Source organism: Xyrauchen texanus, chromosome 9, assembly GCF_025860055.1.
Source record: "Xyrauchen texanus isolate HMW12.3.18 chromosome 9, RBS_HiC_50CHRs, whole genome shotgun sequence".
Taxonomy (NCBI): Eukaryota; Metazoa; Chordata; class Actinopteri; order Cypriniformes; family Catostomidae; genus Xyrauchen; species Xyrauchen texanus.
The window spans coordinates 47,407,521-47,551,699 of NC_068284.1; the positions used below are offsets into that span (position 1 = coordinate 47,407,521).

At 39.4% G+C, this 144,179-nt stretch overlaps 4 protein-coding genes, 1 long non-coding RNA gene and 1 pseudogene across 6 annotated transcripts in view; 3 read left to right on the forward strand and 3 right to left on the reverse strand.

Annotated features, from left to right (window-relative positions):
* The window catches only part of LOC127649779 (uncharacterized), a 41,648-nt gene extending 19,899 nt beyond the window's left edge, over positions 1-21,749 (forward strand). The window contains exons 3-4 of the long non-coding RNA XR_007971317.1: positions 584-849; positions 21,206-21,749. This is a non-coding gene — a long non-coding RNA (uncharacterized LOC127649779). The remainder of the gene's footprint in view (positions 1-583; positions 850-21,205) is intronic.
* Positions 21,750-31,069: 9,320 nt separating this feature from the next.
* On the reverse strand, positions 31,070-59,393 carry slc25a42 (solute carrier family 25 member 42). The gene is made up of 8 exons (XM_052134088.1): positions 59,037-59,393; positions 49,214-49,363; positions 44,753-44,864; positions 44,610-44,635; positions 40,614-40,780; positions 40,322-40,438; positions 40,052-40,203; positions 31,070-36,329 (listed from the first exon to the last, which is right to left on the reverse strand). Exons 2-8 carry the CDS (start codon positions 49,307-49,309, stop codon positions 36,004-36,006), a joined length of 996 nt encoding a protein of 331 aa, XP_051990048.1. The 5' UTR covers positions 49,310-49,363; positions 59,037-59,393; the 3' UTR covers positions 31,070-36,003.
* Positions 59,394-59,870: 477 nt separating this feature from the next.
* On the reverse strand, positions 59,871-78,334 carry LOC127649120 (armadillo repeat-containing protein 6-like). 2 transcript variants are annotated; one of them, XM_052134073.1, is made up of 8 exons: positions 78,237-78,334; positions 77,835-77,968; positions 76,039-76,124; positions 75,387-75,954; positions 69,838-69,983; positions 69,605-69,736; positions 67,227-67,364; positions 59,871-61,060 (listed from the first exon to the last, which is right to left on the reverse strand). In XM_052134073.1, exons 1-8 carry the CDS (start codon positions 78,251-78,253, stop codon positions 60,848-60,850), a joined length of 1,434 nt encoding a protein of 477 aa, XP_051990033.1. In that variant the 5' UTR covers positions 78,254-78,334; the 3' UTR covers positions 59,871-60,847. The 2 variants fall into 2 exon arrangements, with proteins under 2 accessions (XP_051990033.1, XP_051990034.1); XM_052134074.1 differs by having other exon boundaries at positions 77,835-77,972; positions 78,237-78,319.
* A 3,512-nt stretch (positions 78,335-81,846) lies between these two features.
* On the forward strand, positions 81,847-94,429 carry LOC127649749 (elongation factor 2-like; annotated as a pseudogene).
* A 5,831-nt stretch (positions 94,430-100,260) lies between these two features.
* On the reverse strand, positions 100,261-114,676 carry LOC127649118 (BTB/POZ domain-containing protein 2-like). Its single transcript, XM_052134071.1, has 9 exons — positions 114,139-114,676; positions 110,974-111,093; positions 110,730-110,886; positions 110,520-110,625; positions 110,230-110,427; positions 104,860-105,052; positions 104,531-104,618; positions 103,596-103,742; positions 100,261-101,203 (listed from the first exon to the last, which is right to left on the reverse strand). Exons 1-9 carry the CDS (start codon positions 114,651-114,653, stop codon positions 101,042-101,044), a joined length of 1,686 nt encoding a protein of 561 aa, XP_051990031.1. The 5' UTR covers positions 114,654-114,676; the 3' UTR covers positions 100,261-101,041.
* Positions 114,677-123,620: 8,944 nt separating this feature from the next.
* LOC127649750 (protein unc-13 homolog A-like) overlaps positions 123,621-144,179 on the forward strand; it is a 69,357-nt gene continuing 48,798 nt past the window's right edge. Inside the window, exons 1-4 of the mRNA XM_052134975.1 lie at positions 123,621-123,714; positions 131,504-131,533; positions 134,183-134,282; positions 140,254-140,371. Coding sequence (XP_051990935.1) covers positions 123,621-123,714; positions 131,504-131,533; positions 134,183-134,282; positions 140,254-140,371 — 342 coding nt within the window. The remainder of the gene's footprint in view (positions 123,715-131,503; positions 131,534-134,182; positions 134,283-140,253; positions 140,372-144,179) is intronic.

Consider the following 144,179-nt stretch of genomic DNA (forward strand, 5'->3'; position numbering starts at 1 on the left):
TGTGTGTGTGTGTTTGTGCGTGTGTGTGTGTGTATGCGTGTGTGTGTATATGTTTGTGTGTGTGTGTGTATATGTTTGTGTGTGTGTGTGTGTGTGTGTGTGTGTGTGTGTGTGTGTGTGTGTGTGTGTGTATGTTTTGCACTGAGGATGTTTTAGAGTCTCACACTGTAATTTCTGTCTGTTTTTTCTGCATTGTGGCTGATTTATTGAATGTATTTGACAGATCCAAAAAAAATTCCTCCGTTTTTTGTTTTATTGGTCTTTCACATTCATTTTCAATGGTCGGTCAATTTTGACCACAAATACCAAAGGTGTTTTTTATGACCACTAAAACGTATCGAATCAGGCACAATTATTATTATTTTTGTATGTTCAGATGGCAAATGGACTCGAACTGCTCAGATAAAGGCAGATAAATGACCGAATACCATAGGAGGGTTAGCACTGAGGTTATAAGTGCAGACCATTGACCATTCATTTCAAACAAAACCGTATTAGTGCCGAAATCTAATAGCCTAAGAAACTGATGTTTAGTATCTACATTCTAAATTGTAACTCTTTTCTTTTTGTCTTTTGTATGCAGGGAGAGATGAGGAGCGTGTGCAAGAGACACTGAGATGAAGTCAGAGATGTCCAGCTCACTGATAGCGATCGCCAGGAGCACTGCAACTCTATTCCTCGTGTCTGTGGGCCGCTCTCTCCTCTGGAGGCCAGGAAGGGTTAGCTGTGCTGGGCTTTGAGGATACCACACCGGCACCTCTGGAGCTCAGTAGGATAGAAAGAGAAAAGAGAACTGATGCTGGTCTAATCTCGGCTAATCTAACCATCAGAGGAACAGTGCTTCACAAGGTGGGTTGAACAGTGTTGCAGTTCACTCTTAAAGACTGTATTTGTCCAAGTTTGAGTTTAATTTGTTTTGTACATTTCAATCAGTCAACACATTATTAATTACTAAAACTGAAAACAGTTCACCTTTATATTAAATGATCTCTTGCACCCATAACACAATCATTTTAAGGTGAAAAATGTATCATTTCTGAGCCATTGGTGGCACAAATTAATTTAAGTAAAAATAAGTCGATTTTGACATTTTCTGAATTGATCATACCAAACTCGACTCCACAATCTTAGGGTCTTTGGGGTGGTTGCCAGGGACTTGCTATGTGGTTGCTATGTTGTTCTAAATGTGTTTAGTGCATAGACATGCAGTTGCTAGGGTGTTTAGGGCAGTTACTAAGAATTCTAAGTGCTGAGGCATTCTGAGTGGTATTTAGTGGGTTGTTATGCAGTTGCTAGGGTGTTTGGGGTGGTTGCCAGGGCCTTGCTATGTGGTTGCTATGGTGTTCTAAATGTGTTTAGTGCATAGTCATGCAGTTGCTAGGGTGTTTAGGGCAGTTACTAAGAATTCTAAGTGCTGAGGCATTCTGAGTGGTATTTAGTGCGTTGTTATGCAGTTGCTAGGGTGTTTGGGGTGGTTGCCAGGGACTTGCTATGTGGTTGCTATGTTGTTCTAAATGTGTTTAGTGCATAGACATGCAGTTGCTAGGGTGTTTAGGGCAGTTACTAAGAATTCTAAGTGCTGAGGCATTCTGAGTGGTATTTAGTGGGTTGTTATGCAGTTGCTAGGATGTTTGGGGTGGTTGCCAGGGCCTTGCTATGTGGTTGCTATGGTGTTCTAAACGTGTTTAGTGCATATTCATGCAGTTGCTAGGGTGTTTAGGGCGGTTACTAAGAATTCTAAGTGCTGAGGCATTCTGAGTTGTATTTAGTGCGTTGTTATGCAGTTGCTAGGGTGTTGTGGGTGGTTGCCAGGGCCTTGCTATGTGGTTGCTAAGGTGTTCTAAATGTGTTTAGAATGTTGCTATTCCATTTCTAGGGTATTTGTGGTGGTTGCCAGGGCATTGTTAGGTTGTTGCAAAGGTGTTATGAGTGTTTAGTGCATTGTTATGCAGTTGCTAGTTTGTTATGGGTGGTTGCCAGGGCAGTGCTATGTGGTAGCCAAGGTATTCTAAATATGTTTAGTGCATTGTTATGCAGTTGCTAAGGGGTTTAGGGTGGTTGCTAAGGATTGTGAGTGGTGTTAAGTGCATTTATTGCATAGCTATGAAGTTAATAGGGTGTTTGGGTGGTTGCCAGGGCATTGGTATGTGGTTGCTTAGGATTCTGAGTGTTGTTTTGTGTGTCGCTATGCAGTTGCTATGGTGGTCTGGGTGGCTGCTAGGGCATTGCCAAGTGGTTGCTAAGGTGTTCTGAGTGTTATATAATGCATTGTTATACAGTTGCTAAGGAGTTCTGGATTGTTGTTGTTAGGGCACTGCTATGCGGTTCCTAATGTGTTCTGAGTGGCATTTAATGAGTCCCTACGCAATTGCTAGGGTGTTCTGGCCTGTTGCTAGAGCATTACTGATTGGATGTTATGGAGTTCTGGGTGGTTGCTAGGTAGTTGCTTAGTTAAAAGAATTCACCCTCAAGTCAGGATCCTCCTCCAGTGTAAATCAATGGGATTTTTCACCAGTTTTATTGTCTAACCGGCAAAAATCAAGAGTCCGAGAGTCTTAGAAATATACTGGAATACCGCTCCTCAACAGACCGCACAGCTTTAAACTTTAAGAATCAAACCACATAAACAGTGCTCTTCTACAAGCGTTCTCTGTACATGGATTGGTGGTCTTTTATGTGAGCATGGCTGTCGTTTTGTTTTGTTGATGGACAATTTCATTGTCTGCCTGTTTTGTTTCAACATTCTCTTTTAATTAAGCGCTGTCTGCGTGCAGTAGTGCCCATTTGCCAGCGAACAGCATCTGGCTGGCACAAAAGTAGACAAAATAGCCACCACGTCTGCTGACTGGCCATTTCCCTCCAAAACATAGCACCGACTTTTCACCATATGCCATCTGTGTGACCGTTAGCCATTCACAAACTCTGCCTAATTGCATTAGCATTTTCTTGATTAAGGTGAGGGGGTTCTTGAGTATAAAGCGTAACGCTCTTGAACACGGATTCTAAGCATGCAAATCGCTCGACGTGAGTGTGTTTGAGAAGCATTCAATTCAAAGCGGCATTTTTTTTAGCTGTCTGCGCGGTTGAGATGGTGCTGCACTGTGTGCCATGTGGAACGCAAGACTTAACAAGACTTCTACTGAAACGAGAGGCCCCCCGTATGCAAATCCCTCACTGTAAAGACCAATAAGAGGGAAGGTGACCAAACCATGACAGTGTAATAGGCGGACGGGCAGTAATTACTAATTAGTCCATCAGCCTGCACGCAGCTTTATAGGTTTGCTCAGCAAGTTGCTCTTTCATGGCATTTGTTATCCAAGCACATTTTGAGATCCCTGGCTGAAATTTTCGAAATTATCAATACATTTCTAAAATCCAAAAAGTAGATATAGGCATTGCCCAAACTGAACACCTACAGGTGACGCATATTCTTAATAATAGTGTATTTTGGACTTATATCAAGATTTTTATATTAATGTTTTAATGTGAACAAATAAAGGTACATTTCTAGTTTGTAGTTTCTTCAGTCCTTTGTTTTGTTGGAAAAGAAAAACTACCTTCATACCATGTGACCCACATTTGGTTTTCCATCATTGAAAATGGGGGAACAAATGAACAATTTAGACATGGAGCCACATTGAGAGCCCCATATCTCTGGGATATACATATAGGGCCTTAAAAATGAAGATACAAAAAGTTAAGTTTGTTTATAAGCAGAATCTAAAAGGACATTAAGATATCTTTAATGCTTCTGGAGTTATAGGCACTCCAACTTTGGAAAACCAACACAAAAAAAGAGCTTTTTCCCATTTTTGGACTCTCACCATTGGCTTATAATGCACCAAAGAGTGCTCAAGACAACTTATTTTAGTAATAGTGAAGTGGTGGTGGTGTAGTGGTCTAAAGCACATAACTGGTAATCAGAAGGTTGCTGGTTTGACCCCACAGTCACCACCATTGTGTCCTTGAGCAAGACACTTAACTCCAGGTTGCTCCGGGGGGGATTGTCTCTGTAATAAGTGCACTGTAAGTCGCTTTGGATAAAAGCATCTGCCAAATGCATAAATGTAAATGTAAATGTAGTAATAGACTGTGACCGGGTGGAGGGCGGGGCCGGGTCGTGATGCTACACACCCGGCTAATCAGGCTAATCAAGCCTCAGAGAGGGATAAAGGCCGACCGAAGACGGCAGTGCTACAGAGAGAGAGATTTACGGACAGCTGTCCGACACCGGTGTGTGTTTGTCTTTTTGGTTTCAGTTCTTCATTAAAATATTATTTATATTGTCAAGCCGGTTCTCGCCTCCTCCTTTCCATTAACACCATTACACTGGTGCCAATACTCGAGTAGAGTCCTTGCCACTACCATCCACCCCAAAGGCGCAGCTGCAGCCATTCGCGATCAGGGCCACCGCCAGGGGCGGATGAGACCCCTACCGGCCGCTGAAACGACCCAGGGCCGACCGTGAGTGGGGAGGGGCTCCTGGTCGACCGCTTGGAGTGGGAGAAGCGCTGCCAGGGGCGGGGGAGACCCATTCGGTTTCCCAAGAACGTCAGGGGCCGGAAGAATGCCTCCGATTCATCCAGTGAGTCGCGGCTGTCGTCCATTAGAGGGTGGAGGAGTGGCCCTGGACCAAGCCATGGCCTATCGGTGATAGGAGATACCTAAATGCAAAGAGAGAGGGGGGGGGTGTACGTCATGCAGGGGGCTCCCCGGCCTGAGAGAATAATGAAGTAATGTGGCAGGGCGGGGCGGGCCGGGTCGTGATGCTACACACCCGGCCGCTAATCAGGCTAATCAAGCCTCAAAGAGGGATAAAGAATAGACGAAAATGGTCATTTTGACCCCGTCTACAAAATAATGGATTGTTCGGTAAATATTGGTCCATGGCATTTCATATTTCGGCTTTCACCATCATTCATGTTCATCTTTCACCAGTAAAATAATTACCAAAAAACAATGTTTGAGCTAGGGACCTCTGGTTGACGACACAGAATGGCCCAAATATAATATAGTGCGCATAGCTTCATATTGAGATTTCTCACTTAGGATTGCAGACTTTGGTATCGTGGCAAATAAGCACCATTGCAGAGATGTCTTCTGAAACTCAGGAGGAGACACTGACAGGAGACAGGAAGCAAGAGACTTCTTTTAAACTACTGTAGTAAAAGAGCTGAATTCACCATCCAATCAAAGATTTGAAATGAACTGGGTCTGAGACGCTTTTAAATTAGTTTCTAATTCTGTAGCTACAGTTTTATTTTTAGATGAAGTGTCAGAGATGTAGGTCAGAATCGGTCTGTTTGACGTCTTCTTGAGTATTTGACAGTGAAGATTAAACTCTTCATACATCAGTCACCCTTTAAGACTAAAACTATACTTCAGTGTTCTCATTTCTTTTGTTATATAAGACAGAGATTCAACCTCTGTCGGTGAGGGCGTCTGAGTTGTTGTCTGTTGGTTTGTAACAGCTTAGCATTGTTTGGTTCAGAACGTTATACTCGCTCAACGGTTTCCAGAAAAAAATGGCCCCTACGCATCACATCGGTTTGTCTGTGCCAGTGTGTAATTTCGGAGGGGGAGGTTTGCACTTGAACATGAGGGCTTTTTGGGGTTCACGTCTGGGGTAGTTTCGGGTGGGGGATGTCTCTGTCTGGGTTTAAATGAGACCATTAAAAATACTCCACGTATGTGTGTGTGTGTGCTAATGTGTGAAGATAGAATAGTGTCTGGACCTGTGCATGTGTCCATTTGGGAGCGCCATTTGCATATTTTGCCCTGGCTGCACATATGCCATTCAATCCAAACAGATGCAAGGAAACGCAGACATGCTAATGACTCCCCCATCCACCGCAAGCCCCGCCTTACACATAAACACAACCTATAAACTGAACGTATCATGCATTAATGGCTGCATTTGAGAAATATGCATTAACCTCTACAAAAAACGAAATTTTAAGGCAAAAGCTACACTGAATTTATCCATAGAGGTGTGACACACAAACATGCATAATGCCAATGCTCTGTGCAATGGCAGACCAGCGCATGATGGTAGCCAATCAGCTGAGAGCAGATACAGGAAGTGAGAAGAGAGAGGCTCATTCCACTCTGTATGTACCAACAAGGAAAACGTTATTTTATGAATTGAATACTAACGTACAGCATACTCCATACTGCACAGAGTATACAGAACACTCAATATTGCCTCTATATTTTAAACATAGCATTATGCTACATTTCCGTATGCTACATTGTTGTCATGTGACCTCAAGTTATAAAAAGATATCATTTAATGCATGCTTAATATTTCAAGTAGCATCCATCTTGGAAATTAAGTCAAAAGAGCCAAAGTGCAAGTGTTTATAGATGTGTGTCCCAAATGAAGCACTATACACTATGCACTTAAATACAAATAATAACAATGTACTTTCTGTTCAGCTTCATGTCACAAATAAACTTGCAATGCAAACTGAATGGGTTCTTTTTGTTTTGTTTTGATATAATAATCGTCTGCAAACTTCAGGAGCTTTTTGGAGGGGTCCTTGGTGATGAGCACACGTCCCTGGGGGGCACCAGTGCTGACTGTACAGGTGCTGGAAGTGAATTCCCCCTGTTTCACAAGCTGCTACCTGTCTGTCAGAAAGCTGGTGATCCACTGACAGATAGAGGTGGGAACTGAGAGTTGGTGTAGTTTAGTCCGGAGAATAGCTGGGATGATGGTGTTGAAAGCCGAACTGAAGGATCCTTGCGCAAGTCCCTGGTCTGTCCAGATGTTGCAGGATATGATGCAATCCCATGTTGATTGCATCATCCACAGACCTGTTTGCTCGATAAGCAAATTGAAGGGGACCCAGAAAGGGTCCAGCGATGTCCTTCAGATAGGCCAACGGCAGTCTCTCAAATATCTTCATGCCCACAGACGTCAGAGAAATGGGTCTGTAGTCATTAAGTCCTGTGATTTTCGGTTTCTTTGGGACAGGGATGATGAGTGAGCATTTGAAGCAGCATGGGACTTCACACTGCTCCAGTGATCTATTGAAGATCTGTGTGAAGATGGGGGCCAGAACCGCCAGAACAGTTTTTTCCCTCAGGCTATCCATCACATGAACAGTTAAAATTGCCCCATTGAGAATAATTATGTGCAATACACAGTTTAGTCTTTTTTATATTTATACAACACATCTACCTCTTCTGCCACTGAACAGATTTGTATTAGAATTGCACGTATGTGTATAATTATTTTTTTATTATTATCTATGTCTTGCTGCTGTATTTGTATTGTTGTGCACAGGAAGCTCCTGTCACCAAGACAATTTCCTTGTATGAGTAAACATACTTGGCAAAAAAGCTGTTTCTGATTCTAAAGTGTCTGGGCGTCAAAGACCGTAAGTCGTGGAGACATAAAACTTGGCAGGATGATCCCCAATCCCCTGCTTCCCCACTACTCAGGTGCACAAAGGTACACCCATCTGACCCTAGGTGGCCTATAATAATAAACACTTTTACGTTTTGGCTCATAACACTTTTTGGCTGCAATCGAAATTATTTTCTCCTCCGATTCCATGAGTCAAGCCCTACAAAATGTATATCTCCGATTTCATTTCCGCCATTTTGAATTTTTGGAAAAACCTTATTTTTGTAACTCCTCCTAGACCGTTAGTACGATCAGTATGCAATTTGGTATACATCATCTACAGACCCCTTCTGACAAAGAGACATCAAAAGAATTTCGATACGTCAAATTGTTCTGAAGATATTAATGACAAGATTTCCTTCGGTTTAGCGGGATTTGAGTAATTAATCGATATCTACTCAACGCAAACTCCAAATGAAACTCGGTACACTCAGGCTAGGTCTACATTAATCCGAGTACATTTGAAAATGGCGTTTTCGTTTCAAAACACTCTCAGTCCACGGTAACGTTTTCAAGCGTTTTCAAAAAGTTGCTCGTCCACACTGAAAGCACTTAAATCGTGTCACTGCGATGCTTGTTTGGCCTAAAATGCAATTGTCTTCGTGTTCCGTCACCGGACACCAATTCCGAGTAAAATTCCCTTCGCCTTTGAAGGAACGCAATGTGGTAACATTTATTTTTTTAACAACGCTATCAAAGTGAGTATCAAGTACAACAGTGCCGCTATAACACGAGCCGCCATCTTGATTGTTTTGGTTACGTATTAGTGTGGACAAGGCCATAGTCAACAGGACGTTTAGAAGATGTCGGAAAAGTTTCATACAGGTCCACCCCTAGAGGGCGCTACAACTAAAAAAACTGTCATACCTTTGCAGCCGTTTGAGTGACAAAGTTAAAATATCTTTGGATCAAATGCTAACATATTCTAAAAAAAAAAAATCGATTCGACAAATGAACAAAAATGGCGACCAAAGGGCAATCAAATTTTAGCACCTTATATCTCCTATTGGGAATGGCAGAGGGTTATGGAAATTACTATACACAAGCAGGGTGTCAACTCGAAGCCACATATCAAATTTTGTGACATTCGGCCACACAGTGGCAGTATAATTAGCTAATTTGTGTTTTTGCTCATAACTCCGGAACCGTATAGGCTACAATACAAATGTGTAGCTTCTCTGAATCCACCAGTGTCCCACAATGATATGGTCACTTAAATTTCCATTTCTGAAAGAAACTTGTTTTTACAGTTTCGATATATTCAAAAAACCTTCTTTTTTTTAACCTGTCCTAGGCCGTTTGCCCGACTCTCAGGAAACTTGGTAAATATCATTGTCGGATCTCCTGACAAAAAGTTATCAAATTCATTTTGATGCGTCGAATCATTCCAAAGATAAAGCAAATATGTTCTGGCCATGGCCTATAATGACAAATTAGTAGTGTTGGGTTCGAGTCCGAGTCGAGTCTGAGTCCATAAGGTGCCGAGTCAGATTCAAGACCGAGTCATAACAGGCTGAGTCAGAGTAGAGTCCAAAAGGTGCCGAGTCAGATTCAAGACCGAGTCATAACAGGCTGAGTCCGAGTCGAGTCAGAGTCCAAAAGGTGCCAAGTCAGATTCAAGACCGAGTCATAGCAGGCCGAGTCCGAGTCCAAAAGGTGCCGAGTCAGATTCAAGACCGAGTCCATAACAGGCCTAGTCCGAGTCGAGTCCAAAAGGTGCCGAGTCAGATTCAAGACCGAGTCCATAACAGGCCGAGTCGAGTCCAAAAGGTGCCGAGTCAGATTCAAGACCGAGTCCATAACAGGCCGAGTCGAGTCCAAAAGGTGCAGAGTCAGATTCTAGACTGAGTCCATAACAGACAGAGTCCGAGTCGAGTCCAAAAGGTACAGAGTCAGATTCAAGACCGAGTCCATAACAGGTGGAGTCCGAGTTGAGTCCAAAAGGTGCCGAGTCAGATTCAAGACCGATTCCATAACAGGCCGAGTCGAGTCCAAAAGGTGCCGAGTCAGATTCAAGACCGAGTCCATAACAGGCCGAGTCCGAGTCCAAAAGGTGCCGAGTCAGATTCTAGACTGAGTCCATAACAGGCCGAGTCCGAGTCGAGTACAAAAGGTGCCGAGTCAGATTCAAGACTGAGTCCATAACAGGCGGAGTCCGAGTCGAGTCCAAAAGGTGCAGAGTCAGATTCAAGACCGAGTCCATAACAGGTCAAGTCCGAGTCGAGTCCAAAAGGTGCCGAGTCAGATTCAAGACCGAGTCCATAACAGACCGACTCCGAGTCCAAAAGGTGCCGAGTCAGATTCTAGACTGAGTCCATAACAGGCCGAGTCCGAGTCGAGTACAAAAGGTGCAGAGTCAGATTCAAGACTGAGTCCATAACAGGCGGAGTCCGAGTCGAGTCCAAAAGGTGCAGAGTCAGATTCAAGACCGAGTCCATAACAGGTCGAGTCCGAGTCGAGTCCAAAAGGTGCCGAGTCAGATTCAAGACCGAGTCCATAACAGTCCGAGTCCGAATGAATCTGTTCATGAATCTGAATTAAAATGGTAACCATAAACTCAATGGATGCTACATCCAAAAACACTGGAAAAGCCCACTGATAATATCATGGACACTATTATCTAGTTAATTTTCTGGAAACTGCACAATGTAGGACAGTTCTGCTTGCTGCTCGTGTACCTAAACCCCTGATGCGTCCGTGTGTGTCTCGCAGCAGCTGCCGCAGAAGATAAAAACAATAATAATAATTGATATTTGCTTGAGACTTGTTTTTATGGCTGTGGTCTAATTATTTTTTTGTTACAATTGTGCAAAAAGGCATAAATATGAGTAAATATCGGTTCTGCATATCGGTTATCAGACATGCAATTAAAAAAATTGCAATTTTACCATTTGTCAGGTCCTATACCGTCTTTATGTTTTCGTTGTGCCAGCTACCTCGGTAGTCGATGTTATACAGTAGTATCTGTAGTAACATTCAAGCGTATTGGTTAATTGATGTGTGTGTGTGTGTGTGTGTGTGTGTGTGTGTGTGTTTAACACAGTGAAACAACTCTGGCTACGTCTATGACTTCAGGGGCTCATACAGCTGCATTCAGACAGAGATGTGTTCATTCATTTCTGTTTTATTATTATTTACTTTTTTTTTCATTGCATCACAAACGTCATAAACTCGGCTACACTCGGAAAAAAAATCCCAAGTTCCAAAGGATCAAGTCCAAGTCAAGTCCGAGAAAAAATACATCTGAGTCCGTGACAAGTCCAAGTTCATTAAAATCGGACTTGAGTCTGAGTCCAAACTCGAGTACCCAAACTTTACTAATTAGCCTGTATCTTGTGAGCGCAATTTTCAAACTTAACAAAATGTGTACACATAGACAAGAGAACACTGAGGTAACATGCCGAGTTTCATTCATTTTTAATGCTAGGGGGCGCTATAACTTAATAAAATACAATTTTTGCAACGTTGCTCAAATCAGGTGAAATGTCACACAAAATATCTGCATCACAGGATCTTTTCTGTCAAATTTGATTATTTTGGTAATCTTGCCATAGGTGCTTGGCCCCCAACAATAGCCGCTTGCAACTATATTATTATTATTATTATTATTATTATTATTATTACTACTATTAATAATATATTTATAGGCTAATGCTACAGTATGTGAAGCAATTATTAAATATCGGTTCTGGATATTGGTTATCGGACTTGTATTATTATTATTACAATTATTAATATATTTATAGGCTAATGCTATGTTTTTATGGTCGTGGTCTAATACATTTTTTTGTTACCATTGTGAAAAAGGCATAAATAAAACAATTATTAAATATCGGTTTTGTATATCGGTTATCAGACTTGTATTATTATTATTATTATTATTATTACAATTATTAATATATTTATATGCTAATGCTATGTTTTTATAATGGTGGTCTAAAACAATTTTGTTACTATTGTGCAAAAAGGCATAAATAAAACAATTATTAAATATCGGTTCTGCATATCGGTTATCGGACTTCAATTATTATTATTATTATTATTATTACTATTATTAGTATATTTATAGGCTAATGCTGTTTTTATAACGGTGGTCTAATTATTATTTTGTTAACATTGTACAAAAAGGCATAAATTAAAATTAATTTTTAAATATCTGTTTTGTATATCGGTTATAGGACTTGTATTATTATTATTATTACAATTATTAATATATTTATATGCTAATTCTATATTTTTATGGTCGTGGTCTAATAAAAAAAATTTTGTTACTATTGTGCAAAAAGGCATAAATAAAACAATTATTAAATATCGGCTCTTCATATTGGTTATCGGACTTGAATTATTATTATTATTATTATTACAATTATTAATATATTTATATGCTAATGCTGTTTTTATGGTTGTGGTCTAATTATTTTTTGTTACAATTGTGCAAAAAGGCAAAAACAAAACAATTACTAAATATCGGTTCTGTATATCGGATATCTGACATGTACTATTATTATTATTATTATTACAATTATTAATATATTTATAGGCTAATGCTATGTTTTTATGTGGCCTAATTGTGCAAAAAGTCATGAATAAAACTATTAAATATCGGTTCTGCATATCGGTTATCAGACATGCAAACAACAATAATTGGGATCTGTTTAATGTAATAAAATGGTTAATGATTGTGTGATATTTAGTTAGGAGTTCGTGCAGTGCTTTTAGAGTGGCTGGTCTTTGACTGAACACATAAGAGACTGCAATGGCCACTAAAGTTAAAGTCGCTATAGTGACAGCTGATGAATGAAGCTAATACACTCCAAAACCTGGACAGCAGAATACACAAAAAACAGGACACTGACTCTTTCCTTCAATCTCCCACCAGCTTTCCTGAAATTAAATATCTATTTCAGGCACGGCTCTCATGCTGCACTTAATTGCCAACATTACGGTCCCTTATCCATGAGAGAAGTCCACAGAGTTCATCCATCTCATGATTATAAATCTTGAAGGGGGGGGCTTGTAGTCCATCCAGACAATACAAGTCTAGACTGCTCTGAACGTAAATATTAAGTTGAACATTCATCCCAAGTGCCTTTGTGCGCCGGACACAAACCGTGGGAACGTGAAAAAGTGCGGGCCCAGTCGGGCAGTGAGTAGACAGCTATGACGCCCTGAATGCCTTCGCAGCAGGTGAAGAAGGACCCTAGATGTCAAGGTCAAGGGGTGCTCATCTGTATGGCTGCCCTTGGCCCTGCCAGTCTGGGATGAAATGCAAATGAGCCGGTCTGCTTAATAAGCAGCGAGAGTGTGTGTTTGCGCAAGTTCACGGTTCTTTTATGAGACAGACAACAGTTCTTATCACCTCCCCCAGTAATGTGCTGAAGTAGTCTGATACAGAGACTACTTGAGCATTCTTGGCGGAGCGCAAACACAATGGTCTCGTCAGCTAGTCATTATGGCTGGTCTCTCTCTCTCTCTCTCTCTCTCTCTCTCTCTCTCTTCAATGTTTCTCTGTGCCATACCGTCACTCTGGTAACATTTGTACCTTGTTTTGGAGAATTCTGTGTGAATTTGTTATCATTGGATGTCTTTGTTGGGTGTTGCTTTTCACATTATTTATTTTTATTGAAATATATTTCTTAAATTATTTTTAGGATCATGTGAAACATTTCAGGCAAGTGACCCCAAACTTTTGAACGGTAGTGTGTAGTGTACCATGTTATTTCACTTTTAATAAAGTATCTTTCAAGTGATGTGGCTTAACTTCGCCATACGCAATACGGTTGCTAAGGGGTTCAGAGCGATTTTCAGCACGCTCCAATTCGGTTGCTAAGAGGTTCTGAGTGATTTTCAGCATGCGCCAATACGGTTGCTATGGGGTTCTGAGCGATTTTCAGCACGCTCCAATACGGTTGCTATGGGGTTCCGAGTGATTTTCAGCACGCTCAAATACGGTTGCTAAGGGGTTCTGAATGATTTTCAGCACGTTCCAATACGGTTGCTAAGGGGTTCTGAGTGATTTTCAGCGCACTCCTATACGGTTGCTAAGAGGTTCTGAGTGATTTTCAGCATGCTCCAATACGGTTGCTATGGGGTTCTGAATGATTTTCAGCACATTCCAATATGGTTGCTATGGGGTTCCGAATGATTTTCAGCATGTTCCAATACGGTTGCTAAGGGGTTCTGAGTGATTTTCAGCGCGCTCCTATACGGTTGCTAAGAGGTTCTGAGTGATTTTCAGCATGCTCCAATACGGTTGCTATGGGGTTCTGAATGATTTTCAGCACGTTCCAATACGGTTGCTATGGGGTTTTGAGCGATTTTCAGCATGTTCCAATACGGTTGCTAAGGGGTTCTGAGTGATTTTCAGCACTCTCCAATACGGTTGCTATGGGGTTCTGAATGATTTTCAGCACGCTCCTATATGGTTGCTAAGGGGTTCTGAATGATTTTCAGCACTCTCCATTACGGTTGCTATGGGGTTCTGAATGATTTTCAGCACGTTCCAATACAGTTGCTAAGGGGTTCTGAGTGATTTTCAGCACGTTCCAATACAGTTGCTAAGGGGTTCTGAGTGATTTTCAGCACGCTCCTATATGGTTGCTAAGGGGTTCTGAATGATTTTCAGCACTCTCCATTACGGTTGCTATGGGGTTCTGAATGATTTTCAGCACGTTCCAATACAGTTGCTAAGGGGTTCTGAGTGATTTTCAGCACGCTCCTATATGGCTGCTATGGGGTTCTGAATGATTTTCAGCACGTTCTAATACGGTTGCTAAGGGGTTCTGAATAATTTTCAGCACGCTCCTATACGGTTGCTATGGGGTTCTGAATTATTTTCAGCACGTTCCAATACGGTTGCTATGGGATTCTGAGCGATTTTCAGCACGCTCCTATACGGTTGCTATGGGGTTCTGAATGATTTTCAGCACGCTCCAATATGGTTGCAAGTCAAAGTAGTCCTGCACCCTCAAGTCTCTCTGATATAATGGTCCTGAGATGGTTTGGGGAGGTTACTTTTAAAAAATATTCCTCTACAGATTACAGAATACATGCTGCAACATGTCATTTGTAATGCATTCCGTTAGATAACTCAGGTCAGTAATGTAATCTAAATACTTTGGATTACTTTTTCAGCACTGGCCATTTTTTTCAAGTCTATGGGTTTTTTGTTTGTTTTATCATCTGCGAGGTGAAAATAGTAAATGTGATCTCTCAATAAAGTAACAGCACACCTCTTCTCAACAAGACGCAGCAGGATGAGTTTCACTCAAACTCAGGTTTGGTACTCTGGTAACGTCTCTTTTGTGCCCATCTCACCCTCCTTAAACTTCCTCTCTTTTCTCTCCATCAGCACAGTCGTTCTCTCACCCGCTGCTTAAAACCTTTTCGCAATGTCGGCAGTATGCCCGCTCTTCAGGGGCTCGCGATCCCCATCCTGTCTGTCACTCCGGCCATCACTCGGCCTCTCTCGTAGCCCGAGTGGTGATTTTTAAAGGAATAGTTCACAAAAAAATCTTTAAGACTTTTTGTCTGAGTAAATGATGACAGAATACATTTTTTTGGGTGAACAACACTTCTACGTACGTGCAGAACTAGTCATACAAATAGTTTTTGCTGAGCTGTTGGCCAGTACAGCGGTCAGTATCTGCTTTCTCGACATTAGATTATTTATGGAAGTAGATGACGAGAGTGTCTGGGCCACCTGCTTTTACCATCAGGCATATGGGTCATACCACTATGAAGAGAGACCCTAGGGTCCTTATTTCAGGTGTGGGAGGAGATGCCGGCGTTGGCTAAAACAGAAGTTGCATATGACCATACTAGCAGTGTCAAAATCCAGCCTATGTTTTCTGAGACTGAGGCTATTGAATACTGGACACCACTCTAGTGTTTTGCGAAATAAACTGCATGTGAAACAGAATCCAAGTAGAATGCTATATTATTCAGAATTCTTTATGCAATGCAAGTCTAATATGCCGTCTACTAAGATGCCTTCATCTGCTCAGCTTTTGAAATGTAACCTTTTTTCTGATATGATTTTGTTTCAGTTAATGACCTTAAATGACTTCAGGATTCACACACAACCTGAACACATATCTGTGCATTTAAACAGAATAAAACAGTGTTTATTAACACAACAAGACAGCTGTATGTGTGAATGTGCATTTTAATGGTGATTTTAATTTCACCCCCGCTGGCGGGCCCACGTGAAAAACGAATAATTGTCAAAATATGAATAACTGCAGTCTTGACCAGCACAAAATAGGTGTCGTTTGAAAGTTTAGAAGCTCTACTTTACAATGCATGCAGACATTATGACCAAAACTGAACATGTGCTTTGAAATTTTGAGTTTTGATAAAATTATAAACAAATTTGCTCTTTACGTATTATTGTAATCAGTAAAAATATCAAACTGATCTAATATTCATGTGTCATATGTTGTTGGAAAGCTCTTAAAGAGTAAAATACAACCAGCTGATTTGTTTTACTCAAAGACAAATAAAGCGAGTGATAGTTAATTATAAGTCTTTGACATTTATGTTTAGGTTGCTTATATGCTGTGTTTTCGCTTATAACTTCACAAAACATAAACGGAACATAAAATATCACATATGATTATTTAGAGTCTGTGATTATCTTTCAATGGAGTCCACACACAAGATAATCAGATGTATAGATCAGTAGATAATCCACATGAAGCACAATGTTACATATGGCCACCAGGAGATGGCGCCAAATACACGACACAGACTCAATCATGACTCAAATGACACAGAATGAAACTCATTCTGTGAAATCTCATGACTAAAATCATGTCTGCATGTTATGCAAACCTTTAGTCATTGTTGTGTTTGCATGTGTAATTAGTTCTTATGTACAATTATTATCTTTTATTTGTTTGGAGATGTTTTTGGACACTATGATCAATTATATTTGTAATGTTGTAACTTTTGATCGCTTTGTCGTATCAACATAAACTTTTTCCGAGCCACCTTATTTACACCCAGAGAAATATAATGTCAAATCAGAAAAATAAAGAAAAAAGTAAATTTTTGGCTGTGTGTGTGTGTGTGTGTGTGTGTGTGTGTGTGTGTGTGTGTGTGTGTGTGTGTGTGTGTGTGTGTGTGTGTGTGTTTGTGTGTGTGAGCAGAGCACCGGGTGGCTAAAGCACAGCAAGTTGGCACAGTAGGGGGCACAGGTGGTCCATCAGCCAGTGGCCTCAGTCAGTCGACCCGTTGCATCTGGGTCTGCCTCGTGACCTTCTGCCAGCGGGCTTTCGACACTTCACATGGCCTCAAGGTGCACATAGCCTGGCAAAAGCATTGTGCCACCCTGCCCCTGCACAGAGCTATCAAGATCGTGATAGGAGACAGGTGCCCCAAATTGTGCCACCCTGCACAGAGCTGGCAAGATTGTGATGGGAGATAGGTGCCCCAAATCGTGCCACCCCGCCCCTGCACAGAGCTCATCTTTTTTAAATGGCTTACTTATCATCGTCTCCGTGATGCTTTAAAAAAGCTTTAACTTTTCATTTTAAGTTCCTCTTTTGAGCTGTAAATGAAAGAATAATCTGGATTTTGTTTGAACGTTTCCTGGCGTTTCTCTTTCAGTTCCACTCTGTTGAGACAGACAGGCAGTGACCTCTGACCCTGGCCCGCCCATGGGATACGGTTCCCATAGGCCGGTGTGGGTCGTAGCCCATTCGTGACGCAGCCGCTGCCCTTTAATTCAGCTGAGGTGTGATCCAATGACATGTATTTTTAATAAGGGCCGACGTCTGTGTTGGGGCCACGGGCCCCCTGACGGCCCCAAATGCAAAATACAACAACATGTTTTCTTTTTAAATAATCAAGGATTTTCAGCTAAATATTGATTATGTTAATGATGCACAATCTTTAGAAAATAGTGTACTAATATTGATACAGGCGACGTTATAGGGTTAAACTCTCTATTTACAAGAGAATAATTTGAGTTAGTAAAATTATTTTTTAATTAAATGGTTAAAATTGGGTTTGTTTAAATCACTAAGAATATACATTTAAATAAATGTAAAAAGATTATATATACATATATAATATATATAATAGCAAAAAATATATATAATATATATATAAATATATAAATTCAAGAAGACTTTAAAAGTATAGCTAGCCAAACAATGAAATTCTGTCATTATTTACTCACTCTCATGTTGCTCCAAATCATGTTCATGTTGTTAAAATTTCACAAGTTTAATTCAATGGTTAAAATTGGGTTTGTTAAAATCACTAAGAATATAAATCAACAAAATTGACAAGTAAAAATAATAAATACAAATAATAGAAAACATGTATAATATAATATTACATATATATATATAATAAAAAATAATGACAATATATATATATATTAAGAATATATAATAAAATGCAACAAGACTTTAAAGGGATAGTTCGGCAAACAAATTTAATTCTGTCATAATTTACTCACTCTCATGCTGTTCCAAATGAGTTTGTTCAAATCACTATGAATATAAAATAAAAAGATACAAATAATAAATATAATCATAAAAATAATAGACAAAATAATATAATATATATATATATATATATATATAAATAAAATAATAATAGAAAAATATATATAATACAATTAAAATTCAACAAGACTTTAATTTTTTTTTTATTCTGTCATAATGTACTCACTCTCATGTTGTTCCAAACCTATATGACTATTTCAATTCAATGGTTAAAATTGGGTTTGTTTAAATCACTAAGAATATAAAATAAATTTAAAATAGATAATTAATAATAATAATAATAATAATAATAAATATGATTAAATAAATATTATAATAAATATAAAATATAAAATAATAATAATAATAAATATGATTAAATAAATATTGTAATAAATATAAACTAATAATAATAATAAATATGATTAAATAAATATTGTAATAAATATAAAATAGATTAAAATTAATAATATTCAGCAGGACTTTAAAGGGATATTTCACCCAAAAATCTGTAGGACTTTCTTTCAAAAGGAGATGTTACACAGAATGATCTGGCCTCAGTCACCATCCTGTTTCATTGCCTCTTTATTCCATTGAAAGTGTATGGTGACTGAGGCTAATGATATTCTTAACATCTCCTTTTGTGTGATACGGGTTTGGAACAACGTGAGGGTGAGTAAATGATGACAGAATTTGTATTTTTGGACGAACACTTCCTTTAATGCGCATTAATAATATTCCAAACAGCCTTTTTTAATTTGGCAATTTAAAGATAATATCTATAAGTTATATTTATCGATATCTGACAGCAGTGATCAAATAGACAAATCTCACATTCTGAAGTGTGTGTGTGTGTGTGTGTGTGTGTGAGAGAAAGTGTGTGTATGTGTGTGTGTATGTGTGTGTGTGAGAGAAATGTGTGTGTGTCTGTATGTGTGTGTGTGTGTGTGTGTGTGTATGTCTGTATGTGTGTGTGTGTGTGTGTGTTTGTGTGTCAGTATGTGTGTGTGTGTGTATGTGTCTGTGTGAGAGAAATGTGTGTGTGTCTGTATGTGTGTGTGTGTGTGTGTGTGTGTGTGTGTGTGTGTGTGTATGTGTGTCTGTATGTGTGTGTATGTGTGAGAATGTGTGTGTGCTTGTGTGTCTGTATGTGTGTGTGTTTGTATGTGTGTTTGTGTGTGTATATGCATGCGTGTGTGTGTTTGTGTGTGTGTGTGTGTATATGTATGCGTGCGTATAAGAATGCGTGTGTGTGTGTGTGTGTCTGAATGTGTGTGTATTTGTGTGTCTGTATGTGTGTGTGAGAATGTGTGTGTGTATGTGAGAATGTGTGTGTGTTTGTGTGTCTGTATGTGTGTTTATGTGTGTATATGCATGCGTGTGTGTGTTTGTTTGTGTGTGTGTGTATATGAATGTGTGTGTTTGTGTATATGCATGCGTGTGTGTGTTTGTGTGTATATGCATGCGTGTGTGTGTATATGTATGCGCGTGTATATGCATGTGTGTGTGTGTTTGTGTGTATATGCGTGCGTGTGTGTGTATATGTATGCGCGTGTATATGCATGCGTGTGTGTGTTTGTGTGTATATGCATGCGTGTGTGTGTATATGCATGCGTGTGTGTGTATATGTATGCACGTGTATATGCATGCGTGTGTGTGTTTGTGTGTATATGCATGCGTGTGTGTGTATATGTATGCACGTGTATATGCATGCGTGTGTGTGTTTGTGTGTATATGCATGCGTGTGTGTGTATATGTATGCGCGTGTATATGCATGCGTGTGTGTGTTTGTGTGTATATGCATGCGCAGTGTGTGTATATGTATGCGCGTGTATATGCATGTGTGTGTGTGTTTGTGTGTATATGCTATGCAGTGTGTGTGTATATGTATGCGCGTGTATATGCATGCGTGTGTAGTGTTTGTAGTGTATATGCGATGCAGTGTGTGTATATGTATGCGTAGTGTATATGCATGCGCATGTGTGTGTTGTAGTGTATATGCATGCGTGTGTGTGTATATGTATGCGGCGTGTATATGCATGCGCAGTGTGTGTTTGTGCTGTATATGCATGCGTGTGTGTGTATATGTATGTGCGTGTATATGCATGTGTGTGTGTGTTGTGAGTGTATATGCGTGCGTGTGTGTATATGTATGCTGCGTGTATATGCATGCGTAGTGTGTGTTTGTGTGTATATGCATGCGTGTGTGTGTATATGCATGCGTGTGTGTGTATATGTATGCGGCGTGTATATGCATGTGTGTGTGTGTGTGTGTGTATATGCGTATGCGAGTGTGTGTATATGTATGCGTGTGCGTGTATATGCATGCGTAGTGTGTGTATGTGTGTATATGCATGCGTGTGTGTGTATATGCATGCGTGTGTGTGTATATGTATGCACGTGTATATGCATGCGTGTGTGTGTTTGTGTGTATATGCATGCGTGTGTGTGTATATGTATGCGTGTGTATATGCATGCGTGTGTGTGTGTGTGTGTATATGCATGCGTGTGTGTGTGTATGCATGTGTGTGTGTATATGTGTGTGCGTGTATATGCATGTGTGTGTGTATATGCATGCGTGTGTGTGTATGTATGTGTGTATATGTATGCGTGTGTGTTATGTGTGTATATGCATGCGTGTGTGTGTATATGCATGCGTGTGTGTGTATATGTATGCGTGCGTATATGCATGTGTGTGTTTGTGTATATGCATGCGTGTGTGTGTATATGCGTGCGTGTGTGTGTGTGTTTATGTATGCGTGTGTTTGTATGTATGCATGTGTATATGTATGTGTGTGTGTGTTTATGTATGCGTGTGTATATGCATGTGTGTGAGTATATGTATGCGTGTGTTTGTATGTATGCATGTGTATATGTATGTGTGTGTGTGTTTGTGTGTGTATTCCAGTGTGTGAGTGTTTGTGTGTGTGTATATGCATGCGTGTGAGTATGTATGCGTGTGTTTGTGTGTGTGTATGTATGCCTGTGTTTGTGTTTGTGTTTGTGTGTGTGTGTGTGTGTGTGTGTGTGTGTGTGTGTGTGTAAATGTGGCCATATTATGGTATTATATTAATCACGATATATTTCCATATTTATACCATCATATTTAAATGACAAAGAATAACATCGTTTTACCATCAAAGTCGAATCCAAAAACATTGTTTATGTTTATATCAGTGTAATGATGTAAGGGAGTGTAAAACATTTATGGCTTTACTTTTTGTCCTGTCATTTGTTCTTATATAAACACAGAATAATGGATTAATATTGTGTTTTTTGCACTTTTCCACAGCAAAGACGAGACAGAAGACAAATTTAGATGAAACAGACCCGCTGATGAGGTGCGCTGTTGTTTTGGAGATCTGATGATGTCATTTTTAAAGATGTTCAGGAAGACTGATTGAGTCAAATCATTTCAGTCCAGTTCTGAAACACACAATATAACAAGCATGAGTTTTGTGGGACTATTGGTCTGTTCACTGTTAGTACCAAACTAAAAACATTCTGGAATATTTCCACGACCATCTGCACACACTCAGGTGAGTTTGCACAAGGTAAGGAAATCTAAAAATGCACATGACGTTATTTTCTTTAATATGCTTTGAGTTGCATTTCTGCATGTGCGTTTCCAGATAACAGCTGAATGTGATGCATTATTCTCTCTAGTCTTTTCAAGCACTCTGTATGAATTATAAACTCTAAATGAATATTGCAATAACACAACATTAAAACAAATGCCTTTTGAGTCAATGAATACTGTTAATGAGCAATTAAATATCAGTTAAGCTGTCGTTTATCATCGGAGTGTACTGTGTACTTTGTGAAATGATTATAAATAAAGCAACTACATAAGAAACAACTGTGTGTGCATGGTGTGTATGCCATATATTGTGCATTATGAAGCAAATCTTATTTAATGTTTGCACATTTAATGTGTAAGATGTTTAAAACACCTTTTGTAAAAATCCAGAATAATATGAATATGCCTGAAACATTGTCTACAGTTGACTAAACTCACACATACACACTCAACACTACAGTTTTAGACCCTAGTCTTTTGCTAATTGTTTATTCATTAACAGCATGTGCATTTTAAGGCTTATTCAATATTACACTGACATAATACATACATGTGTATAAATAACATACAAAACTAAATTTTGTGACCATAAACTAAATACATGCACCCTTGAGTAGAGACAGGCCAATTGTAATATTATGAATGGGAGAAAATGGAACGCCCAGATGTTGATAGTAAGTCCCGCCTCACAGGTGAAAGAGCCAATCACATTTCAGAGACAGACATCCTGTCAATCAAGTCTAGAACGCGCATGCGCTTTAGCTATACAAGCCGGGAAAGTTGCGTTCGTAGTGTGATATGAGGTACACAGTGTGTGATTCCAGTGTTGTCATATTTTACTGCTGATTTTAAATATTCTTTAATCGTAATCTTGACCAACCGTTTTTGGAGATTTCGGCCAAGTAGATAGGAGCTGCACTGTCATGACTGGAAATAGAGACTTTGGTCTACTGAACAATCTGGCGACATCACTGAAATTCTCATATAACTACTTTTTTTGGGGCAGAAATTAGCATTCCAATATTAAAGGACTAGTTCATCCGTAAAATACATTGTCTGTCATCATGTATTCACCTTCACTTTTTCCGTAGAACACAAACAGAATATTCTGAGCTATTTTGAATTCAAACAAATGTCCCTTTCAACAAGTCGGTGCACTTGGCGGCCATTTTTGGAACCCTCCAGGCCAGCTATCTTCTTTGTAAACAAGCAGCAGAAAGGTGAAAGCTCCTATCTACATGAATGGGGAAAGATCAATAGTCCAAAACGGTCGGTCAAGATTTGGATCAAATAGCATATTTCCAATCAACAATACAATCTGACAACACTAGTTTCATACATTGTGCTTCTTTACCTCAGATTACGCTGAATAAAACGCCTTTTTCAGGCTGGTTAAGTCAATGCGCATGCTCGTTCTCAATTTGATTGACGGGCGATCTCAGAGGGACTTCCTTTTCGTCAACCGTTGGGCGTTCCAATTTCTCCCATTCATTTTAAAGCAAGTGCTCCAAAATAAGGAATTCTCTATTTTGGTACTCTGTTTAATTGTTTGTAAATTCCAATTTTATGTTGAGATAGGCTGATATATATTTTTTTATTTTATTAAAAAATATATTTTTAATCAGATAATGGACATTCTTTCCTGTTTTGGTCTGTGAAAGTAGTAAAAAAGTTGAAACATCACATTTGTATGGTTAAAACAGAAAATGATTATCTAATTTCCATGTTTTAAGGAAAAGGACTGGCTTCTATTAACCATAACATTGTAATAGGCCTAAAAATTTAATTTGCAAAAAAAGTGTGTACATTGGCATTAAATACTAAAATAAATGTGAAGAAACCAAAAAAACCAAAAACATTTGTGGACAGAAACACTTATAGCCTAAATACATTTTAAAATGGCTTAATGTTGGAATATATGTACGTCTTTATAATATTTTTTTTTAACTGAAGTAAAATGTATTTGCATATGTTTTAATATTTTGTTAGTTTTGTATTTATGCTATTGAAATTATGCTATGTATATTTTCCGATAAAACAATAAAATATTGATTTACACCATCTGTGGGTTAATTTCAGCCACTGGCCCATTAAATAAAACATTAACCATCCAAGGTGGACATCCTCCAGTCAGCTGTTTCCACAAGTGTGTGACATCATTTCCTGTTAGATGCAGTGAGCCTATAATTATTATGCATTATATTTGGGTATTTTGACTCAGACCCCACAAAAGAAAATATCTGTTATGATATTAATGTAATTTTTTTCCTAAGCAAATTTTACATTCACAAATGCACATTTTCAAACTGTAAACCTGTTTTATCTGTCTTCTTAAAAGAAATGGAAAATTATTTAAATGTGATCTCGGTATCTGTTAAAGCTATAAGGACTGTTAGTATTTGCTCTGCTTTTGGACCCTTCATGTGATATAATGGCCTTTAATTAAGACAAATTATATCAGACAATAGACATCCTCTGTTTGATAAATTTGAGATATTACCCTCAGGTAGAAGATTCGGGATGCCAGCAATTTTTAAAAACAGGGGAAAAATTCCTTGCCACACGCAGTAAAATTATTAAATGATAGGTGTGGGTGTTCACTGAGTGGGTCTCAGTGAAGATTAGAATTTGTTTTTATTTATTTTATATATAAATCTGCATATTTGTTACATGTATATTGTTGGTCTTATATGTACGCATGTTGAAACACAAGCAACAAAAATTTCCCTAAGGGGATAATAATAAAGCAATCAATCAATCAATCAATCAATTATTTTTACAATTGTATTAATTTTTTTGTCTTCTTTTATTTTTTATAGTTGTTTTTTATAATTGTTTTTGTTGATATTATGTACTGTATCTTAATTTTATTTGTATTTTTTTTTGTTGAATATTCTCAGCAATAATAAAACAAATAAAATAAATAAATAAATAAATAAGTATTCTGCGCTTCTTCTGTAAACTATTATATTGATTAGATTTTTATTACAATATCGCACTATCAATTGTTTACATTTAAGTCTATTAATAATATTAATATGAATCTATAAAATGTACTTCATTTTAAACATCTATATATGTACGCGTATACAGAGCTTATATATATGAGCGCAACAGTGCCCGCCCACTTTTTCAGCCGTCTGTGTTCCGGAAGTATTTCCCCCATTTATTTCTTCCATAGACTTTTAATAAAATCCTTCTTAAAAGAGTTGTGAAACATGAACCAAGACAACCAGCTCCGAGGAGAATCAAAACATCACAAACGTTGTTTTGAGACAAAAAAATGTTTAAATCAGACATAAAGACAAAAGTACAAGACTGTGCACTTACCGTCTTTCATGAGGGCACAAAATACCCACAAAATCCCATGAAGCATTGCGAATGTTATTGAATAAAAACGATGGGAATATACAAAACTATTGATTTTATGTGGTTGATTATATAAGAATAGAAACAATATATTTTATGTTTTTTGCTAAATATTCAGATATGTACAAATATAAAAGGGAAACGACATGATTACGTCATTCACAGTGCTTAAAGGGAGTGCGCGGTCGCTCTGAGGCAGGTTTCGCGGGTTTCGCTGGCTGCGGTTCTCTGATTGGTGGATCTTTCTCTGATGGATCATGGGTAATGTAGATGTTTACTATGAAGTCCGCTATCAAACTCGATTTTTAAACAATGAAGTTGAGATAACGCGGACGAATGGCTTCAATGGAAGCATAAACCATCGATGTAGAACCTCACAGCTCACGGTAGTTCTCTCTTTAAAGGTTTATAAGTTATCGTTGAAATTCAATTAATCTATGGGATAAATTAATGCTATTTTTACTTCTGGAACAGACAATTGTGCACTATTGTTCACAGGAAAATTGTTATTGAGACAGGAATCGCTTGATTAAGATGGGCTTATGGGTACTAGGCCTATATTAGACAGTATACAATTTTAACTATAGTATTTTATGTCAATTGGGCTCTTGAAGGTGTTCCTATATATTACCTGGAGCAGTGACTTCCCCAAGTACAGAAGTGAAGGATTAATATTGTGTATATGTAATATTTGAAAACGCCAGCATCTTTGTCCGCAGTGGAAAACTACTGTTTTGTAAATTATTCACGAGTCATTTGAATACATGCAAATACACTGGCATGGCTCCACGTACCCATGGCAACCATCGGTTAACTCCGCCCACAGCCAGCAGCATCAGCACCAGTCCTGAGTGTCTGTATCTGTTCATCAACTGTGTGACAATATCAGAGTTTTACGTGATATGAGGACTAAATATTAACTAAACATTCACATGATATTAACCAAGTACAGTTACATTTTCAAAAGATATTGTAATTATAAATCATATGAAGATATAACAGCACTTGTAAAAGGAAATCTGCATTAGAGAGGGGTAAATAACAGGTCAAGTTCACTGGGGTTTCTAAAGTGAAACATGATTATCGCAGGTCAGTAGCGCCATCTAGCGGGAAATAATAGAACCTTTTGAAATCTGTTACATTTATGTTAATGCAACATTTGAAACAGAACTTCAAAGTTTTAGAACGCAGTTATCCAACAGTCATTGTTTGCAGTGAGTGACATTCATTTACACTTTACTCACTCTGTTAATTCAGCTGGGTTGAAATAAAGTTATAAAGCATGCAAAATATGAACTTATTCAAACATACTTAATATTTAAATTATATTAAACTTGAGCAGCTCAGTCTATTCCTGCCACATCATGAAAGCCGGGGAAGTTGTCACAAGGACTGCATCTCAGTAACTATAAAGAGTTCATACACAAAACCTCACTAACATCTCTAGCATCAGTGTCATTTACAGTTAATTTTATCCCCCAAAATAAAATTCCAAAAATCATCATATTGCTCCAGAATGTCTTTTTTTATTTTTTGGTCAAATCAGTCTCTCATTGTGACAACTTGCCCCATATAGTGTGACAACATGGGGTCACCTTGTCTTTTTTTTTAAATGTGGGTATCTATCTATCTATCTATCTCTCTATATATTAGTTTATTTTTAAAAGTTATACATATATCTTTTAAAAATAAACTTATCCTAACAATTACCAGAGTTTATTTAGCAGAGATGGGCCACTTCTATTGAAATAAATGGGACAAATTGGAACGGCCAAACAAGGAGCAGCTCTGAGAACCCAATGGTCAATGGATGTAGAAAGGATGTCCCGCCTTACAGGTAAAGAGCCAATCATCTTTTAGATACAGACAGACATCACCTGTCAATCAACTCTAGAATGCGCATGCACACAAGCTATAAAAGCTGGGAAATATTTTTTTTCCATGCATAATCTGGGATAATAAGAAAAAAAAAAGCACAATTTAAGATTTCAGTATTGTCAGATTTTACTGATGATTTGAAATATGTCCTTTTATCGTAATCTTACCAAACCGTTTTGGAGATTTTGTTCTTTCTCCATTGAAGTAGACAGAAGCTGCACTGTCATGACTGGAAATATCCTCCCGAGAGCATTTCAAAGATGACCGACAGTGGACTGACTTAATAGAAAGACTTTGCAAATTCTCACAAATAGTGTGATATCTATGACGGTAAAATAGTGCTTCATGATTTGCATGTACAGAGTAAGATTTGTGAATAAATAAGGTTAAATCAAATTGCATGCGCACAGAACATGTGTAAAGGTGTACATCAAGATGCAAGCTTAAGAAAAAAATATTAGCCATACTTTAATGATTTGCATAAGTGTAATTCATGTGTTGTGAATCTGTAATTGCGTGTTAAAGTAAATTTGGTGTGTATTCTTCGGAATTCCTTTTTTATTTCCCACGCTTACACTTTTGGGCAAAGTTTTTGCGCCTAAACATGGCTAAAAATATTGCAAACCTGCAATATATGCAAGCAAAGAAAGGGTGTCCTGAACAGCAAAACAGATTGACCGCGTATAATCATTCTGTGTTTATAAAATTAATTAGTGCAAACGTGTAAATGATTTCCAGAAATAGTCCGATATACTTTTCCCTTTGTTGCACTTACACTTTTGGCAGGAATTTCTCCCTAAAAAGAGTTTTGCAAGCACGAGGATCGGCGGGTCTTCCTGCTTATACCAATCATATTAGGTTTTGAGTTGATGGATGATACATCCATCCATCAACTCAAAACATCCATCAACTCAAAACATCCATCCACTACATACATCCATCCACTCAAAACATCCATCCATACATCCATCCACTCAAAACATCCATCCATACATCCATCTACTCAAAACATCCATCCATCCATCCATCAACTCAAAACATCTATCCAGCCATCCGCTCAAAACATCCATCAACTCAAAACATCCATCCATCCATCAACTCAAAACATACATCCATCCACTCAAAACCCATCCATCCATCCACACAAAACAACCAACCATCCATCCATCCATCCCTCTACTCAAAACATCCATCCATCCATCCACTCAAAACATCCATCAACTCAAAACATCCATCCATCCATCAACTCAAAACATCCATCCATCCATCCATCCAACTCAAACATCCATCCACTCAATATCCATCCATCCATCCAATCAAAATCCATCCACCATCCATCAACTCAAAACATCCATCCACTCAATATCCATCCATCAATCAACTCAAAACATCCATCCATCTACACAAAACATCCATCCATCCATCAACTCAAAATATCCATCCACTCTATATCCATCTACTCAAAACATCCATCCATCAACTCAAAATATCCATCCATCCATCAACTCTATATCCATCTACTGAAACCATCCACCCATCCATCAACTCAAAACATCCATCCATCCATTCATCAACTCATAACATCCATCCACTCAATATCCATCCATCCATCCACTCAAAACATCCATCCATCCATCTATCTATCTACTCAAAACATCCATCCATCCATCAACTCAAAATCCATCCATCCACTCAAAACCCATCCATCCATCCACACAAAACAACCAACCATCCATCCATCTACTCAAAACATCCATCCATCCATCCATCCATCCATCCATCAACTCAAAACATCCATTCATCCATCAACTCATAACATCCATCCACTCAAATCATCCATCCATCCATCCATCTACTCAAAACATCCATCCATCCATCAACTCAAAATCCATCAATCCATCCATCCACTCAAAACCCATCCATCCATCCACACAAAACAACCAACCATCCATCAACTCATAACATTCATCCACTCAATATCCATCCATCCATCCACTCAAAATCCATCCATCCATCCATCCATCAACTCAAAACATCCATCCACCATCCATCAATCAACTCAATATCCATCCATCAATCAACTCAAAACATCCATCCATCTACTCAAAACCATCCATCCATCTACTCAAAACCATCCATCCATCCACTCAAAATCATCCATCCATCAACTCAAAATATCCATCCATCCATCAACTCTATCCATCCATCCACTCAAAATCCATCCATCCATCCATCAACTCAAAACATCCATCCACCATCCATCAATCAACTCAATATCCATCCATCAATCAACTCAAAACATCCATCCATCTACTCAAAACATCCATCCATCTACTCAAAACATCCATCCATCAACTCAAAATATCCATCCATCAACTCAAAATATCCATCCATCCATCAACTCTATATCCATCTACTGAAAACATCCACCCATCCATCAACTCAAAACTTCCACCCATCCAGCTACTCAAAACATCCATTCATCAACTCATAACATCCATCCACTCAATATCCATCCATCCATCCAAATCCATCCACCATCCAAACATCCATCCACTCAAAACATCCATCCACTCAATATCCATCCATCCATCCATCCATCAACTCAAAACTTCCACCCATCCATCTACTCAAAACATCCATTCATCAACTCATAACATCCATCCACTCAAAATCCATCCACCATCCATCTATCCATCCATCCAACTCAAAACATCCATCCACTCAATATCCATCCATCCATCCATCCATCCATCAACTCAAAACATCCACCCATCCATCCATCTACTCAAAACATCCACCCATCCATCTACTCAAAACATCCACCCATCCATCAACTCAAAACATCCATCCATCCATCCATCAACTCAAAACATCCATCCATCAATCAACTCAAAACATCCACCCATCCATCCATCTACTCAAAACATCCATCCATCAATCAACTCAAAACATCCACCCATCCATCCATCTACTCAAAACATCCATCCATTCATCAACTCAAAACATCCATCCACTCAAATCCATCCATCCATCCATCCATCAACTCAAAACATCCACCCATCCATCTACACAAAACATCCATCCATCCATCCACTCAAAACCCATCCATCCATCCACACAAAACAACCAACCATCCATCCATCCATCCATCCATCAACTCAAAACATCCATCCACTCAATATCCATCCATCCACCCATCCATCAACTCAATATCCATCCATCCATCCACCCATCCATCAACTCAAAACATCCATCCATCAATTAACTCACAAAAACATCCATCCATCCATCACTCAAAACATCCATCATCCATCCACTCTATATCCATCTACTGAAAACATCCACCCATCCATCTACTGAAAACATCCACCCATCCATCAACTCAAAATATCCATCCATCCATCCACTCAAAATATCCATCCATCCATCCACTCAAAATATCCACCCATCCATCTACTCAAAACATCCATCCACTCTAAACATCCATCCACTCTAAACATCCATCCACTCTAAACATCCATCAACATTCATCAACATGTGTAAAAGATGTATTTAGGTGTGGATTTGATTGAACAGGGCCCAGTTGATATTGGATAACTTTTTTGCTTCAATAAATAACATTATCATTTAAAAACTGTATTTTGTCTTTACTCAGGTTGCCTTTGTTTTATGATAGATTTGGTTTTCATTTTAGAAACAATTTAGTATGAGATGCACACCAAAACAATATAATTTTTCAGAAGGTTTGACAAAACCTTGTCTGGAAGTCTAAAATAGATTTAAATGCTTGCATAATATATTTGACAGGTCTTACATAAAGAAAGAAAGAGCATCATAAAGCAGATTGTAAGTTGACCGCTGAAGTTTGAAATCACGAACATTCTAAAATAGACTCGTAGCTCATTTAAATATTCTGTCAATGTAATATAGTCTGGGGGAATTTGGCGTAAATGTAGTATTTACATTATATACATTATAACAAACATTAGTTCTTACAAAAATTTTGCCACTGATAATTTTCACATGGAAACGAGCTTTGCGGCAATCTTGCGGAAAATTGTCTTTTGCCAGAGGTTCACCACTAAAAGCTCATTTGCATGTGAAAATAACGAGCAACAAATTTGCGTCTAGTTTAGATTTTCTGTAAGGATGGTACTGTCCCTTTAAGAACAGTGACTGTTAAGGGAACGCGTTTTGTTTGAGTGGTTTCTTTACCACATGCGTGCTGGGGTAACAAAAATATATGCTGAATAAGTGATGAAAACAAAGCCCCCCCCCCCGCCCCGCCCCGCCCCATATCATTAGTTTAATATACATTCATTGGGCACAAATCCTCACAATTGTTTAATGTCAGAACATTAGATGCATTCAATTAATTTCATGATCCAGAATCAGAAGAAATCACAGCGAATCCTACAAATCCTCAGTTTCTCATCGCAAATCTTTACATGAATATATGCACGAATTTAGTGATCAGAAAAGTCAGACATCTTCCAGAAACAGAGTTCCAGACTCTTGCAATTATATTCTTCCAAGTGAACAAACACAGACTTCAATCAAACCTGATATCACATTTATCAGTCGTGTTATAATAATTGATAATAATAATAATATTCTTTGTTTTAGTATTCTGTGATTGTCTCGTTAGTACAATGTCAAGAAAAAGTATGTGAACCTTCTGCATTTATGCATAAATTTGTCTTAAAATCTGGTTTGATCATCTAAGTTACAATAATGAACAAACACAATCTGTTTGAACTAATAACACACATATTGAACGCATCATTCAAACATTCACGGTGTTGGTTGGACAAAGTATGTGAACCCCATAGGCTAATGACGTCAACAAAAGCTTATTAGAATCATCAATGGCAAACCTGGCATCTAATTAATTTAATGAGATTGTACGTGTGGGTTAGAGCTACTCTGACTTATAAAAAGCACTCAAATATTTTGAGTTTGATATTCATAAGAAGCATCTGCTGACGTTTAGTACTATAGGTACTCTGACTAGAAGTGGCCGTTAGATATTCATCCGTCCACAGTGAGACAAACTGTCTATAAATGGAGATGATTTAGTACTATAGGTACTCTCACTAGAAGTGGCCGTTAGATATTCATCTGTCCACAGTTAGACAAACTGTCTATAAATGGAGATGATTTAGTACTATAGGTACTCTCACTAGAAGTGGGCGTTAGATATTCATCTGTCCACAGTTAGACAAACTGTCTATAAATGGAGATGATTTAGTACTATAGGTACTCTCACTAGAAGTGGCCGTTAGATATTCATCCGTCCACAGTTAGACAAACTGTCTATAAATGGAGATGATTTAGTACTATAGGTACTCTCACTAGAAGTGGCCGTTAGATATTCATCCATCCACAGTGAGACAAACTGTCTATAAATGGAGATGATTCCTCAAGAGAGCCGTTCACACCAGAGACATCCTGAGAATATGTCTGAGCTGAAGCAGTTCTGTAAGGAAGAATGATCCCGAAATCCTTCTGAACGTTGTGCAGGTTTGTCCGCATCTACCAGTCCAGAAAGGCTTGATTGAGGTTATTGCTGCCAAAGGATGATCAACCAGTTATTAAACCCAAGGGTTCACTTACTTTTTCACATACAATCTGAAAATCTTCATGTCAAGACACAATTTTTAACAAAAATCTGGATTCATTAAAATCAGTACATCAGTACGGTACAATTTAAATCATATATTATCATTTTTTAGGATTAAATTAAGATTTACTAATTTTTTTTGTGCATTCCAGTAGGCTAACACTAAGAATTTGGGAATGGGGGGCATATATTTATCGTGAAAATAAATGACACAAAGCAAAACTATAATAGCCCTAAAAAAACAGTTTCTTTTTCTTAATATTAAATGTTTTTGTTTTGGGTGTTAATATGACCTGGACATGACCTTGACGTGAAATTCACCCAGATAAATCTCTTTTTAGAGCATAGATTTCATATAATCCAATACTTTGATCCGAGTATGAACAAAAAACTAGAATAACACTATACATTTTAAAATCTCAAAATTCATAAAACACACCGGGGAACAAACTTAATGAACATTTGATGCAGTTCAACTTTAGTCTAATACTAAAACCCATGTGGAGATGATGTAGATGTGTTCATATGTTGCTGCTCTCGCTTTTTAGGCACTTGGGTGTCCAAATCTGTCAGATTAATACATGTGCAAGACGCAAAACGCACGTCATGGACAGTAAAACACGCTACAGGAGGAGAAGACTGAAGACACACTCTCAATCGATCAGTCGGTGTGCACGACAACATATAGGGTACATCAAGTGCAAAGTTTAAAGAGGAGGTAACAAACGGATCACTAAAACAAACCATACTCACGTTCAGTTCCTCTAAATATATAGAGATCATTTTACTCCACTGTCATGGGTCAGATGACCTTCACTAAAGGTTAAAAGGTTAACGGGGTTAGTTCACGCAAAAATGAACATTTACTCGACTCCTCCTCATATTGTTCCAAACCTGACTTACTTTCTACTATGATGCACGTAAGATGTTCTTAAGCAGAATGATTATTGTCCTCTATTCCATATAATGAAAGCAAATGGTGACTGACTGCAACCCCGGGGGGTGACGCGTCATCTCGCAGCACAATTTGAATAATCAAAAACGCGAATGAGAACATTTGAGAGCTTTTCAGGGTAAGATTTTCAGTGAATAACGGCTTAGATTTCCATCTGCTCCTCACACAAAGCTATCGTATGGCTTCAGAAGACTTGGAATATAGTGTTCGAGTCATATGGACTACTTTTTTGAGACTTTAGTAATACGGTTAAGCCACGTTCACACTACTATGGTTACGTTTCAAGTAGGGCTGCACAATTTGGACGGAAAGTCATATTGCGATTATTTTGAAAGATATTGCGATTACAATTTGAACGCGATATGGTACACACAAAAAAACTATGTTCGATATTATATTGTAGCCTATTTTCAAGATTTACACATTTCAAATTCATAGCAAATAATTCCATTAAATTTGCATAATTTTTAACTCCTATAAAAATTTTAAGGATTTTTGTTATGAAATTAAAATGGATCTTACGTCTTACAATGAAACAAACTTGGAAAACTATGATGCATTTTAAGTCATGTGATCTATCCAACCAAAACAATCAAGATGGCGGCCCGCGTTATAGCGGCGCTGTTGTACTTGATACTCACTTTGATAGCGTTGTTAAACAATAAATGTTACGTTGTACAACCTTCACATTCCGTTCCTTCAAAGGCGAAGGGAAGTTTACTCGGAATTTGTGCCCGGCGACGGAACACGAGGATAATTGCGTTTCAGACCGTACATGCAGCGGGATTTCCCGCATGCGCAGTGACACGATTTAAGCGAAAACGTTAGTGTGAACGGAGAGCGTTTTGAAACAAAAACGCTGTTTTCAAATGTATCCGGATTGGTGTAGACGTAGTCTGAGCATGAGAGGAGTTGTGGAGCACAGAACCGCTCTAAAAACACTGTAATATTACACTAACAGAGCAGCGCACAAAACTTTGAAGTGAGCAGCACATGCAGACTATTTATAATAAAAATATTACTCAAATTACAGCCGTTTGTTGTTTTATAAAATCGCACACGGTCATTTAAAAATTTTTATTTGTATTAATTGTGTGTTTCCTAACGTCATATTTTCGAAAGTCTCCGTTTTGGCGAGGGATGCAGCGATCCGATACCTGGATACCGATATCGGCTCCAATACTCATGTTTTTAGACAGACCAGGTAACGGCCCAACGAGCCCGATCCACAGTGTTAGTCATGCTCGTTACGGTCAAGCTTCATAAAAGCACCATTAAATTAGTCCAGACGACCCATGCATTTTATTCAAACCCACATAAAGACATGCGATAGCTTTGTGAATCGCGAAACGTTGTGATCTATAAGGAAATACACAGTATGCATGCACAGTGCATTTTAGTGAATGGCGCAGCTGTGGACACACATACGTAACATGCGCAGGCTAGTAAGGAAGTCGCGGCTGTTTTCACATTTGAGCGCTACTCATGAACAAACACATCAGATGTAGATGCTCAATCGTTCGGTTCACTTCTCATATGCACTTAGAACGGCACCAGAGAAGCATTTTACCAGAAACTGAATAAGCGGCGAATGAAACTACTGTGAACGAGCCCACATACAGACACTTATAGGACGTCCTGGAGTGTCCCGACCGTCAAAATAAAAGTTCGAGTTAAAGGTGCACGACTGATTAATGATGCATTTAAAAGTTGAAACAATTATGCAAAGAAAATTGGCTTCTTTTCTACCGAATTACTGTTAATTTTGACTAGTTTTGTCTTAATAGGCTATACATTTATAATGCAATTAGACGTTTGTGTTTCTTTACATATAAGAGTCCCCGTAATTATTTCCACGCATTGAGGTATAGATATTCTACATATCTATACAACTCTATACAACACTAGGATCGGAGCCGATATTGGCCGATACGGAAATTTCAGATATTGGAATCGAAAAAGCGGTATCGGTGCATCCCTAGTTTTTGGTTGAGGAAAGCGCCTTCTAGTGTAAACGTAGCTAAATTAATGCGTTTTCAAACTAAAATGCATTAGTGTTGACGCCTGGCAGTCACTGGCCACTGTATGCTTTCATCGTATGGAAAGAAGAGCATAAACATTCTGCAAAATATCTACAGAGGAAGAAACATTGTTAGAATGGGTTTGGGAAGATTAGTAATTTTTGAGACTTGGCAGAAAGTTGATAAAAGCATTTTTTACATATACTGTAGAAACACAGGAAAAAACTGTAAGCACTGCATACCATGTGTGTCCAAAAAGACATTCAGGACAGTAAATATTGCACACAGGACGTCCGGTCTGTGACAGCAGTAGATGCAGGACATTCATTCAGTGTATCTCTGTACCAAACACACGTCTGCAAAGTCTTTGATCAGAAAGTTCAAATTTAAACAGTAAACATCACACATTTGTCAAAACTATTAGGTTTCTGCATATGCATGTGAGAGACACCACACCCAATGGCAGCATGTGCTTTAGATTCAATTAAACGTCTATTCCCGTTTTCTTGCGCGACAGGCGCAGCTCAACTTTTATGAGATGCTTGCACCATCTGATGCCTTGATGCTGCCATGAAACGTCTTTTGTTCATCCACTGATGTGAGCTTACTGGAGTGCAGCTGTGATTTCATCTTCTCATCTCTCTCTGCCGCCCCCTGCGGGCTACCGCGCATTATAACCTAACTGCTGAAATTTCCGCAAGAGGATCTGCATTACATCAAAGGTCATGAAGCTGATACCGACAGCGATTGGACCTTTGACCCAGTTCATACTCAAGCCCTTGTAGAGGCCGCGGATGACGCCCTCCTCCGCTACGATCTCCCGCATGGTGCCGGCGATGGTGCTGTAGGTGTGACCGGTGACGCCCGCCGTCTGCATGCGTCTGCGCACCACGTCCAGCGGGTAGGAGGCAGACTGACCGATCAACCCCGCGCACGCTCCAAACGCCAGACGCTCGTAAGAGTACGGCTGCGGGCGCCCCGTTTGCTCTGAAACAGCGAGAAGAAAGAACAAATCACTCAAGGTTACGGAAAACTACATTTCAAGTAAAAACATTTTATTGTTTGTTAAAATGTAAAAACGTAAGTTTGCAAAAATTACAATTAAACTACACCTTTAATGTTCATAGTAAAGTTCAACCAATAGCTGGAATCAAGTAGACGCGCATATTTTCATAACGTACCAGGTCGTCCAACTTCCTCGCTCACTTTCCTCCAAGCGACGTCTTTATTCGTCCGGTCTCTGTACATGTATGACGTTGTGTCATACAATTCCGGGTGACCACACGCCGCTACAACAATCGTTTCATAAATTTTTTCCTGATTTCTTCTGCTACTACGTCAGTACGTCAGTGACATCCGGACAATCTCAATGCTGATTGGCTATCGCAACAACACGTCATGCGAATTTCTTGCTCGAGTTGAAAATATTCAACTTGCGTGAATACGCGAATGGAGCGATTTCACGTGTTTGAGTAGCGTCATTCGCATCTTTGTATTGACTTATGTAATCGTGCCGCGTGAAACGCTCGCTTCGCATTGTATGTGAATGCGCCATTAGAGCACATTGGACATTCCAAATTGGGGAGAAAAATATAAATAATAAAAAATAAAAATAAATTGTATTTTTAAATAAAAAAAAAAAATACACATTGAATTACACTTAAGCAATTTCGCTTTAATATTTTCAATAAATGTCGAATGTTGTCGGATACATAATGTAATAAAATAAAATATTTTCAATAAATGCCGAATGTTGTCGGATACATAATGTAATAAAATATTTTCAATAAATGCCGAATGTTGTCCGATACATAATGTAATAAAATAAAAACACTTTCAATAAATGCCGAATGTTGACGGATACATAATGTAATAAAATATTTTCAATAAATGCCGAATGTTGTCGGATACATAATGTAATAAAATAAAAACACTTTCAATAAATGCCGAATGTTGACGGATACATAATGTAATAAAATATTTTCAATAAATGCCGAATGTTGTCCGATACATAATGTAATAAAATATTTTCAATAAATGCCGAATGTTGACGGATACATAATGTAATAAAATATTTTCAATAAATGCCGAATGTTGTCCGATACATAATGTAATAAAATATTTTCAATAAATGCCGAATGTTGTCCGATACATAATGTAATAAAATAAAAACACTTTCAATAAATGCCGAATGTTGACGGATACATAATGTAATAAAATATTTTCAATAAATGCCGAATGTTGTCCGATACATAATGTAATAAAATATTTTCAATAAATGCCGAATGTTGACGGATACATAATGTAATAAAATATTTTCAATAAATGCCGAATGTAATAAAATATTTTCAATAAATGCCGAATGTTGTCCGATACATAATGTAATAAAATATTTTCAATAAATGCCGAATGTTGTCCGATACATAATGTAATAAAATATTTTCAATAAATGCCGAATGTTGACGGATACATAATGTAATAAAATATTTTCAATAAATGCCGAATGTTGTCCGATACATAATGTAATAAAATAAAAACACTTTCAATAAATGCCGAATGTTGACGGATACATAATGTAATAAAATATTTTCAATAAATGCCGAATGTTGTCCGATACATAATGTAATAAAATATTTTCAATAAATGCCGAATGTTGACGGATACATAATGTAATAAAATATTTTCAATAAATGCCGAATGTTGTCAGATACATAATGTAATAAAATATTTTCAATAAATGCCGAATGTTGTCCGATACATAATGTAATAAAATATTTTCAATAAATGCCGAATGTTGTCCGATACATAATGTAATAAAATATTTTCAATAAATGCCGAATGTTGACGGATACATAATGTAATAAAATATTTTCAATAAATGCCGAATGTTGACGGATACATAATGTAATAAAATAAAAACACTTTCAATAAATGCCGAATGTTGACGGATACATAATGTAATAAAATATTTTCAATAAATGCCGAATGTTGTCCGATACATAATGTAATAAAATAAAAACACTTTCAATAAATGCCGAATGTTGACGGATACATAATGTAATAAAATATTTTCAATAAATGCCGAATGTTGACGGATACATAATGTAATAAAATATTTTCAATAAATGCCGAATGTTGTCCGATACATAATGTAATAAAATATTTTCAATAAATGCCGAATGTTGACGGATACATAATGTAATAAAATATTTTCAATAAATGCTGAATGTTGACGGATACATAATGTAATAAAATATTTTCAATAAATGCCGAATATTGTCCAATACATAATGTAATAAAATATTTTCAATAAATGCCGAATGTTGTCCGATACATAATGTAATAAAATATTTTCAATAAATGCCGAATGTTGTCCGATACATAATGTAATAAAATATTTTCAATAAATGCCGAATGTTGTCCGATACATAATGTAATAAAATAAAAACACTTTCAATAAATGCCGAATGTTGACGGATACATAATGTAATAAAATATTTTCAATAAATGCCGAATGTTGTCCGATACATAATGTAATAAAATATTTTCAATAAATGCCGAATGTTGATCGGATACATAATGTAATAAAATATTTTCAATAAATGCCGAATGTTGTCCGATACATAATGTAATAAAATATTTTCAATAAATGCCGAATGTTGTCCGATACATAATGTAATAAAATAAAAACACTTTCAATAAATGCCGAATGTTGACGGATACATAATGTAATAAAATATTTTCAATAAATGCCGAATGTTGTCCGATACATAATGTAATAAAATATTTTCAATAAATGCCGAATGTTGACGGATACATAATGTAATAAAATATTTTCAATAAATGCCGAATGTAATAAAATATTTTCAATAAATGCCGAATGTTGTCCGATACATAATGTAATAAAATATTTTCAATAAATGCCGAATGTTGTCCGATACATAATGTAATAAAATATTTTCAATAAATGCCGAATGTTGTCCGATACATAATGTAATAAAATAAAAACACTTTCAATAAATGCCGAATGTTGACGGATACATAATGTAATAAAATATTTTCAATAAATGCCGAATGTTGTCCGATACATAATGTAATAAAATATTTTCAATAAATGCCGAATGTTGACGGATACATAATGTAATAAAATATTTTCAATAAATGCCGAATGTTGTCGGATACATAATGTAATAAAATATTTTCAATAAATGCCGAATGTTGTCGGATACATAATGTAATAAAATATTTTCAATAAATGCCGAATGTTGTCCGATACATAATGTAATAAAATAAAAACACTTTCAATAAATGCCGAATGTTGACGGATACATAATGTAATAAAATATTTTCAATAAATGCCGAATGTTGTCGGATACATAATGTAATAAAATAAAAACACTTTCAATAAATGCCGAATGTTGTCCGATACATAATGTAATAAAATATTTTCAATAAATGCCGAATGTTGTCGGATACATAATGTAATAAAATATTTTCAATAAATGCCGAATGTTGTCGGATACATAATGTAATAAAATAAAAACACTTTCAATAAATGCCGAATGTTGTCCGATACATAATGTAATAAAATATTTTCAATAAATGCCGAATGTTGTCCAATACATAATGTAATAAAATATTTTCAATAAATGCCGAATGTTGACGGATACATAATGTAATAAAATAAAAACCAAGTGGTATGCTTGTACCTGCATGGAGTTTCTTTAGGGTCTCGTAGGTGTAGAAACTGAGCCCAGCGTACGGTATGACGCCCAGTATAGTAGGAGTGAATCCCCTATAGATAGTCTTCAGTCCCTCCTCACGAGAGATACGCACAAACACATGCAGGATGTTACTGTACCTGAGAATAAATTGCACAATGACATCACACAAGAACATTTAAAATGACATTTAGAAGTAAACTGGCCAGTGGTGGTGCATTTTTTAACAGTTAGATGTGTACAAAGTCTATTTCTTACATCTCTTTGGCCGTGACGGCCATGCGTGCCCGGACCATGTCCAGTGGGTATGTGATCATGGCAGCTGTGGTGCCCGCCAGTGAACCAGCCAGCAGTCTTGGCACAGGAGGCAGAGCTCTTTTCCAAAGGGCACAAACTAACACTAGTAACACTGGTAAGAAACTTTCACTATAACTTAATCTGGTTGGACAGCAAAATTTGTTGTTCCAGTTACACATAATATGCCCAGATTCTGTAAGGTGGCATGATTACATAATAAGACAGGTATGACACATGCAAGAGCAGCACTCACTTGCCCTGGAAGCCATAATAGTTTCCCAGAATCCTCTTGTACTGTTCATGGGCGCAGAACTGGATGGCGGCGTACGGAATAACACGAACCATAGTGGCCGAGTTCCCCCTCCACAGACTGAAGAACCCATCCTTAAGATATGTGCGGTAAATTAACCTGTACGCCTCCTAAAAACACAACAAACACGTTTGTGCTCGCTCCAAAAAAATCTATGTATGCGATGAAAGCTAATCAAGCGCAATAAAGCGGTAAGTTCACTGCCAAAAAATATTTTATTCATTACTATTATGGTCTTGTTTTCAGTCAAAATATCCAAACATCCTTTAAACAAGATACATTTACTTGGAGCAAAATTACCTAAAATATTACGTCTTTTGCACGTGCAGTAAAACATGCCCGCAAATCACAGGTAGAGCTCTTTGTAACATGATTGCAGCGGCAAGACAGCTGCCATTTGAACACCTGCCATGCACTGCGAGGCGCGGTATAAAAGTTGCGAGGTGTGGTGCGAGCGTGAAATTTAAGTGTGAGCGAGAGGCAACTGTATGTGTGCTACGACTGATACTGGGTCCTTGAATAACGTATAATGTGCCAGTAAAGGCAGCTGGTAGAGTTTCTGGTGCCCCCCTAGGGAGTTGGTGCCTTACGCAGACTCCGTAATATGCGTATAGGGAGCTGCGGTACTGATTAGTGGCTAACGGAAACCCTACTGTTCTCTCCAAGTTTCTGTCATTGCGTCTCTGTTTGATAAGTGCATTAGCCAATGCAGAAGTGGAAGACATTGCTGGAACCCTGCAGGTAATCTACACTCAAGAGTTGTTGATGTATTTCGGATCACAGAGATATCAATTGTAAATGAGCTTTTTTGCATGAGTCGTGCAAATAGTCACATGACCAGAACTATTTAATTCCGCTGTACTCCTGGAAAGATTGTCTGTCAAAACTCTATAAAAAGAAGCAAATAAATCCTGTCATAATACACTTACAACAATTTTTATTGAGTTGTGTTCATTTTCTGTTGTTCAACTCTGTTGGTGGGGTAGATTTTGTGTGGATTATTAAAAAAAAAAAATTGATATTTTTTCCACTCATTTTCTTAAAGATATTATGTACCAAAAAAATGTGCTTGATCGCGATTAACTACGGAAACCATGATGCGATGGATCGCGATTAACTACGGAAACCATTATGCGATGGATCGCGATTAACTACGGAAACCATTATGCGATGGATCGCGATTAACTACAGAAACCATGATGCGATGGATCGCGATTAACTACAAAAAAATGGTGCGATGGATCGCGATTAACTACAGAAACCATTATGCGATGGATCGCGATTAACTACAAAAAATGGTGCGATGGATCGCGATTAACTACGGAAACCATTATGCGATGGATCGCGATTAACTACGGAAACCATTATGCGATGGATCGCGATTAACTACGGAAACCATTATGCGATGGATCGGGATTAACTACAAAAAATGGTGCGATGGATCGCGATTAACTACGGAAACCATTATGCGATGGATCGCGATTAACTACGGAAACCATTATGCGATGGATCGCGATTAACTACGGAAACCATTATGCGATGGATCGCGATTAACTACGGAAACCATTATGCGATGGATCGCGATTAACTACGGAAACCATTGCGCGATGGATCGCGATTAACTACGGAAACCATTATGCGATGGATCGCGATTAACTACGGAAACCATTATGCGATGGATCGCGATTAGCTACAGAAACCATGATGCGATGGATCGCGATTAACTACAAAAACCATTATGCGATAGATCGCGATTAACTACAGAAACCATTATGCGATGGATCGCGATTAACTACGGAAACCATTATGCGCTGGATCGCGATTAACTACGGAAACCATTATGCGATGGATCGCGATTAACTACGGAAACCATTATGCGATGGATCGCGATTAACTACAGAAACCATTATGCGCGATGGATCGCGATTAGCTACGGAAACCATTATGCGCTGGATCGCGATTAACTACAGAAACCATTATGCGATGGATCGCGATTAACTACGGAAACCATTATGCGATGGATCGCGATTAACTACGGAAACCATTATGCGATGGATCGCGATTAACTACGGAAACCATTATGCGATGGATCGCGATTAACTACGGAAACCATTATGCGATGGATCGCGATTAACTACAAAAAATCTTTTATAGTTATAAAGTACTTAAATATTGATCATTTTCACACCGAAAGTGATTGTATCGCTTTATAAAGACATTAATTTAACCACTGGAGTCCTATGGATGATGTGAATGCTGATTGTCTGGGGTTATTGGAGCATAAAGAAATTGTGTTAACATCCACATTCATTATAAGGACCTATCGAGCAGAGGTATTTTTCTTCAAACGTGTTCTGCCGAAGAAAGGAAGTCATACACACCTGGGATGGCATGAGGGTGAGTAAATTATGAGAATTTTCATTTTTGGGAGAACTGTCCCTTTAAGCATCCGGACACATTTGAAAATGGCATTTTAGTTTCAAAACACTGTCCACACTAGTGTTTTGAAGCGTTTTCCAAAAGTTGCTCGTCCACACTGAAACGTATGAAAACGCTTAAATCGTGTCACTGCGCATGCGGGAAATCCCGCTGCATGTTCGCTCTGAAACACAATTGTCCTCGTGTTCCGTCGCCGGACACAAATTCCGAGTAAACTTCCCTTCGCCTTTGAAGGAACGCAATGTGAAGGTTGTACAAAGTAACATTTATTTTTTAACAACTCTATCAAAGTATCAAGTACAACAGCGCCGCTATAACGCGGGCCGCCATCTTGATTGTTTTGGTTGGGTAGATCACATGACTAAAGCGTCATCGTTTTCCAAAGCATCCGTTTTCACAATCCGCACAACGACGTGAAAATTGTGTTTTCAAATGTATCAACTGTGGAGTTAGTTTTCAAAAAGCTCCGTTTTTGCGGACAAAAATGCCGTCTCGGTGGACGGAAGGCCAAAACGGAGAGAAAAAGAGACGCGTTTTCAAACGAAAACGTTTTAGTGTGGACTAGGCCTCAAGTGTAATCTTTTTGCATTCACCCCGCTGGTGGGTCCGTAGCGTTTAAGGGTGTGTTCACACTTGTACTTCGGTTCTCTTGGTCCAGACCAAAAATTAAAATGACACATTTAGTCCTGGTTCGTTTAGCGTTCACACTGGCATTTTTAACACTGAACCTAACGATACAAAACCAAAGGCATCAGAGAAAAGTCACGACCTGATTGGACAGATTTTATGACGGAACTTACCGAATGTCCAAAACAATACTGGCGAAATGCGCTCGTTGGATATATACATGTACATATGGCGGTATTTCTACCTGCTGAGAACAAACGAAGAGTTAATAAAATGTATAAAGGAGTCAAAACAGCGGCAGGAATTCCTCCGTTGCACACAAATGAAGATATGCTGAGCGGATGGCTGATCTTTGGTTCCGACGCCTGTCCCGAACTGTAATGGGCAACATAGCTCCTATGATGAGAAGAACCAGGTGTGCTTGAGGTCAGTATTAGCCAAATTACTTCCTGTTTTTGGTCCGTTTAGACGTCTTTGGTCCATGTTGTGTTCATATATCAATCAAAATGCACCAGAGTTTGTTTGGAAGCGGACTGAGTCCCACTATTCAGGCGGTCTCGGTCCGCTTGTTTGGTGCGCACTAAGGTTCGGGTGGCAGCGTTCACACTTGTTCAAATGAACCGCACGAACAGAGCAATCGCACCAGAGTTCGTTTTAATCTAACCAAACCTGCCAAGTGTGAACACACCCTGGTTTTTAGGATGTTGAGATTTTTTACTGGAAAACAAGATACCAAGTGAAAATGTAAATAGAAAAATCACAGGGTTTTTAGTATCTTTTGAAAGTCAAATATCTTTCCAATTAATATGCAAAACTGCTAGTATGCTAATTTTATTCACACTCAAAGACAGAAAGTTAAAGAAAAACAGTCACCTTAGCGGAGAATCTATTGGACGACACTAGAAGAAGAAAGGGATATTTATTTTAGTGTTTGTGAGGGGATGTTTAGCTAAAAAAAAAGTCACACATTCATGTAAAGTGAGTCACTGTGGGTTAATGAGAGAATGTGTTTGTGCCTTGGAAGATGATTTTGGTTCGGTCCAGAGGGGCAACTGCTGTTTTAGCCACGGCCCCGGCAAACGCCCCAGAGAGCAGAGAGTTCAACATCGAACGACCCTGTTTAAAACCCTACACACACACACACACACACACACACACACACACACACACACACACACACACAGAGATTAGTTATGGTGCATGAACAGAGCAGTAAACAATGTCATGTGCACGATAATCACCAGCCAAATATTTCTTCCTCTAAATCTCAACAAAGAGACTTTACATTGAATTCTGTGAAGACACTTACCATTGTTTTTGGGTATAATACAAGCTCACTCAGGCTTTAGTTAGTAAAGCAGAACAGGCCTAAACTCGCATTTCTAATCTGTTTTTCCACACGGAGACTTTTAACCAAACCCCAAATGATTGACCAATTAGATAACACCAGTACAGCAGGAAAATCGGGTTGAGTCGTGTGTATCAAACTTCAAGTGCCAGCATGCTGAGCGGTTACAGGGCTACGGACCAGACGTGTTTAAACGTCCTAACAAATTAATATAACTACTATAGTAACCAGGGGGGGGAGATTATGTAGATATTAAGGTACAGATGTGGTTACCCTGATCAAAAGATCCACACATGCTAATGTTTTCGCTAATTATATTGTCCTTGGAAGTTCAGTCAATTCTTTACATTTTAAGTTAACAGTTCATTTATTCATTTATAATCTTCATCTCCATCATAGTATTCAAATCTCATTCAGGCTTCAAACTCGCAGCATCAGGACACGTCATCAGTAGCTGTTTCCATCAATGGCAATATTTTTTTTATGCGCATTTTGGGATGTTGCATAAAAACTGCTGGATGGAAACACCAAGATGCAAATAAATATCCAAAATGCGCATAAAAAAATAAAGATAAAATTATGCATCCCGTATCTAATCAACACAGGATGCAATTTGTCCCGTATTTAAGCTGGTCAGATTCATTTAACATTGATATAAGCTGGAAAATGTGTCTATGGTGGGTAAGGGACCGTCCACAAATATGTATAAACCAACCAAAATGTATACATAAATAAGATAAAGGAGACAAATAATCAAAAAGATACAAATATATATATTTTTAACATATAAAAGATGTTTTTTTTATATAAGTAATGGGTCAGGAAAGTTTTAATTTTAGCATATAAGAAAGGGTATACAATTTTTTTATTAATAACGAATATTAACAACACATTAATTGCTAAAACTGTGGAGGATGTGGTTAGGGGCCATGACCCCCCATTTAAGTGTCCCTTTTTTAAAACTTCATATGAGCTATCACTGTTTGAAATAATGCGTATAATTTATAAGTAATAACATTGAGTTTACATTCATTTTTATAAGAAATGCTAAAAAGGTTACTGTCGCTTTAAGAGTTCAACGAGCGACAGTGTTCCGGTTCAGCGAACGTCAACGAGAAACTCTCAGTTTCTTTAGCGCATCCGTGATGCACGAGAGTAAAATTTATATTTATTTTTTACTTTATCTGACTGTAAAGAACAGAAAGGAAATTAAAAGACACATTATTCAATCTTTGATGGACACACATTACACGGAGGGAACGATCCGCTTTAAGCTCAAGCACTTTTCATTAAAACAAGATGATTTTCCAGGTATTCCAGTTCTTACATTTCTAAAAGCACTTTAAGGACCTCGTGTGAACCCTGTAAACAGTGTAGAAGTGACAAGTGAGAGAGAGATGATGATGTTTGACGGGTCATTTAATTTATGATCACATGGCCCGAAAACTATATTTAATAAAACAGAGAGGATCACTTTACACCCTCATGACTGTGTGAGACGTTTTAAACAATATCAGAATTTGAGAATTCTACAAAGAGACACATTTTGTTCAGGTCAAATGGAGTAACCCTCAAGGGGCGGACTCCCATTCAAACACATCCGAATACAGAAGACCTGAAAGGCAAGCTCATGTGAAAAAAAACGTTGTACTACGCTGAGTCCCAAAGTTCAAGTTGGTGAACTCTGAACCGTGAATTGGTACGACGAGAGGACCCGTGACCAATAGAAGAGCGAAACGTCTCACCCTGAACTCTTGGCTCAAAAGGAAACATACTGTATATCGAAGCCGCAAGATTTAATGTTGCAGGAAAGTGAGAATATATACTTTAACATTTTTAATATAACAATTTTTTATTTGTGATGTATTTTTATCAAGGCCAATGAAAACATCTTGATATTCTTGACTCGCAAATTCTGTTTTTATAATTTTAAACATATTTTTTTTTATATTATATATATTTTATTTAAAAAAAAAAAAACTAATTTTACCCTGAAAAATATATTTTGGAAATCATTTTTGAAATTAATTATTTGTATTTAAATTTGTATTTCCTTTTACTTGGTTACACCACATGACACCCCCCCAAGTCAAAATAAATGTGTAAAAAATAATAATAATAATAAGAAACTTTAAATGAATTGAAATGATTTATAAATGTGCCCTTCTGGTAATCAAAAATAATAATAATTTGAAAAACATTTTCTATTAAAAAAATCTGGTTCTCATTTGGCCTCCAGGCAGGTGAATTACAGGTAGGACAGAAAATCCACTCTATTGCAACAATTACTGCAACTTTTGTTTGAACCTGTATTGCAAGTCCAACAGAAAATAAATGAGCAGCATTTCCTTAGATTAGTCATCACACACGGCAAGTGTAGAAAGCTTTAATAGTTAATGGGAGTGGTTTAAAAATTAAATTCAGTGTATCGTTTGTTTGTGTGAACACCTTTTGCGTTCACGGCCCAATAAATTAATTTATAACTCTCTCATATTGCATATACAGGTATATTCATAAGATACTGTGTTCAATCTTTCTGTCAACTACTTTACTATTGATTATGACCAGTTTTGTTTTTCTTTTTGGAACTTTTTTTAATATATTTTTTATTGATCGCTTACATTGAACTGATTCTACATCTCATTTTCTCCCTTTTTCTCCCCAATTTGTAACGCCCAATTCCCAATGCACTCAGAGTCCTCGTGGTGGCGTAGTGACTCGCCTCAATCCGGGTGGCGGAGGACGAATCTCAGCTGCCTCCGAGTCTGAGACCGTCAATCCACGCATCTTATCACGTGACTTGTTGAGCGCGTTACCGTGGAGACGTAGAGTGTGTGGAGGCTTCACGCTATTCTCCGCGGCATCCACGCACAACTCACCACACATTATAGTGACCACGAGGAGGTTACCCCATGTGACTCTACCCTCCCTAGCAACCGGGCCAATTTGGTTGCTTAGGAGACCTGGCTGGAGTCACTCAGCACGCCCTGGATTCAAACTCACGACTCCAGGGGTGCTAGTCAGGGTCAATACTCACTGAGATACCCAGGTCCACATGCTTTTTAATTCGTAACAGGAGACGATCCAGATTCAAATGACCCCAAATACAACATATGAGTAGATCTTGAAATATTCCTCTGAGTGTACATGGAAAGACGATGCACAAGAGGGCGCTCGAGTGCACGCGTTCATGCACGTGTGTGTGTGTGTGTGTGTGTATGCGCAAACATACATGCACATATGTGCCCATCTAATGGATGGACATGCTCCTGAATGCTCAACTTTTCTCCCTCTCTCCCTTTTCTTTGTTTCGTTTTTTATAAATCTTACCAATCATTTCCAATGGCGGGTCATTTTGACCAGGGGTGACCACAGGTGTAACTAAATTATAACCATTAACATTTTTTGAAAATAGTCTACATTTCTTTTGCGTGTTCAGATGACCTGTGTGAACAACGTAATGAGATTTTAATCCACAAAAAAAATTATATATATGGGATCTGGTCCATGACATGTAAACTGCGTAGATGCAAATGAAGATGTTTAGAAGAATATCTCAGCTCTCTTGGTCCATACAATGCAAATGAATGGTGTTGACAGCTCCAAAAAGCACATGAAGGCAGCATAAAAGTAATCCATAACACTCCATTGGTTTAATCCATGTCTTCAGAAGTGATATGATAGGTGTGGGTGAGAAAAAGATCAATATTTAAATCCTTTTTTACTATAAATCTCCACTTTCATTTTTGGCGATTCGCATTATTTGTGCATATCGCCACCTACTGGGCAAGGAGGAAAATTCATAGTAAAAAAAAAAAAAGGACTTAAATATTGATCTATTTCTCACCCACACCGATTATATCACAACAGAAGATGTGGATTAAACCACTGGAGTCGTATGGATTAATTTTATGCTGCATTTATGTGCTTTTTAGAGCTTCAAAGTTCTTGCCATAATTCACTTGAATGGACTTTTTTTGTGCGTTTTGCAGAAGAATACTTATCTGTAATGACACGAGGGTGAGTAAATGATTACAGAATTTCATTTTTAAGTGTAATATTCACTGGAACAGTGCAACTTTATTGGTTGTACTCTGCTATGATCAGGTTTAGAAGGGAGCATTCTTACCTCCGATTGGCTGGAGGAGGGGCGTGGCAGAACCTCACCCTGTGTGAGCGCCCCCTGGCGTCCCTGAACTGCATTGCCCATGCCAACCTCACCCATTCAAACACACCAGCACACAGGAGGGCTCGCTGGCAGGACACAAAACACACACACCTGGCAAGACACAAGAAAGTAAACATTAGTACAGAACAGTATCAGAAAACACTGATACCCGAAATCTCATTGGCAGACATTATAAAAGAGGGAAATCTCATCAGGGGATGTCGAGGTCATTTTTCATCCCAAATGAAAAATAAAGTATATTTTGCTAGAAGAAAAAGAAGCATATTTTAGGCTAATGTTTTCATTTGTAGCATCATTTTTATGTCAATTAAGCACATTTTGTTGTAATGCCTTTATGCCGACTTATTTTAATAATAATTTGGAAGTAAACTCTGCTTAATTGTCATGAAAATAAAGTTTAGGCCTTTTAAAAACAGCCTCATTTTTGTTAATGTGAAACATATTCTTCGTTCTTTGGATTTTGGACTTGTTTTTGAGAGATTCAAACAAAAGGACTGTTCATCATGTCAGGACGATTTCACCCCTGTACGATTATACTTGTCAAACCATGTTCAGAGCATTTCCGATTCAAGACAGCTTCAACATTAATGATAAATACTGAACTAATCTGTCATGAGAGATCCGGTGTTAAACGAACAGCTCCGAGGAAATGAAAATCAATGCAAGACACACTCAGGTCAGAGATATATGACGTGTCGACAGAAATCCTGTCTCGCAGAACGGCCTGGATCAAATAACATCGAAGAGGGGCTCAGATCCAGATCTAATAATAGCACTAATGTGGATTTATTCATGGTCAGGACAGCCTGAGATATGAACACACACAACTTTATTTAGCTTCTTGAATATACTCTAAATATAGGCCTAATTTATATACAAACTAATTGACTTATTTGAAATTAAGTCAAAAGGTCTGAAATATGCCATCATAATCTCTCTCTCGCTTGATTTCACCCCACTGCGCTCTTTTCTACACTGTTTACAGGGTTCACACAAAGGCGTTAAAGTGCTTTTAGAAATGTAAGAACTGGAATACCTGGAAAATTCCCTTGTTTTAATGAAAAGTGCTTGAGCTTAAAGCGGATCGTTCCCTCCGTGTAATGTGTGTCCATCAAAGATTGAATAATGTGTCTTTTAATTTCCTTTCTGTTCTTTACAGTCAGATAAAGTAAATATACATTTTACTCTCGATGCGCAAGAGATTCTCATTGTTGTTCGCTGAACCAGAACACTGTCGCTCGTTGAACTCTTAAAGTGACAGTAACCTTTTTAGCATTTCTTATACAAATGAATGTAAACTCAATGTTATTACTTATAAATGATACACGATTTCAAACAGTGATGGCTCATATCATTATTATATATGCAATTTCACTTTCTAATATATTGCAGAATGTGTATTTTTAGAAAGTTCAATTTACCTTATAATAATAATAATGACAAACAAACTATTAAAATATAAATATTCACTTTTACATACTTTTTTTAAGACAGGTTTTGTTCAGTTCTTTTGCTTGTTCTGCACCTGATCTGAATGTAGCTCACCACTTCCGAAACCTTATTTGTTTGTGGTCTTTTCTTATAGAGCAACTCTTATTATTTAAACTTTGAGCATTTATATTGGGTTTTATAGAACTTTATTTTGTTTAAAACAAATTTAGCATTTTGCTCAAACTATTTTTCAGAAAATAAAACTCTGTAAAATTGTCATTCCAAAGTTTTTATATTGAATCCAGACTGTGCCGAATCCTGAACCTCATATTGTATATAGAACCGAATCGTGCCAAACAGAACTATATCCCTAATATATACGTATATCCTGTATACATACAGTGCATTCGGAAATCATTCAGACCCCTTCTGGGGTTTTTTTCACATTTTGATATGTTGCAGCCTTGTTTATTTTTTCACATCAATCTTCACTCCATACACCTTAATGACAAATAAAAAACTATGTTTGATAACTTTGCAAGTTTATTAAAAACATAAAACATATTACAGTGACATAAGTATTCAGACCCTTTGCTACGACACTTGAAATGCATCTCAGGTGCATCCCAATATCTCTGGATCATCTTTGAGATGTTTCTACACTTTCATTGGACATGATTTGGAAAGGCACACACCTGTCTATATAAGGTCTTATAGCTGTAAATGCATATCAGAGCAAAAACCAAGACATGAGGTCACAGGAACGGCCTGCAGAGCTCAGAGACAGGATTGTGTTGATGCACAGATCTGGGGAGAGCTACAAAAAAAACTTTTGGCTGCATTGAAGGTTCCCAAGAGCACAGCGGCCTCCATAATTCTTATGTGGAAGTTTGGAACAGCCAGGACTCTTCCTAGTGCAGCCGTCTGGCCAAACTGAGCAATCGGTGGAGAAGGACCTTGGTAAGAGAGGTGACCAAGAACCCGATGGAAACTTGCAGAAGGACGACCATCACTGTAACACTCCACCGATCTGGGCTTTATGGCAGAGTGGCCAGACGGATGACTTTCCTCAGTGCAAGACACATGAAAGCACCTAAAGATTGAACTGCTTGGTCTCAAAGCGTCATGTCTGGAGGAAAACGGACTCCGCTCATCACCTGCGCAATACCATCCCAACGGTGAAGCGTGGTGGTGGTGGTAGCATCATGCTGTGGGGGTGTTTTTCAGTGGCAGGGATTGGGGACTGGTCAGGGATGAGGGAAAGCTGAACACAGCAGAATACAGAGACATCCTTCATGAAAACCTGGTCCAGAGCGCTCAGGACCTCATACTGGGCCGAAGGTTCCCCTTCCAACAGGACAAATGACCCAAGGCACACAGCCAAGACAACGCAAGAGTGGCTTAAGGACAACTCTGTGAATGTCCTGGAGTGTCAAACATCTCTGGAGAGACCTGAAAATGTCAGTCCACCGACGGTCCCCATCCAACCTGACAGAGCTTGAGAGGACCTGCAGAGAAGAATGACAGAAAATCCCCAAATCCAGGTGTGCAAAGCTTGTTGCATCATACCCAAAAAGACTCAAGGCTGTAATCGCTGCCAAAGGTGCTCCAAGTAAGTACTGAGTTAAGGGTCTGCATACTTACATCCAGTGTTAGATTTTGTTATCAAAATTCTGTTTTTTTGCTTTGTCATTATGGGGTATGGTGTGTAGATTGCTGTGAACCCATAAAAGCATTTAAAAAGCACTGTAGAAAAGTTATTGTTGTTCCTCCTCTATTGTACATGTCACCAGGAAACTGCCACCATACATAGAACGGACCATGTCAAAACTCATTTTGCAATCACTAGTAATGTGATTCTCTGAGACCAGGTTGGATTTGTAGCTCTATTCTCAGTGTGACCGCAGGAGGGTAAAGGTGAGATGGAAAGAGAGACTCTCTGGGTGAAAGGTCCTTCATGGACACACATTCAGTGCAACACTTCAGGCCTGTTAAACTCCTGTAGAGGCACAACCTTAAAATGCTGCATGACTCCACTTGCTTACATGTGACACATTCACTAGAGCTGAGCTCTTGCGGAGATGAGAAACATCAGAGTACTGTTGAGCAATGTTTAGTTAGACACGGAGTCATTTAATAAAAGTAAACCTTATCAAAGGGTGGAATTTCAAACATAATGCCTGTTAGTTACCAACAGAAAGTCTCACCCTGCACTCAGACTATTGGTTGAGCAAATGTTCGACCACTTTTTCAGGCATCATGAGAAGTATTTTTCATCAATAAAAGAGCCATGAAGCAAGCCAACAAGTTTTGAGGTGCATCACAATAAGCATAAAAAGCGTTTGAAAATCAGACAATAAGACTTTGTACATAACGTCTTCACTGAGGGAATGAACTACAATCCCATGATGCATTGCAAATGACGTAATCGGAATAAAAAAGGGGGAAAATATACAACAACTGATTTAACGTTGTTCATTATAAGGATATAAGCAGTAGGCTATATAGCACAATATTGACATACAAATATACATGTAGTTTGAGAGTGGGCGGTCAATGCAGAGCTCTTTTGGTGCACTTTGTTTGCTGCAATTCTCTGATTGGTGGTAGATGATAATGGGTAGTGTAGTTTTTCCAATAGGTATTCCACTATTAAACAAATTTATTTTTAAATTAAGTTGATATATTGAAGACTTACAATGGCAAGAAAAAGTATGTGAACCCTTTGGAATTTGCTGGTTTTCTGCATTAATTGGTCATAAAATGAGATCTGATCTTTATCAAAGTCACAAGTGCAGACAAACACAATGTGTTTAAGCGAACAACACACAATTATAATCTTTCATGTCTTTATTGAACACAATTAAATGCTCTTTATTTTTAACAGCCAGGAATGTTCTTTGCAACAAAATAACGGTGCTGAATGGTTTTATGTATTTATTGCGCCCTCTTGTGGACTAAGGAAACAACGTAAATTTAAAAATCCGCTGACAATCATATTTAAAAGGTAAAAATTCTAATTTAGCTTCTCTGCTCAATTGACAGCCCTATCCTGTAGGATATCATGATAAACTTGATAATGTCAAGCAGTCTAGCATTGAAGCAGCCCCAAATCATGATGCTCTCTCCACCGCACTTCACAGTTGGGATGATGTTTTCATGTTGGTACGCGGTGCCCGGAGTTCATTTAGGTGTGTGTGGTGATGGGGGCATGGTCGTGTGTCTGTTTGTGGGAGAGAGGGAGTGGCTCATCAAGCTGGTTGGCATGATTTCTAACAGCTGTTTCTCATTACAGTGATTGCAGAGAGCACCCTTAAAAGCAGCCAAACACGCCAGAGAAGACAGAGAGAGAACGACACGAGTGTGCAGCGTCGATGTGCCTTATGTGCGTCACTGAGTTTCGAGAACTTTATTATTTGAAAAAGTTTGTTTATTGAGTGTTGAATGGCACCAACCAGATCATGCCATGGTCCAGATCATATTTTTCCCCATTCTGATGGTTGATGTGAACATTTACAGAAGCTCCTGACCCATATCTGCATGGATTTAGGACGACTGGCAGATTAGATAAATCACATGGATGATTGTTGGTGTCAGACGGGTTGGTTTGAGTATTTCTGGGATTTTCACACACAACAGTCTCTAGAACTTACTCCGAATAGTCCCAAAAACAAAACACATGAAAAACTTTTGAAAAAAGGCTTGAGGGTTTACTGGGACTGCATAGTTAAATTATTAAAGAAATAAATGACTATTAAATAACAATAAATCATAATAGTAATAATGATTATTATTATTATTATTATTATAATACAAATCATTTTTTAAATGTTCATGAAATATGAACTGCCCCTTTAACAAATTGGAAAACTTTGTTTCCAAAGCAGACAGATGCAATTTGATTGTGATGCTTGCCCCCACCGATTCACTGTTTTAATTATTTATTTAGTTTGGGTCTTATTACAGGACTCAAGTGTGAACACCCTTTCGAGGACAGAAGTTCCGGTTGGCAGTAACGCATGGGCAAAACATGGTTTCATTTTGGTTAAAAGGAATCACATGTTTTTTGTTTTATGTTTATCACATCGCAAATCAAAATAATTCGATTTTTTTGTCCAAATCGTTCAGCCCTAACTGTGGACAGTATTCGTCTAGAGTACCATCTATAAACAGTTTGTCTAACTGTGGACAGATGAATATCTAACGGCCACTTCTAGTGAGAGTACCTATAGTACTAAATCATTTCCATTTATAGACAGTTTGTCTCACTGTGAACAGATGAATATCTAACGGCCACTTCTAGTGAGAGTACCTATAGTACTAAATCATCTCCATTTATAGACAGCTTGTCCAACTGTGGACAGATGAATATCTAACGGCCACTTCTAGTGAGAGTACCTACAGTACTAAATCATCTCCATTTATAGACAGTTTGTGTAACTGTGGACAGATGAATATCTAACGGCCACTTCTAGAGAGAGTACCTACAGTACTAAATCATCTCCATTTATAGACAGTTTGTCCAACTGTGAACAGATGAATATCTAACGGCCACTTCTAGTGAGAGTACCTATAGTACTAAATCATCTCCATTTATAGACAGTTTGTCTAACTGTGGACAGATGAATATCTAACGGCCACTTCTAGAGAGAGTACCTATAGTACTATATCATCTCCATTTATAGACAGTTTGTCTCACTGTGGACAGATGAATATCTAACGGCCACTTCTAGAGAGAGTACCTATAGTACTAAATCATCTCCATTTATAGACAGTTTGTCTAACTGTGGACAGATGAATATCTAACGGACACTTCTAGTGAGAGTACCTATAGTACTAAATCATCTCCATTTATAGACAGTTTGTCTAACTGTGGACAGATGAATATCTAACGGCCACTTCTAGTGAGAGTACCTATAGTACTAAATCATCTCCATTTATAGACAGTTTGTCTAACTGTGGACAGATGAATATCTAACGGCCACTTCTAGTGAGAGTACCTATAGTACTAAATCATCTCCATTTATAGACAGTTTGTCTAACTGTGGACAGATGTATATCTAACGGCCACTTCTAGTGAGAGTACCTATAGTACTAAATCATCTCCATTTATAGACAGTTTGTCTAACTGTGGACAGATGAATATCTAACGGCCACTTCTAGAGAGAGTACCTATAGTACTAAATCATCTCCATTTATAGACAGTTTGTCTAACTGTGGACAGATGAATATCTAACGGCCACTTCTAGTGAGAGTACCTATAGTACTAAATCATCTCCATTTATAGACAGTTTGTCTAACTGTGGACAGATGAATATCTAACGGCCACTTCTAGTGAGAGTACCTATAGTGCTAAATCATCTCCATTTATAGACAGTTTGTCTAACTGTGGACAGATGAATATCTAATGGCCACTTCTAGAGAGAGTACCTATAGTACTAAATCACCTCCATTTATAGACAGCTTGTCTAACTGTGGACAGATGAATATCTAATCTCTTACAGATAACTTTGTATCTCTTTCCAGCTTTATGTACAGCAACCGTTCTTGATCGTAGGTCTTCGGAGATCTCTTTATTGTGAGGCATGGTCAACGTCAGCAGTTGCTTCTTGTGAATAGCAAACTCAAAATGTACAAGTCAAAGTAGCTCTAACCCACACCTCCAATCTCATTTCATTAATTGAATGCCAGGTTTGCCAACTCGTGACAAGCTTTTGATGATGTCATAAGCCTAGGGGTTCACATACTTTTTCCAACCTACACTGTGAATGGCTGAATGATGTATTCAATGTGTACGAGAACAATACAATAATGTGTGTGTTATTAGTACAAACAGATTGTGTTTATCATTGTAGCTTTGATGAAGAGCAAACCAGATTTTAAGACAAATTTATACATAAATGCACATTATTCGAAAGGGTTCACATACTTTTTCTTGACACTGTATGGCCTGAACAAAAGCATATACCATCGATTAACAACCTCGGATGTTTTTGTTAATAACAATTCCACTTTGGAAAAAATGGAACAGGATTCATCTTCTGGATCCATTGTTGCATTTCTGCAATCGTGATTCTCAAACAAACAGAGCAATGTATCTACTAATAAAGTACTTGTAAACGGTTTTGATGATTAGGTTGCCAAGGCAACGGAGAGCAGGGTCTGTGCCGAATTGGGTTCCTGCATGGGACGCTGTCCAATACCCCCCTTCTGTCTCCCACAGTCTCTTTTATGTTCCTTGTGGATCAGATGACAGTCCCACTGAAAGCATTTTGTGATTTATTCTTCAAGGAACAGAACAGACAACCCAAAACAGTTGAAGTCCAAAGTTTACCTACACTTTGTTACTATTTGGTAGCATTGCCTTTAAATTGTTTAACTTGGGTCAAATGTTTTGGGAATCCTTCCACAAGCTTCTCACAATAAGTTGCTGGAATCTTGGCCCATTCCTCCAGACAGAACTGGTGTAACTGAGTCAGGTTTGTTGGCCTCATTGCTCACACACGCTTTTTCAGTTCTGCCCACAAATGTTCTCTCCGAGTGAGGTCAGGACTTTGTGATGCCACTCCAATACCTTGACGTTGTGTCCTTAAACCATTTTGCCCCAACTTTGGAGGTATGCTTGGGGTCATTGTCCATTTGGAAGACCCATTTGCAACTGAGCTTTAACTTCCTGTCTGATGTCTTGAGATGCTGTTTTAATATATCCATATAATTTTCCTTCCTCATGATGTCATCTATTTTGTGAAGTGCACCAGTCCCTCCTGCAGCAAAGCACCCCCACAACATGATGCTGCCACCACCATGCTTCACGGTTGGGATGGTGTTCTTCTGCTGGCAAGCCTCAACCTTTATCCTCCGAACATATCGATGGTCATTATGGCCAAACAGTTCAATATTTGTTTCATCAGACCAGAGGACATTTCTCCAAAAAAGTAAGATCTTTGTCCCCATGTGCACTTGCAAACTGTAGTCCGGCTATTATTATGGTGGTTTTGGAGCAGTGGCTTCATCCTTGCTGAGCACCTTTCAGGTTATGTCAATATAGGACTTGTTTTACTGTGGATCTAGATACTCGTCTACCTGTTTCCTCCAGCATCTTCACAAGGTCCTTTGCTGTTGTTCTGGGATTGATTTGCACTTTTCGCACCAAACTACGTCTCCCATGAGTCTCCTTCCTGAGCGGTATGATGGCTGTGTGGTCAAATGGTGTTTATACTTGCGTACTATTGTTTGTACAGATGAACGTGGCACCTTCAGGCATTTGGAAATTGCTCCCAAGGATGAATCAGACTTGTGGAGATCCAATATTTTTTCTGAGGTATTGGCTGATTTCTGTTGATTTTCCCATGATGTCAAGCAAAGAGACACTGAATTTGAAGGTAGGTCTTAAAATACCTCCACAGGTACACCTCCAATTCAGTACACCTCCTATCAGAAGCTAATTGGTTAATAGCCAAAAGGCATGACATCATTTTCTGGAATTTTCCAAGCTGCTTAAAGGCACAGTTAACTTAGTGTGTGTAAACTTCTGACCCACTGGAATTGAGATATAGTCAATTAAAAGTGAAACAATCGGTCTGTAAACAATTGTTGGAAAATTATTCGAGTCATATACAAAGTAGATGTCCTAAAGGACTTCCCAAAACTATAGTTTGCTAATATGAAATAAGTGGAGTGGTTACAAAATTAGTTTTGATGACTTCAAACTAAGTGTATGTAAACTTCTGACATCAACTGTATATGTAAACACATACTGTGCATTGCTTTAACTAGAGCGGTGACATCACACATAATGTTTACACTGCACAATGTATTCATCTAGACCGTTAGGCCTGTGAAAAACACAGAATTTCACCACTAAATAATTCAAATAGCAAGAGAGACTAGAAAAATCACTACAGCTGACTTGAAAATGCATACTAGTACACTGCATACTGCACAGCATATATTAAATGCTGTATTCCATTTTTTAAAATAGCATGTGTTAATATGCATACTACACAAAGTATGCATACTATACTGCAGACATAGCAAAAGTAGTGTGGTCGATGTCCATTGTCATTTTGAGGTGCAAGACATAAAAGTGCATTTAGTATATTGCTGAAGTTACAGATTACATCACTAAAACGATGTCAAGATTCTAGAACAATGTTCTGCATATAGCCACGATGATATAACTATATCTGATCATGCAGACATCAAATACACAAGACTAGTCAACACCAACAGAACACAATGAGAACTTCCACTGTTTATCTACAAGTGTTTTAGCTTTAGCCTGTTAGCACAACAACCGTTATGTGGCATTCAAATGAAGCTTTTGGCTTACCTGATTCTCTGACCGCACCTGTTGTAGGTCTCTACACGAATTCAGGAGGACAAACGCCGACTTTATCGGGCTCTGATGGCAGTTTGACGAAACATTCCCCTGAAGTTTGTCTGCTAACCTCATACGCACACAACTATGGACTGATAAAGTCCAGTCACCATCCACTTACATAAACAGCAGTCAGTCACTATCCATTTCCTCACCAAAACACGCTCAAATCACACCTCACCCGCGACTGCAGGGCTTCATGTTGCCGGAAAGAGATGTTTAAACACGTTTCGTGTCACTTTCACGTCTGCTGCTGTGACTTTGAGCAGGTAAACTTACACATTTCACTCTGTATCGCGACTGCTGTCACACGCGCACGCGGGCGTTGAAGGGCGAGTCCAGGTGCATCATGGGACTTGTAGTCCAGCGCGGGAGCGAGCTGAACGTGGATAGGCTCGCGCGGGGGGCGTTAAAGGGAGTAAACAGTAGAGAGGGTGGGGTCTCAAGTTGGTCTCATGTTCAATGGTCCTAACTTTAGTACCTTAGGGTCGATGTGCACATTTAATGTATTCCAAACATATATTATTGATATAAACCAAATATTATGGTAACTGTCTGTTTATTAGCATCACATTTCATCTGTCCTAATCATTCCTTCTTTGAGCTGTATTTATTAAGTCCTGATCACCCTATTTTGCAATAACTACCTTTCAGTTTGCGTCTGAGTTCTGGTGTTTATTTAGCAAAAACTACTCAATATCCAGCTAATTACAAGAATACTTGCCAAATAAATAAATAAATGGACATGAAATGTTAATATCAGTTTAAATGATTTTATTAGCTTACTTAGATTGCAGAGTGATACAAGAAGTGTATGGAAGGCCAAATTATCTTTTAATGTTCCCAGGGTTACTCATCATAATTGCATTCAAATTAAAGAGCTGTATAATACAAATATTACTAGTAAGAATTCCACTTAGAGAGCTCTAAAATTGCATTTTTACTTGTCATATGTTTCCATTGACTCCCATTCATTTACAGAACTCTATAATTATATATTTACTAGTAAAAATTCCAATTAAAGAGCTCTATAACTGAATTTTAACTAGTGAAAAATAGAATTAAATATATAGTTAATTGCACAGAGCTCTGCAATTACATTCTTAATAGTAGAAATGTCATTAGCGAGCTCTACAATTGTATTTTTACTAGTATAAAATATCATTATCCGTATATTGTCTTGGATAGTATTTTTCTGATGCAATTGAAACTTTCAAATGCAGCACTTTTCGTACTTCGTTCTCCTTAAGATGAGTCACTTATGATGTATTATTCCTCTATGGATTAAAGCGTCTGCCAAATTAATAAATGTAGAAATATGAGACCGCTAGATGGCGCCACTGACCAATCAGAATGAAGCATTCTGGAAACCGCTGTAATAACACATAAATATAGAACAACTATATAGTTTAAAGTTGACATGAAATCCCCAAAAAACAATATTGGTCACATTTATTTAGTGGAGTGAATTAAATCGAGTATTAAATTAAGTACCCTTGATTCTCCCAAAACCAGATATTCCAACAGTTTCATTTCTGTTGTAGAGACAATTGGACTAACTCTAATAACCATAAATAGAGGCAACAAAACTTTCACTATAAATAAATAAATAAATATATTTACACTAACTTAAAAGTCAGACAGCAGATGCACTTCAATACCGCTAAAAAGGATGTTTAATTGCATACGTTCAGCATGACCTCCGCTGTTATGATTCAATAGTGAACGATTGAATGAAGCAGAAATTTGGCATCAAAGTTCATTCAGTGACTCAGGCTTCCCTTCTTGCCTGTCCAGAGTTCCCGCAGTTCAACATGGCAGCCGAGGTCTCGTAGAGCGGCCTGTCCCACATCGCCACAGTCCCTGTGAGCAGCCAGGGCCTGGGATATCAGCGCTTCCGCTCCCATTTCCAGTATCGGCTGAGTGAAGTCACGTGTGTGGGCGACCAGGTTCCTCAACAGCATGCACGACTGCCTCTGAAACAGACAAAAATAGAGTTTGAGTCAACACTGAATAGAGCTTCATTAACCCTCCTATGGTATTAAAAATGGCACCTTCCATTGGTATTCACGGCCATTTTTGACCAGAGGGGTCAGATGTGTGGTTTATGATGACAATGACTTTTCTTCTTCCCTGAAGAACAATACAATTAAATCAAAGTTTAGCATCTTAAAATGGATTTGAAGTGTCAGTTTTTGCAGTTCATTATGCTGCGATCAAACCTGACCATGATTTTACAAAGACAGAAGAAACATTTTTATACCGATAATTTAATTAAAAAATGAAAATGCGTAAAAATTAACATCAAGAATAGGGATGTGCCCTGAAGCCGAATATCTTATTCGGAAAGGCACGAATAATGACTTAAAAACGAATAACAAATTCATCTGACTAATAGAAAAAAATATTCAGCACACTGACATAAACGAAAATTCGGTTTCAGCAGATTTTAATAATCAGAAATACCAGTTAATGTTCAGTGCATATTCAGCTTCATCTGGTGAGAAAAAAATAAGATTATATCAATAAAATAATTAAATAATAATTAATATAAATTAATAATAATCAAATTTAAAAAGGCCTATCTGAGCAAATTTTATATAAAGAAACTATAAACGTAAGAGACTTAAATGTTAAAATAAGGGGTGACACACTTCCGGTTTAAGCCACGCCCACATCCGGCTCAATCAGAATAGAGAAACAGTTACAGATACTATTGTCATAGTGACAGTTACAGATACTATTGTCATAGTAACAGTTATAGATACTATTGTCATAGTGACAGTTACTGATACTATTGTCATAGTGACAGTTACAGATACTATTGTCACAGTGACAGTTACAGATACTATTGTCATAGTGACAGTTACAGACACTATTGTCATAGTGACAGTTATAGATACTATTGTCATAGTGACAGTTACAGATACTATTGTCATAGTGACAGTTACAGATACTATTGTCATAGTGACAGTTACAGATACTATTGTCATAGTGACAGTTACAGATACTATTGTCATAGTGACAGTTACAGATACTATTGTCATAGTGACAGTTACAGATACTATTGTCATAGTGACAGTTACAGATACTATTGTCATAGTGACAGTTACAGATACTATTGTCATAGTGACAGTTACAGATACTATTGTCATAGTGACAGTTACAGATACTATTGTCATAGTGACAGTTACAGATACTATTGTCATAGTGACAGTTACAGATACTATTGTCATAGTGACAGTTACAGATACTATTGTCATAGTGACAGTTACAGATACTATTGTCATAGTGACAGTTACAGATACTATTGTCATAGTGACAGTTACAGATACTATTGTCATAGTGACAGTTACAGATACTATTGTCATAGTGACAGTTACAGATACTATTGTCATAGTGACAGTTACAGATACTATTGTCATAGTGACAGTTACAGATACTATTGTCATAGTGACAGTTACAGATACTATTGTCATAGTGACAGTTACAGATACTATTGTCATAGTGACAGTTACAGATACTATTGTCATAGTGACAGTTACAGATACTATTGTCATAGTGACAGTTACAGATACTATTGTCATAGTGACAGTTACAGATACTATTGTCATAGTGACAGTTACAGATACTATTGTCATAGTGACAGTTACAGATACTATTGTCATAGTGACAGTTACAGATACTATTGTCATAGTGACAGTTACAGATACTATTGTCATAGTGACAGTTACAGATACTATTGTCATAGTGACAGTTACAGATACTATTGTCATAGTGACAGTTACAGATACTATTGTCATAGTGACAGTTACAGATACTATTGTCATAGTGACAGTTACAGATACTATTGTCACAGTGACAGTTACAGATACTATTGTCATAGTGACAGTTACAGATACTATTGTCATAGTGACAGTTACAGATACTATTGTCATAGTGACAGTTACAGATACTATTGTCATAGTGACAGTTACAGATACTATTGTCATAGTGACAGTTACAGATACTATTGTCATAGTGACAGTTACAGATACTATTGTCATAGTGACAGTTACAGATACTATTGTCATAGTGACAGTTACAGATACTATTGTCATAGTGACAGTTACAGATACTATTGTCATAGTGACAGTTACAGATACTATTGTCATAGTGACAGTTACAGATACTATTGTCATAGTGACAGTTACAGACACTATTGTCATAGTGACAGTTACAGATACTATTGTCATAGTGACAGTTACAGATACTATTGTCATAGTGACAGTTATAGATACTATTGTCATAGTGACAGTTACAGATACTATTGTCATAGTGACAGTTACAGATACTATTGTCATAGTGACAGTTACAGATACTATTGTCACAGTGACAGTTACAGATACTATTGTCACAGTGACAGTTACAGATACTATTGTCATAGTGACAGTTATAGATACTATTGTCATAGTGACAGTTACAGATACTATTGTCACAGTGACAGTTACAGATACTATTGTCACAGTGACAGTTACAGATACTATTGTCATAGTGACAGTTACAGATACTATTGTCATAGTGACAGTTACAGATACTATTGTCATAGTGACAGTTACAGATACTATTGTCACAGTGACAGTTACAGATACTATTGTCACAGTGACAGTTACAGATACTATTGTCATAGTGACAGTTACAGATACTTTTGTCATAGTGACAGTTACAGATACTATTGTCATAGTGAAAGTTACAGATACTATTGTCATAGTGACAGTTATAGATACTATTGTCATAGTGACAGTTACAGATACTATTGTCATAGTAACAGTTACTGATACTATTGTCATAGTAACAGTTACAGATACTATTGTCATAGTGACAGTTACTGATACTATTGTCATAGTGACAGTTACAGATACTATTGTCATAGTGACAGTTACAGATACTATTGTCATAGTGACAGTTACAGATACTATTGTCATAGTGACAGTTACAGATACTATTGTCATAGTGACAGTTACTGATACTATTGTCATAGTGACAGTTACTGATACTATTGTCATAGTGACAGTTACTGATACTATTGTCATAGTGACAGTTACTGATACTATTGTCATAGTGACAGTTACAGATACTATTGTCATAGTGACAGTTACAGATACTATTGTCATAGTGACAGTTACTAGATACTATTGTCATAGTGACAGTTACAGATACTATTGTCATAGTGACAGTTACAGATACTATTGTCATAGTGACAGTTACAGATACTATTGTCATAGTGACAGTTACAGATACTATTGTCATAGTGACAGTTACAGATACTATTGTCATAGTGACAGTTACAGATACTATTGTCATAGTGACAGTTACAGATACTATTGTCATAGTGACAGTTACTGATACTATTGTCGTGACAGTTACTGATACTATTGTCATAGTGACAGTTACAGATACTATTGTCATAGTGACAGTTACTGATACTATTGTCGTGACAGTTACAGATACTATTGTCATAGTGACAGTTACAGATACTATTGTCATAGTGACAGTTACTGATACTATTGTCGTGACAGTTACTGATACTATTGTCATAGTGAGAGTTACAGATACTATTGTCATAGTGACAGTTACAGATACTATTGTCATAGTGACAGTTACTGATACTATTGTCATAGTGACAGTTACTGATACTATTGTCGTGACAGTTACTGATACTATTGTCATAGTGAGAGTTACAGATACTATTGTCATAGTGACAGTTACTGATACTATTGTCATAGTGACAGTTACTGATACTATTGTCGTGACAGTTACAGATACTATTGTCATAGTGAGAGTTACAGATACTATTGTCATAGTGACAGTTACAGATACTATTGTCATAGTGACAGTTACAGATACTATTGTCATAGTGACAGTTACAGATACTATTGTCATAGTGACAGTTACAGATACTATTGTCATAGTGACAGTTACAGATACTATTGTCATAGTGACAGTTACTGATACTATTGTCATAGTGACAGTTACTGATACTATTGTCATAGTGACAGTTACTGATACTATTGTCGTGACAGTTACTGATACTATTGTCATAGTGACAGTTACTGATACTATTGTCATAGTGACAGTTACTGATACTATTGTCATAGTGACAGTTACTATGATAATATTGTCATAGTGACAGTTACTGATACTATTGTCATAGTGACAGTTACTGATACTATTGTCATAGTGACAGTTACAGATACTATTGTCATAGTAACAGTTATAGATACTATTGTCATAGTAACAGTTACTGATACAGATAATGGCTTCAATGCACACCCCTACCCAATAAATAAAAACAAATAAATTACAGAATAAAACAGATGAATCAATGTAAACATTTTGCATGAAACTATCTATAGTTAAAATGTATTTTCCAAATGTATGTGTGTGTGTCAGATTGCTGTCATCAGCTGGAAAGCAACATATGAATTATAATGACAACAATGATGAAAAGATGTCTGTAGAGCTTCACTTATTGATGCCCTTGTTCTCTGCGTTTTATCATCTCACCCCTTAATCTCGGAGTGTCTGTGTGTGTGTGTTTATAAGTGTTTGTGTGTGTATATAAGTGTGTTTGTGTATGTGTGCGTGTTTTTGTGATTTACGAGGACAATTTTGTAAGTTACAAACTGGTAATTACAAGGGTATTATGCTATAAATGTGATTTATGAGGACATTTGTAGTGTCCCCATAATTCAAATCGCTTAAAAATCATACTAAACAATGTTTTATTGAAAATGTAAAAATGCAGAAGGTTTTCTGTGAGGGTTAGGTTTAGGGGTTATGTTAGGTTTAGAGGATAGAATCTATAGTTTGTACAGTATAAAAGTCATTATGTCTATGGAAAGTCCTCATAATGATAGGTAGACCAACATGTGTGTGTGTATAAGTGTGTTTGTCTATGTGTGCGTGTGTGTGTAAATGTGTGTGTAAACGTGTGTGTGTGTATGTTTTGCAGTGAGGATGTTTTAGAGTCTCACCCTGTAATTTCAGTTTTTTCTGTATTGTGGCTGATTAATTGATTGTATTTGACAGATAAAATGAAAAACTGCTCTGTTTTTGGTCTTTCCCATGAATTATTTTCAATTATCGGCCAATTTTAACAGCAGATACCAAAGGTGTAGCTTTTTTTAATGACCCCTTAGGCTTATCAAATCAAGCCCAATTTTTTATTTTTTTGTACGTTCAGATGCCAAATGTAGGAAAAGTCACCAAATCTTCTACTGCTCTGATTAAAGAAACCAGTAACATTTTATTTAGGCAAAAAAAAAAAAAGACTGAATACCAAAACCAAAAAGCAGGTAGTAAAATAGTTTAGTGGTTTTATTTGTTTTCTAAAAGAAGAGTCAAACCGAGAGTTTTGTGTACCATGTAAACATACTGAAACTTGCAAAACTGGATATTTGGTTTTCAGGAACTCACCCGTCCAGTCACAGTGAGGCAATAACGAGGAAATAAGACTATTATATTATTCCTAAACACCAGAAGAACTAATGACAAGAGTAAAATGTGGTAAAGTGTGTGAACTCTTCTGCCGCTTGTCTGTGTGTAGCACCTGCCACTCCGCAGATCCTTCTGAAGAATCACAACACGAGTTTATTTTGAACAAGATCCCGGATCATTTCTGCACTGACTGTTTTATAAATCTGTCACATTGTAAAGCAGCTTCACAAAGACACTATTGAACCTGAAAGCAAACCTGCAACCCCTTTGTGACAGCAACAAACAAAGCGGGTGTTTACAGAAAGTCTGAAAGGCATAGCAGCCAAAAAAGGGCTGTTTAATTGTAAGTGCCAGACAGGGGGTAAAAATGGTCATTTAATGGATTCTTTAAACAAAGGGTGAACAGTGGCATTGGCACCAGGGCCATCACTAGATGGGACAGTCGGGAGCCACACCACATTTGGACAAACCAGATCTGTGATCGCTTTTAACATTGTAACACCATGGTCAGGTTTGACTGCAGCATAATGACATTAACTGCAAAAACTGACACTTTAAATCAAACTAAAATTAAACAAAAGTACTAGGAAAATATGAAATATTATAATCATGTATGATATGACCCTTTTAATCAAACGTAAGTGAGGAATCATATAGTGTTACCTGTACATTGACATCAGCTGGATGATTCTTCATGGCCTGCAGTGTCGCCAGCGCTCCGCCACTCTCCATGATGACTGTACAGTTAGTGGGTTTACGTAGAGCTAGCATACATAGCGCTGCACAACCCTGTTCGCACACCTGAAAACATGACAAAAACACAGAATAAATCAGCTTGAGAAGCCTCACCGATTCAGTTTTCAGGGCAAAATGCATCATTTAAGAATTGCACCGTTGTCACAAAAAGAGAGCTGAGCCGGAAGGCAAAGCTCTCGATCTACCGGTCAATTTCGTTTCTACCCTCACCTATGGTCATGAAGGCTGGGTCATGACCGAAAGAACTAGGTCACGAGTACAAGCGGTCGAAATGGGCTTCCTCAGAAGGGTGGCGGGCTTCTCCCTTAGAGATAGGGTGAGGAGCTCAGTCATCCATGAGGAACTCGGAGTAGAGCCGCTGCTCCTTTGCGTCGAAAGGAGTCAGTTGAGGTGGTTTGGGCATCTGGTAAGGATGCCCCCTGGCCGCCTCCCTAGGGAGGTGTTTCAGGCACGTCCAGCTGGGAGGAGACCTCGGGGAAGACCCAGGATTAGGTGGAGAGATTACATCTCCACACTGGCCTGGGAACGCCTCGGGGTCCCCCAGTCAGAGCTGGTTAATGTGGCTCGGGATAGAGAAGTTTGGGGCCCCCTGCTGGAGCACCTGCCCCCGTGACCCGACTTCGGATAAGCGGTTGAAGATGAATGGATGGATATATATATATATATATATATATTGCAATTATTTTGAAAAAAATGTCCGATTGCGATTTGAACTACTCCAAAAAATATTTTAGCCTATTTTTTTAAATTTACGCATTTCAATTTTATAACAAAATTACATCAAATTGAACATTTTTAAAAAGATTAAATTCATTATGATTCATTAAAAACAAATATTTTTTTGTTAAAGATTACGCAACTTAATTTTAAAGAATTTTGTTGTAAAAATCGAAATTCGTAAATCCTAAAATAATTTTGGTGTAGTAGTTACATTATGCCTTTTGACCAAAATAATGTCAAATTATTAATTATTATGACCAAGATGTTTTGCCCATGTCCTAATGCCAATAAAAAGCCTAAACACTTAAAATGAACCAAATTTTTGGAGGAGGGATGCCCGCCACAGAGTCCTCGACACTGCCGTCCACCCAGGGGAGCGCCGCTGCCGTCCACCGGGGGGGACGGAGTAGCCCAGACGCAGAGAACAGCCCTGTCCACGACGCGAGTGGGGACTGGACTCCCCGACCACCTGGAGCAATGGAGCCACTGCCAGGGGCGGAGGAGTGCCCTGCCGTCTCCCAGAAACACGGAGGGGTCAAGAGAAGACCGCCGTCCACGAGGGGAGGAGGGAAGAGCTGCCAGGGGTGGAGGAGTGTCCCCACGGGTCGGGCGTTTGACTCCGGTCCACCCGGGGAGGAGTGGCTGCCGTCTACCTGAGAGGGTGGAGGAGTGATTGGGGACCACCTGATGATGCATCAGAGAACCGGTGAGTGAGTTTTTCTCTCTCTCTCTCTCTCTCTCTCTCTCTCTCTCTCTGTCGCTCCGTTTTGGCCTTTCCCTTGCCAATTGTATTTTTGTTGTTGTTTTTGCCCTCCTGTCTCCTCCCAGGTCGAGGAAGGCGGGGATGACCCGCCAGCAGACGTGCTCCCCAGCCTGAGGCAACGCCGGGAAGAGTCTAGAGCGGAGGAGGCGGGCGGCTAGAACAATGCATGCCTGGTCCCCAATCAGCCTGATGGGGGCATGCGAGGGATAAAGAGAGAGAGAGAGAGAGAGAGAGAGAGAGAGAGAGAGAGAGAATGGCAGGCAGCTGCTCTGTGTGCTTATGTTTGTGTGTTTTTGGTTCAGTTGATTATTAAACTATTATTTATATTGCCAAGTCGGTTCTTGTAGTACCACCTGTTTCCTCCAGGGGGCAGTAAGTGAAACTCGCTGTATAGGCAACGAGCAGCTTATATAGAGAACAAACCACACTTACTGACAGCAGACAGCACAAGATGAGCAAATCTGAATGCAGGGATCTCCAAACTTCGTTTAACTTGACACAGCGACCTTAAAACAGAACGTTTATGACACAACGCAACAGAGACACTCCAAAAGAGTCCGTCTGACGCAGGTGTACATTGACACGTCCTTAAACAAGCCCTCATAATAAATCTTGGACTGATTGATGAATTCAACTGCTGTGAAATGTAGGCCAACGATTGGCTTAAGTTGATGAACTGTGCCAGTTTCATTCGCACATTTATGACTTTTTCGCACTTTACGATCACACAAGTTGTCACAGGAGACGCATCTTAACGGCAGGTATGACTGGGGTCAAAGACATGCACTAGTAGAGGTCACACCTGTGCATTGGCCATGTGACGGTTCATCGCTATGACAATCAGTTCTGCCCCGCCCGTATTCACAATGGCATCTTTGACATCGTCATTTCCTGCGATGGCCTTCAATGCATTGAGCACCTGCTTCACAAGTTCCTGGAGGACAACATAAACACAAACCATATCTTTCAGTTAACTTCTGTGCATCAGGATGCATTTCATGGATAAACTTCATATTAAAAGACTCCTTTGCTCACCTGACAATCTAAACTGTCAGCCAGGAGTTTTATCATGAATTTCAAGCCTCCGAGCTCTACGATGTCCTGACAGAACTCATTTCTCACAGCGAGACGAGAGAGGGTGGCACAGAGTTCACTGAGCACTGCCGTGTTCTCTGGGTGAGCTGAGACAAGCACAATTAAAAGTTACCAAACAATCATCGTCCAAAATATGCCACAATGGGTAACAATTAACCTTAAAATGCATAGGTGCTTCACCAAACAGGTCTTTAGCGACCCGGCACGTATATCTAACACCAATGGATCTCCAAAATGCCCAGACAGTGTCACATTTTCAAAGCATTTTTTAGACAATTAGAAAATAAAAGAATGGAGTAGATTCAGATATATTTTAATGTTTTATTTTTCATATATCAAAGAGATATTGCAGCAAATATAGAACAGGATTCATTACATAACCCTTATATAGTATTATGTCATTTTACTTTTTTTAATTTTTTAAATGTAATAAAAATGGTTTCCTTAATCGGAGCAGTACAAGACTTGGTGACTTCCTCCATACGGTAAAAAATTGGGCTAGATTTGATAAGTCGAAGTGCTCCTAATATAAATAAATATATACATTTAAAAAAAGCACACCTTTGGTACAGTATTCATGGCCATTGAAAATGAATGAGAAAGACCAAACAACAGAGCCATTTTTTTAATCTGTTAAATACAATGAAAAAACAAAGAAAACAGACAGAAATTACAGGGTGAGACTCTAAAACATCCTCAGTGCAAAACAAACACACACGCACGCACACTCACACGCACACACTCACTCACACAAATGCACACTCACACGCACGCATGCAAACTCACACACACACAAACACACTCACTCACACAAATGCACACTCACGCACACGCACCCAAACTCACACGCACACAAACACACTCACTCACACAAATGCACACTCACACAAATGCACACGCACACACTCACTCACACAAATGCACACTCACACACTCACTCACACAAATGCACACTCACACGCACACACTCACTCACACAAATGCACACTCACACGCACACACTCACTCACACAAATGCACACTCACGCGCACACACTCACTCACACAAATGCACGCTCACGCGCACACACTCACTCACACAAATGCACACTCACACGCACACACTCACTCACACAAATGCACACTCACACGCACACACTCACTCACACAAATGCACACTCACACGCACACACTCACTCACACAAATGCACACTCACACGCACACACTCACTCACACAAATGCACACTCACACGCACACACTCACTCACACAAATGCACGCTCACACGCTCACTCACACAAATGCACACTCACGCGCACACACTCACTCACACAAATGCACGCTCACGCGCACACACTCACTCACACAAATGCACGCTCACACACTCACTCACACAAATGCACACTCACACGCACACACTCACTCACACAAATGCAAACTCACACGCACACACTCACTCACACAAATGCACGCTCACACGCACACACTCACTCACACAAATGCACACTCACACGCACACACTCACTCACACAAATGCACACTCACACGCACACACTCACTCACACAAATGCACACTCACACGCACACACTCACTCACACAAATGCACACTCACACGCACACACTCACTCCACACAAATGCACGCTCACACGCACACACTCACTCACACAAATGCACACTCACTACGCACACACTCACTCACACAAATGCACACTCACACGCACACACTCACTCACACAAATGCACACTCACACGCACACACTCACTCACACAAATGCACACTCACACGCACACACTCACTCACACAAATGCACACTCACACGCACACACTCACTCACACAAATGCACACTCACACGCACACACTCACTCACACAAATGCAAACTCACACGCACACACTCACTCACACAAATGCACACTCACACGCACACACTCACTCACACAAATGCACGCTCACACGCACACACTCACTCACACAAATGCACGCTCACACGCACACACTCACTCACACAAATGCACGCTCACGCGCACGCACACGCACGCAAACTCACACGCACACACTCACTCACACAAATGCACACTCACACGCACACACTCACTCACACAAATGCAAACTCACGCGCACACACTCACTCACACAAATGCTGCGCTCACGCCATGCACACGCACGCAAACTCACACGCACACACTCACTCACACAAATGCACACTCACACGCACACACTCACTCACACAAATGCAAACTCACACGCACACACTCACTCACACAAATGCACACTCACACGCACACACTCACTCACACAAATGCACACTCACACGCACACACTCACTCACACAAATGCACACTCACACGCACACACTCACTCACACAAATGCACACTCACACGCACACACTCACTCACACAAATGCACGCTCACGCGCACGCACACGCACGCAAACTCACACGCACACACTCACACAAATGCACGCTCACACGCACACACTCACTCACACAAATGCACGCTCACACGCACACACTCACTCACACAAATGCAAACTCACACGCACACACTCACTCACACAAATGCAAACTCACACGCACACACTCACTCACACAAATGCACGCTCACACGCACACACTCACTCACACAAATGCACACTCACACGCACACACTCACTCACACAAATGCAAACTCACACGCACACACTCACTCACACAAATGCACACTCACACGCACACACTCACTCACACAAATGCACACTCACACGCACACACTCACTCACACAAATGCACGCTCACGCGCACGCACACGCACGCAAACTCACACGCACACACTCACTCACACAAATGCACGCTCACACGCACACACTCACTCACACAAATGCACGCTCACACGCACACACTCACTCACACAAATGCACGCTCACGCGCACGCACACGCACGCAAACTCACACGCACACACTCACTCACACAAATGCACACTCACACGCACACACTCACTCACACAAATGCACACTCACACGCACACACTCACTCACACAAATGCACACTCACACGCACACACTCACTCACACAAATGCAAACTCACACGCACGCACACACTCACACAAATGCACACTCACACGCACACACTCACTCACACAAATGCACACTCACACACTCACTCACACAAATGCACACTCACACGCACACACTCACTCACACAAATGCACACTCACACGCACACACTCACTCACACAAATGCACACTCACACGCACACACTCACTCACACAAATGCACGCACACGCACGCAAACTCACACGCACACACTCACTCACACAAATGCACGCACACGCACGCAAATTCACACGCACACACTCACTCACACAAATGCACGCAAACTCACACGCACACAAACACACTCACTCGCACAAATGCACGCTCACGCGCACGCAAACGCAAACACCCGCACACGCTCTCACGCACAGACACTCACACACACATTTGCAAAATGTTTATTCTGATTCTTCTGTTTTATCCTTTAATTTTCAGAATTTTGCAGTTAATTTCTGTTTCTTGACATTATTTGACATTTACTTTGAGTTTTTAGATTTGTATGTTTGAAATCAATGATTGGTATAAAATGTTTATTCTGTGTTTGTAACATCATGGTCAGGTTTGACTGCAGCAGAATCACATACACTATAAAAACTGACACTTCAAATCCATTTTAAACTGTTAAACTTTGACAAATAATAGTTTGATAATGTCTAAATATGTTGTGATCAAATATAAATGAGTTTATAATAAGTCATCAGACTGCACAGTGTGTGTGTGTGTGTGTGTGTGTGTGTGTGTGAGAGAGAGAGTGTGTTTGTGTGTGAGAGAGAGAGTGTTTGTGTGTGTGTGTGAGAGAGAGAGTGTTTGTGTGTGTGTGTGTGTGTGTGTGTGTGTGTGTGTGAGAGAGAGAGAGAGTGTGTTTGTGTGTGAGAGAGTGTTTGTGTGTGTGTGTGAGAGAGAGAGTGTTTGTGTGTGTGTGTGTGTGTGTGTGTGTGAGAGAGAGTGTTTGTGTGTGTGTGTGAGAGAGAGAGTGTTTGTGTGTGTGTGTGTGTGTGTGTGAGAGAGAGAGAGTGTTTGTGTGTGAGAGAGAGAGTGTTTGTGTGTGTGTGTGAGAGAGAGAGTGTGTTTGTGTGTGTGTGTGTGTGTGTGTGTGTGAGAGAGAGAGTGTTTGTGTGTGAGAGAGAGAGTGTTTGTGTGTGTGTGTGAGAGAGAGAGTGTTTGTGTGTGTGTGTGTGTGTGTGTGTGTGTGTGAGAGAGTGTGTTTGTGTGTGTGTGTGTGTGTGTGTGTGTGTGTGTGAGAGAGAGAGTGTTTGTGTGTGAGAGAGAGAGTGTTTGTGTGTGTGTGTGTGTGAGAGAGAGAGAGTGTTTGTGTGTGTGTGTGTGTGTGTGTGTGTGAGAGAGAGTGTTTGTGTGTGTGTGTGAGAGAGAGAGTGTTTGTGTGTGTGTGTGTGTGTGTGTGTGTGTGTGTGTGTGTGTGTGTGTGTGTGGGCTTGTTTATGTGGTTTATGAGAAAAAAATTTTAGGTTACAAATTAGTAATTACAAGGGTATTATGCTATAAATGTGGTTTATGAGGACATTTCTTTTGTCCCCATAATTCAAATCGCTTAAAAATCATACTAAACAATGTTTTATTGAAAATGTAAAAATGCAGAAAGTTTTTTGTGAGGGTTAGGTTTAGGGGTAGGGTTAGGGTTAGGGTATAGAATCTATAGTTTGTACAGAATAAAAATCATTATGTCTATGGAGAGTCCTCATAATGATAGCTGCACCAACATGTGTGTGTGTGTGTGTGTGTGTGTGTGTGTGTGTGTACAGTCATCTACTGTCTGTTACTGACATCACATGATGTTCAACTCATGATATTTACATTTTATTCACCAGACGACAGAAATCTGCTCCAATTTATGCCACAAGCTCATAAAAAGATAAAAAATTGACGAGTTAATGAGCCTATAAACGTTTAATAATCAATCAGTTATAAAAATATTACTTTTTTATTATTTGTATTTTGTCAACACTTGAATAACTTGTTTTCCATCCTGCTAAGAGGGCCGATGTGAAGTTTTTAGACCCCGTCTTGATTTAATAATGGATAAATTAAACTATCAAGTGAAATAATCAATAATCATGTTTTTTGTCAAAATCGTGCCACACTAATTGCAATATAGATGCAGTAAAATTAAGCATTTTTAGCTTATTTGGTGCTGGACAGTTCTGAAACAAAATGTTTATTATTTTTTTAATTAATGTATATTTCCCATTAATTAAAGAATATTTATAATATTATAAATATTAGTTTGATGATTTTTTTTACTTTCATTACTATGGTAACCGGGTTGAATGGGAGAGCTTGATGAATGCTAAAACTTGTGTCAAAATTTAATATACTTTTTTTAGCGAGATTTATTACTTGACTTCCCTCCATGTTATATAGAAAGACCCAAATCACCCAAAATGTCCCCACCGGCTTATGTAACAGTAAAGCTCACCTTTAGCAGCTTCAGTAATTACTTTCAGGCCGTTCTGCTCCAACACAATCATCTTAGCATGTTCATGGGCTTGTCCAAAAGGCACACGCACGTCATCGTCGAAGGTCATGACCCTCAGCGTGAGACAGGCCTCCCTCACGACCTCGGGATGTTCGGTGTGGCGTGTGACGCTCCCGGTGAGCAGTGCCAAAGCACCTGCCTTCACAAAAGCCTGCCTGTTATTCTCATGTTTCAGACAGAAGTGTCGAATTATACGGATGCACTGGCAGGTGAGAGCGGGGTCCGACTGGTGCGCCGTTAAAGCTCTGATCAAAAACTCTCGTCCTTCCACATCCAGGAGGTCCGGCTGGCCGTCTGTTAGCGCGGAGAGAGCGACAAGCGCAACGGAGAGCGCCTCCTTCTCCTCTCCGGCTCTCTGGCAGCAGGTGAGGATCGTGGGATACGCGTCATTTTGAGCCGCCAGGTATCTCCGAGCGAAGTCCAGCGAGCACTGCTCCGTGAACACTCGCAGATCCTCCGGCACAGATGCAGACGATGACGCCACTGCAGATTTAAGTGACTCTAAAGCCTGGAAAACATGCCAGTATTCTTGATATTACAGATATTTCATGTTTGACATCCGAACATGGCATGTTGTAGAACGTGAACGTACCTGAAGAACCTCGTGAGTTTGGTCTTGCGTGTTTTCTTCCAAAGAAACTTTTGGCACTTCCTTCACAATGTTGCTGAGGTCCACACCTTTGAATTAAAATAAAATCACTTTATCATCCGATCACCACATACACACGTTTAAAGCTGCTATGGAAAGATTTGTGTCTTGATAGATCAGATTGATCAGTGAGTAATATTTATACGTGTAAAGGGTCATCACATGACTCGTGTCAGCGCTGCAGAATACATTGAAGTCTATGAAGTGAGGGATATTTATACGGGTAAAGGGTCATCACATGACTCGTGTCAGCGCTGCAGAATACATTGAAGTCTATGAAGCGAGCGATATTTATACGTGTAAATGGTCATCACATGACTCGTGTCAGCGCTGCAGAATACATTGAAGTCTATGAAGTGAGTGATATTTATACGAGTAAAGGGTCATCACATGACTCGTGTCAGCACTGCAGAATACATTGAAGTCTATGAAGCGAGTGATATTTATAAGTGTAAATGGTCATCACATGACTCGTGTCATCGCTGCAGAATACATTGAAGTCTATGAAGCGAGTGATATTTATACGTGTAAAGGGTCATCACATGACTCGTGTCATCGCTGCAGAATACATTGAAGTCTATGAAGTGAGTGATATTTATACGTGTAAATGGTCATCACACGACTCACGTCAGCGCTGCAGAACACATTGAAGTCTATGAAGTGAGTGATATTTATACGTGTAAATGGTCATCACATGACTCGTGTCAGCACTGCAGAATACATTGAAGTCTGTGAAATGACGTCACACCAAAGTGTTTTTCACACACTTTTTTACGTGGCAAACTGGTAAAATCGCCCCTCTGTGATGCTTTCTGGAACTATTGTCATGTGGAGGGCGATGCGGGCAATGACGCTGGGTTCAGCCTCCAGAACCAAATTAAAACTGCCACGAGAAGTCGTCTGTCCAAGGCAAAGACGCAAAATCTAACAACAATCACCTCAGCAACAGTCTGCCTTGATGCGTTTGATTATGCACAGCAGAGCACCCAGTTTAAGTCGATGCGGACCAGGAGGAAGGTTTGAGTTGTCGATCGAGTTCTGTTCAGTTAATTTTTTACGTGTTTTGTTCATATTTTATTCGTATTTGTTTTTTGTAATATTGCGTTGTTCATATGTCGTGTTTTAGTGGCCTCCTCTGAAACATTCATCTGCTTCGTGTCTCTGTTGTTCATCTGTCCTCGTCATAAATAAATACATGTATAATCTGCTGTATGCTCGTCCTGTAGGTTCATGATTAAAAATGAAAATGTGAATGAAAATAAAAGCTATTAAATGTCTTATTATCATTAAAATTTGACAATTAAAATAACGGGTAATAATAGATTCTGGCTGAATTTTTACGACCCTGTCCGTCAAAAGGACGGACGATGAGAAAGTCTAACGCAAGCACTGTATGAGCCTAATTTCAAACATTACATGTAAACATGCTACTAAGATGGACAGAAAACATGGAAGTTCTTGAAAAGGACAAATATTGATGATGGTTAGCCTATGTGGGATAGTGGTGTGCCTTATAATTTTTAGTCGTAAAAAGTGTGCCGTGGCAGATAAAAGGTAGCGAACTTCGACAATTCACACACACATTTCTCAATACACACATACAAAACACACAATTTTAGCTGCATCATTTATTCAACTGGCCTGCTATACAGCAAACAGTAAATAGGGGAAAAGCATGTATTTGCTCCATAGGCTAAACATGATAAAAAACGAAAAAGGTTGCACAAGAGTTAACTCACATTGAGACTCAAACTGTTCGATGGCCTCCACCAATGCTTCATTTCCCTCCATGTCAAACTCCTCAATGTTTTCTCTGACCACTGCATCAAAAGTCTCCTGTGTTATTCTGCGTTTGGCCATGACTGCAACAGAACTTGCTCCAAAACAACACAACACAGGTTCAGTTTCAATGTCTTGTTTGTCCAAACGTTTTCTAAAGAACCATGTTTTTAAGACCTGCTCAATGGCAATATCAAGGCATTGAAGTACCATGTAAATATCATGGTATATATCAAAGTACTAATGCATTATCATGTGATAGCATCACTGTACCATGGTAACAATACACTGCAAGCAAGCGTGACACAAACAAATACATTATTTATTAAAAGATAAAATTTTGCACACTGTAAAGTTACTACCTGATAGTTTCGCTCATTCGAATCAAACGTCCAACAAATATTTTTCAAATAAGACAGATAATATTCTTGTTACACATCAAAACCCCGCCCAGGAGAACAGAAGGCAGTGCGGTAAAAGAGTAAGCGTTCCACAGTAAGTAAACCCTGCGGAATTTAACTGACGTAAAAATTTAGTGAATAGCAGAAAGCGCTGCGGTTGTGCGTTCTTTAATGGCGCTCGGACTAAACTTGTGAGGAAAATACGTTCCGCCTTCAGATTTCATGAGTTTCCTCCTCGCGGTAAAATACGTGCAATTTATTTAAGAAATATTTATTTAAACACACTTCCTATTTCATATAAAAGAAGCTTTCGACAGGGAATAATATTGAAGCATTGCTTACTCTCTAAAATATTGTTTTTGTATTTTAAATAAATAAATAAACAAAGTCGTAGATAAATAAATATATCTATCTATCAACACATAAATTAATTTTAAGCATATATATATATATAAGTAATTTTAGAGATATAAAATGTAAATAAATGCATACGTCAACATAATATATATATATATATATATATATATATATATATATATACTAAAATGTGTAGAAATAAATGTATTTCTGTATTTATTTTTGAATAATTATTTGAGATAATTTATATCAGTGCCCATTTGTTTATTAATGTACTACGTTTCATCACGTTTAAACATATAATCACATAAAGATCTAATCGTGGCCTTGATAAACCTTCAAATAGATTTTTATTTTATTTGTGATGTTTTTTTTTAGTGTCGGGTTTCAACTAGTTTTCCATGCTTGTTCAATGAACCATAAACAATTAATGAACATGCACCTGTGGAACGGTCGTTAAGACTAACATCTTACAGATGAGAGGCAATTAAGGTCACAGTTATTAAAACTTAGGACACTAAAGAGGCCTTTCTACTGACTCGGAAAAACACCAAAACAAAGATGCCCGGGGTCCTGCTCATCTGCGTGAACGTGCCTTAGGAATGCAGTATGGGGGCATGAGGACTGCAGCTGTGGCCAGGGCAATAAATTGCAATGTCTGTACTGTGAGACGCCTAAGACAGCTACAGGGAGACAAAACTGATCGTCCTCGCAGTGGACGCCTGCAGGACAGGTACAGGATGGCAACAACTGACCGAGTTACACCAGGAACGCACAATCCCTCCATCAGTGCTCAGACGGTCCGCAATAGACTGAGAGAGGCTGGACTGAGGGCTTGTAGGCCTGTTGTAAGGCAGGTCCTTACCAGACATCACCGGCAACAATGTCACATATGGGCACAAACCCACCTTCACTTGACCAGACAGGACTGGCAAAAAGTGCTCTTCACTGACGAGTCACAGTTTTGTCTCACCAGGGGTTTTGGTCGGACTCGTGTTTATCGTCGAAGGAATGAGCGTGACACCGAGGCCTGTACTCTGGAGCGGGTCTATTTGGAGGTGGAGGGTCCATCATATTCTGGGGCGGTGTGTCACAGCATCATCGAACTGAGCTTGTTGTCATTGCTGGCAATCTCAACGCTGTGCATTACAGGGAAGACATCCTCCTCCCTCATGTGGTCCTGCAGGCTCATCCTGACATGACCCTCCAGCATGGCAATGCCACCAGCCATACTGCTCCTTCTGTGCGTGATTTCTTGCAAGACAGGAATGTCAGTGTTCTGCCATGGCCAGCGACGAGCCCGTATCTCAATCCCATTGAGCACATCTGGGGCCTGTTGGATCAGAGGGTGAGGGCTAGGTCCATTCCCCCCAGAAATGTCCGGGAACTTGCAAGTGCCATGGTGGAAGAGTGGGGGAACATCTCACACCTCAGACACCTCAGTCTATGAGGAGGAGATGCACTGCAGTACTTAATGCAGACCCCCCCTTTTCAGGGACACCTTATTCCATTTCTGTTTGTCACATGTCTGTTAAACTTGTTCAGTTTATGTCTTAGTTTTTGAATCTTTTTATGTTCATACAAATATTTACACATATTAAGTTTGCTGAAAATAAAAGCAGTTGAAAGCGAGAGGACGTTACTTTTATATATTTTATCCCTTGTTTCGGCTGTTCATGCCAACAGCATGCATTTTGCCAAAGGTGTGTATTTTTGAGGGAGTTTTGATATTTCATCCTCAGTTCCTCTAATACATCAATAAAACCCTGTGTACACAAAATAGTTACACTCAGCACCTTCAGGACAAAAATGTCCCCATTGAAACCCATTAAAACTGCAATATTTGATCCCAGGGCCATTAAATCATTAAATCATGAATTATATGATATTATGATTTCATTCTGGATCCCTGGCTTCAAAATATACATTTTACAAATACAAGCTTTTCCCCTATTCTCTGTTTACTGTATTATAGAGACCTACAGGACAACTGAATAAATGATGCAGATAAAATTATGTGTTTTGTATGTGTGTATTTAGAAATGTGTGTGTGTGTGTGTGTGTGTGTGTGTGTGTGTGTGTGTGTGTGTGTGTGTGTGTAAACAACAGTGGCATTATGTAAACAAACTGGCATGTAAAGCGTTAAAATCCTAAAAATGAATGCATATTTGGTAGTTGTGATCAGGACTGATGTTGGTTAAAAATATTAACTCACTGAAAGTGGAAAATAATATTAATATATAATATTATTATGGCAGTTTTTGACGCGGACATTTTTTGTCCTCTAAGGACCTCTGAGCAACTTTTTTAAATTGACACACAAGGGTTAAATTGTTTATTTTTGTATTAAATGCTGGACACAAAATACAAACATATAATTTTTATTTATTATTATTTTTTTATTATTGAATACAAAATTATACATACAACCAAGGCAAATGTTTTCTTTCTACAGTGCGTAAGAATATCGAATGAAAGGCTCAACACAGTTTAACAAAACAGAAATACAAATTTGAAATCATATCTTACATTAACTTAGGGTTAAAAATAAGAATAACTAAAATAAAAATAAAGTTGAAATTAAAAAAAGAATAATAATAATAATAAAATTAAGGGGCAATATCACACCAAATCATATGAAATCAAAAGATCAAGCAGCTTCATCGCACTCCCACCTCTCATTCCCTCAAGGGCTCTAAAAAACCACTTTAAATCATTTTTTACAAACATATAAACTGGAGCTGCTTTGCAACGTTGCATGCGTCATCACGCTGAGCTCGCGGCCTCCGGCTGAATATAAAATCTCTCATCACCGTCGCGCGCTCTCCTTCACTGCCTGTTCGTTCCAGCGGAAGGTAATGCGCTCTCTGTTGTAATATCTGTGCTGAGTGAATCCCGAAACATCCATCAAAATGGTACGTATCACCGGTGTTATTTTATTCGATACCGTTAGTCAGGGACTTTATACTGCTTTCCAACCCATTATTTCCCGGGTTTAACTGGATTTTGGGCGAGATTTCTGCGGATAAAGGCCGGCCAGCTGTTCCCACAAACAAAATGGCTGTGGCACTATTCGGCATGACTGATTTTTTAAAAATACTTCACAAATTGTTTATGAATGGTTTACCACTTACGTAGCGAAATAACTCCAACCGCAATATTAGTACCGCATTTTAAAGATGATATTTACAGTTTACAAGCTGTGTAACGGCAGATGTTTCTGCACACCGGTACAGAGCTGTATCTGTCACCGCGAGATCTTCCGGTAGGCCGTCAAAACACGCGGACAACGTGTAATTCATGCGTGGCTTTGTGTCTTCCCGGTTTCAATGGGCCTAGAGTCGGTATTTGAACTGAAATTCAGCGAGTTTAATGGTTAACTGCGACAGAATAATATAAATAAAGCTCTGCCGGTCTGACAGAACTTCTGACGTCACTAACGCATTAATGCAATATAATCGAATACAATGAATGTAACAGATTTCATCAAAGTAAGGCCTGAATTAGTGATAAAGTTCAGTGTAGTATAGATATGTTTAATTCAGATGAGATGTTTACACTTGGTAAAGTGTATTTGATTGATGGAGTTGGAGTTTTGTTATTAATCGGGTAATTTGTTTATTTACATTAATTTTATGTTCAGAAATATGTAATATGTAATGTAATAAGTTGTTAGGAAAATGTAAATGACTAATTTAACCTCACTTATTATTATTTTAACTTTTCTAGCTTACTATATTGTGCTATTAAATGTAACTCCTCAGTAGACCGATATATCGGTGCCGAAAGTCTCATTTTGACACTATCGGTTATCGGCAAAATATATGCTGATGGTTTCCGTTAGTTACTTTTTTTTTGGTTCCCCAACGATAAACCTTATCTGGTCAAATTTTATATATATATATATATATATTACTCAAAACACTATATGTTAATCATTATCTCCATTTTTCCGCCAGCTTATTTATTGGCAAAAAAATCCACTATCGGTCGACCTCTACTTGGCTATGTTCAGTATGCATGTTTTTGTTCACTGTTAAATCACTGGCCTTCCTCTTTCTCAGGTGAACTTCACGGTAGACCAGATCCGTGCCATCATGGACAAAGTCCAACATCCGCAGCATGTCCGTGATTGCGCACGTGGATCATGGGAAATCCACATTGATCGACTCTCTGGTGTCCAAGGCTGGAATCATCGCTTCCGCCCGCGCCGGAGAGACGCGCTTCACTGACACGCACAAAGACGAGCAGGAGCGTTGCATTACCATCAAATACATGTAAATATAGTTTGTCATCTTTACATTATTTATGCCCAACTGAAGACATTAAGCATTATGTAAACAGTTCATTCTGTCAGTGATGTTTTTAAAGGAAATACATTTTGTATCTTCGATCCCAAATGAATGCTAACTTGGATACTATGGAAAGTTTGTGAGGTTTGTTTTGACCTGTCTGAGACTTTCTGTTGGAATAATTGTAAAAATGGGAATGGTATCAACCCGCTACTGACAAGTTGGAGCAAAATCGGCATTGGCATCACGCAATATAGTATACGAGATATTTTATGTTTTGCTTCTAATCATTTGAGTCACATATTTGCTTTGCAAAAAATTTGAAATTTGTACATGAATATTTATGATGTCATGAAATTGCATTATTAATAGTGATCCAAACCGTTGAAATTGTTTGAAATTTCATGCACCTTTTAACAATATTCACAAACCTGATAATGAAAATAGAATTACGCTTTAATAGAATTATATTATAAAAAATAATTTGATACTATGCAAAACATTTTTAACTAAATCCCTGCATTGATGCTACATAGAAACTATTTATTAAGTTCCTTAATATTTAAAGTGTTTAAGTGAAAATATTTTATAAAGCATGATTGTCCCAATACATATTTATTACACTTGCTACATTTTCTTACATGTTTGTTTGGCTAATGACTGACATCTTTAAGTCGCGTAGCGCTAAGTTCAGTCGCATATGCCATTTGATTTACTCACAGCGTATAGGGCGGATGATTTGGACATTATTTTGATAAAAATTGCGTTTGAACTGCGGTTATGATATAATGATATAGATTATGAAATATTTAAACCTATATTTTAAGATTTACGCATTGCAATTTCATCAAATTAATTTGACAGTTTTAACAATTTAATTAATAAAATTACGAGTGTGTGTGTGTATATATATATATATATGTTTGTTTTTATATATAGATTAGTTTTTTATATATATAAATATAATGCATATTTTTTTTATATATAAATATAATGCGTACGCATTATATGTATATATATTTTTTTATATATATGAGTATTTTTTTTGTGTGTGTGTGTGTATATATAATTAATTCTTTTTTTTTTTTTTTTTTTGGGCTGTCAATAGATAAAACATTTCAATCAAATTAATTATATGGTGTCCCGATTAATTAATCGCATATACAAATATTTGCTGAGAAAGCCCCTCATATAACAATAATTCAATATATAATGATTATACATATTTATATCAATATAGAATTATTCATGGTTATCTTTAAATATTACAAAATTATATATATATATAAATTATAATTTTTTCCAAGATTATGCTATTCAATTTTAAGAATGTTATGAAATTGTAATGCAGAAATCCTGAATTTTGTGAGTTCAGTAGCCAAGTGATGCTTTTTGACCAAAATTAGATCATGTTTTATGTAATACATGTCAATAAAAATACTTGTGTCCTCTTAAAATAAACCAAACTCTGACCTTTTTCACTGCAGCCAAAAATAAACAAATAAATAAAATGTTTTCTTATTGACATCGTGTCTGTCCACTTAGTGATTATCATTAATTTCTCTGAACCCAGTCAACTTGAATATTATATTAATGTCATTTATTATAATTATTGTATAGGTGAAATGTAATGGGTCTGATGCATTTATTTACACAGGACAATAGAAATGCATCAAGATTTCATTCGTAATTGCTTCGTGAGTCGGTGCCTAAATATTCCCACTCCTTTTGTAAACGTGTTCTGTTGGTCGTTCTGTTTAACTGCAGTATCCGTTCTTTCAGAGCAGCGTTACGCCGTTGAGTCGCATCATATGGTCAGTTATCCAGGATAAGCTCCTTAGAACAGAAATGATCTGGAAACAAAACCACTTGTTTTGAGTGTCCTCTCTTGTGCCTCTTCCACAGCGCCATCTCCATGTACTACGAGCTGTCTGAAAATGACGTGGCCTTCATTAAGCAGTGTAAGGATGGATCTGGTTTCCTCATTAACCTGATTGACTCTCCCGGGCACGTGGACTTCTCCTCTGTGGTCACAGCAGCTCTGCGGGTCACTGATGGAGCTCTGGTTGTGGTGGATTGGGTCTCTGGTAAACTTTGGTTTTACACAACATACTCCCATGTAGGTGGAATGACATCTTATCTCACACACACACATATATATTGGGGTATTATTTGTGCTGGAAATGCATTGAGAAAATGTGATGTTTGTGGTGATTGACTGACTGTATAATATGCTTGTGCTCTCTCTCACTTTCTGTCTGTCAGGTGTGTGTGCAGACAGAGACTGTGCTGAGACAGGCCATCACCGAGCGTATTAAGCTGGTGCTGATGATGAATAAGATGGGCCGTGCCCTGCTTGAACTCCAGTTGGAACCCGAAGAGCTCTTCCAAACATTCCAGCACATCGTGGAGAACGTGAACGTGATTGTCTCCACCTATGGAGAGGATAAGGGTGGACCCATGGGTAACATAATGGTGAGAATTTAATTCCTGTATGAGTTAATGAACAGAAGTTGAAGATGACGTTGTCTGGTCTATGAGGAGAAATCATGCACCACTCTGATGTGTTGATGTATAACCCAACCCTTTTATCTGAGACCTGCACGAACTCTCACGCTCCGTTGCAAAATGTGTTTCGTGTACAAAGGCAGTTCACATTAAGGCATCAACCAACCTGCAATGGAACCTCTCAAGGAACTGATTTGAAGCGCCCTTCCTGTAAAGTGACTAAATGGTCACTCATGTGCACCGCATAAATAGAGCTTTGCATGAGATTCAAGCGTTATGCTCTTAAAGTGACAGTACACCCAAAAATTACAATTCTCATCATTTACTCGCCCTCATGCCATCCCAGATGTATATAGATGTATAGAAGAATATTTCAGCTCTGTAGGTCCATACAATACAAGTCAATGGGTTCCACAACTTTGAAGCTCCAAAAAGCACATAAATGCAGCATATAAGTAATCCATACAACTCTAGTGGTTTAATCATGTCTTCTGAAAGCAATCTAATCTGTTTTGACCAAAATATAACTCCTTTCTTAATCTTGACATCAGCAGTTCAAGATCGATTACTCTTCCTAGTGCCATCTAGCGCTCTGCGTGTGTGGCCATCGCTTGGAAGTGTCATCCATCTTGAAGTGGCAAGATGTAAAGTAGGGCTGACGCGAATGATCGGCGTTAACGCAATAAAACAAATTGTCGACAAATTTTTTGTTGTCAAAGTCGTTTGATGTTACTTCTTAAATGCAGTTATATTTAACGTGTTATACCTTAAAGTTCAAATAATATGGAAGCGGATCATGTAAATAACTGCAAACTCTGAAACTGGTATTTCTCTGTGTGGTCTGTGCCTCTTCTATGAGTCCCGATCTAAGGGGGAGAGATTGAAACTGCACCCGGCTGATGCACACTCGGTCACGGGACGCTCGTCCCTCCCTCATTTATGCATTTGGCAGACGCTTTTATCCAAAGTGACTTACAGTGCACTTATTACAGGGACAATCCCCCGGAGCAACCTGGAGTTAAGGGCCTTGCTCAAGTGCCCAACAGTGGCATCTTGGTGGTGCTGGGGCTTGAACCCCCAACCTTCTAGTCCGGAACCCTGAGCCTCAACCACTGAGCCACCACTGTCCCTCCAGTGCACGCTTATTGAATCATAATATATGCATCACTGTGCATTTCTTATCATGAAGAAAATTGGCACTACGACGCTGGTTAGTTGCAGCCCAAATGTAAAGTGAAAAAGCAGTTATATTTTGGTCGATTCTCACCCAAAACCAACTGGTTTACTTCAGAAGACTTGGATTAAACCACTGGAGTCACATACATTATTTATGCTGCCTTTACGTGCTTTCTGTGACTTCAAAGTTTGCATCCCCATTCACTTGCATTGTATGGACTTGCAGAGATGAGATTCTTAAAATCATCACTTGTGTTCTGCAGAAAAATTCATACAAACCTGGAATGGGATGAGGGCGAGTAAATCGTTTTTGGTGAACTATTCATTTAAGTACAATATTTGTCTTGCACAAATTAGGACTGCACAATTAAGGTTACCTGAGGTTACCCCATGTGACTCTACCCTCTCTAGCAACTGGGCCAATTTGGTTGCTAAGGAGACCCGGCTGGAGTCACTCAACACGTCCTGAATTCAAACTCACGACTCCAGGGGTGACAGTCAGCATCAATACTCGCTGAGATGGTTTTGCCATTTCTTTATAAACAATTTGAAAGTCGCGTGAACAAGTGATACTGCTATCGCTGTTGCTAATATTTACCATTTTGCAGTGTGCCATAAATGATTCTGGTCTTGTATTTTGGCTGTAGCGAGGCCTCTTGTAAGCTAGCTAACATTTGCAGCCTGCGGTTTGGAACGGGTTTCAAGTTTAGTGAGCCTATGCTACCTAGAAATGCTGTCTAGTTAGACAGCACACTACAGTTTGCAACGGAGCTGAAGTATAATAAAGCTACGTTAGTCATTAGTTATACTTTCTGTTAGATCACTGCAGTTTTATACATGTCTGACCCTCATTTATGCTCCTCTGATTTAGATTGACCCTGTGATCGGTGCCGTTGGTTTTGGTTCTGGCCTGCACGGCTGGGCCTTCACTCAAGCAGTTTGCTGAGATGTATGTGGCCAAGTTTGCTGCTAAAGGTGAAGCTCAGCAGAATCCAAACGAACGCTGTAAGAAAGTGGAGGACATGATGAAGAAACTCTGGGGTGACCGGTGAGATTCACACAGTCGGTTTGATTGGGACATTTTAGCTTGATAATGTATTATTGGTGTATGTTTGGATTCAAAATGCAATTTAATGATGGGAAATGAGATGTACAAATGGGGGGCCTGAGTGACTCCAGCCAGGTCTCCTAAGCAACCAAAATTGGCCGGTTGCTAGGGAGGGTAGAGTCACATGGGGTAACCTCCTCGTGGTGGTGATTAGTGGTTCTCTCAATGGGGCGTGTGGTGAGTTGTGTGTGGATCGTGGAGAGTAGCATGAGCCTCCACATGCTGTGAGCATTTTCAGCATCATTACGGCAGTCTTCAGTGTCACATGATCCTTCAGAAATCATAATTAGATGCTGATTTTCTAATATGGGGATATTTAAAGTGTATTTTACTAATTTAACCTGAACACATATTTGCAAGCACAAGCTTTGTTGATGATAATGAGGCAGCATAAACACTAGATAAAATATCATTTAACATTCATATTATTTTTATATCATATTACATATCATATTTATATTATACAGCATACAATTGAAATACCTGCTTTAGCTGAAACAGCATTTAAATGTAACTAAAACTTGCTTATTAGGATATATTTCAAATGTCAAGACTCTGAATCCTGGCTGGCACATCTGGAAACAGTCCCACTAGTAAAATATGAACATGTTTATTTAAAACAGCATGTCAACTAATGAAAACTCAATGACTTACTCGATTCAAAGTGTATCCTCGTCTTGCGTTCATCGGAGTCCCGCTCTTCTTCTGAGGAAAATTAACTCTTTGGCACTTTCCAGGAGTTTCCTTACTTGTGTATCGTGCTGTCTTTCAAACGTGCAGAAAAATGAACTAACTTGTTGTTTTTAACTCAACTCAACTTTATTTATAGAGCACTTTCAAAACCACAAGTGGAACCAAAGTGCTGTACAGAAGGTATAAAAGTAAAAACAAAGACATAAAAACAATGCAAACATATTACATAAAAACTTACAAAGCATTGTCAAAAGCTAAAGTGAACAAGTAAGTTTTAAGCGCACTCTGAAAAGCACCCAATGAAGGACAAGTTTTTACAGACAGAGGAAGGTCATTCCAGAGCCTAGGAGCTGCAACAGAGAATGCCCGATCACCTTTACATCTTAAACATGATCGCGGAACCATGAGAAGCAATTGATCGTTAGAGCGCAGAGATCTACTTGATTGACAACGGCTGATTAAATCACTAACATACTCAGGTGCTAGGCCATGCAGAGACTTAAAAACATACAACAAAGCTTTGTATTGGATTCTGTATCGTATGGGTAACCAATGTAATTTAATTAAAACCGGAGTAATGTGCTCTCTCTTCTTAGTGCCCGTTAAAAGTCTGGCAGCTGAATTCTGAACGAGCTGCAAGCGGAAGAGAGAAGCCTGACTCACACCCAGATACAATACATTACAATAATCCAAATGGGATGACACAAAGGCATGAACAACCTTCTCCATATCGTCAAAAGAAAGGATAGATTTCAATTTAGAAACTGATCTAAGATGGAAAAAACTATTCTTAACGACAGCATTGATTTGCCGGTCAAATTTAAGATCAGAGTCAAAAATGACACCAAGGTTCCTCACGCTAGACAATTTTTTCCCAGGAAACAACCCCAGGCAGTCATCATCCACACAGCCCTTATTTCCAAATAAAATCATCTCGGTCTTATCCTCATTTAATTGGAGAAAGTTATTCGCAAGCCAACACTTAACTTCGGCCAAACATGCACGAAGAGACTGAATGGCACATCTATGGCCATGTTTCAGTGGTAAGTAAATTTGAGAATCATCCGCATACAGGTGATACTGAATCCCAAATTTCTCAAAAATCGAGCCTAGAGGGAGCATATAAAGGGAAAATAAATTTAAAGCACAGTCGGGGGCGTTCACCATTTGCATTGATCGCCTCTGCACATTATAGTATGAGTAGCGCCCTCTGCTGGTGGGTGTGATCACATTAGAGATAAATAGCTTGGCCAGGAAAACTGTACATGCCGGAAAAATCCAGCAGGACGCGCCGGCGCATCCGTCGACCCCAGAGGGTCAAGGAGACAGACTCGTGAAGGACACCAGCAGGACAACCGAAAAATTACACCTAATTAGAAGCAATAAATAATACTAAATAAATGAAAACTGAATACAGAAATAACTGGCTCTACTCATATATGCAGTTGGTACAGGCAAGGGTTGGCATGATTGTTGCAGACAACTGTAAAAAAAAAAATTTAAGCGGGAATAACATCTGGTTTAATGTGATGAAGTACTTGTATGTAAAACATGTAATTTACCAAGATGTTGGAAAAGCTTGAAAATACACCTTGAATTTGACTTTGGAGAAGGTATAAGAACCCTGTGTTTTACCATTTAATCTCCTTCTCCAACAGAAATCGGACCCAGTTGTGTCATACAGGGAGACGGTGAGCGCGGAATCAGACCAGATGTGTTTGTCCAAGTCTCCGAACAAGCACAACCGGCTTTACGTGACCAGTTACCCGACGGCCTCGCCAAAGACATCGACAAGGGTGACGTGGCCGCCCGTCAGGAGCTCAAGACCCGCGCCCGTTACCTAGCTGACAAATACGAGTGGGAGGTGACCGAAGCCCGTAAGATCTGGTGCTTCGGACCTGACCGAACCGGACCCAACGTCCTGGTGGACGTGACCAAGGGAGTGCAGTACCTGAACGAGATCAAGGACAGTGTCGTGGCTGGATTCCAGTGGGCTACCAAAGAGGTGAGAATGAACTGTTGGCATGGAATGCCTTTTTTACCATCCAAACCATTCCCATCTTTAACCTCCTGAGACCCCCGTCCACATGTGTGGACATTACATTTTGGCTTCACTGTAGGCTATGCATAATTTCATTTAATTTAATCCGACTGATCTCAGTTCAGGAGAATCTAGGCTGTCATTAAAGGGTTAAACTTAAAGGAAGTCATGTGAAAAAACAACATGGCGGCAATCTCAGCAAAGTTTGTCTTTGGGAGAAACAGCAGCAAACCTACATCTGGTAAGAAACCTTATAAAAAAATTTAATAAAACCTGTTTGAGTCAAAAGAGTCCCTAATTTAATTAAATATGGCATTTTAAAAAGGATGGAGTGCGTACTCCAGGTAGGGAATGAGGTTTTGCCCCAAGTGAAGGAGTTCAAGTACCTCGGGGTTCAAGTACCTCGGGGTCTTGTTCACGAGTGAGGGGACAATGGAGCGGGAGGTTGGCCGGAGAATCGGGGCAGCAGGGGCGGTATTGCACTCGCTCTATCGCACCGTTGTCACGAAAAGAGAGCTGAGCCGAAAGGCAAAGCTCTCGATCTACCGGTCAATTTTCGTTCCTACCCTCACCTATGGTCATGAAGGTTGGGTCATGACCGAAAGAACTAGGTCGCGAGTACAAGCGGCCGAAATGGGCTTCCTCAGAAGGGTGGCGGGCTTCTCCCTTAGAGATAGGGTGAGGAGCTCAGTCATCCGTGAGGAGCTCGGAGTAGAGCCGCTGCTCCTTTGCGTTGAAAGGAGTCAGTTGAGGTGGTTTGGGCATCTGGTAAGGATGCCCCTGGCCGCCTCCCTAGGGATGTGTTTCAGGCACGTCCAGCTGGGAGGAGGCCTCGGGAAGACCCAGGACTAGGTGGAGAGATTACATCTCCACACTGGCCTGGGAACGCCTCGAGGTCGCCCAGTCAGAGCTGGTTAATGTGGCTCGGGATAGGGAAGTTTGGGGCCCCTGCTGGAGCAGCTGCCCCCGACCCGACTCGGATAAGCGGTTGAAGATGGATGGATGGATGGATGGATTTTAAAAAGGTCATCTGTTTATTGTGAAACGGGACGCTGTTAAACACAATGACTACATACGTGGACCATAGGCTTTAAATGTGATTTATCACATTGAGTATCAATGGATGCATCCAGATGCAGGAAAATGTTGATTCCAGAGGCTGTATACAGCATTAGGATGAAAATAAGGTGCATTTCAAACTGTTCTGAGATCAGTGCAGACAGACAGCACACTGGAGATCAAGTCATTCCCCAATCAGGGAGCAAGGGAGCATCCTATAGCTTTCCTATGAAGCCAAGTGCATTAATTCCTAACATCTGGTCAAAAGTTCAGTTTCAGGCTGCAGATGATGTTTGGACCACTGAACATTTTTGGCAGACATGGGACAATGATAAACAGTACATAGATTCAGAATTTGTCATGTAAAATTTTATTTTCAACATGTTTGGCAGTGATTGGATGATACTGGCCGTTACATTGAATCAAAAGGTTTATTTATGCTAATTTCAAAATATCTGACTGTAACAGTTAAAGGATGGGCAAGCAGGAGGCGGAACTGGCTGAACCGTGAACGTAAGCTTTAATGTAAAACTTAAAACAACATAAACATAAGACAAACAGACACATATGCAGTGGGGCTGTGTGCGTCTCACTCTCTCGAACTGGCTTCTCTGGCTACCCCTTATCTCGCTCTCCCACTGATCAGCTGATTCAGTGCTGGCCGTGCTCCATGGCGTGGCCATGCCCCACTCCTCGTCACACTGCCTTTTGGTATTATTATTACAAATTTCACAACTTATTCCCACTGTCCACTTATGTGGAAAACATTTTTTAGGAAAACGATTTGGCTTTAAATGTATTTATTTGTTCATTTTTTTACATGTTTCTTAGGGGCTAATAGTTACAAATCAAGAAGGGGAATGGAAAATACACACAGCAGTCATGCTCAGGTCTCAGGAGGTTAAATGTAGTTCAGATAATAACGTTGGGCTTTGTTGGCAGTTCTACTTGGTCTATGATGAGAAACCATGCACCACTCTGACGTAATGATCGATAACATTTCCACTAGTATCTGAGACCTTCAGACATGCCAAACACGTATTTAGCCGTGTGCCAACTAGTCTTGACAAGTGACGTCCAAAAAGACATTTTGTGACTTCCTTTTCTCTTAGTTTCACTCTAGTTGCCAAATGAAGCCATTGCAAGTGAAACACGATTATAAAGGTAATTGTTTGTCATCTCTCCTCAGGGTGTGCTGTGCGAGGAGAACATGCGTGCTGTCCGTTTCGACATCCATGACGTGACCCTCCACACAGACGCCATCCATCGTGGTGGCGGTCAGATCATTCCCACAGCTCGTAGAGTTCTGTACGCCTGTCAGCTCACCGCCGAGCCCAGGCTCATGGAGCCCGTTTACCTGGTGGAGATTCAGGTGAGACTTTAAAGGTTTGTTTACTGTCGTAGATCATTTTATGATGTGAAACATCTCTTCAAATGATCGCTTGGATGGTCACGTGTGAATTGTCCTCTCGCAGTGCCCAGAGCAAGTGGTTGGTGGCATCTACGGCGTCTTGAACCGAAAACGAGGCCACGTTTTCGAAGAGTCTCAGGTCATGGGCACACCCATGTTTATAGTCAAGGCCATCCTGCCTGTCAACGAGTCTTTCGGTGAGTCTTGCTCATGTTGGAATTATCGTATAATAGTAGTAACAAACTATTGAGTTCTTTTTGTTTTTTAAAATGTATTTAACAAATTTGCAGCTTGTATTACAGTAATTGCATTTGTGGTAGAAGTCCCTGTAAATGTTGCTTTTTCAAATCCACTCTTATTCTTGTATTCTGTCTCTAATATATATTCTCGGTGTTTCTTTAGGTTGGCTGATCTGCGCTCTAACACCGGTGGTCAGGCGTTCTCTCAGTGTGTGTTTGACCATTGGCAGATCCTGCAGGGAGACCCCAAAGACGCCGCCTCCAAACCGTGCCAGATCGTCGCCGAGACGCGTAAATGCAAAGGCCTGAAAGAGGGCATCCCAGCACTCGACAAGTTATAATCAGCAGAGCGACACTTCTCCCCCTAAAGCATCCCTTCCCAGTCTCTTCTTCATTCCTGTTTGACATTCCTATCCCTCCTGCACTCGTTTATATCCTCCCACAGATTAAAATAGAGGGACTGTACAAGCCACAAACTACAGCACCATGACACAACGGAAAATTAAGTGAATTATGTAAATCTAAATAAAGATAATTGAAAATAAGTGTGTTGCTTACTGGAGAATACAGATGCTGTCAGTATCCTCTGCTTGCTCTTGAAATACATTTTTGTGGTAATCAACATTATGCTACAAATACTCCCGACTAAGCCAAACTTTTACTGAACCCAGAATATTCCTTTTAAAATGCAAAGCTTGGCACAGACCTACAGCCTGTTTTGTGTGCGCTGAATCTTGTTAAACCTGTTGCACTTGAGGTTTAGGATTGTACCCAACAATCATGCTATGGATTATATTTTTTCTCCATTCTGATGGTTAATGTTCACATGAAGCTGAAGCTCCTGACCCATATCTGCATGATTTTATACACCGCACTTCTGCCTCACAATTAGATAATCACATGGATGATTGTTGGTGCCAGACAGGCTGGTTTGAGTATTTCTGGAATTTCCTCACACACACTCAAGTCTCTAGAATTTACTCTGAATGCTGCCAAAAACATAATTCTGTGGACGGAAACGTGGTGTTGATGAGGCCAACAGAGACTGGTTTGAATTGACAAAGTCTACAGTAACTCTGGATAACCACTCTGTATAATTGTGCGGAGAAGAATAGTGTCAGAAGTCAGTTCTTGGATGCGGGTTGGGGCTGTTTTGGTGGCATACAATATTAGGCTGGTGGTTTTAATGTTGTGGTTGATTGGTAAATATAAGCTCTTTTTTTTCTTGATCATATTTGATGCATGGATTTCAAAAGGGGGTTTTTCAATAAAATAATCAATTTTAAACAAGCTCAAGTTGCTTATATTCAGCAAATACTCATTTTTAAATATTGGCTACTACGGAAGCCCTGAACCGCAAGGTGAAAAAAAAAAAGTGTCTGTTCGTTCCTGAGCCCAAGTCTTACATTTTGTTTTTCTCAAAAAAAAAAAAAAATATATATATATAAAATGTTTTTCCTCTTATTTAAAAAATAAATACATTCTCTTTTCACTATTCAAAAAAAACATTTGTGGAATGCAGTACCAACCTTGGCCACCAGGTGCCACTATCAGGAAACCTGTAATCTTATGCTTTTAATGTCTTCTGCAGAAGTGAAGAGTTCCAGAAAAGGTCAAAGAAATATCCAAATATTGTTGGCCTATCTAAACATGAGCTAGACAGTTACGCCAATGTAAAATGGCCAAACAAATTGGGGAGGAGATTTTTTTATAAAATTATGGTCTAATTTTACATTTAATGGTTTTAATAATTAGCAGTTTAGCATCTCTATTCATTTTCGGGTGTTCATAATGTTAATGCATGAGTCTGTAGACTAAACGCACATTCAACCGGACAACTGCAATGGAGATATTTAAGATTATTAAAATAAGCCATCGTTTATCCCAACATAAGTCACTTTTCACACAAATTTGAAAATTTTTACCACATTTTTTCACATAGATGGTGCTATAAACATGTGAAACTTGCATACTATAGGTTGTTTGGCTGGTCAGCTTGAACAAGAGCATGAAACGGCGCTGTCAAACGTGTATCTGATACAAGCGTCATTATAGGGTTAATCTTGCCCATTGTACAAAGGGTTCTCGGTTACTGGCAGGCAGCAGATTCCCTAATCCTAACCATATGGAGTCTGTATGGCTGAGTAACCTGTCAGGAACAACCTGAGGCACCTTCTCCCCCCCTTTTGTTTCTGAAAGACCCGGCACACATCTTTCTCACAGATCAGAAGGGGCGAGGAGGAGGGTACCAGGAGGTGTTGGTGTGTGTGTGTAAAATGAAGATCAGAGTGGGGTAGGGGTGTGAGAGTGGGCTTTTCAATCCTGCAGAGTTCATCAGCCATTAGTTGACTCTACAAAGTGAGGGGGGTGGTGTCTTGTACTTGGTGATGCTTTTCAGGCCTTTCCACACAGATGCAGGATCATTGGCTGAAAACTGGGTTTTCAGCTTTTCAGAGCTTCTTTTAGCCACTCTGATTTCCTTAGTCAGTATGTAACATGTACAGTATGTAACATAAATCAGCTTTTATTAGGTTAAATGAAATTACTGGAGTCTTCACATTATATTAAACATAAAAGTCATTTCTTGAGGGATAAGACAGACACATGGGAAAACATATAGGCCATTGCCCATCTATAGACTTTCATATTGCTGTCCATTTCCTTTAATTACAGTTGAAATGAGCATGTGTTATCTGGAGTTAATTGACAGGTGATGTCTGTATCTAAAAGGTGATTGGCTCTTTTACCTGTAAGGTGGGACTTCCTTTCTACGTCCCTTGACTGTTGGGCACGCGGAGATCCTTGGTTGAGCGTTCCCATTGAATTTCTCCCATTCATTTAAATAGAAGTGGCCCATCTCTGCTAAATAATCTCTGGTTAAGTTCAATAGTAAGTAATACTGGTTCTTGAATGTTGAGATGGTATCAGCTGATCGTGTGGATGTTGGAAGCTCATTCCACCACAGTGGAACAGAGAAAGATCTTGAAATAGACGTTGACCCTCTTTCTGACGGGAACACCAGGCGACGCTCGTTCATAGACTGACGAAGTGAATTGAAGTAACAGGGTGTGGTTTCTCTGGCTGTCCTGAAGGCCAGAGTCAAAGCCTTGAATTTGATGCGGGCAGCAACAATGACGTAAGAGAGACTTTCAATGGAAGTCAAAGTGGCCAATCTGTAAATGTTAAAATACTCAGTTTCATAAGTAGTCACAAGACTTTTAAAGCTTCACTGCGTAACTTTGTGCTCTCTAGCGACATCTGTGGTTGAAACTTAAAACTGCAAGCAATTTGTGTTTGCGTAAGAACACTTTACGTCAGTCGTGTTTCGGCACTGCTCTTCTGGTGGATGAATCTCATGATTTGAGCTTACCCGTGTTTGTGTGATCACGACTGGAGATCTTCAGAGCTGGAGTCATAATGTGCTATTTTCATGTTGATAATATGTTATACGATTAAACAATTACAATCTGAATATTTCTTGCTTTGATGAAGATATAAAATGCTGTTATTTACACTACACTCAAGAGCTTTCACATCAAGAACAGGGGACTCAATCACCAACAGTATATTCTAATATGATTAACAGTGTTTTATGTACTATTAATGTTTGTATTATACAACACTTATTGATTTAAGAGGTGAAACTCGTGATACGGCTGATACGAGTTAAATGGAAGACTTTATTATTTTGATATTATATTGTCCAGCTGATAATGCAAGTGAACCGTTATACTGCAATAATATGTTTACGTCATACACACAATAACACCTTAAATTAAAAACATAAAATGAGTCAGTGATGCTCAGTGATGTCACAATGGCAGTTTATGGTGACCACCTCTTCAAGCGTCAAAACAACACAAAATTATAATTCAGAAGTCTAATTAATTATTCATGAGATTCATAATGGTTATGAAAGATAAGATTTGGTGAGAAACAAACTGAAATCTGATGTATTATTAAATGTTCACTGACCGTTGATCTCCTGTGTGTGTGTTCATGATCGGAAACGAGAGCAACAGTTTTTGACATTGGGGCGTTCAAGAGAAAACTTTTGTTTTTCTAGAAACAGCGATAGTGACGGCAGAACACAACTGACACAAAACCAAGAACAGATCTTACTAAATATGTCTGAAGAGTTTTGTAGTCCAAGAATTGATGCATTTCTATGCCCAGCCTTATTTTTATGAACAGAGGACTCCGAAATCAAACAGAAACAGAGGCGGCAACAGGCCTCCACAGTCACACTCTGTGCTAACCCGACGGCAAATGACACTCGATAAAAGGTGTATTTTCCATGTTAATCAGAGTTTTTGTCCCAACCAGTTGTGACGAGTGATGGTACATACTATTATAAGGCTGATATCAAGAGGTTGTAGAAGTCAAAGAACTCTGCGAGAACCAAGTCATAAAAACTCTCACACAGAAGAACATTTTCATGAGTCAACACATCTGACTGAGCAAGGACAATAAAACACAAATCTCACATCTGACCTCTATCTCACCTCAGGCACAAACATCTCCGCAAATCTCCGACCAGGTTAGCAGTGGACTAAAGCCAGTTGAGTGGAGCATAGGGCACACCGACTGAGACTTTAGAGCTCCGACTAACTAGTAGGCATTATTTCTAGTGTACTTGGTGTGCACAGGCTCGTTTAGTGTCGACCAAACTTATTGTATTGTAAGTTCTAGCCAAGTGTACATAGGAAACTATGGCATGATCATATAAAACTACTTTAACTTGGGTATGTTGGTCTATCTTTGTACATGTAGTGGTCATGACCTCTGGGTAGAAATAATGTTACTCTAAGTGTTTACTATCTAAGGGGACTAAACAAAATACTTGTAGATAGAAAGGCAAGCAGGAGCAGCCATCTAATTAGTATTTAGTCAATTACTGTTTTAATGACCAATACTGGCGTATTTGTGACCGGGAGATCCGTAGTGCACGGCCGGCGCGAGACTAAGTGACATAGGAATCCGAATAATATAAAATAGAGTTAAATCCGATGATTCAATGTTAAATCAAATTGAATAATAATAACTAAGATTAGAACATTAATATATCCTTAGAAACTTTTATAATTGGAGTCAGATAAAATAAACGAGGATCATAAAATGAATAATATACACTCACCTAAAGGATTATTAGAACACCTGTTCAATTTCTCATTAATGCAATTATCTAATCAACCAATCACATGGCAGTTGCTTCAATGCATTTAGGGGTGTGGTCCTGGTCAAGACAATCTCCTGAACTCCAAACTGAATGTCAGAATGGGAAAGAAAGGTGATTTAAGCAATTTTGAGCGTGGCATGGTTGTTGGTGCCAGACGGGCCGGTCTGAGTATTTCACAATCTGCTCAGTTACTGGGATTTTCACGCACAACCATTTCTAGGGTTTACAAAGAATGGTGTGAAAAGGGGAAAACATCCAGTATGTGGCAGTCCTGTGGGCGAAAATGCCTTGTTGATGCTAGAGGTCAGAGGAGAATGGGCCGACTGATTCAAGCTGATAGAAGAGCAACTTTGCCTGAAATAACCACTCGTTACAACCGAGGTATGCAGCAAAGCATTTGTGAAGCCACAACACGCACAACCTTGAGGCGGATGGGCTACAACAGCAGAAGACCCCACCGGGTACCACTCATCTCCACTACAAATAGGAAAAAGAGGCTACAATTTGCAAGAGCTCACCAAAATTGGACAGTTGAAGACTGGAAAAATGTTGCCTGGTCTGATGAGTCTCGATTTCTGTTGAGACATTCAGATGGTAGAGTCAGAATTTGGCGTAAACAGAATGAGAACATGGATCCATCATGCCTTGTTACCACTGTGCAGGCTGGTGGTGGTGGTGTAATGGTGTGGGGGATGTTTTCTTGGCACACTTTAGGCCCCTTAGTGCCAATTGGGCATCGTTTAAATGCCACGGCCTACCTGAGCATTGTTTCTGACCATGTCCATCCCTTTATGGCCACCATGTACCCATCCTCTGATGGCTACTTCCAGCAGGATAATGCACCATGTCACAAAGCTCGAATCATTTCAAATTGGTTTCTTGAACACGACAATGAGTTCACTGTACTAAAATGGCCCCCACAGTCACCAGATCTCAACCCAATAGAGCATCTTTGGGATGTGGTGGAACGGGAGCTTCGTGCCCTGGATGTGCATCCCACAAATCTCCATCAACTGCAAGATGCTATCCTATCAATATGGGCCAACATTTCTAAAGAATGCTTTCAGCACCTTGTTGAATCAATGCCACGTAGAATTAAGGCAGTTCTGAAGGCGAAAGGGGGTCAAACACAGTATTAGTATGTGTTCCTAATAATCCTTTAGGTGAGTGTAGTTGTGTAATTGGAATTAAATAACTTAAACTGAACATGCAGGAGACCTTCATCCATGCTGTTGGAAACCGTCGTTGGACCAATAGGTGGATCCCCCTTACACTATCGATCGCTTGTTTTCTATTTTCGGCATCACATGTGATGAGATACCCAGACCCCCTAATTTGGTAAATATTTAATATAGAGCATTGCTGATGAGTCGCTGATGTGTTTCAGGCTTGTTTAGTCATTAAACGTCCCATGTTAAGCACCCAATATTCTTTTTTTCAGATTATTATTGGTCCAAAAATTACTTAAATTATATGAATTCTCTGAATCGATTTGAAAAACTATCGGCCGATTAATCAGTTATCAGCCTTTCCACCACCCAAGTTATCGGTATCGGCAAAATCCACCAACGGTCGACCTCTTCTGTGTTCTTTTGAAGCTTGAAGAGGTGGTCACCATAAACTGCCATTGTATGACATCACTGAGCACAACATTTATGCACAATTTCTACCTTTGTGTTCAGAACAAGAAAGAAAGTCATATAGAGTTACAACAACACAGCGGTGAGTAAACAATGACTGAATTTACATTTTTGGGTGAACTGTCCCTTTAAATATGACTAAATATTCGCATTATTAGTACTAACATGTTCCGATTCAGAAAACTAACGCTTACAAATGAAAAGCTTTTATTTTTGCTCATCCAATCGATCATGTTTGAGCAAAAGTAAGTGACCACCCTAAACCAAATGGGTCAAACATACTCGCGTTTAAAGAATATGCTTCAGCTTTATTTGACAGGAGTAATCACAGAAACAGGTGCAAGATTACAGACCCATCTACAATGTCAAACAGTCTACAGTCGTAATGATGGCATGCACAAGTTCAAGTTTACTTAATTATGAGGTGCATCCTGTCGAAATAAATAATGTGGCATTCCTGAATGGATTTGTTTCTCCTCTATAGTTACATTAAGTGCTGAAATTAATTATAACATTGAAGGAGTCATTCTATAGAAACAGGAAACCTTGGCACAAAAGAGAAAGTAACAGACCACGGCATTCCCGAATCTCTGCCAACGTAAATGGAAATCATAAAGTTGCATATACATCGAAAGGTGTTGTCCTTAATAATGGAGGGTATGGGTGTTCTTGACAGGTTTTGTGATTCACTCCATATATATTTAAATGCTCTGAAATAGTGTGAGGTGCTCATTGATTGGTCAAGATTTTAAATTGCAACCCAAATACACTGATGCTGAATCAGCTCCTTAAGATCCATAAAAATAAACATCTGTATATGACATTAAAACTATATCTGTCATGGATTAGTAATGCATAACAGGTTCCTGTTCAGTTGATTGTATTGTGTAAATATGGACACACTATCGGTTATTAAATGCACAAAAACCCCTGAAGATAAACCGCCGTCCCGTAATGATAATTGACTCAACTGTCAGATTTGGCTACAGCATCACGTGCACTATAGAGCCGTTATGTGCTGATGGAAACAGTCTGTGTGCGAGCCCTGTGTTGTCATGGTTTACTACGTGTAGAAGATGATTTCTGGGATTTGGCCATCCTCCACAGATGTGCCGTTGTTGTTGCCTGCCGCGTAGCAGAACGTGAAGCAGGTTTTGGTTCCGGATCCGGACAACTCGTGCGTCACCTTCCTCATCCCTTTAGTGCCGTAGTGTGAATCTGGACCCTGCGAGATGAGAGATGCTGAGTCTTCTGACGGCTATTGACAAAACACTCAAATTGAAAGAAATCGACATCAAATGATCTGTCTCAGGAATGTCAGTCATTTCTTGATATAGAGGAGTTTACTGCGTTAGCTCGGATGGGCCCGCGAGAAACAAAATCATCGCCAAAATATTAATAATTACAGTCTTGACCAACACCAAATAGGCTTCGTTTGAAAGTGTAGAAGCTCTACTTTCCAATGCATGTAGATATTATGACCAAAACTGAACAAGTGCTTTGAGAGTGTTACATTTTGATAACTTCTAAAATGGCACTTTGCATATTATTGTAATCGGTAAAAACATCAAACTCATCAAATATTCATGTGTCATATGTTGTTGGAAAGATCTCAAAGAGTAAAATACAACCAGACTATTTGTTTTACTCACAGACAGAAATATAGTGAGTAATGGCTAAATATATGTCTTTGATAATTATGTTTAGGTTGCTTATATGCCGCGTTTTTGATTATAACTTCACGAAACACAAATGGAACATAAAATATCACATGCCATTATTCAGAGTCTGTGATTATCTTTCAATGGAGTCCACACACAAGATAATCAGATGTATAGATCATTAGATAATCCACATGAAGCACAATGTTACATATGACCACCAGGAGATGGCGCCAAATACACGACACAGACTCAATGATGACTCAAATGACACAGAATGAAACTCATTCTGTGAAATCTTATGACTAAAATCATGTCTGCATGCTATGCAAACCTTTAGTCATTGTTGTGTTTGCATGTGTAATTAGTTCTTATGTACAATTATTATCTTTTATTTGTTTGGAGATGTTTTTGGACACTATGATCAATTATATTTGTAATGTTGGAACTTTTGATCGCTTTGTCGTATCAACACAAAAAAATTCTCTCAGATACAGTTGACATGATTATTTACACCCAGAGATATATAAATGTAAAATCAGAAAAATATTAATAAAAAAAAATAAGGCTGAGAGTCTCAGTATGCATCATAATCTATATCATTACAAATTTTTTACAATGATAACAAACACTTGACCCTCCTTGTTTTTTTTTTTTTTTTTTTACATTTTTTTTATATATAAGCCTATAATTTCAGATATGCCACAAACAGGAAATCTTTAAAAACATTTTCAGATCTTTATGTTAAAGAACTGGTGTGTTTTAAGTTGTCCCATTTACCATGATTCATTTTTATTATAACAAACTCCAACGTTTTGTATATAAAATAACAATATACTTGAATATAATATAATCTATAAAATAACATAAAATACATTAATATAATATAACAATATAATCTATAATATAATTTAATCTATAAAATACTTTAATATAACAAAATAATTTAATTTAATATAATCTATAAAATAACAAAATACTTTAATATAATCTATAAAATAATAATATAATCTATAAAATAACATAAAATACATTAATATAATATAACAATATAATTTTATATAATCTATAATATAATTTAATCTATAAAATACTTTAATATAACAAAATAATTTAATAATATAATCTATAAAATAACAAAATAATTTAATATAATCTATAAAATAACAAAATACTTTAATATAATATAACAATATAATTTTACATAATCTATAAAATAAAATAATTTAATATAACAATATAATTTTATATAATCTATAAAATAAAATAATTTAATATAACAATATAATTTTATATAATCTATAAAATAAAATAATGTTATATAATATAATCTATAAAATAATAATATAATTTAATAAAATCTATAAAATAACATAAAATGCATTAATATAATATAACAATATAATTGTATATAATATAATCTATAAAATAACAAAATACTTTAATATAATATAACAATATAATTTAATATAATCTATAAAATAACAAAATACTTTAATATAATAATATAATCTATAAAATAGCTCTTCAGGTTGGCTGGGTTAGAAAAACAACAGTGTCATTCATAACGTGGACCAAGACTGAAGTTGACTAAAAAGAGAGATAGTCATTTAAAGTATTTGGAAACATTTTGATATTTAAAATATAATTTTTAAAGCAATTAAGGAAATTAAATATCCCTATTTTATTATTAGATTCCCAATTAAATATGAATAAATGACTTAAAGGTGTTTGAAGCACACATACATCTTAAACAGTACGTCAATGGATCGTAAATCCAATCATTTTTTGACGCTTAATTGTTAGCCATATTTTATAATCGTAGGCCATTACAAAAAAACGACAACAACTTAATCAAACCATTTCCTAGGGTCATGCTGTTGTGGTAATAGTACATATTAACCAACAAACAAACTTGACTATTCATGTGTGTGAATCAAGTGTTTCCGTCTTTACCTTCATTGTAGCGCAGGCGGTGTAATTGACGTTGGGCAGGACCTCCACTGGCTCTTTAAACATTACCCTGAAAGTGTTGGCTGACCCGTCACAGCTGAAGCCCGTGTCATTCTGACCCAAAACTGTGTTGCTGTCTGTGTGAATGATCTGAATAAAAGAGATTCACTGAATAGGCATGCATTTTAACAATGTACGGTAAATGATGCAATTCTATTATTAAAGGTGCACCAAGTAATTATTCCACTTGAAAACATTTTACACATAAGAAATTAATAGTTCTTTAGACAGATGTGTTTAAAATTATAGTATGTACACTAACATCACATCAAGACTGAAGAAGAGGGGGTTTGGGTATCTCAGCGAGTATTGACACTGACTATCACACCTGGAGTCGTGAGTTCGAGTCCAGGGTGTGCTGAGTGACTCCAGCCAGGTCTCCTTAGCAACCAAATTGGTCCGGTTGCTAGGGAGGGTAGAGTCACATGGGGTAACCTCCTCGTGGTGGTGATTAGTGGTTCTCTCAATGGGGCGTGTGGTGAGTTGTGTGTGGATCGTGGAGAGTAGCATGAGCCTCCACATGCTGTGAGTCTCCGCGGTGTCATGCACAACGAGTCACGTGATAAGATGCGCCGATTGACTGTCGCAGAAGTGGAGGCAATTGAGACTCGTCCTCTGCCACCCGGATTGAGGCGAGTAACCGCGCCACCACGAGGACCTACTAAGTAGTGGAAATCGGGCATTGCAAATTGGGGAGAAAAGGGGATAATAATAATAATAATAAAAACGATTGTAGAAGTCATTTCAGAGCTCTAGAGAAAGATGTTTGATTCTACATAAGGGCCCTCATGTTGAGATCACACGACGAAAAATTACTTTGTGCACCTTTATTATTAAGTTTCATCACTAAAACAGGAAGTTCATTTCAGCATATTCACTTGTATGTTGACTTGGTAGTCTGTAGGTCCGTGTATGGATCCATACAGTCCAAAACCTACGATAAATATCCTGCGATTTACAGAGAATCTGTGAAGAAAGACTGAACATTAATACTCCTGAAAAATGGCACGACAGATTACGTTTAAGAGTGTAATTATTAGTGTTAAGTGTAAAGAAGCACAGAATAATTCATCTAAATAACAAAATAGGTTGAAAAAGAGCATCCACACTCGCATATCCAATATTGACTGATCCTAAATATGAATTAAAAACAACTAATATCGGCCGATAAACGGTATGGTCCCAATATATTGTGCATCTCTTTCACCGGATGCGGTCGCTGGTTCCACTGTAACCCCAGCGGCTCTCCACCTGTCCGAAGCGTGTGATACTGCATTCTTTCCCCCGCAGACAGCAGCGCGGTCGGTCGATGAACTCCACACGTGGTTTAGGGTTTACGGTGAAGTGCAGGAACAAACTCACGACCTCTCTGTCTGTCAGAATGGCCGACTGGGCTGGACCTAAGTGAAACACAGAGCACACATGCTTGATTAAATCAGATCGCTTCCAATCACAGTTCCAAATCCAACTGATAACACCAGCAATTTATACCATATTTTCAGGAAATAAGAGTCGCACCTGGTCAAAATCGTATCGTTGAGATATATAGTCGCAGTGATGCCAGATGTGCATGAGGCAGGCATTAGGACCCATGAGACGCTCCGGGAAGAACACCTCAAGATCTGCACATCTTATCACCTTTATTTGGGCTCATTTTAATCTGGAGCATCTGCTTTAAGTTTACGTTTTTCATATTTTATGGTTCATGAAAAACACAACAAATAATCCACATGTTTCTATGTAACTCTGTACCCTTGCACATACAAATTAACCCTAATTGTGCTATGCACCAATTGTTTGGTTCACTAACTGAATGGTTTTACTAGTTGTGCAATGAAATGTAATTTTGCGGGGATGCGAGTAGTTGCGTGTGACAGTGGTTTTAAGCTGCGTTCACACTGCCAGCTACTTTATCGCTGCATGTCGCCAGTGGCTTGCGGTTAGGTCGCTAGTGGTGCGTATGGGGAGTCTAAACAGCACTGTTTCTTTACAATTAATATTATAATTAATATTTTAGGATCACGTGAGCTCTACCCATCTGCTCTCATATTGGCTGTCGCTCCTGAAAGTCGCTCTTCATTCGCATAAAGTAAAACATTTCTCAACTGTTTTCATCTCTTTGTGTGTAAGAATACGTGTTATGAGGTGCAAGTGTGTTTGACCAGTCGACATTATAAATGATATAAATAAGGTTGCAGGACAACAAAACAAAATATTACTTATATTCCGGAAAATACAGTAAATATAAACCAGCCTTAAAAGGCATATTTAAGTTATTTTCAACATAACGTCTAAATACTTGATTATCACAGACAATAATATTGACTCGTCCCTCAGTTTGCACAAAGTGTATGTAACCAAGTTTACTTTCTTAGTTGAAAGAGTGGGTTTGACTTATCCAGCGTTCCCAGATCTATTCACCAATAATTTTCCACAACTGTTTCCAGCGTCTATTTTCTTGGCGAAATCCAGGTTAAAATATAAAAACAGGTAAAACAACTAAAAACCTATATAAAGACGTTTAAGATCACTCCAACATATCATTGAGTAATCATTTTAAATTGATCATTTAGTGCTAGAAAATCACTTGCCATTATATCAAACACAGTTGAAAGATATTTGGTTCATTAAATGGAGCTTAACATTGTCTTTGTGTTTGAGTTGCCACAGTATGCAATAGACCAGCATGTCTTAAGGTCAATATTAGGTCAAAAATGGCAAAAAATAAACAGCTTTCTCTCGAAACTCGTCAGTCAATCATTGTTTTGAGTAATGAAGGCTATACAATGCTTAAAATTGCCGAAAAACTGAAGATTTCATCCAAAGGTGTACACTACAGTCTTCAAAGTCAAAGCACAACTGTCTCTAACAAGGACAGAAAGAGATGTGGAAGACCAGATGTGCAACTAAACAAGAGGAGAAGTACATCAGAGTCTCTAGTTTGAGAAATAGACGTCTCACATGTCCTCCGCTGACAGCTTCAATGAATTCTACCCGCTCAACACCAGTTTCATGTACAACAGTAAAGAGAAGACTCAGGAGGACTTATGGGAAGAATTGCAAAGAAAAAGTCACTTTTGAAACAGAAAAACAAAAAGAAAAGGTTCGAGTGGGCAAAGAAACACAGACATTGGACAACAGATAATTGGAAAAGAGTGTTACGGATCTTAACCCCATTGAGATTTTCTGGGATCAGCTAGACTGTAAGATGTGTGAGAAGTGCCCGACAAGACAGACACATCTATGGCAAGTGCTACAGGAAGTGTGGGGTGAAAGGTCAAGTGCTACAGGAAGTGTGGGGTGAAAGGTCAAGTGCTACAGGAAGTGTGGGGTGAAAGGTCACCGGAGTATCTGGACAAACTGACCACTAGAATAACAAGGATCTGCAAAGCCGTCATTGCTGCACATGGAGGATATTTTGATGAGAACTCTTTGAAGTAGTTTAAGAAGTTCTGAATTTGTTTTTTAAAATTGAAATAGTACATTTTCACATTAATAATGTCCTGAACATACATTGTGATCAGTTGAATGCCATCTTGGTGAATAAAAGTACCAATTTCTTTCCATAAGTGGTGGTCTGTCGAGGGACAAACCACAAACCAGCGACAGGGTGTTGGGCGCCCAAAACTCATCGATGCGTGAGGGCAATGAAGGCTATCTGGTCCTAACCGACAGAAGGTCTACTGTGGCACAAGTCACAACACACAGGGCTGCGTAGCAACAGAGTGCCCATGATGACCCCTATCCACATATATGGTATAAGCTGATGGCAGTGGCCACACTGCACACATTGTTTGGGAATGGTTTGAGAACATGATGAAGAGTTCAATGTGTTACCCTGGCCTAAAATTCACCAGATCTCAATCCGACTGAACATTTGTGGGATGTGCTGGACCAACAAGTCCGATCCATGGCGCCTCCACCTCACAGCTTACAGGATGTGAAGGACCTGCTGTTAACGTCTTGGTGCCAGATACCACAAGACACCTTTAGAGGTCTTGGAGAGTCCATGCCTCAGCAGGTCGGTGCTGTTTTGGTGGTACACGGAGGACCAATGGCATATTAGCCAGGTGGTCTTAATGTTTTGACTCATCAGTGTATGCATGCATGCATGCTATATATATATATATATATATATATATATATATATATATATATATATATATAGAGAGACACACACAAACACAGTATATCAGGCACGTCCCTTGGGCTTTGAGACTGGGCAAGCGTCAAAGATTTTTAATCCGCATTATTAAACGCTGAGCCCAAAATTCGCTATACGTGTAAGTGTAATGTTGCCGAAATGTTATTGACGTAAATTGATGCCTTAGAACCCACATGTCAATGGAAACAATTGTCAAAGTGGCGAACTTCATGACCAAATTGTTTTAAATTCAGGACAGTAGTATTGCTATCATATCACACAAATTAAAGAATGTCATATATTTAGTCGAGCATGTTTATGTCCATTAAATCATACAAAGAACCATAGTGCCAGAAGAGCTTGTTTTGACACAACAACAAAAAAAGATTGACAGTTACTATTTTCAATGTCATAGGCCTCACATGTCACTCTTCCCACAGTTCAGAACCACTGGAATGGACAGCAGCAATTAACTTATCTGACCACCAAACACAACAATCATAACCTGAATCCACAAGGCAAATGTATATATATATATATTTTTTTTTAAACAGACACAGGCGCCTTTACCTTATAACTATAAAACGGACATAACACAAGAAGGACATGATTGCCATATCACCACTTCATAGTCTCAAGACCAACCCGAAAATATGACCTAGTGTCAATAACACAGACTTTTAATAAATACATTAAATTACCTTCAATTGAACACAAAATCCATAAAAGTTGGCCGTTGTTAAAGTTTCAATAGCCTCTCTTTCTTGATTTTTAATTGAAATCAACTTCGCTAAATCTGCATAGTTCATTGATGCTTACACTATATCCATTTTAATAATGCATTAAATAAATCTAGCCTCAGATAGTGTGACTGCAGGAAGGAGCTTCCGATTCACATACTCATTTTGGGAAGGATGCTTACCTTAGCTATTTGTAGTAGAGGGCGTGATTCAATTTGAATGAACGAATTGGAGGTGTACCTGTGGATGTATTTTAAGGCCTGCCTTCGAACTCAATGTCTCTTTGCTTGACATCATGGGAAAATCTAAATAAATCAGCCAAGACCTCACAAAAATAATTGTGGACCACCACAAGTCTGGTTCATCCTTGGGAGCAATTTCCAAACATCTGAACGTGCCACGTTCATCTGTACAAACAATAGTACGTGAGTATAAACACCATGTGACCACACAGTCATCATACCGCTCAGGAAGGAGACGCATTCTGTCTCCTAGAGACTGAACGTAGTTTGTGTGAAAAGTGCAAATCAATCCCAGAACAACAGCAAAGGACTTTGTGAAGATGCTGGAGGAAACAGGAAGACAAGTATCTAGATCCACAGCAAAACGAGTCCTATATGGACATAACCTGAAAGGCTGCTCAGCAAGGAAGAAGCCACTGCTCCAAAACCACCATAAAATAGCCAGACTACAGTTTGCAGGTGCACATGGGGACAAAGATCTTACTTTTGGAGAAATGTCCTCTGGTCTGATGAAACAAATATTGAACTGTTTGGCCATAATGACCATCGTTATGTTTGCAGGAAAAATTGTGAGACTTGCAAGCCGAAGAACACCATCCCAACCGTGAAGCATGGGGTGGCAGCATCAGGTTGTGGGGTGCTTTGCTGCAGGAGGGACTGGTGCACTTCACAAAATAGATGACATCATGAGGAAGGAAAGTTATGTGAATATATCAAAGCAACATCTCAAGACATCAGCCATGAAGTTAAGCTCATCGCAAATGGGTCTTCCAAATGGACAATGACCCCAAGCATACCTCCAAAGTTGGGGCAAAATGGCTTCAGGACACAAAGTCAAGGTATTGGGGTGGCATCACAAAGTCCTGACCTCACTTGGAGAGAACATTTGTGGGCAGAACTGAAAAAGCGTGTGTGAGCAATGAGGCCAACAAACCTGACTCAGTTACACCAGTTCTGTCTGGAGGAATGGGACAAAATTCCAGCAACTTATGAGAAGTTTGTGGAAGGATCCCCAAAACATTTGACCCAAGATAAACAATTTAAAGGTAATGCTACCAAATACATGAAGTGTATGTAAACTTCTGACCCACTGGGAATGTGATGAAAGAAATAAAAACTGAAATAAATCATTCTCGCTACTATTATTTTGGCATTTCACATTCTTCATATAAAGTAGTGATCCGAACTGACCTAACACAGTTAATCTTTTGGAAAAGAGCTGGATATTTTAAATGTGAATTTGCAGTGTTGCATGCTTGCCTGTTGCACTTCCTCTAAACGTGTATTTACTCTAAACATGTTTCCCGTTCATTTAATCACATTGAGGGAGGAGTTGATCTTTCTCTGTGCTCTTTATAATGCAGTAAACAAGCATATTGAATATTATGTTGAAAATAACCCATAATATATATATTTTTTTATTCCAAACAAATGGTCGCCTACACACAGACCTGCAGCGAACTCCTCTATCGTCATAAGGGGAAAGCGGATGAGACTGAGGGCTTTGCCCAGCACACGTCTCTTGTTCTCTGGTGTGGGCTGTAGCTGCTGACGGTGAGCCTCTGCCTCCGCCCAGCGGACCGCTGCCCCGAACAAACGCACCTCTCGTACGCCCAGAGTGTCCCTCTCCAACACCGCAAAAAGCGTGTCTGTGACAAACACACAGAGAGAGGTTACGACATGCTAATGGTGCGAGTGGAGATTTCTTTGTTACCCTGTTATTCCTGTAGTGATCCAGTACCTAGATCAATGTCTGTGAATCCCTCTGCAGCCAGAGCGTCACCTGTGTTCTTGTCAATGTTCTCCAGACACAAACTGGCCAACTGCGGCTCGTCAAAGAGTCGAGCCTTAAAAACAAACAATCACTCTTTCAGAACCACAGGAAAACTGACATTGATCTGGCGTGAATCCATTACATATTTTCAGCAAGCATGTTGTGAATCAAATGTACCTGCGTGAGCAGCATGAAAGCGTTGTCCGCTCGCAGGTTCTTCTTGAGAAACTCAACGCAATGGGCCTCCAGGGCCGGCACAGCGTATTTCTTTGCGGTGTACAGAGTGGTCATCACTGTCTCTGGTCCAATGTGAACTTCATCAGAGTATAAGAACCTGGGAAGAGGGTCTGGGTCAATATTCACATACATAGAGCTTGCAGGAATATATATTTATCTACATGCTGAGAGACAAATAAAATACTTGAGCAAGGCAAGGAACGCAGCAGCTTCAACATCAGGAAGCTCGATTTCTGTAGATGTGGTGGCCATGCCTCCATTAAACATGGCATCAAACACTGCACTGCCAACTGCCAGAACAAACCTGCAAAACAAAACTTAAATCTTACAAAGCCTGTCAAAAACAAGCCCTGCCCACCGATACATCCGCACACACGGATATTTAAATATGCTGATATACACAACATAGCAAAATCTCTATCGATTGACACTTACAGATGAAGTCATAAGTTTACATACACTTAGGTTGAAGACATTAAAACTCATTTTTGAACCACTCCACAGATTTCATATGAGCAAACTATAGTTTTGGGAAGTCGTTTAGTACATGTACTTTGTGCATGACTCGAGTAATTTTTCCAACAATTGTTTACAGACTGATTGTTTCACTTTTAATTGACTATATCACCATTCTAGTGGGTCAGAATTTCAAATACACCAAGTTAACTGTGCCTTTACGCAGCTTAGAAAATTCCAGAAAATGATGTCATGCCTTTAAACAATTAGCTTCTGATAGGAGGTGTACTGAATTAGAGGTGTAACTGTGGGTGTATTTTAAGGCCTACCTTCAAACTCAGTGCCTCTTTGCTTAACATCATGGGAAAATCAACAGAAATCAGCCAATACCTCCAAATTTGGGGACTTCCACAAGTCTGTTTCATCCTTGGGAGCAATTTCCAAAGCCTGAATGTGCCACGTTCATCTGTACAAACAATAGTACGCAAGTATAAAGCGATATGCGACCACGCAGTCATCACACCACTCAGGAAGGAGACGCATTCTGTCTCCTAGAGATGAACGTAGTTTGTGTGAAAAGTGCAAATCAATCCCAGAACAACAGCAAAGGACCTTGTGAAGATGCTGGAGGAAACAGGTGGACGAGTATCTAGATCCACAGCAAAACGAGTCCTATATGGACATCACCTGAAAGGCTGCTCAGCAAGGAAGAAGCCACTGCTCCAAAACCACCATAAAAAAGCCGGACTACAGTTTGCAAGAGCACATGGGGACAAAGATCTTACTTTTGGAGAAATGTCCTCTGGTCTGATGAAACAAATATTGAACTGTTTGGCCATAATGACCATCGTTATGTTTGGAGGATAAAGGGTGAGGCTTGCAAGCCGAAGAACACCATCCCAACCGTGAAGCATGGGGGTGGCAGCATCATGTTGTGGGGGTGTTTGCTGCAGGAGGGACTGGTGCACTTCACAAAATAGATGACATCATGAGGAAGGAAAGTTATGTGAATATATTGAAGCAACATCTCAAGACATCAGACAGGAAGTTAAAGCTCGGTTGAAAATGGGTCTTCCAAATGGACAATGACCCCAAGCACACCTCCAAAGTTGGGGCAAAATGGCTTAAAGACAACAAAGTCAAGGTATTGGAGCAGCATCACAAAGTCCTGACCTCAATCTGATGGGCAGAACTGAAAAAGCTTGTGTGAGCAATGATGCCGACAAACCTGACTCAGTTACACCAGTTCTGTCTGGAGGAATGGGACAAAATTCCAGCAGCTTATTGTGAGAAACTTGTGGAAGGAAACCCAAAACATTTGACCCAAGTTAAACAATTTTAATTCAATGCTACCAAATACTAACAAAGTGCATGTAAACTTCTGACCCACTGGGAATGTTATGAAAGACATAAAAGCTATATGTGGCTAATCACCATTGTCAAACCTAGCTACTTCTTAATACCACTCAAACACTAATGATATTTCAGAACTCAGATGAGAGGGAATAACGACTTGAAATTCCATCTGTTTCCCACGAAGATATAATATGATTTCAGAATACGTGGAATTAAGTGTACGATTCATATTAACAACTTATATGGTGCTTGACAGTCCTAGTCCTCATTCACTTTCACTGTATGGAAAAGAGCAGAGGGAACATCCTGCTAAACTTTTCTTAAACGGCTTTTCTTCACGGTTATGGTTGCCAACTTTCGACCAGCCAAATACGGGACATTCCAGCTTTAAATACGGGAACATTTATTTTTCAACAGGGCTCCAGCACGAGGCGCTGTGTAGTGGTTAAAGAGGTCCACCTAGAGCTTGTTTACATAGGAAAACAATTGGGGGAAAAAAGCATAGATGGACACAAAATACGCATTTGGTGTGAACAGCCCCTAATAGGTTTAAAATGAAAACAGCTTTAATACAACAACCTCGGAGACCCACATTTCTATCAGTCTTCACTTTTAATAAGCACTACTTTTTGCCAAAAGAAAAAGACAATATTTTTAAAGCTCAACAACCGTTTAAAATTGGGCTCATCAGTTTGACTAATGTGTTTGTCTTAGTACTATTGTAAACAACTCTGCTTTATAATGGATTTTTTTTTTTTTGGGGCTTAACATAAAATAGTGTATTTCTCCTTGGATTACATTGTTATTGTTGTGGCAGTAAATACTGTTTATCACAAGGTGTTTATTCTAAACCTGTACTGCATTGTACTTCACTTAAAACTGAAGTATGTAATTTCTGCAACTGAATGGAATTGCAAAAACAATGTCATCAAAACAGCTTTCTGAACACGCCCCTCACCTGCAGTTGTTCAAACAGTCAGATAGTCCCGCCCACAACTCACACCATTGGTTGAGTAACATTGTTGGGGCAGAACTAAACAGGTCTCTCAAAACAAACAAGAATTTTGTATAGGGCCACAGAGACACAGTGTTTACAGTTTGAGAAAATTAACCTATGAGTAGCTTACTTATAGTTGTATCTGCATATTAAATTGGCACAGAAGAAAGCATTTTAACATTGAAAAAGTTACATACTTCAGCTTTAAAGTGCTGCTTTTTTTTAACTGTCATTTAGCCGAGTCTCTCTTTCGGAACAAGCACTGACATATCACTGCAATGTCGTCAATTCAGGGTGTTTTTGGAATCAGAATGGAGAAGAAGAAATAATTATACTCGCAATTTTGTTCCCTCAAATACAGGACGATTCCGTATTATACTAGACAAATGGCAACCCTATCCACGGTCATATGGGTTTGGAACTACATGATCTGGAGTAAATGATGACATGATGTTCATTGCTGATTGAACTAGCAGTTTGCTGGCTTAATTAAATACTGTCCTGCTTTAATTACATGCAATTGGTGTATTTAGTAATCACCTGTGTGCAGGTATCCGCTGAACACCCATTCCTTTGCCCACTAGAAAGTGAACGTCGCTCAGCACTTCATTATTGAACAGAAATGCAAATCTCTCTTTCACGGTGCTTTTCGTTGCTTGCCAATTATAAACGGGCTCCCGGTACACGAGCACGGCGGCTGCGGCAGCGGAGTGCGTGACGACCGCCGGTGTCACCACTGCGTTGGACGGGCTTCCTGTCATATTCGAGGCGACAGGAGCCATCGCCCCACCCAACGGCCCCGCCACTCCAGCCGGAAGAGAGTTCATCAGGTTCGGCGGAGGTCCCAACGCAACACCGGGGCTTTCCAGGCCTGCAGGCCCAGACTGAGGGTTCGAGCGCCTGGTTCCGCCCTGAGAGCCTCCGCCGCCTCCAACGGATCCTCCATGAGCCGCAGCTATTGCGTAAGGACTGTTACTCGGTTGGCTGTTACCCAGAGGTCCGAGTCCGGAGAAATTTAAGCACGGAATCCGACCGCTATTGTCTCCTGTAGCCATCTTGGTTTGAGGCGCGCGCCCGCTGAATCAGTAAACAAATCGCGCGCACGGTCAGTATGCTTTCTGCACACGCATAACATCCGATCTGCTGAGCACCCGTTTGCTGCAGATCAATATTTATACTTCTAATGTACATATTTGTTTGTTAAAGGGGGTTGGGACCATTTGCGAGTCAATTATGTAGATCAGACCTCTTGCAAAAACCACCCTGGCAAAACCACGTTCTTAATATAACATGATACTTTAACCTTTGTGCGACCTTCGGGTCATTTTTGTCTTTTTCATTTTTTTCCCCCGATCATTTTGGCTGTGTTAATGCCAACGGCATAAATTTGGCCAAAGGTTGATATTTCAACCTCAGTTCCTATAATGCATCTATACTGTGGACACAAAATAGTTACACTCAGGACCGTCGGGACAAAAATGTACCAATTAAAACTGCAATATTTGATCCCAGTGCCATTTAAGCATAATATCATGAATTATATGATATTCTGCTTTCATTCCTGAGCCCTGGCTTCAAAATGTACATTTGTAATATGTTCCACCAGATGGCGCCATTTTTCTCATGTTTAGCCTATGGAGCAAATACAAGCTTTTCCCCTATTCTCTGTTTACTGTATTATAGAGACCTGCAGGACAACTGAATAAATGTGTGTGTGTGTGTGTGTGTGTGTGTGTGTGTGTGTGTGTGTGTGTGTGTGTGTGTGTAAACAACAACAGTGGCATTATGTAAACAAACTGGCATTTAAAGGGGGTAAAATCCTGAAAATGAATGCATATTTCGTAGTTATGATCAGGACTGATGTTGGTTAAAATATTAACTCACTGAAAGTTGAAAATAATATTAATATATAATATTATTATGGCAGTTTTTTTACACTGACCTTTTTGTCCTCTAAGGACCTCTGAGTAACTTTTTTAAATTGAAGCACAAGGGTTTAATATATTGCATGGTACTGAATAATTTCCACATTCATATTACATGTTATATACATGTTCCCCCAAGGTGCTTGAAAGAATACTGTGTTTCAATGTACAAAAACATGGCATTACCATGGTACATGTCCAAAACACTGGTATTGCCATGGGATTTATTGGCACTTTTTTGTTAGTGCTAGTCGCTATTTTATCTGTGTATCAATTACTTGATCATAACGACACATTTGGAGAAAATACAAAATACAACACACGATCCCAAGAACAGAACTGGTATGATATAGCTCCATGTACAGAACACTTGAGTGTAATGATTGTGTCGTCCCCCACTGGACAAAAGTGGAAGCTCCAGGATGACGTCACTCATTCAAAAAGCTGCCGCAGCTGCAGCAAGTGTTATCCTATGGAAGCCCATTTCTGCCACATAAAAAAACACGTGCTTTGGTAAGAGATACAAATTCATAATTTTGAGATTAAGAAGTCTTTTTTTCTGAACTAAAAAGTCATAATGATGAGATGCTGTCATACTTATGAAATGTAAAAGTCATAATTATGAGATACTTATTCATATTAATGAGATTTAAAGTTATAATGATAAAATCCTGAATCATAATTATGAGATAAAAAGTAATAAAGAGATACTAATTCATATTTATTAGATAAAACGTCATAATAATGAGATAGTTATGCAAATAAAGGCAAAATTATGATATACTAAATCAAAATTATGAAATAAAAAGTCAAATTATGATATATAAAGTCATATTAATGAAATACTAATGTATAATTATGAGATAAAACATCATAATAATGACATAAAAGGCAAAATTGCAATAAAAAGTCATAATTATGAGCTAAAAAGTAATTATGAGATCAAAAGTCATAATTATGAGATATTAGTTATGAGAATAGTTATTCATGGTTATGAGAACATTAGCTCATAATTATGAATTAGTATCTCGTTTTTATTATTTTTATCTAATTATTGTGAGATTATAGTGAGATTTTATTATAATAAAGAAATAAAACTTTATATGTATGTGATACTAATTCATAATTACGAGATAAAAAGCCATAATAATGAGATACTTGTAAAAAAAGTCATAATTATGAGATAAAAAATCAAAAGTATGAGATACTAAATCAAAATTATGAGATTAGAAGTAATAATTATGAGATAAAAATTCATAATTATGAAATAAAAAGTAATTATGAGGTAAATTCATGATTATGAAATAAAAAGTAATATAAGTACTTATAAAAAGTCATAATAATGAGATACTTGTAAAAATTCATAATAATGAGATGCTCATAAATATTCATAATAATGACATGCTTATAAAAAGAGTATCTCATAATTGCTATTAAGGAACTCAAAATCATCATGTAATTTCTTAAAGTCATGACTTAGTATCTCAATTATAATTTTAATAATAAGTTATAATAATAACTTTTATTATTTAGTATCTCATAACAATGACTTTTTATCTCACAGTTATTACTTTGTATATCATAGTTTTGATTTACCAAAGCAAAAATAAATAAATAAATAAATGTATGTGCTGGAAATGGGCTTTCATAGTTATCTGCGACTCTCTTGGTAAGAAATTGGACTTTCACTTACAGTAAGAACCCAAAGGGACCCACCTAAATCATTTGCCATAGTTGGAAAACTGCAATATTTGATCCCAGTGCCGTTAAAGCATAAAATCATGAATTCTATGATATTATGCTTTCATTCTGGCTTCAAAATTAATTTTGTTTAATATTTTCCACCAGACGGTACCATTTTCCCCATGTTTAGCCTATGGAGCATATACAAGCTTTTCCCCTATTCTCTAATACAGGACAACTGAATAAATGATGCAGATAAAATCGCGTGGGTGTGGATGTCAGAGTCTGTTTTGTATGTGTATTGAGAAATGTGTGTGTGTGTGTGTGTGTGTGTGTGTGTGTGTGTGTGTGTGTGTGTGTGTGTGTGTGTGTGACATTATGTAATCAAACTGGTTGGTTTCATTGAAAAGTAGACTCTCATTGAAAGTGAAAAATAATATGAATATATTAATATATATTAAGTTTTTTGATGCAGACATTTTTGTCCTCGAAGGTCCTTTGACTAACTTTTTACGCACAAGGGTTAAGTTCTCAATTCCGTTTGATAGACATTTGTTGTGCAAATATCAATGCATAAATCGTAAAAACAAAATGACAAATATTTTTTTAAGTGTGTGTGTGTATATGTTTGTATTACATCTAATATTTTAAAACAATAGGCATATCACTTTTATTAATGTGAATAGTCTTGTTTTAACAAAAGAAAACATTTATACGACGTATAGGGTTATATGCTGTTACATGATGACTCAAGCGCAGTTTTGCGCATGCGGAAGTGTGGGGGAGCACGTGTGTGGGAGAGAAATTCCAGCGCGTGGTGTGATGCTCCGTCTGCTTCCCATCAGCGTGACGTCACTCTGGGAGCTGTCCGCTCGCCGCTGGTGCTGAAGCAAGATGTCGGTGCGCTAGAGGCGAGAGACGGCCGATAAACTGAGATAGGAGGACTACAAGACAAAGTGCTTTTCATGCGCAATACCTGGCAGTTTATCGATATATATATATGTTTATAAAAAGGCTGGAGTTATGGCTGTTTGTTGAGTGAAAGCGGCTGAATCAAATCACGCCACGTAGACTCACCCGTTCTTGGCGGAGCGCAGCTGGTGGAGGTCGACGCGACGCTCCGCGATGTCTCTGCTGTGCGTCGGGGGTGAGTAGCAGTCTTGCATTGTATTAGTGTGTTGGCTCTGGGTTTTATCCGGCATAGCACTGTCATCAGAATCAAACGCCATCCCTTACAAAAATACCAAAAGGGGGGTAATAATACCATGGTACTTTGATTGATTACCATATTCATGCATCATTGATTTTAGCTACATGTCACTCCAGGGTACTGCCATTATTGCCTTGGTATATATCCAGAAAACATGGTAGTACCATGTCCAATCAACGTTATACTAGGCTACATTTCTTAGAATAATTAGTCTATTATGTAAGTTATATGGAATAAAAATCATGTTACTAGTAGGTATCAAAAATATAATTGTACAGCCACACCTACCATTGATTAAACAGTACTGGTGTTTATTCATCACCATTAATTTACAGATCTATTCAGCTGCATGCAATTCATCATCACCTGTTCATCAACCCGCCACAAGGGTAAACATCTGAATAAAAAGCATACACGTTCCATAATATTAGTCAATTTATTTCATTATTATTCTGAAAACATATTTTTCAGAGGCGTGTTGCTGTATTATGAAGGCGTTTGGCTCGCGCTAATAGACGCAGCGCGTGAAATCTCTAGAGTGGCGCGGGGGAATGCGCTCGTGAGGGAATCCTGTGCGCGCGGGCGTGCGTGAGCTCGTTGCAATGACATTCCCGGTGGAGACCGGTCACGTCATTATGGTGACGGTCAGTCTGGACGGTGCAAACCGACGGAATCCTTCGGGACATCACGTTTCTCCACCTTATGTGTAGCTGATGATCAACTATTGATTGCTTGACAGGACGGCTGTGATGGGTAAAGTTGAAGAATTAACAAAATAACAGCTGCTTTTTCTCTGGTGTAATACCACTTTGCTGGCTCATTCAAATTCTGTGCTGCACCCATATAACACACTAGCTGCTCAGACAAATGCTCTCTCTCTCTGACCAAGACAGGGATAGGGTTTGTTGTCATTATAAGTAGTTTTTAAAGGTGAATCCCACGAAACCTGTCAAGAACATGACCAGGTCATGTTTCATTTGTCTTAAAATTTACTTTGATCTTCATCTGTGCTACAATAATGAACAAGCACAATCTGTTTTAACTAATATCTCACACATTATTGCATAGTACATATTGAATACATCATTCAAACATTCACAATATAGGTTGGAAAAATTGTCTAATGACGTCAACAAATGTTAATTAGAGTCATGAGTTGGCAAACCTGGCCTCCAATTGATTAAATGAGATCGGAGGTGTGGGTTAGAGCTTCTTTGACTTATAAAAAGCACTCTATTCACAAGAAGCATCTGCTGACGTGGAACATGCCTCACACACAAAAAAAGAGATATCAAAAGACCTACGATCAAGAATTGTTTCTTTGCATAAAACTGGAAAGGGTCACCAAGTTAAAATATTCACCTGTCCACAGTTAAACAAACTGTCTATAAATGGAGATGATTTAGTACTATAGGTACTCTCACTAGAAGTGACCGTTAGATATTCATCTGTCCACAATTAAACAAACTGTCTATAAATGGAGATGATTTAGTACTGTAGGTACTCTCACTAGAAGTGGCCGTTAGATATTCATCTGTCCACAGTTAGACAAACTGTCTATAAATGGAGATGCTTTAGTACTATAGGTACTCTCACTAGAAGTGGCTGTTAGATATTCATCTGTCCACAGTTAGACAAACTGTCTATAAATGGAGGTGATTTAGTACTATAGGTACTCTCACTAGAAGTGGTCGTTAGATATTCATCTGTCCACAGTTAGACAAACTGTCTATAAATGGAGATGCTTTAGTACTATAGGTACTCTCACTAGAAGTGGCTGTTAGATATTTATCTGTCCACAGTTAGACAAGCTGTCTATAAATGGAGATGATTTAGTACTATAGGTACTCTCACTAGAAGTGGCCGTTAGATATTCATCCATCCACAGTTACACAAGCTGTCTATAAATGGAGATGATTTAGTACTATAGGTACTCTCACTAGAAGTGGCTGTTAGATATTCATCTGTCAACAGTTAGACAAACTGTCTATAAATGGAGGTGCTTTAGTACTATAGGTACTCTCACTAGAAGTGGCCGTTAGATATTCATCTGTGCACAGTTAGACAAACTGTCTATAAATGGAGATGCTTTAGTACTATAGGTACTTTCACTAGAAGTGGCTGTTAGGTATTTATCTGTCCACAGTTTGACAAACTGTCTATAAATGGAGATGATTTAGTACTATAGGTACTCTCACTAGAAGTGGCTGTTAGATATTTATCTGTCCACAGTTAGACAAACTGTCTATAAATGGAGATGATTTAGTACTATAGGTACTCTCACTAGAAGTGGCCGTTAGATATTCATCTGTCCACAGTTAGACAAACTGTCTATAAATGGAGATGATTTAGTACTATAGGTACTCTCACTAGAAGTGGCCGTTAGATATTCATCTGTCCACAGTGAGACAAACTGTCTATAAATGGAGATGATTTAGTACTATAGGTACTCTCTCTAGAAGTGGCTGTTAGATATTCATCTGTCCACAGTTAGACAAACTGTCTATAAATGGAGATGATTTAGTACTATAGGTACTCTCACTAGAAGTGGCTGTTAGATATTCACCTTTTCACAGTTAGACAAACTGTCTATAAATGGAGATGATTTAGTACTATAGGTACTCTCACTAGAAGTGGTCGTTAGATATTCATCTGTCCACAGTTAGACAAACTGTCTATAAATGGAGATGCTTTAGTACTATAGGTACTCTCACTAGAAGTGGCTGTTAGATATTCATCTGTCCACAGTTAGACAAACTGTCTATAAATGGAGGTGATTTAGTACTATAGGTACTCTCTCTAGAAGTGGCCATTAGATATTTATCTGTCCACAGTTAGACAAACTGTCTATAAATGGAGATGATTTAGTACTATAGGTACTCTCACTAGAAGTGGCCGTCCAGCCAATATGACTCAAAGGATACACAGCAGAATGCTCAATGAGGTAAAGAAGAACACTAGAGTGACAGATGAAGACTTTAAGGAATCATTGGAACTGGTTAACATCTCTGATCATGAGTCTACTGTACAGAAAACATTAAACAGGTATGGTGTTCATGGCAGGACATCATGAAGGAAGCTACTGCTTTCCAACAAAAACATTGCTGCGCACCTTGACACTCCACAACAATACTGGGAAAGTCTTTTGTGGACTGATAAAACTAAGGTTGAATTGTTTGAAGAACATGCAGCACTATGTATGGCGTAAAAAGCCACTGCGTACCAACATGAAAACATCATCCCAATGGTGAAGAACGGTGGAGGGAGCATCATGATTTGGGGCAACTTTGCTGCTTTGGGGCCTGAACCACTTGCTATCATTGTGGGAAAAATGAATTCAAGTTTATCAAGTTATCCTACAGCATAATATCAGGGTGTCTGTGTGCCAGCTGAAGATCAGTAGAAGTTGGGTGATGCAGCAGGACAATGACCCTAAACATCGAAGTAAATCCACTACAGAATGACTTCCAAAAAATCCACAAATGTGCTTATCTAAAGAATTGGGATGCCTCTGAACACTTAATATTTCTGGCCCGTGGGGGCCTGGGTAGCTCAGTGGTAAAGACGCTGACTATCACCCTGGTGTTCACTAGTTTGCTAGTTTGAATCCAGGGCATGCTGAGTGACTCCAGTCAGGTTTCCTAAGCAACCAAATTGGCCCAGTTGCTTGGGAGGGTAGAGTCACATGGGGTAACCTCCTTTTGATTGCTATAATGTGATTCATTCTTGGTAGGGCACGTGGTGAGTTGTGCGTGGATGCCATGGTAGATGGCATGAAGCTTCTACCATCTACACACACTATGTCTAGGCTTCCTCCGCTGCCACCTGGATTGAGGCGAGTCACTACGCCACCACGAGGACTTAGAGCACATTGGGAATTGGGCATTCCAAATTGGGAGAAAAAGGGGGAAAATTTCACCCAAAAAGTACATAAATAAATCAAGGAATAAGTCAAGGAATTATGTAAATCTGTTTGTCACCTAAAACTGATATACCTGGTACCCATGTACTCCTTTAGTCAATTTCTGTATATAATCCCTTACAGATTGTGCAATGACTTCTAAAGATGCCCCATGTGAACGCATTATATAAGACCTCACCTCTGATATAACTCTTTTATGATGTTCTGTCGTATTGTCAACCCTCCACAGAAGCTGTATGTAGGAGTGCTTTCACACTTATGTAATAATGAACAGGCTTTTGCAGTTAGCCTGGGCGGATAACATCCTACCTCATGTTTTCATCTAAACATCTCAGTAAAAGCTAAATATTCACAGTATGATTCATATGGATGCTTATAATTGCTTTATTGCTCAAACATGACACTTTTCCCATAGAAAAAAGTAATGTTATGAGAATAAAGTCATTAAAGTCTTTAAAACTTTACATCTTAACTCTTTATACATTCTGGTTTTTAATTTAACGTGGCACTAGAAAACTGTCACAGTTAACATACAAATTGGTTTTTAACACTTTTGCGTAGTTTCCTTCCAGGGTCAGCTGCTTGTTGTCCTCTCGGCTGTGGTGAAAAAATGGAGTAGATCCTGGTGTGAATTATTTATATCGAGAGTGATTTATGATTTTGAGGAATTATTAAGCACTAGTTTCCTGGGCTCTGCAATCCAGCGGCCTCTTCATTGATCCAGCCTGTTTACTGAAATATTACAGGGGTCTGTTTTAACTGCACTCAATGAAATCCCATATGATAGAGCTGCATTTCTCTCTCATAATTCAATCTTAGCTGGAGCTCAATGGCATAAGATTGATTCCTGGTTGTCCTTATGTTTTAGCTGTGAAGTGGAAAGTGGCTTAAAATAGACTTGGTCTTTTAGTGCAGATGTATAGAGGCCGCTTGTCATATTTCTGAGGAGTGTGCAGATATAAAGCAGCTGTATCAGACAAGAGAATCTATTTTTATATGCACCTGGGGACTCGTTCAACCAACCTCACCTTCAAACTGGCACAAGAATGAGAAAGCAGGGCATAATACTGCTTTTTTACTTTCCAAATTCCTGTTTACCGTACAGACAAACACAATGTGCTTAGGCTAACAACACACAAACAATTATAATCTTTAATGTCTTTATTGAACACATCCCATTAAACATTCACAGTGCTGCTGGAAAAAGAAAGTGAACCCTTGGATTCAATAACTGATTGATCCTCCTTTGGATGCAATAACCTCAATCAAGCCTTTCCGGTAGATGCGGACTAACCTGCACAACGGTCAGAAGGATTTCTGGATCATTCTTCCTTACAGAACTGCTTCAGATCAGACATATTCTCAGGATGTCTCTGGTGTGAACGGCTCTCTTGAGGTCATTCCACAGCATCTCTATTGGGTTCAGGTCTGGGCTCTGACTGGGACACTCCAAAAGATGGATTTTCTTTTTTTGAAGCCATTCTGTAGTGGATTTACTTTGATGTTTAGGTTCATTGTCTTGCTGCATCACTCAACCTCTACTGAGTATAGCAATCGCACAGACACCCTGACATTATACTTTAGGATATCTTGATAAACAATAGCTGTGGCGTCCTGCATGGTGTCCTGCCATGGCTGCCTTGCCATGCCTGTTTAATGTATTCTATATAGTAGACTCATGAACAGAGATGTTAACCAGTTACAATGATTCAAGTCTTTATCTGTCTTTATCTATCTTGGGTTCTTGTTTTCCTCATTGAGCATTCTGCGGTGTTCCCTTTGAGTCAACTTGGATGGACGACCACCTCTGTCTATCTGTCTGTCTGTCTGTCTGTCAGTCAGTCGGTCGGTCGGTCGGTTGGTCTGCTGCTCGGTCTGTCTGATGGTCAGTCTGTCTGCTTGTTGGTCATTTTGTCTGTCTGTCTGTCTGTCGGTCTGTCGGTCGGTCTGTTGGTCGGTCTGTTGGTCTGTCTGTTGGCCGTTCATTCGGTTGGTCGTTCGGTAGGTCTGTCTGTCTGTCGGTCATTCTGTCTGTCTGCCGGTCATTCTGTCGGTCTGTCTGATGGTCAGTCGATCTGCCAGTCTGTCTGCCAGTCGGTCTGTCTGTCGGTCGGTAGGTCTGTCTGTCTGCCGGTCGGTCTGTCTGACGGTCAGTCGATCTGTCGGTAGGTCGTCTGTCTGACGGTCTGTCTGTCTGTCTACCGGTTGGTTGGTCTGTCTGTCTGTTTGTCTGTATGTCTGCCAGTCGGTCGGTCTGTCTGATGGTCAGTCGATCTGTCGGTCTATCTGCCAGTCTGTGTGTCTGTCTGTTGGTCGGTCGGTCGGTCGTTCGATAGGTCTGTCTGTCTGTCTGTCGGTCGTTCAGTCTGTCTGACGGACTGTCTGTCTGTCTGTCTGTCTGTCGGTCATTCTGTCTGTCTGCCGGTCGGTCTGTCTGATGGTCAGTCAATCTGTCGGTCTGTCTGCCGGTCTACAGAAACTCAATACACTATGTGGTCATGCAGATTTCAGTCTCATATTTACAGATCATGTGCTCGTCAAACATTTTTCTTTAGAATTAATGAATGTGTGTGTGTGTGTCTTTAACAGTGGAAACCTGTTTTGTTTGTGTAGGGGAAATTAAATTAAAGGAAATTATTTTGGTGTATTCAGGGAGCCATTAATGTGCGTTGTGAGATGTGTGTGATAAATGACATTATCTCGCGCTGGTGTAATGAGTCAGAGAGAAGAGTCGAGGATACATTAGTGACACCGGAACCCCAGTGGACTCGCTCAGAAGCCAAAGAGACACAGTGACTCAGAGCTCAATAGATGAACACCATACGAGGCTGTCTGACATCAGTCTAATAAGAGCCGAGTGCTGAGAGCGTTCACAAGAGAATAACAGAGAAGAGGAAGCTGAAATCAAGTCTTTTCAATGTTCAAATGTTCTTGCTGACGTACTAAAAACAGAATTCCCAGTCCACTGAGTGAGCTTGAATGAAGTCTTTCCCAATAAACTGTAATGTTTCCTGCAGAAAAGACCAGCAGATGTTTTAGCTTGGGTGCCTGTACATTTGTGGTCAAGAAAGAAAGTCACAAGAGTCATTTTTCTCTGTTTTTTGCAGTGCTGGTGACGGAGTGTGTACATTTTCTCTTGAATTAACTATAATAAGATTAATCTAATGCTTGAGCTGACTTAAACTCTCAGTTTTTCAAGTGGCTTTATTGATCGCAATTCCAGTCAACAAATGTGACTAAAACAATAATTACTCTATTATTTAAATGTCAAGTAAACACTCTTGTCTAGTTCGTAGCAGTCTGATGTGTACTGTGCACATGTGCTGCTGTTGGTAGATTTGAACTTTGCAAGAAGGAATCGCACAAACTCTAAATTGGAAATGCCTGTTTTAAATTTGCAAAGTGCAATCTCTGTGACAGATATGGGGCCAAATTTGATAACGATGATCTTGTACGGGACCCTGTCTCCAGTGAAATTTTTTTAATTTATTTTATCCCCAATTTGGACGCCCAATTCCCAATGCGCTTTTAAGTTCTCGTGGTGGGGTAGTGACTCGCCTCAATCCGGGTGGCGGAGGATGAATCTAAGTTGCCTCCACGTCTGAGACGTCAATCCATGCATTTTATCACGTGACTTGTTGAGCGCATTACCACCGAGACATGGCACATGTGGAGGCTACACGCTATTCTCCGCGTCATCCACGCACAACTCACCACACGCCCCACCGAGAGCAAGAACCACATTATAGCAACCACAAGGAGGTTACCCCATGCGACTCTACCCTCCGGGCCAATTTGGTTGCTTAGGAGACCCGGCTGGAGTCACTCAGCACGCCCTGGATTCAAACTCACGACTCCAGGGGTGATAGTCAGCGTCAATACTCGCTGAGATACCCAAGCCCTGAGGAGGCGTATTTTTTACCTGTTACATGTTACCGGTTAACCTGTCACAGGCCTATTAAATCAACGTGTTTATAGTTTTGTTGACATTAACAAACACTATTACTGTACGTCATTACCTAAAGATTTTTAAAACTGGAGCGCTGCTAATATCACCACATGAAGAACCCGGAAACACAGTTGTCTGCAGCGTGACGTTCCGGTAATTTAATCTAAAGGATTTGTAATAAAAATTTCTGTCCGTCCACAAGTAATAAATAGGGATGCACTGATATGAAATATTTTCGCAGATACCAATTTGAACAAAAACTATAAGCCGATAACGATACCGATATTTTGCCACCTACCTTATTTTGTCATCAGATCACTGTTAAGGAAAGTTAAATAAAATGTACAAAGATAATTTCCATTTATTGGAGTTTCATGTGAGTGGTGGTGGCGTAGTGGCTAAAGCACAGGGCTGGTTCGAACCCCACGGCCACCACCATTGTGTCCTTGAGCAAGGCACTTAACTCCAGGTTGCTCCGGGGGGATTGTCCCTGTAATAAGTGACTCTGTAAGTCGCTTTGGATAAAAGCATCTGCCAAATGCATAAATGTAAATGTTTATGGGATTTGTTGAACACCTGACAGGCCAACATTTTAAAGAGAGCCACAATGAACGATTAAAAAGACTTAATATGACAACATGATGATTGATATGAAAAAAAGGTTATTTTTTTAACTAAAAAAAGTTTGCACTTCTGTTTTTGCAGTTTAAAACCTTTTAAGGTTTATTAATCGCACAAAGAGAAATTGCGATTTCAATCTTATTTCAATTAATCATGCATCATTAATAGATATCATACCGATATCTCAGACGTCTGCTGATTTCTAAGCATTTTGAGTCATTCCCTCATCATGTAGCCAATAGCTAAGTGCTGCTTTCACAACTGTCATGAAATGTTTTCCATATTAACGTGAGAATGAGACAGAATAAAAGTTAAATATGACATGTTCTTAGGAGTGCCAACCCTTCTACATATTGTGGCTATTATTATTTCTGGATTGTACATTTTTACAAAGTGTGTAACTATTAATTATAAATAAACCATCGGTTTTTCATATCCGTCATTTCATGCTTATTACGAATATGACGATCGTTTTAATTTGGTCAATAATTAGCCGATAAATATTGGCAGGTGATACATCGGTGCATCCCTAGTAATACTTACTGTTCATTTCACAGACACAACTCTAGAACAAAACTAGTATCTCAAAGAAACCTTGCAAAATGCTCTTTGTGTCAAACTGGTACCTGGGGTACCGGTAGGCTGTATAGAATGAGACAGTCACTGATGTAATTATGAATGGGTAAATTGTAACATTGTATATGGCAGCTTTAGGAATGGAAAGTCATCCAGCCAATCACCTTTTTGGTACCTTATGAGACATCACCTGTCAGTTTTAATCAAGAATGCACATTGCAAAATTGCAGGGGTTTTTTGTGTGAAAAAAAGCACAATATCATAGCATTTATGATATTATTGTTGTCAGATTTTATTGCTGAGTTGAAATATGTTATGTACTCATACATGTTTCAGAGATTCAGTCATTCCCCATTCAAGCAGATAGGTAAATGGTCTGCACTTATATAGCACCTGTTTATCCTTTAAAGCGCTTTACACTGTTGACTCGTTCACCCATTCACACACACATTCATACACCAATGGCGGCAGAGCTGCCATGCAAGGCGCTAGCCTGCCTTGGGAGCAACTTGGGGTTCAGTGTCTTACCCAAGGACACTTTGGCATGTGGAGTCATGTGGGCCGGGAATCGAACTGCCAACGCTGCGATTAGTGGCCAACCTGCTCTACCAACTGAGCCACAGCCACCCCATAAGATAGGAGCTGTACAAAATGTATGAGATGGCCAGTAAATGTTCTGTGTATGTGCCGTCTGAGGCTGTAACCATTAAAAGTGTAGATGAAAACCACATCAGTCTTTTATTAAAGGATCAGCATATGTAAGTGTGTGCGTGTAGATTCCAGATGACTCGGGGCTTTCAAACGCACTCACTTCAGAATCAGAATAATAATGTTTTTAAGGTGAATGGCCTGAGGGAAGAAACTGTTCTTGTGCCTGATGGTTCTGGTGTTCAGTGCTCTGTAGTGCTGGCCAGAAGGCAACAGTTCAAAAAGGTAGTGTGGTGGATGAATGGGGTCCAAAGCGATTTTTACAGCCCTGTTCCTCACTCTGGAGGTGTGTAGTTCTTGGAGGGTGGGAATCCTGATTTACAATGACTATCCTTTGAAGTCTTCTGATGTCTGACTTGAGAGAGCACACATCCCTGGGGGGCACCAGTGATGATTGTACAGGTGCTGGAAGTGAATTCCCCCAGTCTCACTAACTGCTGCCTGTCTGTCAGAAAGCTGGTGATCCACTAACAGACAGAGGTGGTAACCAAGAGCTGGGTTAATGTATTCCATAAGAGAGCAGTGATGATGGTGTTGAAAGCCGAACTGAAGTCCACAAATAGGGTCCTTGCATTAGTCCCTGGTCTTTCTAGATGTTGCAGTATGTAATGGAGTCCCATATTGACTGCATCATCCACAGACCTGTTACCTCGATAAGCAAATTGAAGGGGATCCAGAAAGGGTCCAGTGATGTCCTTCAGGTGGGCCAACACCAGTCTCTCAAATGACTTCATGAGACATCAGGGCGACAGGTTTGTAATCATTAAGTCATGCAATCTTGGGACAAGGATGATAGTGGAGCGTTCAGGGAAATTCACACTGCTCCAGTGATGTGTTGAAGATCTGTGTGAAGATGGGGGCCAGCTGGTTAGCACAGGATTTTAGACATGTGGGTGAAACACAATCTGGGCCCTGTGATTTCCTTGTCTTTTGTTTCCGGTAGACCCGGCACACATCATCTTCACAGATCTTAAGTGCATGTTGAGTAACAGGAGGGGGGAGGAGGGGTGTTGCAGTTTGAGGTGTTGGTGTTTGTGTGAAGTGAGGGTCTGAGCGGGTGTGGGGTGTGGGACTGGGCTTTTCAAATCTACAATAAAACACATTCAGGTCTTCAGCCAGTTGTTGATTCCCTACAGTGTTGGGGGTGGTGTCTTGTAGTTGGTAATGTCTTTCAGGCCTCTCCACACTGATGCAGGGTCGTTCGCTGACTTTTCAGAGTAGCTTCTTCTAGCCACTCTAATCTCCTTGTCAGTCTGATTTTGGCCTGATTATACAAGATTTTATCCACATTTCTGTAAGCATACTCTTTGGCCTGACAAAGCTGCCTGCTTGTATGTTAAATAAGTCCTTGTAGGAATGCACATGTCCTCACAGAAACTGAAATATGATGTTACAGTATCTGTGAGCTCATCCAGGTCAGTGGATGCTGCTTCAAATACACTCTAATCAGTGCAGTCAAAGCAAGCTTGCAGTTCCAACTCTGCTTCATTGGTCCATCTAACTACAGGTTTAGCTGATTTTAGTTTATGCCTGTAGGTTGGAAGAAGATGAACCAGACAGTGATCAGAGAGTCCTAAAGCTGCTCTAGGGACAGATCGGTTGTAATGCATCCTTTAATGTTGTGTAGCAGTGATCCAGTATATTTCTATCTCTGGTTGGACATGCAATGTGCTGTTTGTATTTGGGCAGTTCACATGTAAGGTTTGCTTTGTTATAATCCCCAAGAATAATGTGACGAGGAGGAGGGCAGGGCCAGGCCTCAATCGGGCTAATCAGCTGAGGAGAGGGATAAGTGCAGCGGAACGTGGCAGTTTGGGAGAGAGAGAGCCACATGCAGCTGCCATGTTTTTGTGTCTTTTTGTTTAAGTTCCTATTCAAATATTCCTTTGATTATTAAAAAAAAGACACAAAACATAAACAAACACACATGGCAGCTGCATGTGGCTCTCTCTCTCCCAAACTGCCACGTTCCGCTGCACTTATCCGTCTCCTCGGCTGATTAGCTCGATTGGCCCTTATCCTCATCACAAATAATAATAACTGAGTCCGGGTATTGTTGCTCCGTGTCTGTGATCTGATCAGCCAGCTGTTGCAGTGCTGCGCTCACACACGCTTGTGGAGGAATATAAACACTCACCAGAATAAACTAGGAAAACTCCTGCGGCGAGTAGAAAGGCTTACAGTTGAGGAATAGTGATTCTAGATTAGGGCAGCACATCTTCTTCAGCCCTGTTACACCAACTTGCATTGATGTAAAAGCACGTTCCACCACCTCTAGTTTTCACCGATAACTCTGAACAGCTGAAAGCCCGGCAGATGTAACGCGCTGTCCGGAATGGTTTCACTCAGCCAGGTTTCCATGAAGCACAGAGTTAGCAGAGTTAGAAAAGTCCTTATTTGTATGGGTTAGGAGAAGAAGTTTGTCCATTTTGTAGGAAGAGAGCAAAAGTTTGCTAGATGTATGCTTGGCAGCGCGGTTCGGAACTGCAGTTGACGTAGTTTGACCAGCGCCCTGGCTCGCTTCCCTCATGCTGCGTCTTTTAGCGCGCTTGTACAGCACCGCAGCTCCTCCGATTAAAATGTCCAACAAAACGTCAGAATAATCAAATACTGGTCAAATCTGGTGTTTGCTGCCACATAACAGTTCGTCTCTGGTGAAACAGATCAAAACAACATTACTAAACACAGGACAAACTAACAAAATCAGCAAAACAACTGGAGAGCTCCACACTGAGGCTGCCATCCGCGGTGCCATGGAACTTCCTGTTGTAATGGCTGCTCCAGGGTGACAAGAGAGAAGAAGAGAAAAGATGAGATTGGGATGGGGATGGGGATGGATGGAGGGTACGGAGAGGGTTTGAATATTGATGCCATTCAGCATGCCTTGGGCTACTGTGGGCATCAATAACGCATGAGTATACACATCACGCATCTTACACTGCAGAGAGAGAGGGAACTCCTATAAGCTAATCTAAAATGCACAATTTCGGCTTTCTTTGAATGCAACATACAGTATATGTGTTTTCTCTCTCAGAACACCAAGTATAGCAGCTTATTTAAAGTCAAAATGCCAAACAGCCAAGCTTAAGATGGTTTGATGGTAGTGTTTGCTTAGTGAAGCATCACTTCTACTACTATTGCTTATAAGGTACTTAGTGTTAAAGAAATGTTCAAATCACTAACCATAGGTATTAAACCTCACCATTGAACTCGTCCTGCACCATTTTTACTACAAACACATTAACTTCTTTATTTTATTTCCTCGTTATTTGTCTGATACTAACAGCTGCTCCTCTGTTTTTGTTCTGCAGTGAAGAAGGCCAAGTATGATGGACCCCAAGGTGAGTAAAGAAGGTCACAACTTAAATTAACTATGTTCAAAACCACAATGTGTCATAATGCATCTTTATTGTGTCAATTGTGTCTTTACTGTCAATTGAATGTGTTAATTCAGTTCTATTAATTATATAAAAAAATAACAGCAATTCAAACTTGTAGTACCACCTGTTTTCTCCAGGGGGCAGTAAGTGAAACTCGCTGTATAGGCAATGAGCAGCTTAGTAGAGAACAAACCACATTTAACGACCAGTGTTGCCAACTTAGCAACTTTGTCACTAGATTTAGTGACTCTTCAGACTTCTTTAGCGACTTATATTCTAAAAATTGGACAAACTTAGCAACTTAAGTAGAAGAAAGTCGCCAATGCTGCCCCGTGAGTGCGTGGTCTTGCTTTCCTGCCCGGCAGCTGGCACACCTCATTCTGCGTCTACTCTGTTCAGTGAGACTGCCAGAGAGAGAGAGGTGAGCGGGCGAGAAGGCGGAGCAGCGCAATCAGTTGACCGCACGGCAGCTGACATAAACGTGAATGAGATGCGCATGTGCAAACGCGTTGTCATTGACCAATCATGAATCTGTATTGTTTGCTCCCCTTTAGTTTAACATTTAAAGAGTTTAATTCGAACGTTTATTTTTATTCTTTTCATGCACTTCACATCACAGGAGATTTTTCAGACTCTCTGAATTCAGACATTTACTTTGACAACTCTGTACATTGTACTTTAATCAAACACGTAACAAACCTTTGTAAATATGCACATGTAAAGGGCGGACCCTATGCAAAATGCAAATGAGATGCGGTGACATCACAAATATGTTAATTAGCGTATGACATCATCTGGCGACATTTAGCGACTTTTTGAGCAGGCTTTAGGTAGTTTCCATTGAAACTAGTTGGCAACACTGTTAGCGACAGCAGACAGCACAAGATGAGAACAAGTCTGTAGGCAAATAAAAGGCTTATGTCCAATAATATGAATGTTTATGTATGCGATTCATTAATCGGCATAGCATGTCATTAATTCGATAAAACATTTTCATTGATTGACAGCCCTATTTTAAACCTAACAAACACATTTTTGTGAAATGTTTAGCTTGAAAAGTGTGCTAGTGCTAACTATGTTTAAAATATCTGTGACCGGTTTGGTTATCTAATGCCATGATATTCAGACATGTTTAAGTATGACTTAAAGCTGAAGTGTGTCACTTTTTCAATATTAAAATACTTTTTCCTTAATATTCAGAGACTACTATAAGTAAGCCCTTCGTATGTTGCGTTCAGTTTAGATCTTTCTGTCTTTGTGGCGCTGTAAAAATATTGCTCTGGGCGCCATTTCTGAATATCGATTGTTCATGCCCTAAAGTGGTTGGGAAATGGGGGGGTTCGTTGTTCATGCCCAAAGATTTTTTTGGGGGGGTGGGTGGAGTTCGTTGTTAATGGCCAATAGTTGTTGGTGGTGGGGGGTTGTTGGGGTCATAGATGTTGTTGTTAATGGTCAAAAGTAATTTTTTTTGGGGTGGGGATGCGGGGGGTGTTGGGGTCATAGATCATGCCCAGAAGTTGTTGGGGGGGGGTGGGTCGTTGTTAATGGCCAAATGTTTTTTTTTGGGGGGTGGGTGGAGTTCGTTGTTCATGCCCAAAAGTTGTTGGGGTTGGTCGTTGTTAATGGCCAAAAGTTTTTTTTGGGGGTGGGGGGTCGTTGTTAATGGCCAAAAGTTGTTGGGGGGTCGTTGTTCATGCCCAAAAGTTGTTGGGGGGTCGTTGTTCATGCCCAAAAGTTGTTGGGGGTGGGGGTCAGCTGTTAATGGTCAAAAAACATTTTGTGGTGGTGGGTGGTTTGGGGTTGTTGATCATGCCCAAAAGTTGTTGGGGGGATTCGTTGTCATTGTTCATGCCCAAAAGTTGTTGGGGGGGGGGTCCTTGTTCATTCCCAAAAGTTGTTTGGTCCTTGTTATTGCCCAAAATAGTTTTTTTTGGGGTGGGGTGGGGTTCGTTGTTCATACCCAAAAGGGTTTTCAAGAGGGGGATCACCAAACTAGATCACACAGCCTTAAAGCACAGGGCACCCCCGAGTAGTCAAGGGCGTTGAGGCTGACAGCTAATTCCCGTTCAGTCAGTTAAGATCAGCCAACATGACCACACCGTGGTGCAGAGTTATTAGCGAGCTGGTGCAAACTTACCTATATCTCTATGGTCATTCCGACATGCACTTTTTTGTTAAATTAATCCACAAAATGAATCAAATCTACTCAAATACTCTCAAGTGCCCATTCACTCATGTGCCATCTGCAGCGAAACCCATTGACACATCTGCCCAATGTAAGATATCACCGTCCTTTTGTCTGTATTATGAACATTAACACTCTGTATGCACCCATCTTTGCAGTAGTATCAGTGTCATCATAAATGACAATAATGAGTGTATTCAGCACATATTGTAAACCGTGTTAGCACATTGGCGCCATTAAAGTAGTACGTAAACAAGACAAATTGCACATTATCCACTGCATATATATTACTTCAAATCATCATCGAGTGGTTAAAACTGCTTCTTTTACGTGTTGTAAAAAAGACACACTTCAGTTTTAAATACTTTTAAGGGCACTGTGTGGATGTTATGGATTGTAATCCCTAATTCATTTTGCTTTTGCAGAGAAATTCAACACGTATGTGACTCTAAAAGTGCAGAATGTTAAGAGTACGACCATCGCCGTTCGGGGCTGCCAGCCCAGCTGGGAGCAAGACTTTATGTTGTGAGTCCTTCACATTATTTCTGTCCATTTCTCTTCACTTCCCTCCCATTAAACTGCTTTCCTTAATCGGTGTAAGGTAGGCCCATTCAACGGGCGGCCCGCGGGCCAAATCTGGTCCATTAGGAATTTAAGTGACCTGCTAAGATTGTCAGTTTGGGGCCGTTCACACCAAGCACGTTTTTGCGTCCTTCCTGTGCTGTTTTACAATTGTTTCCCAATGGAAACCTGCGCTAGATGGAAATCTTTGGGTGATATGTCGCTTCGTGTAGGAGCGCCGCTGTTTTTAGACACTTTTAGAGTTTGTGCTTCTATTAGGCCTAATCATCATCCATCATTTTGAGGGAATGGGAGGATTAAAGAACTAAAATCATGGACGACTTACAAGTGTAAATATTGAAATTCTAGATAAAGAAGATATTGTATTCAATGACACCTGGGACGGAGAGGTTTGGCGACCTTGGTGTGTGCACATGTTAAGTTTGTACATTTGTACAGAGATGATTTCACCTCTAAAGAACTAAATTGTGCCAAAAAATGACCAAAGAAATGACTAAAACAGCAATTGCGAGTGGGGTGGCCAATGGGGTGGTCCATGGTGGCCACAGCACCCCATAGCACCGCCACTGCTTAAAGTCAGAATTACAACTTGTAGGCTCGTGCAGAAATTCTCATCTCTGATTTCACCGAGATGCAGATGCGTGATGTCACACAAACATGTCGACACTCAGGGAGATTTACAAAGTAAGTGATAAACATTCACTTTAGTAAGTAATATCGATAAATTAGTTTATTTCCACATTACATGATATTAAAGTTTCTTTAACAAATGCATAAAACTTTATAATCTCTTTTGATAATCGTACACCTGAAGCACAAATGCTAGCGCAAGCATTGTTTATCAGTTGGGTTGCTAGGAAACATAGCGGGGAGTCGAGTCCCCACTCGCCTCGCGGACGGCGGCCATTCCCTGCGTCTGGGCAGTCGGGCTAGTCCGTCCCCCTGCGGATGGCAGCAGCGCTCCCCTGGGTGGACGGCCGTGTCGAGGACGCCGCGACGGGCATCCATCCTCCTTCCCAGGTTTCGGCACCAATGTAAAGCGAGTTAAGGGAAAGGAGGAGGCGAGAACCGGCTTTTCAATATAAATAATAGTTTAATGATAAACTTAAAAGAAGACACAAACACACACATGACGGACATGTCCGTAAACGATACGGGACCGGGTGTGTAGGATCACGACCCGGCCCCGCCCTCCACCCTGCCACATTCCTCCCTCGTTCTCTCAGGCTGGGGAGCCCCCGGCCTGGCGTACACCCCCTCTTTCCCTGGGGAGGGCGTGCTTTAAGTCTAGTCTGCCAGCAGGTCATCCCCATCTACCTGGACGAGGGAGGGGACAAGGTGAGGGAAACAGAAATAATTAAAATGGGGGGGGGTACTTCCTGTAACAGTGTAGTACCCCCCCAAAAAACACTGTAAAATTTAAAAGAGGGAAAAGGCCAACGCAGAGTGACAGTGAGAGAGAGAGAGAGAGAGAGATAAAAAAAAAACTCGCCAGTTCTCCGATATGCCACAGCTTGTTCCTCGGCCACTCCTCCACCCTCTATCAGACGACAGCTGCGCCTCTCCAGGCAGATCAGAGGCAGTCCTCCAGCCCCTGGCGGACGGAACGCCCCGCCGCATTCTCGGGGAACAGAAGGGGTCTCCTGCTCCAGGCGGTCGCCAGTGAGCCCCTCTCCGCTCGCGGTCGGCGGTCTTAAACCCTGCCGCGTTTCAGCGGTCGGTAGGTGACTCCTGTGCCCCTGGCAGCGGCCCTGACCGCTCCAGGCGGTCGTTAGGAGCCCCTTCTCCCCTCGCGGTCGGCGGCCATCGTCCTCTTTCAGGCGGCTGGGCTCCTCGTCCCCCGACAGATGGCCGCGGCTGCTCCGTTGGAGTGGACGGTAGTGGCGAGAACTCTACTACGGCGTATCCCTCCTCCTTCCCAGGTTTCGGAACCAGTGTAAAGGGATAAAATGCAAAGGATGAGCCGAGAACTGGCTTTTCAATATAAATATTAGTTTAATGATAAATTTAAAAGACAACATAAACACACACACATGACGGACATGTCCGTTAACGATCTCTCTCTCCCGCATGATCCTCTGCAGTCGACCTTTATACCTCAGAGGCTTGATTAGTCTAATACGGGACCAGGTGTGTAGGATCACGACCCGGCCCCGCCCTCTGCCCTGCCACAAGAGCTTTTTGTTGACAAAATATTCTTGCTCGGCCCACATGCCTCCGAAGAATTGTTCCATCTGGCGCACTGGTGATTTTTGACCATTATGCCGATTTTGCGTTGCATGTCAACACCTTTACTGCCGTTCTCACCGGCTTATCCAACGTGCACACGTGCCGTGCGCATACCTCTTCATGGTGTGACGTCAAAAGCAGAGAATAACGACATTATTTCAAATATAATCTATGTAAAAGCAGATTCCTTGCTTTGATTCTTTAAATAAGCTGATTTTTGGCAGTGATCCGCATGTGTGCATGTAAACAAGCGTATTGCTGACATCACTTCTGAAACTCTAGAGGAGACGCATGTGAGGTTACTAGGAGAAACATCTGAGAAGAAACAATTGAGATATTAAAGAGATTTTATTTGTCTTATGGGTAAAGAATCACGCTTCTGTGCAGTCAGTCCTTTCATGTTGTGATTACTCACTGGTTTCGCTCTCTCATCTCTCTTCTTCTGTTTGAGAACTTTGTTTATGCCACTCATCTTCACTTTAGCGTCCTCCATCTCGCCTCTTAAATCGCTAACACACTCACAGGGGCGTGCGTTCCCCTGTATTCCTCCTCTGCGCCCACAGACAGCATACAGATCTCTTATCTCTTTAGTCAGAACTGCTGCAGCATGACTGTTCTTACGTAACACGCTCTGCAGAGAGTCTCTTCTCTGTTCTTTACCACGTGACGTGAATTAAATATTCACACCAGCAAGCTGGTATAGAGAGATGTGTTCTGAAATTACCCGCCTGCTTTCTCCTGGACATGAGCAGTCTCTACTCGTGACCTTACAGTGCTCAATCTGTAGCTTAAATGGTGGAGAATGGTGCTTGTGTAACTGGTCCAGCTCAACCCACTCTGGCATCTCCGGCATGGGAGGCGGGCACGCTAACGAGGAGGCTAAAGGGGAGTGAGGTTCACACACTACACAGCTACTTACCATCTGGCTACCGCTACACTGACAATGCCAAAAGCGTCAGCCAAATGCATAAATACAAGTGTCAGTGTTGGCTGAGAAATTATTTAAAGGGATAGTACACCCAAAATCAAAAACTCTCTCATTTACTCACATATTTTGGAGGAATGCAGTAGTTGTTTTTGTCCATACAAGTCAATAAGGGTCCAAAACCTTAGCAGATACTGTAACGGCATCATAAAAGTAACCCATGCAACTCGAGTGGTTTAATCCATGTCTTCAGAAGTCAATATTCACTTTAGATCTGTCATTTATCATTTATGCCTTACATAAATGATATCCCTTCAAAAAGAAACCACAAACTCAAGAAGCCCAATGCACTTTTGCATTCGTAATAGTCAATTTTGACTACTTTAATGTTAGATTGAAAGCATGAGTGTTTCAAATGAACGTAATTAGAAACTCTTTGGTAAAAACGCATGTTGCAAACAAACATCTCAGAAGTGTCGGTCACATGCAACTTTGCTCTTTTGCACCATGCAAATGCATTTCGGCCCATGTCTTAGAGTGCCAGAATAAGCGCCATATATCAAATATATAGGCCACACCCCCTCATGAATAATTATGAGGAGGTACCAATACTTCATCGCTACAACATATCTAGAGATATTTACCATTATTTATTAATAGAGGTCGACCGATAATGTATTTTGATGATACCGATAACTAAGTGTGGGAAATGCTGATAACCGATTAATCGGCCGATAGTTTTTAAAATCGATTCATATAATGATACAACATTTTCGTAGACGGTACATACAATTAATAAAATCTCAGATGTAGTTTATTTTTCAACCAAAATCCCAATAATAGTCAGATTTGGTGCATAACATTGGACTTTAACACTAATCAAGCCTAAAAACACACCGGGGACTCTTATTTTGAAATGACGGAGGCTTGGCTTCGTTACAATGCTCTATATTTAATATTTACCAAATTAAGCTTCTTATAGCCTATATATTATTATTATTCACAAATCGCATTTTGCGGCCGACCCACCAGCCCTCTCGGTTCTCCCGATGGCCAGTCCACCCCTGATCGGCCCCAAACTGCGTCGGCCCACCGGGAAAATGCCCGGTATGCCAGATTACCAGTCCAGCCCTGTTCAGGCATGATTTGGAAAGTGGCACAGAGAAAAATTATTCTATTGATAATATTTACAAATTATTTGGAATTCATTTTTACATTTTCTTATTTAGACTTTCACAGCATAAATCATCATATGTAACAATTTCAAACATTAACCCTTTAAACACTGACTTTTTTTTTCAAGATTTCCTGTTACAGTGGCATACCCAAAATTAAAGGCTTAAAACTAAAATAAAACAAAGAGGGTCGAGTGTTTGGTATCACTATAAAGACAAAAAAAAAAAATCAGATTTTTTAATGATATGGATTATGACACATTCTAATAATTTCAGCCTAAGATATTTTTCTGATTTGACATTATATTTCTCTGGGTGTAAATAAGGTGGCTCGGAAAAATTTTATGTTGATACAACAAAGCAATCAAAAGTTACAACATTACAAAATAATTTATCATAGTGTCCAAAAACATCTCCAAACAAATAAAAGATAATAATTGTACATAAGAACTAATTACACATGCAAACACAACAATGACTAAAGGTTTGCATAGCATGCAGACATGATTTTAGTCATGAGATTTCACACAGTGAGTTTCATTCTGTGCCATTTGAGTCATCATTGAGTCTGTGTCATGTATTTGGCGCCATCTCCTGGTGGTCATATGTAACATTGTGCTTCATGTGGATTATCTAATGATCTATACATCTGATTATCTTGTGTGTGGACTCCATTGAAAGATAATCACAGACTCTAAATAATGATATGTGATATTTTACATTCAGTTTATTTATGTTTTATGTTATAAGCAAAAAAGCGGCATATAAGCAACATAAACATAATTATCAAAGGCATATATTTAGCTGTTACTTGCTATATTTTTGTCTGGTTGTATTTTGCTCTTTTAGATCTTTCCAACAACATATGACACATGAATATTTGATCAGTTTGATATTTTTACTTATTGCAATAATATATACAGTGCAAAATGTAACACTTCATTTCAAAGCACTTGTTCAGTTTTGGTCATAATATCTACATGCACTGGAAAGTAGATCTTCTAAGATTTCAAACACTATCCATTTATTCATATTTTGAAAAGATTTAGCTGAAATTTCAGTCACTTTATTCACCATTGCTTTTTGGACCGGTTGTCATGAAATGCGCTCCGCAACACATCTCAATGTATGAAGTACAACGACAGTATAATAACTCTGACTTTAGCCACACCCTAACAACCGCTGCCATCTTTAAATCTCTCTCTGTTTCCCCTCACACGACGTGTCCTGCTGTTTTATAGATATGTGTTGTATTGCTCTTGGGCATATTTAGTTTTCTGTTTATTTACATTTTAAAGTGATGTAATTGTGCTCTCCAAACATCCTCTTGTGTGGTGCCAACCATCAAACCACATGAAGTACAACTGCAAATCTCTCTCAGTAAACATCAGAGCTTGACTTTAAATAAACTCTTTGCCCACGCAGCTCTCGGTTATTGTTAATCTTCCTGCCAGGATTTGTAAGCCGTCTATGTTTATTGCAATAAAAGCCTTTTTCTTCCCATCTTCATCCAGCTGTTTACTCTGATGTAGTGCATAGCACCTGTATTTCTCGTCTAATGTTTGCTCTGTCTTGTTACTCGCAGCGAGATAAATCGGTTGGATCTGGGTCTTACCGTGGAGGTGTGGAATAAAGGACTGATCTGGGACACAATGGTCGGCACCGTTTGGATTCCACTGCAGAACATCCGCCAATCAAACGTGGTCAGTAAATATAAATACAGTTCAGCGTGTTGCCAATATTCAATATGTTCATTTATTTACAAGTAGATTGAAAATGTTTCATTTAAAAAGTTAAATACCTGGAGTTAAGTGCCTTGCTCAAGGACACAATGGTGGTGGCTGTTGGGATCGAACCAGCGACCTTCTGATTACCAGTTATGTGCACTTATTACAGGGACAATCCCCCCGGCAATATTTACCCAACTTTACCTACTAAAACATTGGACAAAAGTCAAATGGGAGTGGTGGTGGTGTAGTGGGCTAAAGCACATAACTGGTAATCAGAAGGTTGCTGGTTCGATCCCCACAGCCACCACCATTGTGTCCTTGAGCAAGACACTTAACTCCAGGTTGCTCCGGGGGGGATTGTCCCTGTAATAAGTGCACTGTAAGTCACTTTGGATCATAGACTGTAAAAAAGATGGCCGACGCCCCTTCGCTCTTTTCCATTGGTGAGAACTGAAGCTGCCAGTGTCCCGATATGGCGCTGACATCTTGGGACTTGAGTCTGCGCAGTTGCGATTTCGGGACCAGACCTGCGCAGTAGTGAACAGGAAGTAAAGCCGCGAAATCAAGGCCCCGCCCTCACTCTCGCTGAATCAATCGCAAGCACACGCCCCTGCACTTTTGACTTTTGAATTTTGACGGTGTGAAATAATGAATTATAGAAATTTAGATATTCAATTTAAAGCTCCAATCTCCTCAGTCCTCTGAAGATCCCGAAAAAAGTCAGTTGGTGCTTCAGTGACTACTTCAGTCAGAGAACCTGTCAATCACAGCTGTCAATCATGATGTCACAGCAGCGTTTTTATAGCATCAAATAACTAAAAACAAACTTATTTTGAAAACAAACACTTGAAATGTCATCAACGTGATAGAAACGACAGTAAATGACAGAAACTATCTTTGGAAATAAGATATGTGAAGTGTAATTTAATTGTTTAGTTGGTCTCACGTCCCGTTGAATAACATGGGGAGGCGGGGCTTATGACCTATACTAGGACCAGCCACCGGGGTCGATCGAGACATTTTGGCTTCACTTTTGAGGGCTTGTGCGGCACACTTGCTTTGGATAAAAGCATCTGCCAAATGCATAAATGTAAATGTAGATAGAGACATCTGTGAATAGGCGCAACAGTGCATGTCCACTTATTCAGCCGTCTTTGTTCCAGAAGTATTTTTCCCATAATTTGTTCCTTTGGGATTTCATACAATCACTTAAATATGAGTTGTGAGCCATGAACCCAAATCAACCAGCTCTGAGGTGAACCACAACATTACAAACTTTGATTTGAAGCAAAGCATATATTTTACAATCAGACAAAAAGATACAAGACGGTGTACTTCACGTCTTTAATGAGGGAATGAACTATAATCCCATGTTGCATTGCGATGGACGTAATCAGATTAAAAACAATGGAAAAATATACAGTAAAACTGTTGATTTAAAGTTGGTGATTAGAAGGAAAATGTAATATATATATATATATATATTTTTTCTCCCCAATTTGGAACGCCGTGGTGGTGGTGTAGTGACTCGCCTCAATCCGGGAGGCGGAGGACGAATCTCAGTTGCCTCTGCGTCTGAGACCGTCAATCCGCGCATCTCATCATGTGGCTTGTTGAGTGCCTTACCGTGGAGACCTAGTGCGTGTGGAGGCTTCACGCTATTCTCCGCGGCATCCATGCACAACTCACCACACGCCCCACCGAGAGCGAGAACCACATTATAGTGACCACGAGGAGGTTACCTCATGTGACTCAAGCCTCCCTAGCAACCGGGCCAGTTTGGTTGCTTAGGAGACCCGGCTGGAGTCACTCAGCACACCCTGGGATTCGAACTCGCTCTTTGGGAGCGGCTGTGGCTCAGGTGGTAGAGCGGGTTGGCCACCAATCGCAGGGTTGGTGGTTCGATTCCCGTGCCGGTGTGACTCCACATGCCGAAATGTCCTTGGGCAAGACACTGAACCCCGAGTTGCTCCCAATGGCAGACTAGCAACTTACATAGCAGCTCTGCCATTGTGTGTGTGTGTGTGTGTGTGTGTGTGTGTGCGTGCGTGCGTGCGTGCGTGCGTGCGTGCGCGTGCGTGCGTGCGTGCGTGCGTGCGTGCGTGCGTGCGTGCGTGCGTGCGTGCGTGCGTGCGTGCGATCATTGGGGCGCAGGCACAGTGGTCTTGATGTTGATCGTTGATGAGATCTGGTGAAGACACGTGCTGTTGAATTTTTGGGCTCAGTGATGGTTATGTACATCAGACCTCATCACATGCTGCTGTGCCCGCCCGTCCTGTCCAGTCATATAATGCAGTGTTGGGTTTATTTAAAGACGGTGCTTTTAAGTACCCTTCCGTTTGCGGCCTTTCTGTCCCGTTTTATAAACGACTGAATTTTTCCCATGCTTTCATAACATAACATAAATAATATATCATGTGTTCTGAATAATTCATGAGCATTTCTTCTCTTGGCCTCTAACATTCACATGTGTGATTTATGTGAAGTCTAAACTTAGTAACACAGTTGAAACATTCATGATGTTTTTTAAGCGTTGACTGCTCGCTGTTTTTACATTGGAGAGATTCTGGAACTATTTGTGTTATTTGTGCACAGTTCGCTTCTTCTAATGGATGCGTGCTTTTGATTTCAGACCATATTTTTTGGCTTTGAAGTGCATTATGTGTGTATAAGCCCTTACATTGATATATGTACATGTCAGAAGCAGCGTAGTGCTTGTAAGGCCAGAAACGGATTTTACACAAACACACGAGTGCTCTGCTAATGCATTGATATTCGACTTTTTTTAACATTTTTAATATTCTGCAATTAATTGAGCTTAACCTTTTAAAAATTACCCAAAATTACCCAAAATTAAAGGCTTAAAAAAACAAGGAGGGTCGAGTGTTTGGTATCACTGTAAAGAGGACTTTTCAAAAATGTTTATGATTTATTATAATACATTCTGAGACTTCTAGGGAAGGATGTATTGCCCCAAGTGAAGGAGTTCAAGTGCCTCGGGGTCTTGTTCACGAGTGAGGGGACAATGGAGCGGGAGGTTGGCCGGAGAATTGGGGCAGCGGGGGCGGTATTGCGCTCGCTCTATCGCACTGTTGTCACGAAAAGAGAGCTGAGCCGGAAGGCAAAGCTCTCGATCTACCGGTCAGTTTTTGTTTCTACCCTCACCTATGGTCATGAAGGCTGGGTCATGACCGAAAGAACTAGGTCACGAATACAAGCGGCCGAAATGGGCTTCCTCAGAAGGGTGGCGGGGTTCTCCCTTAGAGATAGGGTGAGGAGCTCAGTCATCCGTGAGGAGCTCGGAGTAGAGCCGCTGCTCCTTTGCGTCGAAAGGAGTCAATTGAGGTGGTTTGGGCATCTGGTAAGGATGCCCCCTGGCCGCCTCCCTAGGGAGGTGTTTCAGGCACGTCCAGCTGGGAGGAGGCCTCGGGGAAGACCCAGAACTAGGTGGAGAGATTACATCTCCACTCTGGCCTGGGAACGCCTCGGGGTCCCCCAGTCAGAGCTGGTTAATGTGGCTCGGGATCGGGAAGTTTGGGGCCCCCTGCTGGAGCTGCTGCCCCCGCGACCCGACTTCGGATAAGCAGTTGAAGATGGATGGATGGACATTCTGAGACTCTCAGACTAAGAAACTGCTGAAAAATTACAAAAAAATTAAGCCAAAAATGTACTTTTGTCATATTTTTCATATTTGACATTATATATCTCTGGGTGTAAATAAAGTGGCTCCGAAAAACGTTTGTTTTGTTTCCAATCATGTCGACTGTATCTGAGATTTTTT

Excerpts from the sequence above, each read along its gene's own strand:
- slc25a42 (XM_052134088.1), bottom strand. The coding sequence starts at position 49,309 with ATGGGTGAGGTTGGCATGGGCAATGCAGTTCAGGGACGCCAGGGGGCG. Across the intron at positions 44,865-49,213 it reads CCTCCTCCAGCCAATCGGAG|GGTTTTAAACAGGGTCGTTC; the intron begins GTAAGAATGCTC and ends GTGTGTGTGTAG. Across the intron at positions 40,204-40,321 it reads GCCGTCACGGCCAAAGAGAT|GTACAGTAACATCCTGCATG; the intron begins GTAAGAAATAGA and ends ATTTATTCTCAG.
- LOC127649118 (XM_052134071.1), bottom strand. The coding sequence starts at position 114,653 with ATGGCTACAGGAGACAATAGCGGTCGGATTCCGTGCTTAAATTTCTCC. Across the intron at positions 105,053-110,229 it reads GATAGAGGAGTTCGCTGCAG|GTCCAGCCCAGTCGGCCATT; the intron begins GTCTGTGTGTAG and ends TGTTTCACTTAG. Across the intron at positions 103,743-104,530 it reads ACTACCAAGTCAACATACAA|ATCATTCACACAGACAGCAA; the intron begins GTGAATATGCTG and ends TCTTTTATTCAG.
- LOC127649120 (XM_052134073.1), bottom strand. Across the intron at positions 75,955-76,038 it reads AAACTCACGAGGTTCTTCAG|GCTTTAGAGTCACTTAAATC; the intron begins GTACGTTCACGT and ends CATGTTTTCCAG. Across the intron at positions 69,984-75,386 it reads AATTACTGAAGCTGCTAAAG|CTCACCCAGAGAACACGGCA; the intron begins GTGAGCTTTACT and ends TGCTTGTCTCAG.